Source organism: Chiloscyllium punctatum, chromosome 2 (assembly GCF_047496795.1).
Source record: "Chiloscyllium punctatum isolate Juve2018m chromosome 2, sChiPun1.3, whole genome shotgun sequence".
In the NCBI taxonomy this organism is placed as follows: Eukaryota; Metazoa; Chordata; class Chondrichthyes; order Orectolobiformes; family Hemiscylliidae; genus Chiloscyllium; species Chiloscyllium punctatum.
In genome coordinates this window covers 61,929,290-62,073,468 of record NC_092740.1, presented here as the reverse complement: position 1 = coordinate 62,073,468, position 144,179 = coordinate 61,929,290, and the positions used below count along the sequence as shown (strand labels likewise).

The 144,179-nt window shown below is 40.0% G+C and overlaps 1 protein-coding gene across 1 annotated transcript; it reads left to right on the top strand.

Annotated features, from left to right (window-relative positions):
• Window positions 1–28,974: 28,974 nt before the first annotated feature.
• Window positions 28,975–114,852, top strand: pcsk1 (proprotein convertase subtilisin/kexin type 1). The gene is made up of 14 exons (XM_072583258.1): window positions 28,975–29,375; window positions 45,252–45,356; window positions 46,404–46,526; window positions 50,895–51,041; window positions 58,799–58,875; window positions 64,209–64,297; window positions 67,533–67,705; window positions 68,470–68,682; window positions 73,398–73,498; window positions 80,295–80,528; window positions 92,464–92,621; window positions 99,813–99,946; window positions 108,595–108,756; window positions 110,325–114,852. Exons 1-14 carry the CDS (start codon window positions 29,193–29,195, stop codon window positions 110,700–110,702), a joined length of 2,277 nt encoding a protein of 758 aa, XP_072439359.1. The 5' UTR covers window positions 28,975–29,192; the 3' UTR covers window positions 110,703–114,852.
• The last annotated feature ends 29,327 nt before the right edge of the window (window positions 114,853–144,179 follow it).

Genomic DNA, 144,179 nt, shown 5'->3' with positions numbered 1-144,179 from the left:
GGCCCTGTGTTTCCTTTTTGAGGGAATATGCTTTGACTGTGCCCAAGCAATCTCTTGTTTAAAGGTAACTCATTTTTCAGCGACAAATATTCCCACAAACATTAGTTGCATTTTATCCAGCCCAGCTCAGTTTGTGCCACATTTACATTTGCTTTCTCCTAGCTAATCTTACATTGATTGTCCATTGTTCTTCTCTGCCATCATCCTAAACCTTACTACATAATGATCACTTTTATCTAAAAGTTACCCACCGACACTCAAATGTGCTTTGCCCACCTCATTCCCAAGGAAAAAATGTTTGCAAAATACATAAGAAATTATTACTTATATAGAAATAATTAATATGATTGGGAAACTACATTGATCTGGAGGTCCTGGTTGACAATAAATTAAAACCAATGCAACAATTCTTGGTGCTGGTAAGAAAAGCAAACTCAGACCTTGGGCTGTATCACAGGCTCATACTAAAGAATGAGGTAATCCTGTCACTTTATAATTCATCAGTGCAGCTGCACTTAAAATATTGTGTACAGCGCCAATCTTCACAGTAGAAAAATGAATTACAGATTGCAGAGGTGAAAAGCTCGAATATTTAGAGAGGATGGGGAGATTTGATAAGAAAAGACTATATCGACTGCATACACTTTTTGGAAAATGGGAAGTTTTCAATTTCCAGTTAATGGTGAACAAAAGGCGCTGACTTTTGTATCCACTTGGCTCTATATACCTTTGCACCAGAATTCCCAGTGATTATGGATTGCAAAACATTGCTCAATTGTAGCACACTTGTCTCGAAACTATAGGGTCCTGGAATCAAATCCTATTCTAGGGATTGATTGCATGAAAATCATGTCTAATACTGCAGTGCTAAGGCGAGGTCTTCATGATGAGACATTAAACTGCAATCCCATCTACCTGTTCAGGGGGATGTGCGTGATCTCAGGGCACCATTCAAAGAATAGCAGGTGTGTTCTTCCTGGTGTCCTGGTCAAGATATGATGCTCAATCAATATCATAAAATGAAATATTTATCTGATCATTTTCATATTGTTAACTGCATTCATAAATTTTGATAAAATATCAACATTTGGCTGTGTTACCCGACACAATCAAAGCGGATCTAGTCAAAAGCTACACACTCTCTCTTAAGGGTAACTGAGACCTGTGTTAATAGGTACCTCTCTTAAATCAATGAAGTTGAAGAATCCTTACTGTGACATGTATGAATCAGGAAGCAAGAGTTAGAATATTTAAATTACTATAAAAATTACGGAAAACAAAATAAATCGAGGGGAAAGATGAGATTATGAGAGTCAGAAGACACAAATAAAATGTTTAAAGAAGTTAAGAATTTGTTTTATTATATTAAACCTCCGACAATAATTAAAATCCTAAGGATTAATGTTGCTACAATTTCAGAGGGATTAGATACCGAAGACCATGATAAGTTATTACACCTTGTATATACAACTAGGGAAATCATTTGGAGTTTGGATAAATTCTGAACAAATTTGTGGAAACAAGCACATGAAGTTCGCAATAGTAACACTAGCAAAACTATCTGTGTATGTGTAGAATTATGTAGAAATCAAAAAGTGGCTGTCAGCTAGTCAGTGCATGTTTGAAGGGTGCACTGTTCACGTCTCTTCATAATGCAGTCCTTAAACAATCAGTGAATTATTGGAAATTTCCACTTTTATATAAAACCAGAACTTTTGTTCTATACTGTTTAATGAGGTGCACAGGGTTCTTAGAGCTGACTAAGTTTCAAATTACTAATAAATAACTTAATTAGCTGTGAAAGGCTAAAATTATGTTTGGAGAATTTTCACATTTTTAATAAAAGAAATTTGATTATAAAGTCTTTTTGATAATGTCATTTTTAATTGTATCTTATCAAATCAGAAATGATTTCATGAACTAAAAATTTAAATGAGATATACTGTTTTTAACTATGTTTCTATCTACCTGTTTTGCTGTCTATGAAAATGCTTCAATATAGTTGACTGGCATTGGGAAGAACTTCCACCATTAAAGTCTTGGATTCTGGGGAAGACCTATTGCAATAGTGGATCTTTCAAATTAAAAGATATTGAGCTCCCACCAACTATCCAGTTGGTGGGTAAGACCTTGGTCACCTACATAAATTTCATCATTTGGGTCAATCTGCTTCTGCTCCTCTCAAATGATCTTTTCCTATCTTAGCTCTATTGTTTTACCATTGTCCGATTCTTCCTGTCAACATCCTTGACACTGTGATGCCCAAAGTAACTTCAATAGTTTCATGGCTCTAGTCATCTCCTTATCACTACTGCTGTCTAATTGTTCAACTCCATCCTGCACCAAGTCTGAGGTCGTTCCACCCCTTCCTTAAATGGAGGCCTAACCTGAGCTTATCTACACCCTTTTCTCTTTGCAGTGAGTCTGAGTAAACTTTTTCTTACATTGAACAATTTATGCTCAAATTCACTCATTTTCTCTAAATAGTGGATTTTGCTTCATGGGTCTCAGCTTTGTCAGTTTTTATATGAGACATATGGAAAATTCTTTGTTCCAATCCTATCAGAAACTTTCCCTCACTTCTTTTTCTAGAATATTGATCCATGTTTTGTTGAATTTCCCAGAATCTCCCTAAATTGGAAAACTTTATTGATTTTGTTTCCAGTTTCCGGCCTTCCTTTGTCTTTATGTGATTATTTTTGGAGTCTTGCCTTCTCAATCATTTCAGTCTCCATTTCTGGGAGTAGGTTATTGATTAATATTCATACAAGCTAATGAATACCCACAGCCATCTCGATTACATTTCCTCGCATTCCCATTTCATGTTTTTGGTATATTTCATTTTTCCTCGATCCTCCACCTCTGTCACTTCTATTCAAATGATGAAACCTTCCTTACAAGTGCTTCCAATATGCGTTCAACGTTTCTTAACTGAAAACTCCCTCCAACCATGTTCACAGGCCCCTCTACTTTGATCAATCTCATGTACTTCTGTCTCACGTCTTTCCCCTCCACACACCCTCAACCCTAAGAACACAATGAGGCTTCCCTTGTCTTCACTCTGCAACCCACCAGCCTTTATGTTTAACAGATCATTCTCCAAGTAATCTGCCTGCTCCAATATAATGCTACCTCCAAACACATCTCTAGTCACCCCTACCAGCATTCCATCTACCAGAGTCCTCAATCACCCAAACATTCCCTCCATCTCCATACAAGAGCAGAGGATGCAACAGTTCCATTTCTCCTCCTTCCTTTGCATAATCTAAAATACCTTCCAAGTGAAAGAATAAGTTACCTGTATGCTTTTTAATTTTGTATATAGCTCACAATATGGTATCCTCTACTTTGGTGAATTGGGATGCAGACTGGGTAAGTCAGTCTACAAGACCCTGACTTTCCAGTTGTTTGCCATGTTAATTCTCCATCTAGTTCCCATTCTGACTGTTCTGATCCTGGCCTGTTATGCTTTTCAAATGAATGTAAGGAACATTGAAAAAAAAGGAAGAAGCTGTCTGTTACAGTGCAAATTAAACATACCTCAAGCCTGAAGAAAGATAACTTATTTTCTTTCAATAAAACAAAGAACTGCAAATGATGCAGATCTGAAATAAAAACAGAAATTGCTGGAGAAACTCATAGTCTGGCAGCATCTGTGGAGAGAATTCCCCTTCTCAGGAGAAGAGTCACTAGAGTCGAAACGTTAACTCTGCTTTCTCTCTACAGATGCTGCCAGACTTGCTGAGTTTTTCCAGAAATTTCTGCTTTTGATTCAGTTTCTTTCCCTTCATACTTTGCTGTAAGCTGTTTCTTTTAACACTATGTAGACAAGCAGGAGGCTGGAAGAATACAGCAAGCCTGGCAGCATCAGGAGGTGGAGAAGTCAGTGTTTCAGGTATAACCCTTCTTCAGGATAAATGTGGGAACATTGACTTCTCCAGCCCATGATGCTGCCTGGCTTGCTGTGTTCTTCCAACCACCTGCTAATGTACTTTGAATTCCAACATCTGCAGTTTTTAACCACAAAGTCAGAGACTTTATAAAATGTGAACTAATCCCTCTGAACCATTTGTAAACAAGTGAAAAATACCTGGAGAAGCAGGATTGAAGAGCAGCAAATCCTGGCAAGCTAAATGAGTGGTACAGTGGCTCAGTGGTTAGCACTGCTGCCTCACAAGCATCAGGGACCTGGGTTTGATTCCTGCCTCAGGGTGACTGTGTGGAGTTTGCACATTCTTCCTGTGCCTGTGTGGGGTTCCTCCTACAAGCTAAAGATGTGCAGGTCAGGTGAATTGGCTATGCTAAATTGCCCATAGCGTTAGGTGCATTATTTGGGAATCACTGATCAAAAGTCAACAGAATCACGCTAGATATTTTTAAATCAACCTGTTCAGGTATACCTCTGACAATAGTGGATCTTAAGCAGAGACCTTCTGACTTAGAAATAGGGACATGACCACTGTGCCATATGACTTTTACCTCTTCCATGCTTTACTTACCCACATTTCATGTCTTACATTATTCAAATTCTGTGTCCCATCAGTTAATTTTTGAAAGCAATCTGTTCAACTTTGATTTGAGTGATAATTACTAACTACTCTCCACAAGTGCTCAGATAGCCCATACTATAGATCAAGCACCAGCTTGCTGAAGTATCGAGCTGCATCTTGTGGTCAGTGGTGAAGAAATGGCACTCACTGTTCATCTTAAAGGGCCAAAGTGCCTGTTTCCATACTGTAGGTAATCTAATCTAAAAGGATTACCTCAGTGATCCCTGTGAAGGAGCCCTATTGAAAAATTGTTACGTTTATTAAGTACAGAAACTTGGTTTGTGCTTTCTGTCAACCTGGACCAAACAGGTAGGTAAATTGGGGAATTATGAAGACTGTTTTGAAATAATTAATTTTTGTGTTGACTTCAGGGGTAGCAGGATTTGATTTTCAGTCTGCTACTTCAGTGAGGTCTAACAGCAGAAATAGCCAAATCTCCATGAATAGCTTCCTTTAAGATGAACAGTGAGTGCCATTTCTTCACCACTGACCACAAGATGCAGCTCGATACTTCAGCAAGCTGGTGCTTGATCTATAGTATGGGCTATCTGAGCACTTGTGGAGAGTAGTTAGTAATTATCACTCAAATCAAAGTTGAACAGATTGCTTTCAAAAATTAACTGATGTGACACAGAATTTGAATAATGCAAGACATGAAATGTGGGTAAGTAAAGCATGGAAGAGGTAAAAGTCATATGGCACAGTGGTCATGTCCCTATTTCTAAGTCAGAAGGTCTCTGCTTAAGATCCACTATCGTCAGAGGTATACCTGAACAGGTTGATTAAAAAATATCTAGTGTGATTCTGTTGACTTTTGATCAATGATTCCCAAAGCTCTGCAACACTGATGCTTTCTCCAAACCATATGCAGGTATGTTGCAGTCCATTTGGTAGCGGTATATTGATTTGTTGTATAATGCCATATATTCTAAGGTGAGCTAGATGATCTTTAATCTATTTTAATCAATGAATTCCTATATTCCTATTAAAAGAACCAATCTTCTTATTTATAAACAATAACCTGCAGATGGCAATAGCTGAAGCCAGGAGTGCTGTAGTCTTAGCAGCCATGTGCATGACTTTTTTCTTTTCATTACATTAGCGTCCAGTGGAACAATACCTTTATATGACAGCTTAATGGTTTACATTGAAGTTGCACTTCATCCACTGGCTGTCATTGTATCATGAAGTGCTTTTCTCTACTGATCATGTAATTCCTGATGTTTGCCACTGTGTTTTTGATACTCTTTTGATGCACTTTCCACTGTCCTGGCTGAATGAGCCAAAGATCTCAGTAAACAACCACAGACTGGTTGCTAGGATAAAAGATTAAAGCCTCTCTTTCAACTGCTTCCTGTTTGCTAGTAGTGTACAAAAAATGAATCTAATCCACACAATGCACTTATACTCAATTGCATGTTTTACTCTTAAGTGCATGTTTGCATACATTTCACCTAGATACAAATAGGTTGAGTTTTCTATTTGAATGGAAAGTAAACTGAAAATGCATCATAAACATATAAGATGGCAAAAGCAATGCCCGGAAACAACTGAAGAGTATTAGGTAGTGGGAGAATTCTGTGTAATGAGTAATGTTTGCTTTATATTAGCTCTGCCTAATAAAACTAATCTACAATGCTTCCATTTACCTGTTATGGAGTCATTTACTATATGTTTTATTACCATTTTCCTCATTTGTGACACAAGAATTAAAGATTGAGACATAATTTCCACTATAGCTTCTTAACCAGAATCGGTGTATATTAAAAGGCAGTGCAGCAAATTTCAGCTTGTAGCATCAGTATATTCAATTGAAATCTAATAATTTTGCAAAAACTGGGTCAATGAAAGAAAAGTGTGAATACCACCAACATATTAACATATGCTTGGAAAAGATGACAGACAGTTGGAGCACCTGTTACCATTTAGAATAACATGTATGCAGAATGTTGATAATAATCTTCCTGGAGAAGGAAAATAAATGCTGCTATCTAATCCTGAGAAGAGGCATTGATCAGTCAGTAAATGTCAATAAACACAACTGTTGAGTGACTGGGTAGATTATAGAACAACTGTCCATAACAAAATAAACTAGACGATTGATATCATTAAGTAATGATATAATAAATATTATTCAATGCATGTTGATGCTGCTCCCATTATGTAGAGATACATAGATGAAACAACACACAAACAAACCATTTGGCCCATGGCTACTTTACACATAACCAAATAGTTATAATGACATTTATCCACAGACACAAATGCAGAGAGCAGGGAAGGAGCTGTTCAGTTTAAAGGCAGGCGAATGAGGTGGTAGCACAAAAATTAAGTGCTGTCATCTCCTTTGGAACTGACACAGGATTGTTGAAAATTGTAACCTTACAATTGAAAATGGGACAAATAAACATTTTAGCCTACAATTTTTAATTTATAATACAAATTATATTGATTTACATTTCCCTATATTAAGTATTATATAAATTTATACATTACATATATTTTATAATGTATATCTACTCTATATCAACTTTAAGAACAGCAATATCCTCTCTATAGTACAAAGCCCAATATTATAAAATGTATTCTGAAGTTTTAGTATGATTTTTTAAAAATCCATTCCTCTTGGCTTTTAAACTCTACACCCTGTTATACTAAAAGCCTCAAATTCATGGAACATTCCTCTGCAGCCTTATCGAAATGAGGAGCTGTCTTTAATATTCGATACCCTATACCCTTAAATGATTTATATTTTAATCAGACTGCTTGTATATGCTATGATACATGTCTGAGGCAGGTGAGACTTGAACTTGGACCTTTTAGCTGGGAGCTAGAGGCATTTTTATATAATTCCCCAAAAATCTCAATTAGTAGCTTACACTTGAGACATCGTTAAACAGCTCGAAATATTAATTGTATACATTGACACGAATGAACAAAAGTAGATTGAGACAATGACAAATGTTGCAACTCCAATACCTGTTCCCTCAAATGACAATTGATTAATGGATGGGGAAAGGGAGAGAGAAGAGAGATAGAGAGAGAATGAAAGACAGACAGAGAGAAGGAAAGGAAGAGGCCACGAATTGTGCAATGTGAAGAAAGAGAGAACTTGGTGGTAGAGAATGTGGGTAGGAACATATCAGAAGAAAAGTGAATAGCAACAATTCAATGAGAGGAAGAATTCAGGAAAATTTGGAAGCTAATACTTGACATGAAGAAACCAAATACAGTGGATCAAGGAATCTGGACTTGGTTCAACTGTGGAAACTCTATATGTTTTTAGCTTTAGAATTATTAATTGTGAAGTCTATCTGTCTTTTTTGCACAAACTCCTTTCCGAAGGCCAGAGATTTCCATTGGATTAGTCTGCCCTTATAGGCACAGTGTTATACCACTGGTGACCATCCCCACTTTGATTGTCATAAGAACCTCGGAAGCCCATGTTCTGTGTACTTAGCACTGTATACTCAGGTTATGGTATATTTAATGTAGGTAGGAGCCCATTTTGCTTCTGGTGCAATAGTTCATGGGTTTCAGAGGGAGAAATTTCAGTGCGGCATATTTTGGCAGGCTTACCGAACCCACAGCAATCTAAGAGCATTGAGCAAAACAATTAAGTATTGCTGTGTGGAAGCATGTAGATACAGCTGCTAGAATGGTCTTTTCTGACTCTGATTAACCGCTCTGGGAACTGCCTAGGAGTATGCAAAGAATTGGCCTAGTTACTAACGACATTGTAATATGGCCTTCAGTGCTGAGGGTTGCCTTGTGTTATTAAATGAAGAAAGAAATGTTCAGACAGTGTCTTCATTGTGATCATTGATTACCCTCTGATCAGGTGGATGGAGAAAGGTAGACCCTCATTTGTTTACTTCACTGTTACTGTCACATTGCACTGTAATCAACATGTTGGTTGATGAATTTCCATTATTTGCACGTGATTACACTACTCCCAGTAATATTTGAGTAACTTTATGAATCACTGTCTTCATCGCATGGAAATGAAGGAGGACATTGGAAAGGTGAAGATGGGTGGGGAAGTTCCTGAAGAAATTCTTACTGAAGGTGCTCGGATTGATGGCATAAGCTGATATAAATCTAAAAAGAAACTTTGCATTCTCTGTCCCAATGGTTGTGCTGCCCAGCCCCTGAGTGTAGATAACAAGGCTGAATCACATACTTAAAAGAAAAGAACTGTGCATGTTAGAGCTCTGATATAAAACAGAAAATACTGGAGAAATTTAGTGTCTGTGTACAGAGAAATTTTGTTCATGTTTCAAGTTTGATATCACAGTGAAGAGAGCTAGGACGTGATGCTGTTTTATACAGCAAAGTGGGGAGAAGAACAAGTGGAACTGATGGTGAGATTGCCCCAAGCAAAAGCAAACAACATGCTAAAATAGTTGATGAGAGATATAGGTGAAGAATAGATATTAATGATATCAGTAAAGGTATTGCTCGCAGAAAATATGTCTGCTTTGCTGAGAACAAAGCCATACAAACAAGATATGGGGGTTGGCAGTCAGAGTTTGGAAGAAGAGATTGTAATCAAAATGAAATTCAGTGATCATAGTCTGAAGTTATAGAGTCATAGAGATGTACAGCATGGAAACAGACCCTTCGGTCCAACCCATCCATGCTGTCCAGATATTCCAACCCAATCTAGTCCCACCTGCCAGCACCCAGCCCATATCCCTCCAAACCCTTCCTATTCATCCAAATGCCTCTTAAATGTTGCAATTGTACCAGCCTCCACCACTTCCTCTGGCAGCTCAATCCATACCTGTACCACCCTCCGTGTGAACAGGCTGCCTCTTAGGTCTCTTTCATACCTTTCCCCTCTCACCCAAAACCCATGGCCTCTCGTTCTGGACTCCTCCACCCTAGAGAAAAGACTTTGCCTATTTACCCTATCCATGACCCTCATAATTTTGTAAACCTCTATAAAGTCACCCCTTAGCTTCCGATGCTCCAGGGAAAACAGTCCCAGCCTGTTCAGCCACTCCCTTTAGATCAAATCCTCCAACCCTGGCAACATCCTTATAAATCTTTTCTCAACCCTTTCAAGTTTCACAACATCTTTCCGATAGGAAGGAAATCCGAATTGCATGCAATATTCCAAACGTGGCCTAACCAGTGTCCTGTACAGCCACAACATGACCTCCCAGCTCCTGTACTCAATACTCTGACCAATAAAGGAAAGCATACCAAACGCCTTCTTCACTATCCTATCTACCTGTGACTCCACTTTCAAGGAGCTATGAACCTGCACTCCAAGGTCTCTTTGTTCAGCAACACTCCCTAGGACCTTACCATTAAGTGTATAAGTCCTGCTAAGATTTGCTTTCCCAAAATGCAGCATCTTGCATTTAGCTAAATTAAACTCCATCTGCCACTTCTCAGCCTATTGGTCCATCTGGTCAAGATCCTGTTGCAATCTGAGGTAACCCTCTTCACTGTCCACTACACCTCCAATTTTGGTGTCATCTGCAAATGTACTAACTGTACCTCTCACGCTCGCATCCAAATCATTTATGTAAATGACAAAAAGTAGAGGACCCAGCACCGATCCTTGTGGCACTCCACTGGTCACAGGCCTCCAGTCTGAAAAACTACCCTCCACCACCACCCTCTGTCTTCTACCTTTGAGCCAGTTCTGTTTCCAAATGGCTAGTTCTCCCTGTATTCCATGAGATCTAACCTTGCTAATCAGTCTAATATGGGGAACCTTGTTGAACGCCTTAAGTTGATGAATCAATGTTGAGTCCTGAAGTCTGTAAAGTGAAACTCAAAATGAGGTGCTGTTCCTCCAGCTTGCTAAAACACTGCTGCAGGCCTGGTTCATAAGAACCAGATAGCACATTGAAGTAGGAAGTGACTGGAAGGTCAGTCACTCTTACAGACAGCATGGAGAAGTTCCACAAATTAATATAGAGGAGATCCCATTATATGTAAGTAAATCACTACTTGCCTACGGAGTGTGTTAAAGGCCTTGGTCAGTGAGGTGGTAAAAGGTCAAGTGTTACGTCTTCTGCAATTACATGGAAAGCTGCCATGGGATGGTGAAAAAGTGCTCAGAGTGATGGCGGAGTGGATTGGGGTATCTCAAGGGGAATGGTTCCTGTGGAGTATTATCAAGAGAGGAGAGGGAAGATGTGTTTGATTGTGGTATCCTGCTGAAAGGTGGAGGACAACGTTTTGAATGGTGGTACTGTTGGGATGGAAACAGAGGCCAAGGAGAATCCTATTGTTGTTCTGGAAGGGAGAGCGGCAAGGGTGTGGGTAGAGTGCAGGAAATAGATCAGGCAGAGCCAGGGTTTAAGGAGTGGTGGGGGTCCGCAGTTATGAAAATGTTAGCGGATGTTCTATTGTTTATATTCCAAACATGGCTGAACGTTAGAAATATTAATGTCCATCATGGGGACAAATAAGAGAGCTAGATCATTAAGTAGGTCATAGCTGGGCATTTAGACCTACCCAAGGTAATTGAGAAGAATCAATGTGGCTTCGTGAGAGGAACATCATGTGAAACCAATTTATTGAAGCTGTTTCTAGGGATAACATGAGCTGTGAATAAAGGAGAAACATGAAAGCATGCTTTGTCGATGATATAAAGAGAATACAGACAGCTTTCAATAGGTTACATAGAGCAGTATGTGAGAAAGAATGTGTGAGTATGTGTGTGGAAGAATGAAAAAGCAAAGTTTTACTTAAATACGTCAATGCTTAGGACTGAGATATGGAGAATGGGTTCTCTCAGAAGGTTGCGTGACTTTTTGCCCCTACCTTAGAAAGTGGTGGAAGTGGAGTAATTGAATGTTTTAAGGCAGAGGTAAATAGATACTTGTTAGAAAAGAGAATAAAAGGTTATGTGGCATATATAAGAATGTAGAATTTAAAATACAAATGGATCAGTAGCGATCTTATTGAATGACAGGGCAAGCTTGTGGTACTTCTGGTCTTAATTCATTTGTTCATATAACCACAACATTAGTATCTCCCAAACAATATCAGTATGTTCACAAAAAAATGAATAAGTTAAATGCAGTGATGCATGCCATGCAAAGAGATGTATGGAAATATGGTTAAAAATCTGGTGCTACCTGATGAAGGAGCAGCGCTCCGAAAGCTAGTATTCCCAAATAGTCATGTTGGACTGTAACCTGGCATTGTGTGATTTCTAACTTTGCCCACGCAGTCCAACACCAGCACCTCCACGTTACGGAGGTATAACATGTACTGTCAACTAGTGCTGTTGACCTGCTCATTAATGCTCAATTTATGTTATACCAGATCTGTTTATTCCAAATCTTATAATTGCCTTTGTTCAATTATGGCTACAAACCATGAATTCCATGATGATGTAGAAGTGATGCAAGCGATATCAAAGTAATAACTGACTGAACATGGTACTAATAAGGAGAAACTGAGGACTGAAGATGCTGGAGATTAGAGTCGAGAGTATGGTGCTGGAAAAGCACAGCATATCAGGCAGCATCCAAGGAGCAGGAGAATTGACATTTTGGCCAAAAGCCCTTCATCAGCCTTAATAAGCTCCATCAAAATGGTACTCAAAATCAGGAGTGTAGGTACTAGTGGAAGGGTAGTGCTGCTTCACCGCCTGGAGTCACTGCTACCACAGAAAAACATGATTATGATTGTTGGAGGCCGAATCCCAAGCCATTGCTATGGAATATTACAAGGTACTGTCCTCGGTCTAACTGTCTTCATCTGCTTTATCAATAATCTTTATTTCATTACAATGTCAGAAATTAAGTTGATTGTTGATAATTCCACAGTAGTAAGATCCATTTAAAGTTCCACAAATAATTACACAGTTGACTGTCACATACAGGAAGACCTGAACAATATCTAAGTTTGGGATGATAGGTGACTAGTAATGTTTGTACCTTATGACTGGCAGGCAATGCATCTTCAAAAAGAAAGAGTCTGTACACTTCCTTTGGCACTCAACAACATTATCATCATTGAGTCATCCATCTTCAGCATTCTAAGTGTGACCAAAAACCATACACATAAATGTCACTTCCAGTACATCAGTTCATAGGTAATGTAGAAGTGGCATATATAAGAATGGCAAGTGGTTCATTTCTTGAGCTCCTAAAGTCTCTCCATCACCTGTAAAGTGGGAGTTAGGAGTGGAATGGAATTCTCTCCATCTATTTATTTTGGCAAACCGCAATAGCTCTCAAGCTTCTTGACATGATCCACAACAGTTATTTTCTTGATAGGCACTTCATCCAGTATCATTCATTTGCAAACTGTGACTGCATTGTGCATTGTATATATAATGCACTAAGCCATGTGAATGCTTAGTTCCCATCCCATTTTATTCCTCCGAACTGGACATGAAACTGATAAAGAAGTCAGGATATTAAATAGGGGATATGACAGTAGAATAACATTGCAGTCTGTTAATGTTCCAGCAATAGAGCCTTTTCTTTATCTGGTCATAATCCTTGTTTTAAGAGAAATCAATACTTTTGATAGCAGATACCAGAGCAAAATATTTAAATAACAAATTAAAATTCAGACTAACAAATAATTATGATGCTCTGTTCTCAAGCAGTTGAAAAAACATTTTGTTTAGCAGATTGCCTACAGCAAATGAGTTAATCTCATAAAATCTTTAAGGTTGGGCAAACAAAAAACATTTTGAATGCTTAATCCTTTGAGAACTAAATGGTTTCTGCAGTTTGTTAAAAATATGCATTTCCTGTTGCACAATTAAGATAATCGTCTTGTGCCAGTTTTATAGTTATAGTTCTTCACATAAAGCATTTCTCAGGTTCTGTGTGACATTTAGACCCGGCTACATGATGTTCTTATTGTACTGGGAGCAGGGGTTAGAGGAATTTCATAAGCAAGTCAATGCTGTTTGCTCTTGCTTCTCATCCTCAGATTACAAAATAACAGAATTGGGAGCAAGGAAACATGGGGAGGTGAGAATTAATTAAATTGGGAACACCAAACATTTGATAACACATATTTCCAAAATCTTGCTTAGAGAATCTTCAAGTGGTAAAGCTGTTCTTTAACAACTCCATATCACAACACTCGAAGAAAATCAAATCCAATTAACCTTTACCAAACTCTTGTGCATATAGAAATCAATCTAATGTTAAACATGTCTGTCGCACTCAGTGTTCAATATGAACATTGTCATTCCCTCATTCCAGCCTATGAGCTCACTATGGTTTGATAATATGGTCTCTATGACTACTGTGCTAAAAACAGTGCAATGCTTACATCAGCTGCACCAGCAGTGTCACATTAATTATTTCAATTTTGGCGATTTGGTTCAGAATGAGATGTTACACATTCTAACATTTCTTTACTAGTCTGAATCACAGTATGTGTAATAAAAACAAAATAACAAACTATTAAAGCTCCTTTTGCTTCTGGGATTATAAATTCTCACAATGACATGCAGTGTCTTTTCCTCTTCCACTCCATTCTGCTATCCCATTAAACCACCCTGATCATTTCACACAATTACTGGTTCCTGTCAGGCAGTGCATGACATTTAAGAAGGCTCAATAGTCATCTACCCTCAGGAATATATGTCCAGTAGCCAAACAGCAGGTGATGGAATAGTTCAAAGGGATCTCTTCATCTGATTACATCCTTACTTCCTGTTTTATGCCTTTCTGGATATCAGTTGCATAAGGTAATAGTTTCCAATGTGGTAATGTTCACAATGCATTGCCTCCACTTATTCCAATGATGTCACCCATAGTCTGTGGAAAGTGACAAGGAGCTGAATCCTTTTTTGAACAAGTCTGATTTGCATTGTATTTTTTGGAGCGTTTCTCGCTGCAAGGTCATGCTGGTTCTCTCACCATACATTACCATACTTACCTCATTAATTTTCCACCTCATTCTCAATGGCATCTCTCATATTTGATTTCTGCCCTATTTAACCATGTGCCATTCCATGAACAACCTGCCATTCAGTAGATATCCTGGAACTCACCAGCATCCCATGTACCCACATAATATTTAAAAGTCAGTTTAACACCCAGACAAGCACTGTCAGCACAGCCCCAGGCATGGCGGACAAGACAAATTAGCCTGCCTGATTTTCAGACTAGGCCCTGGTCATCCTGCTGAATGGGGTGCTGCACAGACGGACTTCCTCTTTGCTCAGGACCAGCAGTGGACACCATGCTGCAATACCATGATAGACTGGTCAATGGTTTCCTTCCAGGTTAAAACAGTCTTGGCTACCTGGGGAACATGCGGCATTGTAGGGAGAAGATCAATGTCCTTCTCCACTCTGCTACAGTAAGACAACTACCTTCTCTCCAGTACTTCACCTTTACTCTATCTCTGTTATTGAACCCACCTCCTACCTAGGCTCAAGTTGTATCACTCTCACTATTGCCTGTAGGATCTTCCCCACTTGCTGTCACCCATCTAAACCACTGACATTACTAACCCTATGTACCATCTGCACTGCCTTTTCACAACTCATCCCCACCTGCACCAATGCTACTAACAGTGACACCCACTTTAATATCATGTAATAATTGCTTCCCCTTCATTCCATGAGGAAAACAGCCCTCTAAATGGCTCAAGCCAAGATGTGTGCTGCTTATCGTTCAACTCCTCACCTCTAATGAGCAGAGGTTACAGATTCTGACTGCTCCGAGCAGGGTTTGGACTAATATCAAAGGCTGCCATTAACTTTCTGTGCCAGGATTGCCCAAGTCAAGGCTGTCGACAAACATGTGAAGTTTCATGGCTCTGTGTCTTTGATAGCAGCATAGAAGGCCAACAGTAATATAATACTGGTAACCTTGGCTGAGGGGATAACACGTAAAAAGACAAAGCAAGGCAATTCAAGGCAGGGATACTGTGAAGGTAGGGTCAAAGTGAATTAGCACTATGACAGTGTGTGAGGGGTCCAGAGATGCAGCCAAGTCCAGTCCCTGAGTGTACAGTGTGTTTGCAACAACATTTTATCAATTGTTGTCAATGCTGTCCAAGTCTGCAGCTTGGACTGCAGAAGCATTCTGCAATTGGCATGTGGGTTCTTAGAAGTTGGAACATGTTGAATGGCAATGTCCATGGGCATGAGGGTGCGTGTGGCCAATGCTCACAGAGCATGTCCTGAGATGTTGGTACCCGGTTTCCAAAGTGGAGATTGTTTGGAGTTGAATCTGCTAGGCGCTCACTCTAGATTCCTTGTCAGGTTTTCCCAACACCTAACTTGTTTGACATGTTTGGTAAGATGAGGATGAAAATGAGGCAGGATTTGCCAATAACAAGACATTTAACAAGTTTTAAACCTTGTCAATTGGCGTCTTGCTGCTGCCTAATGAGAATGTCCCCACACCACTTGTAAAAAGCAGAAAAGACGGCATTTGTCACCTGACTCTACCACACACCTTGCAATAAACCATGTTGCTCAGACCCCTATAAGATTCTGCCGAAGGAGATGTACTCTATCTTTCAGAGGGAGCACATATATTATAGGAGTTAGCTCCCTAATGTCCAAATAATTATGCCTGACCAAATGTAGTTGTGATAAACCTTTTTGTTACCTAAGAAGAGTGCCTCTCATGTAGATATTGTACTGTAGTATATTCTCTAGCACTAATCACCATGTAGGCACAAGATGAAAGAGGATTGGTTGATGTGGTAAGTACCACAAAATAAAAGAAGTTGTCATCTGGGAAAATGCCACAATGTCAGCCTACAATAAAAAAGCTGAAATCACAGATTGCAAAGTGGAAATAGATCTCATCCCCATCCACTATGCTGCATGCTGCATCATCATCATATGTTACACCACCATCATTCATTGGATTGTGAGTGACCAATTAATGTATTGTGTCCATTACCAGTAAAAGGATTGAAAACATTATATTCTATGAAAATGTCATATAATACCAGATAATTATTTTAACTGCTGGATTTATAACAAACATGTTTTTATTCTGTCTTTGACACGTTTGGTAAGAATTGATTGAGATTGTACAATTTATTTTATTTTCACATCTTTACAGTGGGCAGTCACATAAAAATGCCATCCTTTCAATCTGAACTAGACAGATCTCTGACAGAAAATGGTATATCCTAAGTTTCTAAAATATACAGACCCTTAAGATTTATGGCAAGTTGTTACAATATCATATGAATTTCCTTGCTTTTCTGCCTTAAAATAATGTGAACACATCTATTTGAATACATTTAATATATCTTCTCAGTTTGAAGAAAGGGAAATTTTAGATGAAGATGCTGAGATTATGCACTACTGTGACTTAAGTGTCCTTGAAAATAAGTTTATTTTTCAAATGCAAAAAAGTCAGCAATTAATGTAAAACTATATCAATTAATGTAATATATTTCTTGAGGCTTTCCTAATCCTTTAACAGGTGTCTGCATTAAAGCAAATTCAATCCATCAAATATACAATCCACCTGGAGTAGGATAGAAACAAATATAGGCTTCAAAAGTAATCTACTGGCTTAAATTTTTTAAAATATATATTCATTCATTTACCAAATTTGGACATAACTAGGAAGAATAATATTTATTTCCCAATTGAAACTGCTTTTGAGAATGAGTTGTGAGTTACTTTCTTGAATGACCAGAGTGTGTCAGATGGCTAGTATTTATGGTATTTCAAGATTTTGACCCACTGAAGAAAAAGGTGCAGATATATTTCCACATCAGAAAAGGATGTGACCGAGAGAGCTTGCTGTCCTGTGCTTTTAGATTATAGATGTCATTTGTGTGGGAAATGATGTCAAAGAAGTTTTGGCCCTCAAAAGGAGCTTGGCAAACTATACAGTAATTCACTTATTTCTCTCATTGTCTGAAGCTCCTTCATCTGACACTGGTCTAAAGGAGATAGTTGCCAGACTAGGTTCTTTAAGTACCTCGATATCAGGTTTGAGTCACCAATGGAACACAAGGCCTCAGGTGGCAAAGAATGGACTGAGGTTGGTAGTTCATCTGGTAGCATTCTTACTTTGCCTATTTTTGTTGGTGCATAAGCTATTTCAGAGGATTGTTAAGTGCAACTCACATTGGATTGGAGTCAAATATGGGTCACACCAGATAAAAAGAACATTAAGCTGGATTTTTTATACTTGCTATATTCAACTTGTGAGATGTGCCCCAAATGGTATGATCTTTGCACAATGGAGCAGTGGAGTTGAGGTCAAGTATGAGGGAGTTAGACAGCGAGGAAGCCACAGGAACTTCTGAGTGTTGAGGTGAGTTCGTTAGGAGACTGGTCTTAGTTCTCTGAGCTTTTATTCAAGGTGCATTGTCCCTTTAACCTTGATCCCTCATACACAGTCCCCCTCACCTCTTAACACTTGGTAATGGTCAAGTGGCAATGTCACTGGATAATAATCCAGAGACTTTAATTTAAACTCTTGAATTGAATACTGCCATTGCAGATGCTGAAATTTGAATTCACTAAAAATATCAGTCTAGCCTAATGGCAATCATGTACCTGTTGTTGATTGTCATAAACACCCATCTGGCTTACTAATATCCTGTAGGGAAGGAAATTTGCCATCCTTGCCTGCACTGGTCTACATGTGATTCCAGATCGATTGCAATGTGGTTGATTCTTGATTGACCTCCAATGAGTCACTCAGTTCAAGGGGCAATCAAGGATGAGTATTAATTGTTGACCAAAAAGATGCCCATTTAAAAATGCCTAACACTTGCTAACCTGTGCCCTACAGCTCTTCTGTCACCTAAAAGGACAAAGGCAGCAAATCTATGGGAATACATACACTTGTAAGTTCCCTTCCAAACAATACATTTTATTGAGTTCAAACTCTATCTCCTTTACTATTGCTGGGTCAAAATTCTGGAATTCCCTTCCTAATTGCACTGTGGGTGTACTGACACTCCATGGTCAGTGGTTCAAGAAGGTAGCTCATCTCACCACCTTTTCAAGGGTGGTGAGGGAGGAGAGTTAAGTGCTAGACTAGCCAACTACACCATGTCCAGTGAAAGAACTCAATACAAACAGTATCCATTTAAATGCAGACTGCAGTAATGGTGTTGAAATAAAAAAAAACTGAAGTCCTAAATATCTATTAGAGATTTAACTTTATAATAGAAAGCACTCTTCCATTTATGAAAATCCGTACATTTAAATGCCGCCAAATACTTAACCCTTTATAATGTGATGATACTATGGATTTAAGAGGTTATTTTGTCCTGGCTGTTTTTAAAGAGAGGGTTTAAGACAGAGGCGTAGAGCTGTCTTTTTGGAAAGCCAGTAAAATATCAGCTTGTGAGGCCTTGGGATGTTTTTAAAAATTGAATGTGTGTGGTCAAACTCCCATAGAACCAAGAGTTTTAGTTTCTTACGTTTTCAATAGCAGTTGCTGCTGACGTCTTGAAGAAGTGGAAGCTCTCTCAGTTATAGATAAAAACTGTGGGTTCTCTTCCTGCCACTTGAATTGCATGTGAGACAATCTGTTTTCCTGAATTTGCCTTTTCCCTTTTGCTAAGGGTCATCTTATGGGATACAATGTTGGAACAGTTAAATAGTAATAGTTACTGTACCTATTACTTTGATAAGCATTTCAACAGAGTTAATGCTAAGCCAATTTTTAAAAAATGTTTCCTTTTCTTGCATTTTACCGATAGTGTATTTTGTTTGATGTTAAGTAGTTTGACCAGTCGAATTGCATCTGGAACACAGCCAGTACATTTAAAATGACAAAACGTCAGGATCTTGGTTTTTAAAATATATTTTGAGCGGGTTTGGTCTGGGCGATAATGAAAAGAAGCAAAGATTTGGATGTGTAGCACCCCATAAAAAGACAACTGTTTTTTAATAACCTCTATGAGCTGAAAGCAAACTGAATTTATAGTCTCTCCCCAATTTTAAAGCAGAGGCAGATAGATTCTTAATTAACAAGGGTCTGCTAAATAATAACAGCTTTATAATTTTACTGAGTGCGAGCAGTTGTTGGTGAAATAAATCCATGAAGGCTGGTATCCCATCACCAAGTCACCCCTTATTTACATATGTACAGTAAAGAGACCCGGGTTCAATTCCTGCCTCAGGTGACTGACTGTGTGGAGTTTGCACATTCTACACGTGTCTGCGTAGGTTTCCTCCATGTGCTCTGGTTTCCTCCCACAGTCCAAAAAAAATGTGCAGGTTAGGTGAATTGGCCTTGCTAAATTGCCCGAAGAGTTAGGTGAAGGGGTAAATGTAGGGGAATGGGTCTGGGTGGGTTGCGCTTCGGCAGGTCAGTGTGGACTTGTTGGGCTGAAGGGCCTGTTTCCACACTGTAAGTAATCTAATCTACATGACACTGACCCAGCTAGCACAGAGCCAGCTCCTAGAATGGCACTCCTGTTTGTATCTGTCAGACAAGACTTCCTGAGTGGACCAGATTAACAGCCCCAATCAGGGAACTCATATTCTATGAGGTCCACCTGGCTGATCTTGTTCCAATCAATATGTCTCTCCCCCTCTAAACCCAGTTTTGGTCTCCCTACCTAAGAATGAATATATTTGCCTTAGAAGGAGTGCACTGGAGGTTCACTAGGCTGATGCTGGAGATGGAATGACTGTTGTGTGAGGCAAGATTGTTTCGACTTGGCCTATATTCACTAGAATTTAGAAGGATGAGAAGGAATCTGATTGAAACATATAAAATTCCAACTGGCCTCGTCAGTCTAGGTGCAAAGAGCATGTTTTCCAGGGTCCCTGGAAGGGAATCTACAACCAGGAACATGGTTTCAGGATACTGGTAGACCATTAAGGACTGAGATGAGGAAAAACATCTTCACTTGAAGGGTATTGAACCTGTAGAATTCTCTACCATGGAAGGCTGTCGACAACAAGTGTCGTCCATGCTTTGGACATTTCAACCAGTTTCTATCTAAACCCATTTTACTCAGGTAGCATATATGTAAGAACAACCATAGGGTCAGAGACACCATGCAATTCAATGTAATTTTATTCACAACATACACTAAAGGCACAGAAGGAACTGTATGGCTAAGTATGATTTTACATCCTACTCTTTTGCAATAAATCTCACAATTCTTACATTAATTACTCTAACAATCACAACGTTAAGGCTTGGTCACAATCTTTATCTAAATTACTACTGGCTATCCAAATAGGATCAGGTGGTACCCGCTCAGTTAAACTTGACCAGGACAGCTCTGATGGACTTGGCAAAGATTGGTCTCACATGTGGTTATCTTCTGTCACCCTCCATGTGTTAAGAGCTCTGCTGCTGGGCCAGGTCAAGTCTTTGCTGAGTTGGGTATCCCCTCTTTTCCCTCCCACCTACATCTTTTGAGAATGTTCTCTGGCTCTCAGCCAATCAATCTTCCAGGTCAAGGCACTAGCATCTAATTGGATCCCTGGTGTGTGAAAGGCACAATCTCTTTCTTCACATATGAACCTGGAGCACCGGCAAGTCTGCTCACTGTACATATTACACAACCAGTTTTGTTTTCCCAGACAAGTCCAGGGTTGGCTGTCAAAGGCTGTCCATTCTGTTTTTGGGCCTAGCTGTTCAGGCCATGGACTATCTGGCCTCAGAAGTCATTAAGTATATTCAAGAAAGAGATAAATGTGTGTTTAGATTTTACAGGCATCAAAGGGTATAGGGAGAAAATAGGAATATGGCATTGAGATAGAATTGTGGTTTCCAACTGGTGTGCCATGACTTGTTGAGATGTGTGCTGTGGAATTTTTGGGAAGCAGTGCCACTTTTCCTGAGGGTTGAGACAGCATCAGTGCTTCTGATCTCCTCTGGAGCCTTGATGTCTATTATGGCAGACAGTATCTGAGGACACCAGGAACTCCTATCAACTGTGCATGCACGAATGTCCGAAGCCATGCACGCTTAGACTTCTGAAGCCATGCATGAAGTATGAAGAACAAAGTTTGCTGTGGAATTCACTGGTTAACTAGAAATAAGAAGGATAGCAGATATTTGTGAAAATATAGGTGGCTAGTCAGAAAATTGGAAAAAACAGATTAGGGAAAATTGAGGGAAAAGTTAGACAATTGGAGAAATTTAGACAAAACACACAAAAAAAGTTGATTTGAATATTTTAAAAAAGAAAGAGTTAACAAAGTTGGTCATATAAAAAGGCAGACTGTACAATTAACAATGGAAAATGTGGAAATGGCAGAAAAATTAAGTCAATATTTTGCATCAGTCTTCACAATAGAGGATATAAGTAACATCTCAGAAGCAGCAATAAATTAGGGAATGGAAGGGAAGAGAGGCACTCAGAAAAATCACAATCACCAGCGAAGTGGTACGGTGTAAATTGTTGATCAGTGCCTCTGTTGCCAAGTGTTCTGGTTGGCTTCATCAAAGGACTTTATTTGTATCAGTGATAGACATAGGTGAGGTGCCAGAAGACTGGAGGTTGGCTAACGTGGTGCCACTGTTTAAGAAAGGTGGTAAAGACAAGCCAGGGAATTATAGACCAGTGAGCCTGATGTCGGTGGTGGGCACGTTGTTGGAGGGAATCCTGAGGGACATGTATTTGGAAAGGCAAGGACTGATTCGAATAGTTAACATGTTTTTTTGCGTTAGAAATCATGTCTCACAAACTCGATTGAGTTTTTAAGGAAGTAACAAAGAGGATTGATGAGGGCAGAGCAGTAGATGTGATCTAAATGGACTTCAGTAAGGCGTTCACCAAGGTTCCCCATGGGAGACTGATCAGCAAGGTTAGATCTCATGGAATACAGGGAGAACTAGCCATTTGGATACAGAACTGGCTCAAAGGTAGAAGACAGAGGGTGGTGGTGGAGGGTTGTTTTTCAGACTGGAGGCCTGTGACCAGTGGAGTGTCACAAGGATCGGTGCTGGGTCCTCTAATTTTTGTCATTTACATAAATAATTTGGATGCGAGCATAAGAGGTACAGTTAGTAAGTTTGCAGATGACACCAAAATTGGAGGTGTAGTGGACAGTGAAGAGGGTTACCTCAGATTACAACAAGATCTTGGTCAGATGGGCCAATAGACTGAGAAGTGGCAGGTGGAGTTTAATTCGGATAAATGTGAGGTACTGCATTTTGGGAAAGCAAATCTTAGCAGGACTTATACACTTACTGGTAAGGTCCTAGGGAGTGTTGCTGAACAAAGAGACCTTGGAGTGCAGGTTCATAGCTCCTTGAAACTGGAGTTGCAGGTAGATAGGATAGTGAAGAAGGCATTTGGTATGCTTTCCTTTATTGGTCAGAGTATTGAGTACAGGAGCTGGGAGGTCATGTTGCAGCTGTACAGGACATTGGTTAGACCAACGTTGGAATATTATGTGCAATTCTGGTTTCCTTCCTATCGGAAAGATGTTGTGAAACTTGAAAGGGTTGAGAAAAGATTTACAATGATGTTACCAGGGTTGGAGGATTTGAGCTATAGGGAGAGGCTGAACAGGCTGGGGCTGTTTTCCCTGGAGCGTTCAAAGCTGAGGGGTGACCTTATAGAGGTTTACAAAATTATGAGGGGCATGGATAGGGTAAATAGGCAAAGTCTTTTCTCTGGGGTTGGGGTGTCCAGAACTAGAGGGCATAGGTTTAGGGTGAGAGGGGAAAGATATAAAAAAGACCCATGGGACAACTTTTCCACATGGAGGGTGATACATGCATGGAATAAGCTGCCAGTGGAAGTGGTGGAGGCTGGTACAATTGCAACATTTAAGAGGCATTTGGATGGGTATATGAATAGGAGGGGTTTGGAGGGATATGGGCCGGGTGCTGGCAGGTGGGACGAGATTGGGTTGGAATATCTGGTCGGCATGGACGGGTTGGACCGAAGGGTCTGTTTCCATGCTGTACATCTCTATGACTCTATGACTCTCTGAATTAAAAAGAGTGGCTATCCAGATAATTAATGAATGGTTTTAATCTTCTAAAACTCTCTTGATTTGGAGATGATCCTATTAGATTGAGAGAAAGCAATGTAAGTTACGTTTTCAAGCAACTGAAAACAGGAAACTGGACACCAATTAGGTTAACATCTGTCACAGGAAAGATGTTACAAGCTAATATAACAAGTTATATCAGAGCACTTAGATAAGTTCAAGATAATTAGGTAGAGTCAACATGGTCTTGTGAAAGGGAGATAATTTTGACCAATCTATTTAAGTTCTTTAAAGAGGTAGTACATGCTGTAGATACAAGGGATTCAGTGTATGTACTATGCTTAGATTTCTGGTAGATGTTCGTGAAGGTGCCACACCAAAGCTTAAGATGGAACATAAAAGCTCATGTTGTAGGGTGTATCATTCAGACTAGCTTGCTAACAGAAGTTGGGAGTAGACATAAAAGAGTCTTTTTTTAGGCTGGTAAGATGCAACGAGTGGTGTGGCGTGGGAATCAGTACTGGGATCGCAAGTGCTTTTAATTTATACAAATGAATTAAATGGAATGATGGAAACTACAGTTGCCAGATTTGCTGAAGACCAATAGATACATAAGAATATAAGTTGTGAAGAAATCATAAGGATACTACAAAAAGATATTGATAGTTCAAGAGTATGCCCAAAGATGCGGCAAATGGAGTACAGTGTGGGAAAATGTGAAATTGCCATTTATCGCCAGGGCAATTGAACACAAAACCAGGCTCTTATGCTTCAGTTATACAGGGCCCTGGGGAGCCCACATTTGGAGTGCTGTGCACATTATTGGTCACCTTATTTGATGAAGAATGCAATATTTTGCTGTCAGTTCAGAGGCAGTTTACTGGTCTACACTTGGAATAGGGGCTTGTGTTATGAGGAAAGATTGGACAGACTAGACTTGTATCTACTGAAGTTTGGAAAGGCAAGAGGTGACTTCATTGAAGTGAACAAGGTCCTGAAGGGTCTAAACTGCGTAGATGTGGAGAGGATGTTTCCTCTTGTAGGAGAATCTACAGCTAGAAAGTTAAAAATCACGCAACACCAGGTTATAGTCCTTTATTTGGAAGCACTAACTTTCGAAGTGCTGTTCTTTCATCAGGAGGTTGTGGAGTATAAGATCGTAAGGCACAGAATTTATAGCAAAAGGTTACAGCATGATGCAACGGAAATTATATATTGAAAAAGACTTGGATTGTTTGTTAAGACTCTAATCTTTTAGAATGACTATGTTGGTTTCAGCTCTTTCATATGTAAATCCCAGAACTTTTCGTTTTAAAGTAATATTCTCAAGTGAACTTTAACAATAAATGCCAAGTTAGCTCAGATAATGCATTGAAGGTGTGAAATATCCTTTGTGAGGCTGTTTGTGCCCCAGTGTTCAGAATGATTCTATTTCTAAAAAAAGGATTTACTGAATCTAAATTGGATTCATACAGTTTTTGAGCAAAATAAAATGTATTTCTACAAGTACAAATTCACCCCACAAACTGAATCACCTGGTTTCAGTGTAGAACCAGTTGTTGCTTGAAAAGAAGCTCCAGGGAGTTTTCCAGAATTTGCTGCTCACAATACAGTCTCCTTTGCTTTAGCAAGACCAAGCACTGACTGGGTGATTACTTCTCAGAAAACGTCTACTCTGTCAGTAGGAATGATCCTGACTTCCCAGTTGCTTTCCATTTCAATATACCACCTTAGTCTCATGCTAATAGTTGGTCCTGAGTTTGTACAATGTTCCAACAGTTCCCCCCACAGTCATGTGTTATCCGAGTCCTGGTTATTTTGCTCTTAGTAGCCAGGACCCATTTTTTAATCTTTCATACCTGAATTCACACCTATTTTCCATCTCTTTTTCTCTTTAACCATCATTAACAACTAATTTTTCTTTTCACTGGGCCTCTCCACCATCTTCCCCTTTGTTATCCTCTGCCTCTTGTATCACAAGTATATAAAATAATCATTTCTAGCACGTTCCTGTTCTGAAGAAGACTCATACCAGGCTTGAAATGTCAACTCTGTTTTTGTCTCCACAGATGCTGCTAAATCGAATGAAATGCTTTAACATTTTCTGGGTTTGTTTCAGTTTTCCAATATCCATAGTATTTTGCTTTTATTCAAGTGGTGCTATAACCTACTGCTGGTGATGAACTTTGACATCCCACACCCACAGTAAATTCTGTGCCCTTGCTGCTTTCAATGATTCTTCCACGTGCTGTCATACATGGAGAAGTACTGAGTCATCAGTTAAGGGGTGGTTGTTGGTATGTGGTAATCAGCAGGAAGTTTCCAACCCATGTTTGACCAAATGTCCTGAGACTTCATGGACTCTGGAGTCAACATTGAGGATCCTAGGAATACTTTGTTAAAAGGAGACAAAAAAAATTGAAGCTATTCATCTTGCTCTTATCAGCTCTAAGGCAACTGGACAATGATGGCTCAACCACTCAGTAACCTTTGCCCATATTGTGTAAATTAGTGTCCACTTTTTCAAGACTGTTTCAGGTGAGTGCAAGATGAAAGCTTTGGTCTCTTGTCTCCTTTTAGCAGTTAATATTTATCCACATGAGTGAGACCAACCAGCATTAGCATGAGTGCTGCTCCTAATCTCATCACCCAAGGATGCTTTTTACTGCATCCTTCCTCTCGATCTTTTGAAGAGCTACCTGCTCTAATTGGTAAGTTAACAGCAATGATCTGTCCCCACTACCATCTCCACTCTGACAGCACAAGTCTCCTGGAGACACTAACCAACTGACAAGATCACTTCCTGACCAATTAGGCCATTTACATTTAAAAGTGGCATTATGAAAGTGATCAGCTTGGGCACAGCTTATGTCCTGGAATTCATCTACCTGCTAAACTCCCAACCTGCTTGGAAAATCTTCCACGTATGAGGGATGTTTGTATATGAAAACAGTAAGAGGGAATTTTTCCAATTACTTGGGGATGTTTTTGGAAGCAGGTGAGCTGGGAATTTAATGGAAAACTCTACTGGGATGGATTCCACACCTCTAGGAAAGACCCCATGAATGGGATGTCATTGAAATCAGCAATTCACTAAATCAAGACATTTAAAGCCTCAATTAATGACTAATTTTAAAATCTGTTTCAGGTTTCCTGCTATTGTACCAACCTCCTGCTGACAGCAGCAATGTTTCAGAGGGAGCTTCACCATGGCAAATTAAAGGGCAACCATAGCATAGCAGAGGTATGCTGGTGTCATTGATCTCAAAGGCTGAAAGCCATACATCTATTGCCTAATGCATTCATGGAGACAAAGCAATGATACTCTCACATGCAATCACACTTCTCAAAACACTTCCTCCTCATTGCACCATCTCTTTTGATTTATAAGGTGGGGTTTATAAATTGGTGCAGCACAGTGGCTCAGTGATTAGCATTGCAGCCTCACAGCACAAGGGATCCATGTTCGATTCCAGCCTCGGGCAACTGTCTGTGTGGAGTTCACACATTCTCCCTGTGTTCGCGCAGGTTTCCTCAGAGTGCTCTGGTTTCCTCCCATAATCCAAAGATATGCAGGTTAGGTGAATTGGCCATGCTAAATTGCCCGTAAGGCTAGGTGTATCAATCAGGGGAAATGTAGAGAAATAAGGGAATGGGTCAGGGTGGGTTACTCTTCGGAGGGTCCAAGGGTCTGTTTCCACACTATAGGGATTCTAAGATAGTGTAAACATGGATTTCTTAATTTGCACCTCTTACGTCACTACAACCCTGCGCTTGAGCCTTTCTGCTTTCAGATACCTATGAACTGCATAGTCAGATAGTGTTGGAAGAACATCAGGCTCAAGAGAAAGATGGCAATGGGTGATAAAGAAATACCATAACTTGACCCCACACTTGCAACCATCAATTCAGACCTTGACGCTGTCCATAGTACAAAGGACAACTTTGACATGGAATCTGAGAATGATAAAACTCTGAGTATATTTTGCCAGTAGCCAGAGAATTAGGCCACTGTAGCATAGATTTGAGTGTCCACATGACAATGTTGTGTATGTGTTTACCTGCAGAGGAATCAGATTACTTAGATTGGGTAGGCTATAGAAGAAGACCGATGTTAACAGATATGCACAAAGAAAATTTTGGTGCATTAAACCCCAGCTGAGTTATTAGCTTAGCATGTTGACTATCTCACTCACTCGGTCTGATTAGAATGGAGGTAGTTTGCAATGCATTTCAAATTATCAAGAAATGATTGCAACTTACTTCCTTTTTTTATCATGTGCAAGCATAACATAAATAAGTTTTAATGATTTTTGCTTAAATATTCCTTTCAACAGGATGCTGTTAGTACTTTAGCCATTGTAGGCTATATTCATAGGAGAAATATTCTGCAATGAAAGTCCAGTAAGTTTGGACTGAACATATTATATATACACGAATGAATTGTAAATGGTAATGTATAGTAATGAAACATTCATCATCACACTATCTTATTTGGGTTTGTCAGCATTAATTATTATTGGCTACTATTGTCCAGTGGCAATATTCAGTCGCTATAATTACCACAAAATATGAATAAACATGTTGCACTGTTCATGCACCACCAGTTTTATAACAACTGCTGGAAAGTGCAGACAATATTTTTAGCTTTAAATTCTGAACTTTGCTTCATCCTGCCCCAGAATGTACGTACTGTAGTCTGAATGAGCATACATTTATTTTGGAGATTGATCTCACTGTAGGATTTGTGGTATTACTTGTTTACTACTAAATCATCTGATTTTCTTCTTTAAGTTATTTCTGTCAACATTCTTTCATGGGACGGGGCTAGTCCAGAAAGGTTTTCTATCTTACTGATATTATTGAAAGTAGGAATGGATTACACACAGCCCCTAGACGGAGGCTGCAGATTGTATTTACTGCACGAGCTGTTGCATTTCCTAAATTCACTGATTTACAGACTCAACTGACTCCGTAGCTGATTCACTTGCTACCTTTATGTTTCAAAAATCGTTCTTCTGTTTAACGCAACAAAAGTACAATTCCAATTTTGGTGGCTTGTATCCATTAATGTCTCATCTTGTGGAATGTGAAATCGGATTTGTCCTAAGGCCGGAACTTTTGCAATTCGATCTCCTAATCCTCTATCTCCCTATCTAAGCCGGATGAAGAGCGGCAATATGTTGAGTGCTGTCAGAAAATCTGCAAAACATAAGTGCAAATACCGCTTTGGTTATGGTGAAAAGTGAATGTTGACAGTATTTTATTTGTCAAATGCTATGAATACCACATTTCCCCTGAACATGGGGGAGAACTATCATTTGAAAAGAATCCTGAGAAACCAACGATATATATGAGCCAATTGTAGCAAAATTGTGGCAAAAGTGTGGTGGATGTTATGGCTCGAAATGGCTGTCGAGTTACGTAGATTTCAGCACTGGACAGCTCCCGGTAAAGATTTGTCCCCGCTCTTGCACAATGCGTTCCTCTGACTGGCTTTCAGCAACTCCCCCGGGAACATTTGGTCGATAGTACAGAAGGTGCACTAGACTTGACGTCAGGGCGATGCTTTGCGTAGCATTCGGTGCGTAAACACTGTTTTCCATTCAAGCTCAAAGGTATCCCACTTTCATTTCGCCTGCTTGCATCCAGCTCATGAGAAAAGCAGTTTGCTTTCCCACTTACTAAAGCAGCAACCCGAGTGCAGGAGGCGTCTGCAGTCATTCTGCATCTTTTACTTCTCTGAACCCTTTTGGTTTTCGTAAATCAAGATAATTATGAAACAAAAATATTGCCTTCCCTTGCGATGTGTAGCTGTAACGGTGTTTGCAATTTGCTGTGCACCGGGCATGGCCAATGAAGACAAACAATACGTTAATGAGTGGGCAGTGGAAGTGCTTGGAGGACCCGAGGTGGCGAAAGCTATTGCCGAAGAGCTGGATTATGATTTTATGGGTCAGGTAAATATTCAATGTTTTGAACCTATGTGTGTGTGTACCACGCAATCCACTTTCTTAAATGAGAGTGACAAGAGGGCGAAAATGGTAACTGATAGTGCTTATTTTCAACATTCATCACCAGTGGAGAAAACTGATCTTACGGCAGGCTGTGCGCCCACAGTATATACAGAGCCGAACAGGATGAGAGATGATAGTCTGTACTGCTTTCTCGGGTATTCATTTTCACATTTTACCACAGAAACAAACAGCGACCAGCTCATACTCAATTAGCCATGTCCTTTGGAGGTGCGCCAGAACACACACCAAGCGTCTGATATATTTGAAGGAGATGACCACATAGACTACTCTAAACACTTCAGAAGGCAACAATTCTGGGCAGCAAGGTGGTCAATGTATTTACTTGTTCAGCAGTTAAGATTAAATAGTATTATAGTTAACTGCAGTACACTGCTGTTCTTAAGATAGGCAGATCATATAGATAGATCGTGGGCATGCATACGCTGGAATTTTGATGTCTGCATCCAGATCTTCTGCATTTGTAAATTTTTAACTAACCTAACGCTGGATTCTGTATAACATACAGTGTGGCATTCAATCCCCGCTTGAGCTTGTGCTCTTCATTAAGCTCGTGCACAATCTCGAGTAAATAATTTGACAAATTTCAGCAACATAGCTCAAGGGTAGTTCAAATCTGAGGACAGAACACAACGTGCAACAGTAAATAAGATAGAAAACGGGACAAAAAGGGGAAGGAAGAAATATCAGATTAATGTCAAATATACAGTGATCTCTCAAAACGTGTATCTCAGATATTTTGAAAGTTTTCTGCTGTTCTGTTACTGTTCGCATTTTATCACAAAGCAGGGCAGAGCAGACCATGAGGATCAGAGACCAGCTATATTCATATCCAGGATAGAGACAGAAGGGATGAAGAGTGATATATAGTTCAGGTTATGTCGAGGAGACGTTATATGGATACTTAGCCTAGGGATATGCGAAGGGGAGGCTGGATAGTTTATATAATATCTCTGGGGACCATCCTCTTAAGAGATTAATTCGCTGTAATGAATGTAAATTGGTGTTAATGCTATATATTTAGTTATAGTGACTTGAAAGCGGTGGTTCTTAAGCACGCGTGGAAGAAATGTCACCCATTTATCTATCACATTAAAGAAATTATAGAATTCCAGACTCTCAGCAGCTTGAAAAAGGAGTAAAATCTAACCAAACAGGGAAAACACAGCCGGTTAGACATCACTTCGGAGAGAAATGACAGGTGATGAACTTTAGAGTTTGTACCCTCACAAAGAGGAATCGTTTTATGAAACTACATATCACTGGATTTCATTATGTACTCGATCTAGATAGAGACATATTGAAACCCTCAATGGGCGCCAGCGTGACAAACCTTACAGGTCAGCACTGCATAGATGACGGTCCTAAAATGACTTGGGACTTTATCTTTTTATTGGGACGGGACAACGGCAACTCTCTTAAAATTGAGCAAATAATTCCTTAAGATGAGACCTTAGTATTCCCGAGCTACCCAACTCCGTTAACGGCCAAAGTGAGCATGTATTTCAGGTCTTCCGCGTCCACTATATTTTCTGGTGACCCAGTCTGGTTGCGAGCTATGTGGTAAAAACAAAGAGCACAGCAGTTCAGGCAGCATCCAACGAGCAGCGAAATCGACGTTTCGGGCAAAAGCCCTTCATCAGGAACAGAGGTTGCGAGCTATCTCAACCTTTTGATGTTTGCTTACTGTACCAATAGAAAGCTCACTATTTCTCACCATCTCGATTTAACATACTATCAGAAATTCAAAACAGAGGGCGGGCTTATTTGCAAGAGACCAGAACATTTCCTGCGGTTGAAAAATACCACGCGGTCCTTCTAGTCATTACTTACCGAGATTTATTTTTTTTAGAAAAGTTTTAGGTGCTCTGTATTAAACGTTCTTTAATTACTGGGAACAGAAGATACGATGGTGTAGCAACAAAGTAAAGAATTTCAAACACCACCTTTGTGCTGAAGCTAACATCTGTTGATAGATCAGAGTGGGTCCTTTGCAATTCTGAGTGTGGCCCTCAGATGAAGGGCTTTTGCCCGAAACGTCGATTTCGAAGCTACTTGGATGCTGCCTGAACTGCTGTGCTCTTCCAGCACCACTAATCCAGAATCTGGTTTCCAGCATCTGCAGTCATTGTTTTTATCTGTTGATAGAATCACCTGAACATAAGTATTAAAATGTATTCAAATCATACTTAAAAGGAGGAAACACAACCGTCCAGAGGAAATCTGACCAATTGCCTATACTGTTCCAAAGATAGACTACTGCTCTCACTATAAATCCTGTATTCATTTTTAAAATTAACTGCCTCATAAATTGTCCAAACCACTGGCAATCTCAAATCCCTTTCCAAGTCTTTCCTTCTATTCATTTTATATTTACAATGTACATATTGTTGATCAATTTGCATAATTTTGCATTTTTCCATCAGGATGTTTGATAAACAGCATGCGATTTTAATATATAAACTAATGATTTGCATTACAAAGCTATAAAATAATTAATGCTGTTATGATTTTAAAAACTGATACCTTTACTGCAAATCAATACCAAGGTATACAACTTCAAGTTTAAACAATTAGATAGCAATGGGGGGATAGAATTGATCAATATACATTCAGTGGATGGCCAATGAAATACTTCATAAAGTATCCTGAACATGCAGGACAGTCAAATTTGAAAGAGGAGAAAGTGAGGACTGCAGATGCTGGAGATCAGAGCTGAAAATGTGTTGCTGGAAGAGCGCAGCAGGTCAGGCAGCATCCAAGGAGCAGGAGAATCGACATTTCGGGCATCAGCCCTTCTTCTTAGAAGGGCTGATGCCCGAAACGTCGATTCTCCTGTTCCTTGGATGCTGCCTGACCTGCTGCGCTCTTCCAGCAACACATTTTCAGTCAAATTTGAAGGACTTAAATAAATATAACTTGAAATGGGCTTCAAGTGAGTCACATATTTGAAATTAGTATGACAAATACATTAAACAAAGGCTGCAGGGAGAAAGAAAGACTAGCGTGTGTATAGAGATTTTCACAGCCAACTAATGTTTCAAAGTGCTTTACAGGTAATTAAGTACATTTTGAAGTGTATTCACCGTTGTAGGAAACGCAGAAACTAATGTTTTCTCAGCAGAGCAGCAAAAGTTATAACAACCAGCTAACAACCTCCTGTTTGGGATGGCATGGTGGCTCAATGGTTAGCATTGCTGCCTCATAGCACCAGTAATCTAGGTTCAATTCCAGCCTCAGGTGATTGTCTGTGTGGAGTTTACACATTCTCCCTGTGTCTATGTGGGTTTCCTCCGACAGTCCAAAGATGTGCAGGTTAGGTGAATTGGCCATACTAAATTACCCATAGTGTTAGGTGCATCAGTCAGAGGGAAATGGGTCTGGGTGGGTTACTCTTCAGAGGGGTGGACTTGTTGGGCCATAGGGCCTGTTTCCACACTGTACGGAATCTAAACTCTAAAAGAAATACAATAAAATTATGATAAGTTAAATAAGAAGGAGTCTGCCCAGAAATATGTGTTAAATGGAGCTTCATCATAGTTGAGGAAACCTCCTACGTAGCCCCATTTTTCTAAAACACTCAATTTGTGAAACAAGGATATTGCAGTGACATAGTAAATATGTGAAAAATGTTCTTCGTCTTTCAATTTGGTCACACCTTACAATAGCCTAACGTTGTACTATAAAAGGCCGGGAATTAGCACTAGAAAACATTCGTAATCTTATTCTGCTTAGAATGCTATCTTCGGATGAGTCTGCCATGTCATCAGTGTAACCAAACATGTTTCCTGTGTTTTATATAGAAATGAAAAATTCTGGAGAATGATCTTTGTGGCTTCAGCTAGGAAAACTGACATGTACATAGTTAGTTAAAAATCACGCAACACCAGGTTTTAGTCCAACAGGTTTAATTGGAATCACTAGCTTTCGGAGTGCCGCTCCTTCACCTGATGAAGGAGCGGCACTCCGAAAGCTAGTGCTTTCAATTAAACCTGTTGGACTATAACCCTGGTGTTGTGTGATTTTTAACTTTGTACACCCCAGTCCAACACCGGCATCTCCAAATCATGTACATAGTTATGCATTCATCAGACTCTTCAGGCTCTTCAGTGTGATACAGTTCATTTTCTTCCATTGACACATTTTGTCCACTTTTCTGATCCATGTGCCACAAAATGCCGGAGGTCAGTCTGCGGGTTTGTTGGTTTTAAATTGCGTGTGTAGCATCTTGACAGTCACAAAACAACATGGCTTCTTGGACTTCATGATCACAAGAAGCAGCAATCTTTCAGTGCCATCCATGTTGGCATAGAGCAGAGCAGTGACATATTCCTTGTTCGGTTTTCCACTTTTACACATTTCATTGTTAATCTTCAAAGAGCGATCTGGAAAAAGAGAACAAAATAATTCATCTGTTAGAAAAATGTGTCTTGCTGCATGTTGGTCACCACTGCAGACTTGCCGTGATTTTGTCCTTCACCTAACTCTACTCCAATTGATTAGCATGGTCACATGATAAGTGTGCAGCCATTCAAATAATCCTGAGATACCAGTCTGAAACTTTGTCTTATCAAGTGGATCTTTTCATTCGATTTCTTATTATGTTGTCAGGAATAGCTGACAACTTCACTACAACTAGAATTTTGAGCTATCTGAATTTGACTCATTGCAGATTCAGTGTAATGCTATGAAATCTTTTACACACACTGAAATGGCAAATGAGGCCTTGGTTTAATATTGTATACAAGAAATGCACTTTTAGCAGTACAGTGCTCACCCAATATCATAGAATATAGAACATAGAACATAGAACAATACAGCACAGAACAGGCCCTTCGGCCCACGATGTTGTGCTGAACTTCTAACCTAGATTAAGCACCCATCCATGTACCTATCCAAATTCCGCTTAAAGGTCGCCAATGATTCTGACTCTACCACTCCCACGGGCAGCGCATTCCATGCCCCCACTACTCTCTGGGTAAAGAACCCACCCCTGACATCTCCCCTATACCTTCCACCCTTCACCTTAAATTTATGTCCCCTTGTAACACTCTGCTGTACCCGGGGAAAAAGTGTCAGCTTTGACCCTTGTACTCAAACCATGGAGTTAAACTTGAATTCTGAACCTTGTAAATCACAAGGCAAAGGTGCTACCAACTGTGTTGCAGTTGACAAATAGATAAGGGAAACCATTGTGATGTATTCATGAACTTTCACAACTATTTAAAATGACAAAAAAGAGAACAATAAATCGCTCACGGGAAAGTGATGGCCAAACGGTATTGTCCCTGGATTATTAATGTTCTGGGGTCTCGGGTTTGAATCCTGCTACTGCAGATGGTGGAATTTGAATTAAATGAAAATCTGGAATTCAGAGTCTAATGATGACCACAAAACCATTGTCAATTGTTGGGAAAACCCATCTTGGTCAGTAATGCTCTTAAGGGAAGGAAACTGCCATCCTTACTTGGCCTGGCCTCCATGTGACTCCAGACCCAAAGCAATGCAATTGACTCTTAGCTGCTCTCTGGGCAATTAGGGATGGACAATAAATGTTGGCCTAGCCAGTGATGCCCACATTTCATGAATGAAATAAAAATGTTTTCAAAACTCTAAGCCCAACAGTCAGCAATAAGAAATTCTTATACCACATTAACAATAGAAAATGGTATTAAATGAAAATATATAAATATATAACTGTGAATGAAGTATACCATTTATGTTACATTCATTGCTTCACTGCTAGTGGTTTAGTTTGGCAGCTGACTGCACAAGAGTAAATTGGTCAGGAAATAGAACACAAGATAATTTCAGCCAAAAGGAATAGATCCTGTTCTCTTCCCTGAAAGATGTTATTGAGGTATTTGGGCTTGGAGGATAACCCAGTAACTTTAGAAGTTTTTTAGTTACTGTTCATTGAAAAACATACAACAGTTATTCAAGAAGGTCTCCACTAACAATGGTATTAGTAGCTTCCACCCAACATTGGAAATTGTACATTTAAACATAAACCACTGTTGGGTCAACTGGCTGTCTTTCTTAGATGACCTAAAGGGATAGAAACAGACAAATTCACATGATCCGGAGATGCCAGTGTTGGACTGGGGTGTACAAAGTTAAAAATCACACAACACCAGGTTATAGTCCAACAGGTTTAATTGGAAGCACTAGCTTTCGGAGCGACGCTCCTTCATCACCTGGTGTTGTGTGATTTTTAACTTTGACAAATTCACAGGAAGTTATATGCAATATCACTTTATATTTATATGGAACATTTGACACAACAAAATATCCCATCATGCTTCACAGGAGCTAGAAAACAAATTATGTCACAAAAGGTCATAAGGTTATAAATAGTGTCCTAAAGCGGAAAGCCAAGTGGAAAGACTGATAAATAAGGCAGACAATTTCAGAGCTCAGGGTGAAGGTAATCAAAAGCTTGACCACCATTTGTAGTTCAATTAAAATTGAGGATGCTCAAGAGGTTAAAATGAGGTGAGTGTAAATATCTCAGATGATGTGGGACTGGAGGAGAATACAGAGACAGGAATGCACGAGGCCATGGTAGGAATTTTAAATGAGAGATGAGAACATAAAAATTAAGATGTTGCTTGACTGAGAGTCAATGTTTGTTGGCAAGCACAGGGATGCTAACTGATTAGGACTAGCTGTGAATTAAAATATGGGAAGCAGCATTTGGATGACTACAAGTTTATGGGTCTCAATGTGGGAAGCTAGCCAGACGTTTATTGGAATAACCCAATACAGAGGTAACAAAGACATGAATGAGAGCTTCAGAAGCTGATGAGCAGATGAATAAAGTCAAGTGCTGTTATGGAGTTAGAAACAGCTGGTTTTATTAGTGTTACAAATATGTGGTCAGAAGCTCATGACATGAAATTTGTAAATAGTCTGGTTTAATCATAGGGAAAGTAATGGAGTCAGCAGTTAGAGAAAATAACTTGTAGTGCAGACTAAAGACAATATTTAATATTTAATTGAAGCAAACTTCTGTTCCTTCTGTACTGGAAGTCAATAGCAATCTAATAATTAAATACTAGTGGAGGCGTTGTGTGTGATAATGGTGAATAAAGGTGCTGCATGTTTGTGAAAACAAATGTTGTGATTTCAGATAAAACCATGCTCCTTTTGCAGGAGTGAGTATACCATGTCATGTGATTTAAATACTGAACAGCACAGCTAGTCACTTTGACAGCATCTGTGAAAGGGTAAGAATGTAAGGTCAGCATGGTGAAGGGATCTGGGGTAAAGCTGCTTTAGGGGTTAAGGTGCCAGCTATGTAGGGAGAAGAGTGACTTGTGGGAGAGATTGATAGGATGCCAGGTGGGTGGAATGCCAAGTGGATAGTATGGAATGATCACTGGCCTGCAAGGTGAATGGGGTCCAGGTGGATGAAATGAGTATGGTGCCACATAGCTAGGATGCCAAGGTGTCAGCTAAATAAAGTAAAGTAAGATAGTTTGGGTGAGCTGTTATTGGTGCAGCAGAGGAAGGGAGTGGAAGGGAACATATTGGGTACAACAGGTGGGAGCAAGTTCCAGATACTGGGAAGGTTAAGCTGGCAGGGGACATGGGGAGTGAGTCTCAGTCTGGCAATAGGAAATAGTTACGGTGGCAAAAAGGAATGGATGTTCCAGTTGAGAAGTTATCAAATCTGGCAAAGGAGAGGGATACATCAAGAACATCAAACAGTGATTCAATTAGGGTTGAAGGATGTTGGGTTCAAAGGATGGGAGAGGGTGTCATGCCCCTGTGTGTCAGGCTAGCAGAAGGAGTGTTTTGGTTCAGGGGAAATGTTATTGGGTCCAGGGTTTGGTTAGATGAGGTGGCTGAATGGTTAGTTTGTGATCCAGTATGATGCCAACAGCACAAGTTCATTGTCTGTACCAGCTGAGGTCACCATCAAGGTCCCACTTTCACAACACTGCCCCTTGCTCAAACAGGGAGTGGGTGCACTGTGAATATTTGGTTAGTCTAGGGTCCAGTCAGATGTGAGACTAATTGGGTCCAACAGTTAAGAGGGATTATTGCGTCAGAGGAGGTCAGAATTACAGTAGCAGTGTTTTTTGACCAGATTGAAAGAGTCCAGCAGGATGTGGATAGGGATCTGATTGGGGTTGAATTGGTTGTCAGCAGACTGGGTGCTGTCAGGGGTTGGGTGAGATATAGTTGAGGCATCAGTGGTGAATTGGGTTGGGGGGGGTATCAGTTTAATAATGATCCAGGTGTTAAAGCAGGTTTTTAATTGTCTTGCATTTTCTGGTCAATTACTAAACTTAATTGAGTGAATTCTTCTAAGGTTTCCAACTTCAAAGGGCATTTTTGAATTATTCCAGACGTGAGGGAGTTTTTTAAAAATCAAATTACAGGATGTGGGCATCACTGGCTAGTTCAGCATTTATTACCTATCCCTAATTGCCCAGAGAGCAGTTAAGAGTCAACCACTTTGCTGTGAGTCTGGAGTCACATGTAGAACAGACCAGGCGAGGAGAGTAGTTTCCTTCCCTCAAGGATATATCCCAACAGATCATGGTCATCATCAGACTCTTAATTCCAGACTTTTTACTGAATTCAAATTCCACCATCTGCCATGCCCTTTAGAATTCCCATAGAGTCAGCTTCTTCAGGAATTCCACATAGTTCTAAGTCGTTACTCCAGTCTACACTTTGCCAATGATTTTTGATTAGATTTAATTAACTTCCTTACAGTATGGAAACAGGCCCTTTGGGCCTTTGGCCACATTGACCCTCCGGAGAGTAACCCACTCAGACCTATTCCCCTTCCCTTTTATTTACCCCTGACTAATGCATCTAACACAACGGGCAACTTACCATGGCCAATTCACCTGACTGCACATTTTTGGATGTGGGAGGAAACCGGAGCACCTGGAGGAATACAGACATGGGGAGAATGTGCAAACTCCACACATACAGTCACCCAAAGTGGGAATTGAACCCGGGTCCCTGGCACTATGAGGCAGCAGTGCTAACCACTGAGACACAGTGCCACCCGATTTTTGGGTCATCAGAGTATATGGACCAATGTAGGTAAAACATGGAATGGAATAGAGTTATCTGAAAGTAAGGGAAGAACGATGTATAAGCTAGAAAGTGATGTCAGAGGTGTTAATCTGAATAGGTTCAGATTAACAGATGAACAGGAATCTGAATTTTCCAAAAATTGGTGCTGGATGTCTTATTTATTTTCAAGCTACATAAACTGGATTTAGACACCCAGCTATTTGACATAAAACTAAATTACAGGAGGACCAGCGGACCTTTGTAGTGGTTTATGAAATAACTAGGGGCATGGATAGGGTAAATAGACATGTTTTTTAGACTTAAAAGGGACCTAGGGGACAACTTCCTCATACAGAATTGGTGTGTATATGGAATGAGCTGCCAGTGGAAGTGGTGGAGGCTGGTACAGTTACAACATTTAAAAGGCATTTGGATGGGTACATGGAAGGGTTCAGAGGGATATGGGCCAAGTACTGGCAAATGGGACTAGATTAATTTAGGATATCTGGTCAGCATGAATGAGTTGGACCAAAGGGGATGTTTCCGTATTGAACATTTCTATGACTCTATGACAGAAGTTGAGTCTTACAAGGCAACTGATAACTGTAATAGAGTTAAGTGAAAGTTTAGAATGGCTGCAATTATGGAAGGTGAATTGTTAAGTATCAAATATTGTATAATGGAAGTGACATAGAAAACACAAATTCTTAAAGGAGATTATTGGACGACCTCATTGTGGGAAAAGATCTGCTAACGCATGATAGGCCCACGAAAGCAAAATTTGCCAAACTGTACCAAAAACACCCAGAATTCCCAAGGAGGCTCACAAGCCAAGTCAGACAGCCCATACAGACAAGAGGATACACTGTAAGCTCGTTAACAATGACAGAGCACCACAGATATCTCAAAGCCCCAAGGGCAGCTTCACAACCCAGCAATACCAAAGCCACACAAAGAGCAGGTCAGACAGGCACCAGCAAGGACATGCTCCAGGAACAGGACAATGGAAGCACCTCACCACTTCAGAGGAGACATTAACACCTACCTGTGAAGAGGAATGGAACCATTGTTACTGTCAGGATGTTGCATTGTGTGAAGGAACAGGACATTCATCCGATAACTGTTTTCCAATTAGTATCCTTGCAACTAGATTACTCCATTTCCAGATACATTGTATGATTTGGAGATGTCGGTGTTGGACTGGGGTGTACAAAGTTAAAAATCACACAACACCAGGTTATAGTCCAACAGGTTTAATTGGAAGCACACAAAAATATGGAACGCTTCACGAATTTGAGTGTCATCCTTGCGCAGGGGCCAGGTGTTGTGTGATTTTTAACTTTGTACACCCCAGTCCAACACCAGCATCTCCAAATCATTACTACTATCGACACCACTAACCGCCGACTTCCAGTTAAACCTGTTGGACTATAACCTGGTGTGTGATTTTTAACCAGATACATTGTAGCTTCCCATTTCTTAATCAGCCTCATTGTGCACATTAGTATAAAACTGGTCTCATCCTCAGCTCTGGGGAGAGAAATGTGATCCACCTGTGCAGACTGTCAGTTCTCTGTCAGCAAAGTCAGTTTCTCTCCCAGCCATATGGCTTGCAATAAACTGTTTGTTAATTTCACTTCAAGATGTGTGCTTTATGATCTCTAACCAATTGGGCAAATTTCTCTGACACTTATTCAGATGATATAATAAAAATGGCTCTTTTGGCTGAATGGTGGAACAGGAGTGGCCAGATATGTGTCTTGAGTCTTTTAGTTACACCATCATTGAGCGATACCATAATTCCATTTATCCATCATTGCTCCAGTCTCCAAACTGAATGCGATCTTGTGCTGAAATGTATTGTTCTAACAGTAAACACTACAGGGTAAAAACAATGACTGCAGATGCTGGAAATCAGATTCTGGATTAGTGGTGCTGGAAGAGCACAGCAGTTCAGGCAGCATCCGAGAAGCAGTAAAATCAACGTTTCGGGCAAAAGCCCTTCATCAGGAATAAAGGCAGAGATCCTGAAGCGTGGAGAGATAAGCTAGAGGAGGGTGGAGGTGGGGAGAAAGTAGCATAGAATACAATAGGTGAGTGGGGGAGGGGAAGAAGGTGATAGGTCAGGGAGAGAGGGTGGAGTGGATAGGTGGAAAAGAAGATAGGCAGGTAGGACAAGTCATGGGGACAGTGCTAAGCTGGAAGTTAGGAACTAGGGTGAGGTGAGGGAAGGGGAATTGAGGAAACTGTTGAAGTCCACATTGATGCCCTGGGGTTGAAGTGTTCCGAAGCGGAAGATGAGGTGTTCTTCCTCCAGGCGTCTGGTGGTGAGGGAGTGGCGGTGAAGGAGTCCCAGGACCTCCATGTCCTCGGAAGAGTGGGAGGGGGAGTTGAAATGTTGGGCCCCAGGGCGGTTTGGTTGATTGGTGCGGGTATCCCTGAGGTGTTCCCTAAAGCGCTCTGCTAGGAGGCGTCCAGTCTCCCCAATGTAGAGGAGACCGCATCGGGAGCAACGGATACAATAAATAATATTAGTGGATGTGCAAGTAAAACTTTGATGGATCTGGAAGGCTCCTTTAGGGCCTTGGATGGAGGTGAGGGAGGAGATGTGGGCGCAGGTTTTGTAGTTCCTGCGGTGACAGGGGAAGGTGCCAGGATGGGAGGGTGGGTTGTAGGGGGGCATGGACCTGACCAGGTAATCACGGAGGGAACGGTCTTTGCGGAAGATGGAAAGGGGTGGGGAGGGAAATATATCCCTGGTGGTTGGGTCTTTTTGGAGGTGGCGGAAATGTCGGCGGATAATTTGATTTATGCGAAGGTTGGTCGGGTGGAAGGTGAGCACCAGGGGCGTTCTGTCCTTGTTACGGTTGGAGGGGTGGGGTCTGAGGGCGGAGGTGCGGGATGTGGACAAGATGCGTTGGAGGGCATCTTTATACACGTGGGAAGGGAAATTGCAGTCGCTAAAGAAGGAGGCCATCTGGTGTGTTCTGTGGTCAAACTGGTCCTCCTGGGAGCAGATACGGTGGAGGAATTTGGAATACGGGATGGCATTTTTGCAAGAGGTAAGGTGGGAAGAGGTGTAATCCAGGTAGCTGTGGGAGTTGGTGGGTTTGTAAAAAATGTCAGTGTCAAGTCGGTCATCATTAATGGAGATGGAGTGGTCCAGGAAAGGGAGGGAGGTGTCAGAGATGGTCCAGGTAAATTTAAGGTCAGGGTGGAATGTGTCGGTGAAGTTGATGAATTGCTCAGCCTCCTCGTGGGAGCACGAGGTGGCGCCAATGCAGTCATCAATGTAGCGGAGGAAGAGGTGGGGAGTGGTGCCGGTGTAATTACGGAAGATCGACTGTTCTACGTAGCCAACAAAGAGGCAGGTATAGCTGGGGCCCATACATGTGCCCATGGCTACCCCTTTGGTCTGGAGGAAGTGGGAGAATTCGAAGGAGAAATTGTTAAGGGTGAGGACTAGTTCAGTCAAACGAATGAGAGTATCGGTGGAAGGGTACTGTTGGGGACATCGGGAGAGGAAAAAAACGGAGGGCTTGGAGTCCCTTGTCATGGCAAATGGAGGTGCAGAGGGATTGGATATCCATGGTGAAGATGAGGCGTTGGGGGCCGGGGAAACGGAAGTCTTGGAGGAGGTGGAGGGCGTGGGTGGTGTCTCGAACGTATGTGGGGAGTTTCTGGACTAGGGGGGATAGGACAGTGTCGAAGCAGGTAGAGATGAGTTCAATGGGGCAGGAGCATGCTGAGACAATGGGTCAGCCAGGGTGGTCAGGCTTGTGGATCTTGGGAAGGAGGTAGAACCGTGCAGTACGGGGTTCCTGGACTATGAGGTTGGAAGCTGTGGGTGGGAGATCTCCTGAGGTGATGAGGTTCTGTATGGTCTGGGAGATGATGGTTTGGTGATGGGGGGTGGGGTCATGATCGAGGGGGCGGTTGGAAGAGGTGTCCTCGAGTTGGCATTTGGCTTCAGCGGTGTAGAGGTCAGTGCGCCAGACTAACACTGCATCCCCTTTATCTGCTGGCTTGATGGTGAGGTCAGGATTGTAGCAGAGGGATTGGAGGGCTGCGCCTTGTGAGGGTGAGAGGTTGGATTGAGGGAGGGGGGTAGACAGGTTGAGACGGTTAATGTCCTGGTGGCAGTTGGAAATGAAGAGGCCGAGGGCAGGTAATAGGTCAGCGTGGGGTGTCCAGGTGGATGCAGTGTGTTGGAGGTGAGCGAAGCGGTCCTCGGAAGGTGGGCGGGAGTCCTGATTGTGAAAGAAAGCTCGGAGGCGGCGGAAGAGGTGTTCGACGTCACAGCATGTATTAAATTCATTGATGCGTGGACGGAGGGGGATGAAGATGAGTCCTTTGCTGAGGACTGATCGTTCGTCCTCAGTGAGGGGGAGGTCTGGAGGGATGGTGAAAACTCAATAGGGCTGTGAGCTGGGATCTGGTGTGGGTGTGGAGCTGGGAGTGGGGGTGGAGCCAGTAACTGGAGTGGGTGTGATGGTGGGGGGAATGGGGGCGGAGTCATGAGCAGGGGTGGTGTTCTCCTCGGGGTTCTGGGGGCCAGGATTCAGCAGGTAGATGAAATGATGCTCAAACAGGCAGCTTAGACCTAAATGACACTGAACTACTTAAAACAGTTTTCAGACAGGCAAAAATAGTTAATAGGAAGTCCAGTGCAAAATGAAAAGCATTATTGTTTCGTTATTTAGAAACCATCAGAGACCTTGACTGGTGTGAATGATGTAAAGAATACTATTGTTAATCTTCAATAACATGAACTCTCTAAATTCACTGATTTCTGCTCTGACAGAACTGGCTCAATTTGGAGTGAACTCATACTACTAACCCTAATGACCTGACAACAGCACTGTATCAAAATAGAAATCCATTCTTGTTTCTAATTGGAATCTATGTTTATAACCATAAAATAGAAATAATTTATTTTGCTCAGAATTAACTTTCTGTATTGATATTCTGAAAACCTCCAAGAAATATTTGCTGACATATATTCATGCTGACATTCATTGGTTTGTAGTTGTGTTTCAAACAATCTTATTGTTTCTCTGACTGCTTCATTATTATTTATAGCAGACAATTATGTCAAGGATCTGATATCCAGCAGCAAAATTTCCAGATTAGCTGTTAGAGTTTGGACTACTATAATTTAGTGTACACTGATTGAGAGCCAACAGTCCAAATTAGACATCATGAGAGTGCTGAAGAAAGTCAGAAAACCCAAGTCAGTGAAAAAGAAATAATATACATGTGAGTAGATCAATAGTACAGCTTATTATTAAACTCATGTACTCCACACCAGTAAGGAAATTCATTTTTGCCCATAATTCATTATGGAGTTCTTAAATTATAGTTTGATTGTGGTTGTGATTTAAAATAGGCAATGGATTTAGCATCACCTATTTTATAGTATCGGTCAAAATCTACCCCATAGACTCCAGAGACCAAATTTTGGAATCCTGTTGAAGTGAAACTTGGGAATGATTAGCTGTATGTGCAATACAGCTGAATGGAGCATTGACCTGACTGACTCCATTTTTCTAGAGTCTGATCTTTTGATGTATGTGAACGTAAGAAATTGGAACTGGAGTAGGACAATCATTCTCTCAATGCGTGATGCTATAAAATCTTCCTTTTTGAAGCTTCAGATAGACCTCAACTCTTCAATATTTCAAAAATCAATCTCCCCCCACTTTAAATGCTTTCAGAGATATAACTTCTACAATGCTCTGAAATTCCAGAAATTCATTACCCTCAGAGAATAAACACCTTCACATCTCAGTTTTAAATGACTGTCCCCTATTCTGTAGTCAGGAAACATAGTGGCTGAATTGTAATGAATTTAGAGTCATAGAGATGTACAGCACAGAAACAGACCCTTCGGTCCAACTTGTCCATGCTGACCAGATATCCCAACCCAATCTAGTCTGACCTGTCAGCATCCAGCCCATATCCCTCCAAACCCTTCCTATTCATATGCTCATCCAGATGCCTTTTAAACCTTACAATTGTACTAGCCTCCACTACTTCCTCTGGCAGCACATTCCATACACGTACCACCCTATGCATGAAAACGTTACCCCTTAGGGCTCTTTTATAACTTTCCCCTCTCACCCTAAACCTATGCCCTTTAGTTCTGGACTCCTCCACCCCAAGAAAAACTCTTTGTCTATTTATCCTATCCATGCCCCTCATGATTTTATAAATTTGATCTGGGAAAGTGCAACAGCAAGGCACTCAGTTTAATTGGTCAAGTCTAGATTAGAGTGGTGCTGGAAAAGCACAGCAGGTCAGACAGCATCCGAGGAGCAGCAAAATCGATGTTTCGGGCAAAAGCCCTTCATCAGGACTAGGGCTTTTGCTTGAAATATCAATTTTCCTACTCCTCGGATGCTGTCTGATCTGCTGTGCTTTTCCAGCATCAGCAGTCCTCACTTTTGCCTTAATTGGTCAAGTTCCCAACCTGAAATGACTTCACTGAACCAACAGGGGCTCCATGGGAAAGGTTCTTCCCATTGTCTCTGAAGGTAAATTACAGTAACATTCCCACAACTGATGTTGGACTAAACTATCTGTAGTTCTGAGGTTCCATTCTTCCTTCTTAAATAATAAAGTGGTATTTTCAAATCCAAAGGCAAAATCTAGAGAACTCAGGAGATATTACAGCAAGAAAGATTTTTATGACTATTTTTATGTCATTTTAATGTTTTCATTTATGTTGAACATTCTCTTTAATCTCTACCTGATTAGATTGGAACACTTCAAAACCATTATCTACTCAGACACAAAATTCATCCACGAAGGTCTCGAAGAAGTGCTGATCACTTTACGAAAAGATTGTTTGAAGATGAACGGGTATGATACATTCTAAAAATATTAAGCGAAACATGACAGTTGGTACTTTTTAACAATTTAAGTAAAATCGTTAATAGTGAGTTTACGGGATAAAATCCATGTACAACTTAATATTTCCTGTTCTGCAACTATTCCCATTAAATAAAAATCAAACTAGTTTTTGTCCTCGCTTTTCAAACTAAATATTCCGCTTCACTTCAAGATCTGGAATCTGGTGAGACAGTTTATCCATTCCTGTAGAATCTGTCTAATTTTCATTCCATTGAAAGTCATTGAATAAGCTGCTTCTCTTTATGGAATGGAGAATATAAATTAATAAGGTTCAGAATCCTAACTGCTAGTGAGGATGTAGAATGGGTGTACACTTATTGGACATAGGAAAATCAAGAATTAAGTTGAGCTGTGACAGTTTATTTCCTATAGCCTGTTCTCAATGTGGTATCTAACTACATGGAATTAAAGGTTTATGTCAGACTATAACACAATAATATAGATGCTGTGGCATAACCCTCACATGTAGTGGAGCTTTGCAACAGTATCCTTCCATTATACATGTTCATACATCAAGTATGAATGTTGTGAAATGTACCACAGACCAGTGTCCCAGTGAAATGGTACACCAACATGAATTACCACCTTCAGTGGGCATATGAAAAACATTCAGAGGGAAATTGACAGAAAAGAAGTAATTAATAAACATTTAGACTAATTGATAACTTAACATTCCTGTCCCATTAAAGAAAGTCAAATACTCACTCTAAAGGAATGTGTCAGTAACTATATCAGCTTGTAAAAAGAAAATTTAGAGTTTATAAAGTTAAGGTGAGGCCGTTGTTTTGCGAGGAAATATTTTGCTCATGTGTTTCTAGTATTAACGTGTGAATAATAATGAGAAGGACTTTAATCTCAATTTTTTTGACAAAAGCATAAACAACATTTCAATATTTTGTATCCTTTTTGTGTCGCATTACATATGAATAATGTAACAAACCACAAATTGTGGGCTTAATCACGCTAGTGCTATTCTTGTGTGTGGTTTAACTGTAGGTGTCTTGGGCAGAACAACAGTACGAAAAGCAAAGAAGTAAGCGGTCTCCAGTAAGGGACTGTAGAGATTGTATGGCAGAGAAAATGTTTACTGATCCCATGTGGAATCAGCAATGGTATCTGGTAAGTTCTCTGATTAATTGCAGTAAAACAGTGTCCAGTTAAATATTTATTGCAAATAACAGCTGACAGCTTGACTTCCTTCCCTTCACATTTTTCATTTCTGAGAGTAGACTGTGTACCAATATCCATTCCAAGCCCACCGACTCCCACAGTTACATCGACTGCCCACCTCATACCCAAACTCCTGCAAGGATTTAATTCTGTTCTCCCAATTTCTCCATCTCAATCTTATTTGTTCTAATGAAGCTACCTTCCACTGGGCTGCTCTGACATTACCTCCTTTTTCCTCAACCGAGGATTCTCCATCATCATGATGGAGCCTCAAAACTTTAACATTGAATTCAATAACTCCAGAAACTGATCACATTATGTCTGTTCTCTAGATTTCTTACATTCCCCTTTACCCTCAGCTGTGTCATATTTATGCTTTGTTGACTTTGCTGTGTGTAGAGGGGACCAATCCTCACCCATTTACACCTTAATTTACAGCCATTTCACACCTCAATTCTTCTTTCTCCACTAGTGACAACCCCTTTGTCTTTTGCACTGGACCTCTACATTATCTGCCGGCTTGCTACTCTTTGGTCTCGGACAAAAATGTAAAATAAAGGAACCTATTTTCCAAACCTTTCAGTTCTGAAGAGTCATACCAGACTTGAAATGTTAACCCCATTTTTCCTTCCACCCTAGACTCTCTCTAGACTTTTCTGTGTTTGTTTCTCATCTGCAATTCTGCAATCACTCACTTGTCGCTAGTTTGCTTTGGTTTGAGGTTTTGGGTGGGGTTCGTGCCTGAAGCAGCCACCACCTTCCCACCGCTGATCATAGAAGAGTTGCCAATCTCTGATTGGCCATCAGTGTTTTCTAGAAGGCCTACTGCTGTCCTGAATTATGCAAGATCTGGCAAGAGACAATGTGGGAGCTCTTGATGTCTCTTTAGTCAGTGACATAGACACCCATTGCCTCCACAAAATGTAGGTCATCAGATGTAGGAGCATCAGCAGAACATTCACTCCATGACACCCAAATCCCATGAATGAGTAAAATGTCAAAATTAACTCCTCAGTATTCCCAAAAAGTAATAATCACAATAACTTTCCTTTTTTTTTAGCAATAAGGATACATTTTGTCTTTTGTCAGAGGCACTGCACCCATTCCTGTTTCAACTCAGTAAAATTGGTGACAACATTCACCAATTCATTTCTCAAAATAATGCTATCAACAATCAGAATCAATTTCCCCTGTTTAAAATTTAACCAAAGCTTGGTAGTTAATTGTCAATCATAATTTATTGATGTATTCAGCATGGCAATGTCTCTATCAATCAGAATCCACTTGGCAACCACTCAGCACTATCCTCTCATGCTGTATAAATGTTGGTTTTCCCCTTGAATTTGTATTCTTGGAAAATATCCTGTTGAGTGCAAGATGAAATGCTTCAACAAACTGTGTTTTGTTTCATCAATATTCAATTCTGTAATGCCAAACTTTTGTAACTTTTTTTTGTTAATGTAACTAATGATATCTCATCTCTCTGCTCATAGTCAGCTTATTCACTTCTTCTTGTAATTGTTCAAGGACTCTATGTTTAGACATTGCTGATGTTCAAATCATTTTTGACTTAGTTCAGCAGTACTATCTGTCAAATGCATTCCTTTGACTTCAGCATTCAAGATCCCATTTTAAAATCCATATAATGTTGTTGACCACAAATATGAGTTAGGCACTATTTCATAAAATAGGTTTTATAATTCCAAGCTGTTGTATACTTTGGGTGGAATCTCCTCGGGGTTTGTCTGATGTGGACGATGGTGAGATTTGCGGCAGAGTTGGATGAGAAGTCTTGTGAGGCCTAACTTGATATTGACAGCATCGCGCTGCATTTTTTATGCATTTGCCAAGTGATGAGACACATGTTTTGTTGGGCAACTGTGAATTATTGTTTATAAAACACCTCGATGACATGCCAACACCCCTCATTCATAGGAGAAAGTGAGGACTGCAGATGCTGGAGATCAGAGCCGAAAATGTGTTGCTGGAAAAGCACAGCAGGTCAGGCTGCATCCAAGGAACAGGAGAATCGACGTTTCGGGCATCAGCCCTTTCCTGAAGAAGGGCTGATGCCCGAAACGTCGATTCTCCTGTTCCTTGGATGCTGCCTGACCTACTGCGCTTTTCCAGCAACACATTTTCGGCTCCCCTCATTCATATTCTGCTTTCTACCTTACAAAACTTGCCAAACAAGTTAGATATTGAGAGAAGTCAATGAGAGAGTACCTGGTGAATTCAGCTTGCCACTTGGATTGAAGGATCTTCATATTGAACACGAGGTACCAACATGTACCATGGAGACTGTCCGCATGCATACACACACAAATAATGTTTTTCTTTTGGGATGAGAGAGGGGCAAGTATTAAGGAAGATGAAGGTGGGTGGCACAGCTGTTATGTTTTGTGTGTGAATGAGTCGACAACATAGCGGGCATGCAGGGCAGTTGTAGGGCAAAGCAAGTGAGGAAAGTTTCTGCAGGCTATGGTGAGAGTGTTTGAGTGTTGAGTCTTGCTGGGAGGTGAGTACAGTAGCAGAGACAGATTGAATGTGCAGTGCTAGAAAAGGTGACGTTTACGCTGCCAGAGTGAAGAAGGTAATTACCCTATTTCTGTCAGCTCTGTGCATTTCTCCAGATGACCATAATTGCATTGAACCACGTGGTATCCTTGGACCAGGCTGGCCTTGGTCTTATGTTGTAAGTCCTGCCTCTGTGCCACCCCATCCAGCAGAAGCTCCAGAACCCTTCTCACAAAGCAGCATGAGGATTCCCCCTATCTGCAATGTCCTGGGCAAGTACAGGAACTGTGTAGAGCAGCTCTGGACTGACAGTGCTCATCCAGAAGCACAATGGGGTTTTTAAAGATGGTGTGGGTGCAAGCGATGCCAGTGAATTTTAAGCTATCCTCTGAGTTGTGGGTTGTTCTATAAATCTTCTCATGTGGTAAAATGGGGTTATAATTGGATAGGAGAGCTGCTATAGGGCTGGGGTAAGTAATTAATGAGGTTTGGTGAGATATGGAGAGAAAACCTGCTAGGGCTTGTGTTGGAAATCCTTCCAAAAAATTCAACACAACTCAGTCTTAGGCAAAAAAATGCAAATTTCATCACTATGCTTAAAAAATCGTTGTCCTCTGCTTCACTTCGAACTTGCTTTGGTTCCCTGATGTTGACCAGGAATACAATTTAATTACAAGCTCTATTTCACCAATACCAGTGAACAGTATCTTGTTTATTGGCTATAACATCCATAAAGTTTTCTCTGAGACAGAACACCCCATTGGACATCCAAGCAAAAGCTGGTATTTCTTCTGAAATATTCTAATGACTGGCAATGTCTCTTGCCACTAGGAATCAATTTGGGATACAAAATGAATGGCACAGGCTTGTTTCTTGCACTGGTTGAGGAAACCTTGAAGGATTCTCCTTCTCAACTTCTCCCTTTGCCTGAAGCATGGTGACCCTTCTGTCAAACTTGAGTCATCTCTCTGTCTAATGAGACAACAGCTCCACGGTCCAGTAGGTCTATGGTGACTTTACCTTTTACCTTGCAACTGCCATGTACTTGGAGAACTTACTGCTATATACTGTTTTGTCACTGTTCTTCAAACTTTATCCTGTGGAGTAACTTTATTGCACTAGTAAATTACTTCCTTTTTCACACCAAATAGTTCTGTCTTTTTCTGATTGTGATTGTAACTTTTGTCTATATACAGAGTCTGTTTGGTTATGCTTTGGGTATCTTCTGGAAGTTATATTGAGACTTAAAAACTCATACATTAATGTTGGCGAACCATTAAGCATTAAAAAAAATTGAAAAAATGCAGAAGCAATGAAAGCTTTTAGTTTTGTTTGCATACCTCAAAATGCTTTACCGAACAATGATTAGTACTTTCAGGTATTTTAGAAATTCAATCAAATGCATCATGCAACTCCAATAACGTGCAATAGCCTGAAACAATAGGGATAAAAGAGAACTGATTACTTATTGAGTGTAAAGAAAGTCCATAATATACTCCAATGGGAAAGAAAGGATCATATATTTCAAAGAGCAGTCCCTACAGATCCTGCTGACATTACAGCATAAGATGAGTCATGAATTGCCAGTAATTTCTGCAGAGACAGGGTTATATTTGTGCTAGCTATGATTCACCAGAGTTCTCAACAACCACCCACAACATTGAATTATTCATCTACTAAATTAATTGTTTGCTGCTCAAAGCTCTTAGCTTCAAAACAAAGTTCATCTTTTAGAGGTGCACTTGTTATTAAAAATGCATTCAAAATCTTATTATGTTTTATATATTCTTCCATCTAAAGCAAGATACAAGGACTTCATCAATGCTCCCGAAACTAGACCTTCATGTTATCCCTGTGTGGAAGAAGGGAATAACAGGCAAAGGAATTGTGCTAACTGTGCTTGATGATGGATTGGAATGGAATCACACAGATATTCAAGCAAATTATGTGAGTAACACTGAAAGGAATATTTTTAGATTTTTTCATCTCCAAGATTCATCATAACTCTCCTGAAGCTGAAATATGAATTCAATGTGATTATATTGAATTGCAACTATTTATAGGCAGCAATGGATTTCAACAGCTCAAGAATTAATTTCTGCACTTTTGGTTTGCAAAATTTTCCTATTTGTTCTGGCAAAATCTTGAGAATGAATTTCAGTTAATTCATTTTGGAAGTTAAACCAATGAACTTATAATTAAGTATTGATTCGTAGAGTTGGTTTAGTGTTGCAAAATTCATTTCATAGATTGTTTAGTATAGCAATTTTAGTTGATATTGGAACCCATATACAAGTCCTGAGTATATGGATAAACTCATGTTCCAAGCATTCAAAATTCTGGTACAATGAATTTGAATTTTAAATAAACAACAAAGATTGATCAAATAGGCGATAATGAAAAGTAACAATGCATTTACAAGTGTGAGTTTTTATTCCCCATGAAGTACCTGTCTGCAAAATGAGGAAAGATAAATTGGCTTTTAATACTACTACCATTTTGCTACAAACCAGCTGCAAACAGATAGAACATAGAACAATACAGCGCAGAACAGGCTCTTCAGCCCTCAATATTGCGCAGACCTGTGAACTATTCTCCGCTTGTCCCCTCAGTATCCCATCATCATCCATATGCTTATCCAAGGATTGTTTAAATCTCCCTAACATGGCTGAGTTAACTACATTGGCAGGCAGGGCATTCCACACTTTACCACTCTCTGAATAAAGAACCTGCATCTGACATCTGTCTTAAATCTATCACCCCTCAATTTGTAGTTATGCCCTCTCGTACACGCTGACGTCATCATCCTAGGAAAACGACTCTCACTGTCTACCTATCTAATCCTCTGATCATCTTGTATGTCTCTATCAAATCCCCTCTAAGCGTTCTCCTTTCCAATGAGAACAGACCCAAGTCTCTCAGCCTTTCCTCATAAGACCTTCCCTCCTGAAGAAGGGCTTATGCCCGAAATGTCGATTCTCCTGTTCCTTGGATGCTGCCTGACCTGCTGCGCTTTTCCAGCAACACATTTTCAGCTCTGATCTCCAGCATCTGCAGTCCTCACTTTTTCCTTCCCTCCAGACCAGGCAACATCCTGGAAAATCTCCTTTGCACCTTTTCCAATGCTTCCACATCCTTCTTGAAGTACAGAATCCAGAATGTACACAATATTCCAAGTGTGGCCACACTAGTGATTTGTATAGTTGCAGCATGATATTGCGGTTCCGGAATTAAATCCCACTGCCAATGAAACGTAACACACCGTATGCCTTCTTAACAGCACTATCAACCTGGGTGGCAACTTTCAGGATTCTATGTTCATGGAATCCAAGATCCCACTGCACCTCCACACTACCAAGAATCTTTCTGTTGACCCAGCATTCTGCCTTCCTGTTATTCTTCCCAAAATGCATCACCTCACATTTAGCTGCATTAAACTCCATTTCCTACCTCTCAGCCTAAATCTGTAGCCCAAGTTCCCCTGCAACTTGTAACATTCTTCCAAACTGTCCACGACTCCACTGACTTTAGTGTCATCTGAAAATTTACAAATCCATCTACCTATGCCGGCGTCTAAGTCATTTATAAAAGTGACAAATAGTAGTGGTCCCAAAACAGATCTTTGTGGCACACCACTAGTAACCGGACTCCAGGTTGAATATTTTCCATCAATCACCACTTGCTGCCTTCTTTCAGAAAGCCAGTTTCTAATCCAAACTGATAAGTAAGGGTTGAGGGGATGGGTGAGAGCAGTAACAAATTAAAAATTCTATATAAGAATGCACAAAGCATTAGACACAAGGTGGATGAGCTTGAGGCTCTTTTGGAAATTGGCAGATACGATATTGTGGGGATAACTGAGACGTGGCTTCATGGGGACAGGGCCTGGGAAATGAATATTCAAGGCTACACGTGCTATCGTAAGGACAGACTGACGGGCAGAGGGGGTGGGGTGGCCTTGTTGGTAAGGGAGGATATTCAGTCCCTTGCGCGGGGGGACCTAGAGTCAGGGGATGTAGAGTCAGTGTGGATAGAGCTTCGAAACACTAAGGGTAAAAAGACCCTCATGGGAGTCATCTACAGGCCCCCAAACAGTAGTCTGGATGTCGGATGTAAGTTGAATCAGGAGCTGAAATTGGCTTGTCACAAAGATGTTACTACAGTTGTTATGGGGGATTTTAACATGCAGGTAGACTGGGAGAATCAGAATGGTATCGGGCCTCAAGAAAGAGACTTTGTGGAGTGCCTCAGAGATGGATTTTTAGAGCAGCTGGTGCTGGAGCCGACCAGGGATAAGGCGATTCTGGATCTGGTATTGTGTAACGAACCTGAATTGGTCAGTGACCTCGAAGTGAAGGAGCCATTGGGAAGTAGTGACCATAATACAATAAGCTTCAATCTGCAATCTGTACAATCGGAAGTGACAATATTTCAGTTGAATAAAGGGAAATATGGAGCTATGAGGGAGCAACTGGCCAAAGTTCAATGGTGCAATACCTTAACAGGGAAGACCGTGGAGGAACAATGGCGGATATTTCTGTGTATAATGCAGAAGTTGCAGGATCAGTTCATTCCTAAAAGGAAGAAAGATCCCAGGAGGAGACATGGGTGGGCGTGGCTGACGAGGGAAGTAAAGAAACATATAAAGTTAAAAGAGAAAAAGTATAACTTAGCAAAGATAAGTGGGAAAACTGAGGACTGGGAAGCTTTTAAAGAACAACAGAGGATTAGTAAGAAGGAAATACGCAGAGAAAAAATGAGGTACGAAGGTAAACTGGCCAATAATGTAAAGGAGGATAGTAAAAGCTTTTTTAGGTATGTCCAAGGCAAAAAAATGGTTAGGACAAAAATTGGGCCCTTGAAGACAGAAACAGGGGAATATATTACTGGGAACAAAGAAATGGCAGAGGAATTAAATGGGTACTTCAGATCTGTGTTCACTGGGGAAGACACAAGCAATCTCCCTGAGGTAACAGTGGCTGAAGGACCTGAACTTAAGGGAATTTATATTTGCCAGGATTTGGTGTTGGAGAGACTGTTAGGTCTGAAGGTTGATAAGTCCCCGGGGCCTGATGGCCTGCATCCCAGGGTACTGAAGGAGGTGGCTCGGGAAATCGTGGATGCGCTGGTGATTATTTTCCAGAGTTCAATAGAATCGGGGTCGGTTCCTGAGGATTGGAGGGCGGCTAATGTTGTGCCACTTTTTAAGAAGGGTGGGCGGGAGAAAGCAGGAAATTATAGACCAGTTAGTCTGACCTCAGTGGTGGGAAAGATGCTGGAGTCTATTATAAAGGATGAAATTACGGCACATCTGGATAATAGTAACAGGATAGGACAGAGTCAGCATGGATTTATGAAGGGGAAATCATGCTTGACTAATCTTCTTGAATTTTTTGAGGATGTAACTCGGAAGATGGACGAGGGAGATCCAGTGGATGTAGTGTACCTGGACTTTCAGAAAGCTTTTGATAAAGTCCCACACAAGAGGTTAGTGAGTAAAATTAGGGTGCACGGTATTGGGGGCAAAGTACTAGATTGGATAGAGAATTGGTTGGCTAATAGGAAACAAAGGGTAGTGATTAACGGCTCCATTTCGGAATGGCAGGCAGTGACCAGTGGGGTACCGCAGGGATCCGTGCTGGGACCGCAGCTTTTTACAATATATGTAAATGATATAGAAGATGGTATCAGCAATAACATTAGCAAATTTGCTGATGATACAAAGCTGGGTGGTAGGGTGAAATGTGAGGAGGATGTTAGGAGATTACAGGGTGACCTGGACAAGTTGGGTGAGTGGGCAGATGCATGGCAGATGCAGTTTAATGTGGATAAATGTATGGTTATCCACTTTGGTGGCAAGAACAGGAAGGCAGATTACTACCTCAATGGTATCAAATTAGGTAAAGGGGCTGTTCAGAGAGATCTGGGTGTTCTTGTCCACCAGTCAATGAAGGCAAGCATGCAGGTACAGCAGGTCGTGAAGAAGGCTAATAGCATGCTGGCCTTCATAACAAGAGGGATTGAGTATAGAAGCAAAGAGGTGCTTCTGCAGCTGTACAGGGCCCTGGTGAGACCACACCTGGAGTACTGTGTACAGTTCTGGTCTCCAAATTTGAGGAAAGACATTCTGGCTATTGAGGGAGTGCAGCGTAGGTTCACGAGGTCAATTCCTGGAATGGCAGGATTGCCTTACACGGAAAGACTGAAGCGACTGGGCTTGTATACCCTTGAGTTTAGAAGACTGAGAGGGGACCTGATTGAAACGTATAGGATTATGAAAGGATTGGACACTCTGGCAGGAGGAAACTTATTTCCGCTGATGGGGGAGTGCCGAACCAGAGGACACAACTTAAAAATACGGGGTAGACCATTTACGACAGAGATGAGGAGAAACTACTTCACCCAGAGAGTGGTGGCTGTGTGGAATGCTCTGCCCCAGAGGGCAGTGGAGGCCCAGTCTCTGGATTCATTTAAGAAAGAATTGGATAGAGCTCTTAAAGATAGTGGAGTCAAGGGTTATGGAGATAAGGCTGGAACAGGATACTGATTGGGAATGATCAGCCATGATCATATTGAATGGCGGTGCAGGCTCGAAGGGCTGAATGGCCTACTCCTGCATCTATTGTCTATTGTCTATTGTCTAAATCACCCTCAATCCCATGCCTCTGCATTTTCTCCAACAGGTCAGGCAGCATCCAAGGAACAGGAGAATCGACATTTCGGGCATCAGCCCTTCTTCAGGATCCTGAAGAAGGGTTGATGCCTGAAACGTCGATTCTCCTGTTCCTTGGATGCTGCCTGACTTGCTGCGCTTTTCCAGCAACACATTTTCAGCTCTGATCTCCAGCATCTGCAGTCCTCACTTTCTCCTCGAAGATTTTATCCAACAGCCTACCATGTGTAACCTTATCAAAGGCTTTACTGAAGTCCATGTATGCCACGTCAACTGCCCTACCCTCATCTACATGCTTGGTCACATTTTCAAAAAACTCAATGAGGTTTGTGAGACATGACCTGCCCTTGATGAAACCATGTTGACTGTGCTTTTCCAGCACCACATTTTCGACTCTGCTTTTCTCACTTTCTCCCCTCCTGAATGATGTCAGACTCTTTGACTTGACTGATGACTACGCCTCTTAGACTATGAGACATGCTCATTTGGATGAAGCATTTGCAGTATGTTTGTCATGTAAGCTGCTGGCACATGCTGTCAGTGTGACGTTGATGTAACCTGGTGATGTACAACCACATAACTACACCTTGACTGATCCCCACTGACAACAATGACAAGGTGCCTAGCTTTGTGGTTGTTTAGCTTCTCTCCACAGTGCGATGCTAATGAGAGAAATGTGTCTCTTACTACTATTAGTGAGTTTCTTGTCTCACCATTCCAAACTTGGTGAAAAATTGAGATTTTCTTTTTTTTGATGTTGAGAATCTCATTACATTGATCTCACCAGATTTTCCGAACTAACCTTCTATTGCCTGTTTCGTTCAAGGCTGGGAGATTCCCACCCTACGTTTTGACAGTCATTAGTTTAATTTAGATTACTTACTGTGTGGAAACAGGCCGTTCGGCCCAACAAGTCCACACCGCCCCACCAAAGCACAACTCACCCACACACCTACATTTACCCCTTACCTAACACTACGGGCAATTTAGCATGGCCAATTTACCTGACCTGCACATCTTTGGATTGTGGGAGGAAACCAGAGCACCCGGAGGAAACCCACGCAGACACAGGGAGAACGTGCAAACTCCATACAGTCAGTCGCCTGAGACGGGAATTGAACCCTGGTCTCTAGCGCTGTGAGGCAGCAGTGCTAACCACTGTGCCACCGTGCCATTCACAATAGTGTTAAGTCAGTGGTGCTTGCTTATTTAATATATATATATACAGCAGTTCTTACTTGTTTAAAAATGTGAAATCTTGTGGTGCCATTCTGTTAGTTAATCACTGTGTCTTTGAATTTCTTTTTATATACTTAATGGCCTTTATGGAGATCATAACTGAACACATAGCCAATAGACACCACACAAACTGTACAGTTAGGCGAATGAATGCCAAGCAGCATGCGGAAAAAATAAGTTTGGAGTGAATTGATCTCAATGTCAAGATGGGTTTCACCACACTTACTGCCTGATCCTGCAACACATTTTACCAGAGGCCACCCTGATCAGATGCCTAAAAGATTCTTCAGTTTTTAATCTGATCCTCCTTATAAAATGACTTTTCATAGTTTAGACATCGTCTCTCCTGTGAGCTTTTTCTCTTTTGAAGTATGCACTGTCCTTTGCAGCAAGATAAGTCTATTCCACAATACATGACAGCATCATTCAGTTCATATACTGATTTGGAAAGACAGCCAGTGGCTGCATGGAGAAGAGATAGAAATTTGCTTTGGACCACTTTTGAAGACTTGGTATACCAAGAGGCTAAGATTAATAGAAATTGCAGATGTATTCTCACCTTGACACATCTCACTAGATTTGTTTGAAAGCAATGGTTTCTTTCCACCAAAATTTTGGCAAACTTACTTTCTAATGCATTTCAATGCCAACAGAATTTTTGAAAATATTAAATCAGAATAAACATGGAAACTATTCAGTGCTATAGATTTTCAATGTTTATCACAATGAATTTATATTTTGGAGCAGTAAGTGCAGAATTATTTTATACTATTTTTCTTAACAATTGATCATTATTGCCCTTTGAAACTGTACATAAGAAAGAATAACTTCCACGATATGTTGAAAGTTAAACTAAATTAATGTTATTTCAGTTCCTGATAGATTGTCAGTTTGTCAATATTGGAAATGTATGGAGCTGAACCTGCAAAAAATAAGTTTCACAAAAAGAGAAAAGGAGACAAAGCCACATGGTTTTCCTCAGCATTTCAATTTTTTAACAAAATGTGTTTTGATTTACACTTGTGTAAGTTACTTCCCAAAGTTTAACCAAAATAACTTTGGATGTTAGGCTATCGAAAGGCAAATACAGCACATGGTGCAGTACTAAATGATCAAGGCTTTATTTCCCATGTTCAAGCATAAGCATCGCTGGCTGGGCCAGCATTTATTGCCCATTCCGAGTTGCACTTGAGAAAGTGATGATTTGCCTTCTTGAACTGCTGCAGCCCATGTGCTATAGATATAACCGCTGCTATTAGGAGAGGATTTCTAGGATTTTGACCCAGCTGCAGTGAAGAAATCGTGAGATTGTTCCAAGTCAGAATGGTGTGTAATTTGGAGGGATACATGATCAAGTTTTGTTCACTGACAATTACTATATTAAATGAAACCTATATCTTGGTCTGAAATAATTTATTAACCACAAAGAAGTAGAACTATTTTTATTATTCATAACTAACTGGGCAATCATCATAAAGGAGACAAATTATTACACAATCTTCTTGTAATTTTCTGTAAGTTTTAATTCAATATAATAAAATCAGCAGTACAAGCATGAGTTCTTGCCATTGACTGTGATGTTTTCTTTACATTTCAATACCATATTTGATTATATTTGTGTGGAAGCTGATCACATCATTTAGATTTTAAACAATCCTCTGTCGACTTGGATCACAAATATTGCTGAGCAATATTCCAACTAATTCAAACAAATATAATGTCAATGTTCCAAAAAAACATTAGTTGTGATACTTGACTATTAATGCTTTAATTTCCATTCTTATTTCTATAGGATCCGGAAGCAAGCTATGATTTTAATGATAATGACCCCGATCCATTCCCCAGATATGACCCAACTAATGAAAATAAGTAAGTTTACACTTATCATAAAACATGAAATTGACTGATGCCAGTGAATTCACACATCAGGATCTAGATTCATTTCAGTAAAATGAGAAGTTAAAAAGAATTTAGTCAGTAATTCCCTCTGCCTTTGTAGCTTTGCTGGAAGTACAGCGGGAACCTCCTACTCTGTGTCTGATGATGTAATAGTGGAAGGACTGGGGAATATCTTCATAATTACTTTTGTCTTTTGACTTATGGGAAGTTGATAAAATCAACTGTCACTAGTAAATTAGAAAGTAAAGGCTATTTCTTGGTAAGGATGAAAAACCGTAGCTATGAGGATAGATTGGAGAATTTGGGAATGTTTTCCTTGGAAATGTGAAGTCTAGGGAAACTTGATTTAAGTTTTCAAAACTCTGAGGGGTCTGGACAGAATTGCCATGGAGAAATTGTTCCCTCTCACAAAAAGATTGAGAATCAGTCGAGATGGAACTTAAAGGGATTTGCAAAAGACGCAAGTCCAAGGTGAGAAAAAGCTCTTTCACACAGCTAGTGATCTGGGTTTGGAAATCATTCTCTGGTATCATGGTGGTGGCAGATCTACTGAAGAAGGCAATAGCTTATTATTTAAATAGAAACAAAATGTGAAGTCATGGAAAAAGGGCAGGAGTTAGGCATTATGTCAGAGTGCTCAGAGAGCTGGTGCAGACATGATGGGCTGAATGGCCTGCTCCAGTACCGTAGCAATTCTTGATTCCATAAGCTGAAGCTAGCTAATGCAAACTTGAATTTGGGTTGTTTGATCCCTCACCCAGTTAGTATGTATTTGTATTCAAAGTTGTCTATAATGTGGTATTGATGAGTACATTGTAATTAACATGGGAAAGAGGAAGTCCACATTTGATTAGATTACTTACAGTGCACAAAAGCAGATCGATAGAAGGGAGCAGGAAGATACGTTAACCCTCCGAACAGCATCCCACCCAGACCCACCCTATCCCTGTAACCCTGCAAATCCCATGGCTAGCCATCTAGTTGATACATCCCTGGACACTATGGATAATTTAGCGTGGCCAATCCACCTAACCTGCACATCTTTGGACTGTGGGAGGAAACCAGAGCACCCAGAGGAAATCCATGCAGGCAAGGGGAGAATTTGCAGACTTCATACAGTCAGTGTCCCAAGGGTGGCAACTGAACCCGGACTCCTGGCTCTTTGAGGCAACAGTGCTAACCATTGAGCCACTGTGCTGCCCCAGAGTATCCTTAAATATATCTGCAAAGGATACAACAGGAGATCAAGTGAACTGCTGAGATTCTATCTCTTGATAGGGTTAGTGTGAAAAGAGATATGCTGGGGTATTGATATGAATTAGGAATATATAATACATATGCTAAAGACTGCACTGTTCCCCAGCACTCCACATTTTGATAATTAACAAAAACCCTGGACTCAAAATCTCTTACAAACTTTCCTTTAAGTTATCAAACTATTCTCGAAAATCTTTTCCTGTTAATGATTTGAATGGAAAATTTGCAGTCAGCACAGGCTGGGAGTTTCCATCTTATGCTGACAAAGACTTTTACTAAAATTACTGCTCGGTGATAACTCAGGGCCATTAGTTTTTGCATGGGGAATTTGCCATACAATTGCAGAGTTCAATCTGTTTCCATGAAAAATGAAGTTGAGGATTATCAGCTCAACCACGGTCTCATTGAATGGCAGAGTAGACTCAATGGGCTTAATGACCACAATCCCTCCGGTGCCAGTGATGCAACAGTTCTGGCAGCCTATCACTTTACTGCTTTGGAGTTCAGTGGCCAGCACTGCTGCCTCACAGCGCCAGCGACCTGGGCTCGATTCCAGCCTCAGTCTTCTGTCTGTGTGGAGTTTGCACATGCCCCCTGTGTTTTCATGGGTTTCCTCCCACAATCCAAAAATGTGAAGGTTAGGTGAATTGGCCATGCTAAATTGCCCATAGTATATATTATTAGTCAGGAGTAAATAGAGGGTAGGGGAATTGGTCTGGATGGGTTACTGTTTGGAGGGTTGGGGTGGATTTGTTGGGCTGAAGGGCCTGTTTCCACACTAAAGGAATTCTAATTCTAAAATCTGCTCTTAATCCTTTAGTCTTATGGTCTTAATGAAGATTGCCTGAAGTCCTGAAATGGATTCAGTTGCCAATAAATATGCCCTTGGACAGTTTCATGCAAATTTGAATTTAACTCTGTTGTCATACTATAGTGAATTTGAATATGATCACTTACAATGTATCGAGTCTGTTTTTACAGCAAGACAATGACTGGAATTGTCAATGTTTCCTACTCTTAGGGATGAGAGTCATAAATTTTCTATCTGCTGCAACAGTAGTGAGTGCTCAACAGTAAGGGACTCAGGATTTTCACATCTGGGTTGACTCATTTTCTGGTGTTAAGGGTAATTCTATATTTTGCTGGATATTAACACCATTTCCAGTGTAATTAGAATACTCATCTTGGACAAGAATTCTGTTGGAAAAACTTGTCATAGGGGAAGCTGCCATGTGAAGATTTGAGAAAGTCCTTAAAAAAGCCTGCCCTACAATGTTACAATGCCTGCAATGAATGAAGCTGAAAATGTGTTGCTGGAAAAGCGCAGGAGGTCAGGCAGCATCCAAGGAGCAGGAGAATCGATGTTTCGGGCATGAGCCCTTCTTCAGGAATGAGGAAAGTGTGCCAAGCAGGCTAAGATAAAAGGTAGGGAGGAGGGACTTGAGGGAGGGGCGTTGGAAATGCGATAGGTGGAAGGAGGTCAAGGTGAGGGTGATAGGCCGGAGTGGGGGTGGGGGCGGAGAGGTCAGGAAGAAGATTGCAGGTTAGGAAGGTGGTACTGAGTTCGAGGGTTGGGACTGAGACAAGGTGGGGGGAGGGGAAATGAGGAAACTGGAGAAATCTGAGCTCATCCTTTGTGGTTGGAGGGTTCCTAGGCAGAAGATGAGGCGCTCTTCCTCCAGCCGTCGTGTTGCTATGGTCTGGCGATGGAGGAGTCCTGAGGACCTGCCTGTCCTTGGTGGAGTGGGAGGGGGAGTTGAAGTGTTGAGCCACGGGGTGGTTGGGTTGGTTGGTCCGCGTGTTCCAGAGGTGTTCTCTGAAACGTTCCGCAAGTAGGCAGCCTGTCTCCCCAATATAGAGGAGGCCACATCGGGTGCAGCAGATGCAGTAAATGATGTGTGTGGAGGTGTAGGTGAATTTGTGGTGGATATGGAAGGATCCCTTGGGGCCTTGGAGGGAAGTAAGGGGGAGGTGTGGGCATAACTTTTGCATTTCTTGCGGTTGCAGGGGAAGGTGCCGGGAGTGGAGGTTGGGTTGGTGGGGGTGTGGACCTGACGAGGGAGTCACGGAGGGAATGGTCTTTTCGGACACTTATAGGGGAGGGGAGGGAAATATATCCCGGGTGGTGGGGTGCGTTTGGAGGTGGCAGAAATGACGACGGATGATATGATGTATATGGAGGTTGGTGGGGTGGTAGGTGAGGACCAATGGGGTTCTGTCCTGGTGGCGATTGGAGGGGCGGGGCTCAAGGGCGGAGGAGTGGGAAGTGGAGGAGATGCGGTGGAGAGTATCGCTGACCATGTCTGGGGGGAAATTGCGGTCTTTGAAGAAGGAGGCCATCTGCAGGTCCTTAGACTCCTCCATCGCCAAACCATAGCAACACGATGGCTGGAGGAAGAGTGCCTCATCTTCTGTCTAGGAACCCTCCAACCACAAGGGATGGACTCAGATTTCTCCAGTTTCCTCATTTCCCCTCCCCCCTCCTTGCCTCAGTCCCAACCCTCGAACTCAGCACCACCTTCCTAACCTGCAATCTTCTTCCTGACCTTTCCGCCCCCACCCCCACTCCGGCCTATCACCCTCACCTTATCACTCTCACCTTAATCTCCTTTCACCTATCACATTTCCAACGCCCCTTCCCCAAGTCCCTCCTCCCTACCTTTTGTCTTAGCCTGCTGGGCACACTTTCCTCATTCCTGAAGAAGGGCTCATGCCCGAATCGTCGATTCTCCTGTTCCTTGGATGCTGCCTGACCTGCTGCGCTTTTCCAGCAACACATTTTCAGCTCTGATCTCCAGCATTTGCAGTCCTCACTTTCTCCTGCAATGAATGAAAATAACCTTTAGATCCTTTCCCCAAAGTTCCTCAGCCAGGAAAGCTAAAGTGTTTCTTGTAACCGGCATTGCTCGAGCACAAAAGATATATTGAAAAGTGTCATGTTGACGCAGTATTATTTTCTATTTGCTTACATAATGACTTCCTGAATTGATGAGAACTAAGGGCATCCTGGGAATCCATCGGTGCAGTTCCCATTGAATCATCTCTTCACATCTATTTCAGTGAGTCGGCATAATTGACAATCTTTTTCAGAGAATGATTCTGAGAACTATTGCAGATTTCCAGAATCATTACACTGTGGTTGGAGTATGGTTACAGATTCCAAGGATGATTCCCGATTTAGAAATGTGCAAGAGGTGGACTTTTAATTTAGCTCACAGCATTGAAAGGGTATTGATACAGACCAGAGAGAAACTAAACAAACACTTACCAGGGGCTGGTGAAATGTTTCCCTAATACAGCAAAGCCAAGTATGACAAACAGAGAATTCTCATTCCTTCTCCTGTATTCCTTTTCATCTCTTCATGCATGAAAAGAGTAAGCTTTCCTCAGTCCTTGCTTTCTCATATCCTGTGTAAACACTGCCATAATGTGAAGGTTTTAGTTGCTGGTACATGTTTATTTAGAGCGCAGACACTTGGTTTAATGTCTACATTGTGATTCTATCAACAAATGGGAATTGGGGTCAGCACCGTATACGTTTGCCTGATTTTAAAATTTGAAATATGCACAAAGACAAGAGTTTTAAAAAGTTGACTTGGGTAGTTGTATTTATATTACCTGTATCAAGGATCAATCTGCAGTAGTTTAAACAGGGTGTAGGAAAGTATTAGCTTGACTTTGACCCAGTTTTCAATTTTGTACCTGAAACCTGAACAATGTTTCAATTTTGGAGGTTTTTCCTATATGTTTAAACTTCACATTCCTGGCAGTCAACAAATGCCTTGGGAGTCCTAATCAACTACAGGTATATGCCAACTATGAGTTACATTATATTTTTACAAGAATAATATTAACATGATAAGATTTATACTGGATCACAATCAAAAGCATCACCTTATTTTTCAATGTTGGCCTTAAACAAAATATGTGCTACTATAGATTTATACATTGTACATTTTATACGATAAGTTGTATATGCACAGTTTGCAAAAACAAGGCTATATTTCCCATTGGATTTGATGAATTCTAATCTGTCTTTTTTTTAGGCATGGTACCAGGTGTGCTGGGGAAATTGCAATGCAAGCCAATAACAAGAAATGTGGTGTAGGAGTGGCTTATAATTCAAAAGTTGGAGGTACAGTATAGCTGAACAAGAGCATTTTCTAATTCACTGTGAGTTTAAGAGGTACATACCACAATGGCTGAAGATATAGATCTGTTTTTTCTTGTCCTCTTATCTAAAGTTAACTCAGAATTTGATATCTCTTTCCTGACAATGAAGCTTATTAAAAGCTTGCTTGGTTTTGGAATGGATTTATTAATTTCTTGTAATCAGTGGCAACATAAAGTTGTCTTTCTTTAGTTTGAAGTAATGAATTATATATCCCTGCTCAAACAACAAATTAATCAATTAACACCATCAGAACCTGGTTTTGGTCATTCCACTTATTGCTGTTTGTGAGACTTTATAATAAGACAAATTGGATGTTGTGCTTCCTGACATTTTATTTTATTTAAATGCATAATTCCTTATGACAATGATACAAAATCATATAGTCTTACTTGAAGGAAAATACAACCACATTGAACTGAAATAGCTGACACCAAACTAAAATAATGAAACATGAAGTTAATCATACATCACTAATCCAATAATTGTAGCCCTCAGTTTATGCCAATGGACAGTGTAAAATTACAAGCATTTCTTTTAGCATTCTAGATATTTTTTTCAAAGATATAAAGAGTTAAATACTTTAATAATTTTGACAGATCCTTTGAAAGTTGCTTTAGACATATTATTTTGACAGTTTTGTCTGTTTCCATTGGCAGTTATTTTGATAATTGCTTCTAAAAGGTAAGTGAGCAGTTCTAATGGGTTTCACAGTCAATGAGGTGATCCACATTTTACAGACATTCTTCCCACTTTTACCAATTCCAAATGGCACCTTCCCTTTCCCAAAGGAGTTCCAAGACCATATTCAAAAGGGTGCCTTACCTTTCTAAAAGGGTACCCAGCCTAGACAAGTGAATCCACAAAGTTTAGACCTACCCTGTCTAATCTGGACATTTTGTGCTTCAGATAGCCAAGACACCAAACTATACAGGAGTACAAGCAGTTACTGATTTGTATGGGTAACTGCCTCCATAAAGAGTGCATGGGAGAAATATGACCTGTTACAATGGTAGGTGCCATGTTTCGGGAGCAGTAATTCAGATTGACAGGCTCATTCATCATTTTGACGATAATAGTGAGACTCTGTGGACATGTGGAAATTCAAACCAATATATTCTACCTTTTGACATTTTACAACACAATAAATTACAGGCAACTCCAAAAAAAGCATTTTACATCTTTGTTGGGTTAATATTTACAAATGTCACACACAATTACATACTGTGCTGTGGCAATGCATTAACAAAGTGACATAGATCCCTTGCTCACTGCATCTAAATACATACACGTTAATTATTGTGGCAATACAAGTTATGAAATATTATGTAATATATCTTCTCCAATATGTTACTGCTGGTTATAGTAATGATTTGGTAGGAACATGTGCATAATTAGTAGCAAGATGAATTTTTATTTGAAAGCAATATAGTAAGGGAGATTTGTAACTTCTTTAAAAGATCTTTGGAATCTATTATTCTATTAAGATAGTTTGAGAATGACTTTTAAGAGTTATTATCAACTATAATGGTAGTAATTTCATTAGATAACAAAAAATATTCATCTCTATAATGTGATGACCCTGGACGTGAATGCAATACCAAAAGAAGTTTATAAAAACAGTTGCATGGTTGGAAGATATAAAAAGGGAGCTGCAGACACAAAGAAGTATTACAAGCAGAGGAACTGGATTGTAAAGACACAAAGACAGACACAAGGAGAAAGCAGATGGAAACAGAAAGAAAAGTGCAAATGTTTGTTGTGAGCAGCAGAAGCAAATAAGGAAGAGGTGAATTTTTCTGTTTGGCAGAAAAGTAGAGAGGACTTCTTAGAGATAAAGTACAAATTAATTAAGAAGATGTAAAACCTGGAAGTCTGTAATGGTTAACTTGAAGACATTAAAGAGTTAAGTATATTCCCAAAACTACCTGAACAGAGAATTGGAGAGTTTTTAATTGATCAGTTGAAGAAGAACTCGAGAAAGTTACACCATGAGGATGGATATAAAATGAGAAGGAGTGTGTTCATAGACCTGTTCCTTGATGATAATCATGAAACTTGAAGGTGAAAGGTGTTGTCAAATAGGGCCACTAATCCATTTTACATGAGCAAATAATGGCATATTGTGGAACTGTATTGCTACAAATGTTACATTTGTATGGAGAGTAATGCAAATACTTTTGGTTAACTAAGATCAATCTTTGTTATATCAACCATTGAAAGTGAAATTTATGTTTTCTGAAATTACTTATCACTTTAGGTACAATTTGTATTGATTCTAATTAGTGTTAAAGAGAAAGCTACAAAAAGCAGAACCTTGCTAGTAATTTCATCATTTGATGAGGGTCACCCAAAATCTTTGGTTATCTTGGTTTCTCATCTCCCCACGGGGATTGTTGCAGTAGGAAAAATGAAGTCATGTATATGTCAAATGTCACTTTGTCCAGCAACTGGCACAGGAATGCAGAGCTCCTAACTCAGATACAGGGGCACTACTTACTGACACACGAGCTCCTTCCACAACTTGCACTTATAAAATGCCAAAAATGTTGTCAAACATCCCAAAGTGCTTGGAATCATAAAACACAATATATGTTTTTGCATTAACATTGCTGAGTTACTTCCAGATTTATAGGTTCTTTGCTAGAAGAAAACTCTCTGTTTTCAAGTTATTTTGCATTCCCTCAACTATACCCTACTCTGACTTTAAACTTCCCCATTTTATCCACTAGAGACTGAATGAATGGCAGCTAAGTGATCTTCTCCCAGACTTCTGTCATTAAGTTGATGGTGGTGAATCATTTGATTTAATCACCAGAGTGACTACCTTAACGATAATCTTTTCTCCCTGAGAGCAAATGTTAGCTCTCATAAAGGTGAGATCATCACCGTGACACATATGATTTTCTGGATATAAAGGCTGTAATGATCACTCTATAATACAGTGTGCTGAAGCTTCAAACCCCTGTCATGCCAAAAAAACCACTTGAAGTATGAGCGCAAAGTATGTTGAGTGGAATAAAACCTGATGGTATTGGTATGATTTGATTATTCACCCATTGCTTGAATATTCAGTACTTCAGTTCATGTCCTATTTGCTATTTCTGATTGGTGAATTTTACATAACTTATTGTGTTTAAATTGAATTTCAGACTAATGTCACTCGATCACTAATTTTAAAATCTTGACTTTTCTTTAGGTATCAGAATGCTGGATGGCATCGTAACAGATGCAATTGAGGCCACTTCAATTGGATTCAATCCACAGCATGTGGATATTTATAGTGCAAGCTGGGGTCCAAATGATGATGGAAAGACTGTGGAAGGTCCTGGGAGACTTGCACAAAAAGCATTTGAACATGGCATTCAGAAGGTGAGTATTGTAGATAATTTTATGCCAAAGTAGAAATGCAGAACTATTCTAACTTTCAAACTTGTTGAACTCCTTAGAGCTGACCAAGAACAAATATAATTTTTAAATATTTGTAGAAAAAACATTTGTGCTGTTGTGATTGTCCAAACTAAGAAAGAGGTTTATATTACCGTAATAATTTAACACATCATTTTATCAGGGCTTTTGGAAATATATGAAAAGTAAATAAATATTTTAAAGATAAAGTAGGACCCCTAATGGATGCAGGAGAGAATATATAGAAAGTGATGGTTTTGTGAAGATTTTAAATAATGTTGTTAATTAAGATCAGAGAAAGTTAAGAGGACATTTTATAATAGTTTTTAAAATATTGAATGAGTTTGATAGCTTAACAAAGAAATGTTAGTTCCTTTAGTTGATATTTTAGTGACAACAGGCCATCAATTTATAATGCCACAAAAAAAGGGAAATGTCTTTGTGTAGATTGTTTAGCATAAAATATTTTATCAGAAGAAATGGTTGTGTCACAGATTCTGGTATCAGTAGATGATTTTTCAAGAGAATAATGGATTATTATTGAAATAGAGGAAGACGTAAAGCTATAATGAGACTGCATGGCATTTGAATTAATATAGATTGCTGTTCTGACAAACTAACACAGACAGGACATATTATATAGAATCATTCAATATCATGTTACTTTTGTTCAATTATATTATATGCAACTTGTCAATGATATTCAATTTAAAATTATGTATTTTCAGGGTAGAGGAGGAAAAGGGTCAGTTTTTGTCTGGGCATCGGGGAATGGTGGTCGTCAAGGTGATAACTGTGACTGTGATGGGTACACAGATAGCATCTATACAGTTTCTATAAGCAGTGCATCACAGCAAGGGCTCTCTCCATGGTATGCAGAAAAATGCTCTTCCACCCTGGCTACAGCTTACAGCAGTGGAGACTACACAGATCAAAGAATTGTAAGTATCTGCCACAGGAAGCTCACTGTTTATTTATTTTGGAGTAATTAAACTAAATTTGCATATATAGTTTATGATATATTTAATTAAACCTTTAATAAGACTTCAAATCAAATATCAAAGGAAATCTATGAGCACTTTGAACATATTAGCAGGCAGATTCATTGGTATTCTTCCTGGTATGAAGAAATACAAATATCAGGCTGTATTTTTTCAAGTGGGTCAGGGTTGGAATTGGGGGCAGCCAGTGCTGCCAGTTAGTATATGCGAATGCAATCCTGAGCCGCAGCCACTCTCTGAGCTGCTGGATCAGATCATGGACGCCAACTCACCAGTTTGCAGCTTGTCATCAATTTAGACCTAATTAATGTAAGTAAAAAATTTCCACAACAGAGATGCCCCATATGGTATAATGATCACAAGGTTGCCTATCGTGTGGAGATAATAATCAAACAGCTCTTTTAATTCTACAAAGTAAAGAAAGACTATTCTGGTATCTCCTTTCTCTCTCTCTCTCTTTCTCCACATCTCAGAGCAGCAGCTTCCACCTTGGTTGATACACCTATAATTTTGTTACTGCTGGAGGGCCACCCATTGGCAAACCTGTTCTCTGGCTTTACATTGACAATTTATTTAAAAACAACAGCAGTTTATTTAAAACCACCGCATAACCGCACAATCCAGGTGGGGTCCATATCTAGAACTGATTCTTAAGATCATGTTCCTGCACCCAAATAGAAATTCAGCCCATGTTGAAGTTGCATTAAAACTCCATCCATTATGATAACATCATCCAGGTGGACAAACAGGAAGTCTAGCATGGTGTCCTGCCTGAGATGAAGGTGATACACCTGGCTTCTGATTGTTGTAATTCTACCTTTTTATTTAATGTTATTTGTATCCATTACTATCCTACAATTAACTACTCTATAAGTGCTTCGTCTTGGTAAGACTCACTAATGGTCTATCTTCTACCAATAATAATTAACCAGACCTTTAAAGTGAGTACAGAAAGAAAGATGGATTTAGGCCTCGTGTGGTGCAGTGGTAGTGTCCCTACCTCTGGATTAGGAGGCCTGGGTTCAAGTCCCACCAACTCTCTAGGTATTGTCATATTATCTGTCATCAGGTTGATTTAAAAAGAAGTATCTGGAAAAAAAGATTAATGGCAGTGGGCTACTCCAAACACAACCTTCAGTGGTTGGTACCAAAAGCCTAATATGACACTCATGAAGATGGATTTAAAGCAATTCGAACTGGGTCCCATTATACTAAGGCAGGGTTGTGATGGATGACTTTAAAATTTATATAGGACAGAATAAATGAAACACATTGTTTACAAAATCAGAGAGGTTTAGAATGAGAGGTGTAAATTAAATTTAAGAGGTTTAAAATAAACAGGAGAAATTTCCTTCTAATCAGCTCTGAGGATATGACATTTATTTCCAAGGATAGTAATTGAAGTAGAATTACACTACTATTCTAGATTAGATTGAATAGGTGGTTTTGAGAAAAAGGCTGAATGTTATGGGAACAGATGGGTATATGTAATGAATTTGTTTAGGTGGAAGTAAACATCTACAGAATCCACTTCAAGTTGTATGATCAATTTATTCATGTGCCTATAGAGCTTTCATTAGTTCTCTAGCTTTTCTAGCATAGGCAGGGGAAAAAATGGATGAAGGGAACACTGGCAAAGCAGTTCAGTTGCCTTTATTCACAAGATCTGTTGAGTCGGTTTTTGTTGATCAGAAAATTTTTTCTCAGCCTTACCTTTCTGAATGGTTGGCAAGAGGTAAAGGGTGGCTGACTCACTTGTGAAAGGTTTCTAATTTATCAAGTTAAAACATCATAAATTAGAGCAACTTCTGAAGGAAAGATAAGATTTAAACTGGATTTTGATTGCAAGAACAGTAACAATTCTTGTGCTGGTGGAGACCTGATTACTTCTCTGTATCTTGTTCTGAGCTCCAAGCTGTTCAGTTACCTGAGAAGGAAACATGTGGTTGCTTTTGGCAAGCAAAAGCTATTGTCATCAAAAACTTGTCACTAGTCCATAGACCAATCAACTTCATGTTGTGACCAAGCTTCATCCAGAACCCCTCAACTTTATTCCAACTGCAACCTAATCATCAATGTTTGTTCAAATAGCTTGTTTAAACTATACATTTTTTAAATGGCATTTTAATCTTAAATTGTTCTGATTCATGGAAGATTTTGCATTTGGTGGCATTCAAACAAACGTGAACAGAAACTAGGACAAAAAGTGCATTTAAAAAATTGAGTACCAACTTTGAATGTCAATTGTGGCCAAACCTGTGTTCTTTTGTCATGGGATTTCTGTTCCAATCCAATGCAGTCCAAAGGAATAGATCAAGGTATCATTTTTACAGTTGCTGAAATGGATGTAGGTAGTCTCAAATCTGGATCATAAGATTATTGTTTCTTTAGCACCATGTTGGATCTTTTACTCAAAAAGGACACAAAGTATGCTTCCTTAGAAAAAAAATTTGCTTTTCTAGAGTATGCCATGTACTTGACTGTGCTGAACTGGAACTAGAGAATTTGGTGCTACCAATGGAGGTTTCATATCAGAAATTGTTTTTCTCTCAATTTGGCTTCTAAGAATTTGATAATAAGATTTTTTAAAAAGTTCAAATATATGTAGATACTATCAGAAGTGAAGGTGAAGCTAGTTAAGTGTAGATTGCAAGGCTATCATATGTAAATACATTCTGATAACACAATGATAAACTTTTTGTGGCGATTCCCATACTATCAAGCTAGAGGTCCAAGGCACACTTCTTAGTCAAGCACCTCATAAGACAGGCTTAAAATATTAAGCTCTTTAAGGGCTAAAAGTGAATTTTGCTGAGCCCAATGAGGCCATAAGGCTGTTTAAGGTACACACATACAGGAGGTGCACTCATAAACAGGTCCCAACTTCTTACTTACTTCAAAAATATTAGTTATACATAAATGTAATTTAGATGTCTTTTATGCAGAATTAAGAGTTTAGAAGATAGAGTCATGGAGTCAGACACCATGGAAATAGACCCTTCAGTCCAACTTAGTCCACACTGACCATGTTTCCAAACTTTACCTATTTGTGTACTTAACCAAATGTCTTTTAAATTTTGTAAGTGTACCTGCATCCATGACTTCATCTGACAGTCATTTCACATACGAGCCAGTCTCTATATTTAAAAAAAAAGTTGCCCCTCCTTTATCAATCTTTCTCCTCTCACTTTAAAAATATGCCCCCTAGTTTTGAACTCCCTCCCCCTAGAGAAAAGACCCTTACAATTCACCTTATCTACGCCCCTCATGATTTTATAAATCTCTATAAAGTCACCCCTCAAGCTGTCAGTGCAAAAATGTCCCATCCTATTTTTTTAACTCAAACCCTCCATTGCCAGCAGCATCTTGGTAAATCCTTTCTGAAACCTCACCAATTTAATAATATCCTTCCTATAGCAGGGTGACCAGAACACTGCACAGTGCTCCAGAAGAGGCTTCACAAATGTCCTGTACAATCTTAACATGACATCCCAACTCCTATACTCAAAGGTCTGAGAAATGAAGGCAAGTGTCTTAAATGCTTTCTTAACTGCCCAGTCTACATGTGGCTCAAAATTCAAAGAATTATGTCCCCGAACCACTATGTATCTCTTTTCTATACCATTACCCAGGGTCCTGTCATTAATTGTTTATTTTACCAAAATGCAATACCTCACATTTATCCAAAATAAACTCTATCTGCCAATTTTCATCCCATTGACCCAATTGATCAAGATCTCTTTGTAATCTCAGATAACCCTCTTCACTGTTCAATATACCACCAATTTTGCTGTCATCTGCAAACTTACTAACCATGCCTCTTAAATTCTCATCCAAATCGTTTATCTAAATGACAAGCAAAAGTGGACCCAGTACCAATCCCTGTGAAACACTGTGGTCATAGGCCTCCAGTCCAAAAAACAACCCTCCACCACCATTCTGTCTTGTACTGGCAAGCCAATTGGCAAACTCCCCCTGAACCTCATGTGATCTAACTTTACTAATTAGCCTAACATGGAACCTTGTCAAAGGCTTTACGAAGGTCCATTCTCTGCCCTCATTAATCTTTTTGGTTACTTCCTGAAAAAAAAACTCAATTAAGTTTGTGAGACACAATTTCCCTTGCACAACGTCTTGCTGACTATCCTAATCAGTTCTTCCCTCTTCAGATATATATAAACCCTCTTTCAAAATCACTTAAAACAATTTATCCACCACTAATGTCAGACTGTAGTTTCCAAGCTTCTCCTTGCAGTCTTTCTTAAAGAAAGGCACAAGATTTTCATGTACAATACAAATAAGTTTAACCAAAATACGTTGGTCTCTTTTCTTAAACAAAAATCAATAAACATTATTGAAGAGCAGATATTTATAATAGTGTGTGAATGTTCAATTGCAGACCACCTCCAGAGGAAATGTTTTCCTACTGCTGACCATGCTGAAGCTCAAACCTCAATCCCTGATAAACATTGTTATCACTCCAACCTGTCAAGAAATAAATAATAATATTTTGAGAGTAATAGTGTTTTACAATTTTCAGTTCATTGAGGTTTGATAAATTTGTGAATATTCTCCAGCTTGTGCATATTGTGCAATTTATTCAAAATGTAGCAAAGATTAGCAGCAGTATAATTTTATTTCTTTTCATTTTTCAGACAAGTGCCGATCTTCACAACGACTGCACAGAGACTCACACTGGCACATCGGCATCAGCCCCATTGGCTGCAGGCATCATTGCCCTTGCTCTAGAAGAAAAGTACGTTAAACTAGAATAATTCCTTTGAAATGGATGGTTAGTGGATAGTGAAACTAGTTAATCCACAGCTAACGATTTTACACTACATTATTGTCCTTATGAAAGGTAGTTCCCACAAAGTATATGATGTGGCACATATTTGATACATTGAACAGGTACATGAGAATGAATTCAATGCTTTGAAAGTATGTATTTGAGACACTGATTGAAATCGGCAAGGTCTATCTCGATATTGCGAACAATACGCTACATCTTTTATATAGCTGCTGAGTTGGATTATTGCTTGTTAGCTGCCTTATTAATACAACAACTTGCCTCATTAATATTCAACATCCCATCATACCAAATGCTCTGAACAAGCCAAACATCAAGAATTCTCAACATGAAAATCAGAGTGGGTACCTGGCATTCAGTTCACTGCTTGCTCTGAAGGACCTCTATGTTGGACTCTGGGCACCAACATTTCAGGGCACAGTCTATGGGCACTAGCAGCACGCACCTCATATGCATGGACATTGACAGCTGACATTTGTCATCTTCCAAGAACTCTCATGGCACATATCCAATCCACCTCCAGGATGCTTCTGCATTTCAATTCTGCACCTGGGGCTATACCAGCCACCATCACTGTAATAGTGCAGCAAGGACACTGGAGGCTCAGGGACATGTAGCTAGCTCATTGACTGGTCCAAGCTGCATCTTTGTGCTCTTCATTTGCTGTTATAGTACATAGTCACTCTGGGTCTATCTAGATTGTCACGACATCCCTGCCTTACATTGCCTTGCCTTAACCCCCCCCAGCCAGCAAAACCATGCTCGCATTACTTCTATCTTGCTTGTTCTTGAATGCAGTCTTATAGCCAAGAAGCTTAGTTGTGATTGCCAGCTGTCCACTGTCAGGTCAAGGGAGTTAGCCTTCGCAAAGTGAGTCCTGGCTTAACAGACCGTTGTGCCATAGAGTCAAGTGCAGAGTTTGACACCACTCCACAGGTTTGGACACCAACAGACAACAAGTAGGGGCAGTCGGAGTCTAACTTCTATCCAGATAAGGATGAGGAACTGAATGCTGGGCAGCCCACCACCTGTTTTGATTTTTCTGCCCTGTTGTGTCTGTTTTCTGGCTGGAATGAAAGAGAGGCAGGTGTTGAGAGATGAAAGTGGGTGGCAGAGCTGTCGTTTTTGGTTCGGGCAGGGACTTATCCCCAGTGAGTGAGAGCATGCAGGGATAGTAGTGATGAGAGATGTAGAGTGGGTGACAGTGTGGCAGAGAGAAGATGTTGCCATAGTAAGTGTCGAACAGCATGAGCCTCATTGGTTATAGTAGCAGAGTTACAGTGAGTACGAGGTATCGGAGTGTAGATAGTGGGACTTACACTGGTGAAGTGGAGATCATCATTTACCTTCATGTGGCATTGCAATGTATTCCTTCAAAAGCTCTTCATTAGGAAGGCCTTTTGCCGAAAACATGGATTTTCCTGCTCCTCAGATGCTACCTGACCTGCTGTGCTTTTCCAGCACCACTCTAATTTTGACTCTAATCCCCAGCATCTGCAGTACCCACTTCTGCCTAGTGTATTCCTCTTAGACAGCTGAAACTGCAGACATGGATGGCAACCTTAGAAATGGCTGGCATGGTCTGGTGTTGATTTCTCTCCAGAGGTCCTTGGAGAAGAAGACACTTTATCCACCCCAGGAAGCAGCAGCTTCAGATCTCTGCCCACAAAGCAGAGTGCCAATTTCTCTTTGCCTGCTATGTCTAGGGCAAATGTCAGAAATTGCACAGCACTAGTTTAATGATGCTAGTCTGGGTGCACAATGGTCTTTGAAAGATGCAGTTGAGCCAGAGATGGTAATCAGTTCGAGAATATTTTGGCAATGATGAGTTGTTCCCAAAACGGTGTGTGATACAGTGGAGCATGAGAGATGCCATGGGGATAGAGTAAATAATAAGGCAAATAAAATCAAAAACAGTGTGATTTTGGGATATCCAAAACAAACCCAGAGAATGATGGAAGAGCTCAGCAAGTCATGTCTTCTCTTATATCTATCTGCAAGAAAATCCTGGGTCTTTCTTTTCCCCTTAATTCAGTCAACAGCTCCTCCCTCAGTACTACACGGTGTGTAAGTTCATAAAACAAGAGCAGAAGTAGGCCATTCAGCCCATTGAATTCATTCCTCTGTTCAACAAGATCCTGGCTGATCTGATAATTCTCAATCCCCATTTCGCTGCCATTTTTCCATAACCTTTGATTCTCTTACTGATTGAAAATCTGTCTGTTTCACTTTTTAGTATACTTAATGACCCAAGCTCTACATCCCTTTGCAGTAAAGAATTCCGTAGATTCACTACCCTCTGAGAAAAGAAATTCTGCAGCATCTCCATCTTATGTGCGAACCCTTTTTCTAAGATTCTGCCCTCTAGACCTTGAATCTCCTACAATGAGCAACAAATGTTTGACCTTGCTAAGTTCCCTAAGAATCTTGTGTGTTTCAATAAGGTTAACTCCCATCCGTCTATATTCCAACAAGTATAGGCCAAACTTACCCAACCTCTCTTCACAAGCCAATCCCTCCTAGTGAACCTTCTCTCGACTTCCTCCAATGTCAGTATATTTTTCCTTCAATTAGGGGCCCAAATCTTTTCACAGTATTCTAGCTGTGATCTGACTAGTATAGTCTTGTAGAATTTCAGAAAAATTTCTGAACTTTTAGACATTACTTCCTTTGCCACCTTGTATGTTTTTTCTTTCAATTTTATGCTATTCTTAAATTTCCTGTTTAACCATGGTTAGTTTATTTTCTCCCTCAAATCCTTCTTTCTCAGTGAAATATATCTTGGCTGTAAGCCATGGACTTCTTCTCCTAAAAAGCCTGTTATCATTCCTCAACTGTCTTTACTGCTAAACTCCTTTTCCAGTCCACTCCAGCCAGCTCTGCCCTCATTCCTTTATAAATGTGTTTATTTAAGTTGAACACAGTTGTTTCTGAGCCCAGTTCCTCCATCTCAAACTGAGTGCTAAATTATACCATTGTCACTGTTTCCAAAGGGGATCTTTTACTCTAATGTCATGCATTAAACCTGCTTTTTTTTTAAACACATCACCAGATCCAAAATAGCCTGATCCTCGGTTGAATCCACATTATATCATTGTGGGAAACTGACCTGAATACCTTCTATGAAGTCTTCCCTCTGGTTTCCCCTGCCAACCTGACTATCCTAATCCACATGAAGATTAAACTCTTCCATGATTAATGTACTGCATTTGTTATATGACCTCATTATTTTCTGCTGTTTCTCTATGTTGGTATACTTTGTCCCTTCGGGTCCCATTCTGGGCATTATTATTCAAACAGCTATCCCATAATTCTACCAAAAACTGTCTTGCTTTTCTATTTACACCTCCCCCCACCCTCCTTAGTTTAAAACCCTCTCTACAGCACTGGTTATTTGATATTCAGCTCTTTCGTTTTGTTTGTGAATAGAAGATTCTTCTGACATTACAATAATTGTAAGGAATTCAATCCTCAAAGATACATATCTGACAATTCCTGCAAACAATTTTATGCAGTACAGGGCCGCAAATAGGAACAAAGGAAAATCAGCAAATTGTGACTCACTAAGAATTATTGTCCTTTTTAAATTTTCAAGCAGATAGGTTGCCACACAGCCAACATAAATAAAAATGTTCATCTTATGTAGAGTATGGAAAATCTTCAAAATGGAACCAGAAATACATGAAGAAACTCATATGAGCTGAGACACTGGAATTCTGATTAAAGGTCTTTTGTTAAACAATTGTTGGAGATGAAACACAAGTAGTTGTCACCAAATAGTTCATCCTAAGGCTAACAGCTGTGAGGACCTAGGAAATGGTCTCCAGAAATAGTTATATAACTTTCAAAGGGCAAACTGCGTCAAGATGAGCCTGAGGAATTAAGGAACTTTTCAAGCAGTTAAATTGAATGAATATAAATCATCAGCCTCTCTTTTTAATTGGTACATTTGTTATTTTAAAAGACCTGATTTGCAGCTCATTGAAGAACAAAGATACACATTGATGGTGTACTAATCCTGGTGACATTTTAGGCAGCAGATGAGGGAAATGGTTCTGAAAGGCTCTAGTACTTAGAAAATTAAAGGATTGCACAGACCACCAGATACATTTCATACTAATCATCTGAGCCTTCTTATAGGTTTGCTGACTAAGCATATTAATATTGCCTAGTTTATCGCATAAGGAATGAAAACATAATTCATATGAGTTTAGGCGTGAATAATATTCCCTCTGATTCATTCACAGAGAGTCCAGTGTTCCTGAGGATTCAGGGAGCAGTCACTGTAACATTAACATTTATTATCCATACATGAATCAATCACTAATGCAGCTACAGATGCTGCTCATTAGTCATTTGTTGTTAAGAATAAGCACACAATGAGTTACAAAAAAATGTATTGTCTGAAGAAAGTTGTGACTATCCTAATGATTTATTCTTGATGAAGGGAGTGATTTGTTAAGGGGTCTCATTTGTCAAGAATGGAGGTTGGGAAATTAGGCTGCAATGATTCAGCTTTCTTCCTATCTGTAGTTCCTTCAAGTATAGCTTTCTTATTGCAATTGTTGAATCATACTATTGATCTAAGTGAGCTTACTTTCAATTAGTGCATGTAGAATTATTTGGATCATGTTAAACAATAGGTAGGCACCATAAACTTCCCAGGACAAGATGAACACTTGTCTCCACTAGAATTGATTGCAGAGCATCCACAGCCATATTGGTCATGAACATATCCTCAAGAATGTTCTCATTGTTATTTTAGGCTGTCGTATTCAATGGAAGCCTGTAGAGGCAGGCATTCACAAATTCCTAACCATACATACTTTGACAGAGTCACTGGTGGGTTCATACCCATGCTTATTTCGGGGGAGGTGAAAGGTAGCTTCTCAATGATGACTGCAAGCTAAACTCAGCCTCCAACGTGTTTTAATGAACACAGAGAATACTGGAGAAACTTGGCAGATCTGGCAAAGATAGATAGTTAACACTTTGAGTCTGGCATGACTTCTTCAGAAAGGAATTGTGTCACCATCCTACTCTGATCAGGCCTGTGTGTGCCTCCAGGCTGACACAGTGTAGCTGATTTATAACTGCCCACTGAAATAGCTGAGCAAGTCACTCAGGTTCAGCAAACTATTACAGGAAATCTGAAAAAGAAGAAAACAAGACACATCACTCAGCATTGTTTTAGGTACTGGAAATGATGAAGACAGAAACTCCATAGTTAACACTGAGTGTGCTACAATTGGGTGACCAGTCTCAGTATAGGGCATGAACTGCAGGAGTTCCTGAGGCCTATCTAACCTTTTTCAGTTGCTTCATCAATGGTCTTCCTCCATTAAAAGATCAGAGGTGGAGATGTTCAATATCGCACAAAGTTCAGAAATTCAAGACTTCACAAATTTTGCAGCGTGCTGCAGGACCTCGACAGTATTCATGCTTGGGCTGCTAAGTGGCAAATAGCATCATTTGTGGGGAGATGGTGGTGTTGTGGTAACGTCATGGACTAGTAATCTGCATGCCCAAGTTAAATTTCTGGGGAAATGGATTCAAGTCCAACACAATAGCTGGTGGATTCAATTTTTGTTAATTAATTCTGGAGTTGAAAGCGAGTCTCATCAATGGTGATTGTAAAAATATTTTTAAAATATTCTATGTATCTCTCTGGTTCACTAAAATATTTCAGGAAAGGAAATCTGTCATCCTTACCTGGTCTGGTCTGGATATGACTCCAGACCCACAGCAATACAGTAGACTCTCAACTGTTCAGTCCAGTGGCCTAGCATGTCACTCGAGATTGGTTAGGGAGAGGCAAAAATGCCAGACTTGTTTGAGAAACCTGCATTCAATGAAAGAATGAAGTAAAAACATTCATGCCATAGAAGTGCTAGGCATTGACTGGCTCCATCAAGTGAGACTGTTACTATCCCCCTAGAGGTTGAATGGTACTATCAGTATTAAATCTGCCATCATCCATACCATATACTAGCTGCCCATTTTATCTGGACATTAAGTGTTATTGTATAATACTTAGGTTTAATAATTGCAATACGATGAAACGTGGTACATTACATTTAATTTTACTATGTACTGTGTGAAAGCAGGAAATCTTTAGCTCTTAGCCTGCTTTTGTTTTCATATGGTTAGCAACCTCAAAATCATAATTACATGTTAAGATAAAAATGTTACTGATTTGTGTAATGTTTTGTTGCAATATTGGCATATTCTTATAAACAAGACACAAGGTAAAGTTTTGTACTTGTGTGGTTAAACTGTAGACTGAGTTGAATTGCAACTTGATTGTTCATTTAAGCATAGTTAAGATATTCTTATTTTAAAGTTTTGAAACAATGATATATGTTGAATTATAGTTACAAAACTCTCTTTTTTTGTCTATAACAATAGAATTTGACATATTGTTTACTGTTCTGTAGTCCATGTCTTAATGTACGAGGATACTAAGCTTACAGCACTTGATAAATTGAAACAAAACTTCAAAAGAGTAGCATATAATTTTATAGATATAATTGGGTCTACATAGCAGTTATATTGCGCATTATAGAGTCTGTATCAGCAGCAAATTCCATCAATAATGATACAGAAAGGTGCTGAGCAGAGGTTGACTTAATAGAAGCATGGTAAAATGGACAACTTTAAGTTACAATAATGCTTTTTTACAATGGTACTAAAAATTAATTAATGCCTGACTTAGCAAGTTATGCTATTGCTTTTTCAAAAGCCCAAATCTTACATGGAGGGAATTGCAACATTTAATTGTCTGGACTTCTGAATATGACCCACTGGCCAACAACCTAGGCTGGAAAAAGAATGGAGCCGGCCTAATGGTGAACAGTCGATTTGGGTTTGGCTTGCTCAATGCCAAGGCACTAGTTGATATGGCAGATCCTAAAACCTGGAAGGGAGTGCCAGAGAAGAAACAATGCATTGTCAAAGATAATAGTTTTGAATCCAGGTTAGTAATTATATTGTTTTATTGCATTCCTAGCATTTCAGTGTTATAAAACTTAATATATTTTCAGTTACTATACTTTATTCTTAACATCAAAGTTTAATAATCCTGATTTTGAAGAGTTCAGATAACCATCAATAAAACTCAAATGTTAGAGGAAAATATAAAGAAGTAGTCTCACATGCTGCTCCAGACTATCTATTCTCCTACATTGGTACTGTATGTTGTGGCCCAATAGATTTAAATTACAATTCAGAGAGCAAAAGTATGGAAATAAAGTAAATAATCAACTAGGCATGTTTATATTTTAGAAATCATAATTTTTGTTCCAGCCATGATTATAATCCAGACAAAGTGTTTATCTTTCATTGATATTTGTTAATAGCTACTGAGAGAAAAAAAATCAGGGTCATGATCAGTTATCTAACTTTAAAAACGATCTGTAATAGTATTCTACATAATAGCTTGAAACATTATCCATCCATCTGTTAAATCTCCATTTCATTCCAAACAAGCCTAACTAGATGGAAAATCCCTCCTTGTTGAAGGTTTGGATTGTAAAGTAAATTAATTTGTACTGTTTGAAACTGGTATGTGGTGAATTTGGGTCCGCAGTACAAAAAAGTGCTTGCAATTCAACAACAATCCGTAATCAATTTAATAACATCAGTGAGAAAGTCCGTAATGTTGGCTGATATGGGAATGGAAAATTATGTAGTGAGAATAGGTTTTAGCTGTTTTATTGATTAAAGGTTAAGTGATTTAACTGTACTGCATTGCTATGATGTTTGCACTCATCAATAGAGGATCTAAGAATATTAAAGTTAGCAGCAGGGTGTGCAATTCTCCTCAAGATTGCTCCTGTAATGAAAATATGGGGGGTTGCACTTCTACAATAAGTCATCTTTCTCACACTATCCTATTATTTCATGGTGCCCAAACATCTGTCAATCACAGCCTTGAATTGATGCACAGTACGCAGTCAGTGGTAGAGAATTCCAATGATTCACAATCCTCTGAGTAAAGAAATTTCCCAACATCTCAGTACTGAATAGCTGATTTTTTTAAAATTCTGAGTCTCTGACTCTTGATTCAATGCTCTAAAGTGAAGGAAAACAGCTTCACAGCATTTACTTTCTCTGGCTCTCTTAAAATTTTCTCTGTTTCTAGATTCCTAAAAATATGATTAACTCTACTCAATCTCTCATGACAAGATGACATCACAATGGAGTTTGAGTAACTATCAGTGAAGGGGAATGGTATCATTGAATAAAGCTTAACAGATGGCTGATCCAATACTAACTATTTTATCCCCTTAGAAAAAGTGAAAGTTGTGATCATTGTTTCCTCACATTCCCATTTCACAGTAAAATTCTCAGAGATGAACAGGAACCAAGTTACCTTCATTATGATTGACTGCTGCTTTTATAATACGTTCATGGGACGTGCATATTGTTAACAAGGACAGCATTTGATACCCGCCCTTAATTCTGTTAATTATTAATTAATTATATGGAGGATTCTGCCTGTAAATGTGGTAACCAACTTTTCATTTTAATGAAGCTGCTTAGGAAAGTGCTAATAACAAAAACAAAAACAATGTTCCTGTAAGATACAATCTCAAACAAACTTTGACACCAAGTGATATAAGTAGATGTTAGAGGAAAGTACTGCAGAAGCTATAAATCTGAAATAAAACCAGAAACTGCTGGAAATATTCAACAGATCAGGCAGCAGCTGTAGAGAAGAAACAAAGTTAACAGTTCAGATTGTATCCTGGCACAACAGGTTCTAAGCAAAAACAAGTGTGGGAAAAGGGGAATAGAGCAAAGCATGAAAGAGAATGTGTGGGATAGGAAGACAGGAAAGATTAAAGGCCAGATTTGTTATGGAATTGGGGATATGTCATGGGCCATTAAAAATCATGGATGGTACTATTGCAGGGCGCCTGTAATTTCTGCTGATATGTGTAAAGAGTGTAGGTTCTGTGCTCCTGATGTGGCCAATTTCATTGTGGGGGGTAGAAATCTTCCTGCCCTCAACAAGTTTTATGGAATTGAGTCAGATTCTTAAAACTTTCAGGTTCACAGCCCTCAAAGGTGTTGATTGCAGGAACCATTTGAAAAGTAACTTAAACAGCTGTTACACATGTATTCCACTCCACCTCTGTACCCAACCCAATGACCCCTCATACTCCTGGAGTGAAAACTCAAGGGCAATGTTTCCAAGGGTTAGTGCAACATGCTGGGAAATCTTCATCTACCCACATCACTGGTGAAAACCTGACCCAAGATAATGAAAAGATTGAAGGTTGCAGGCAAAAGATTAATGGTAATGGAAGGATTAAAGAAACAAAAGTTGGGTTTAGGTCTAGAAGAGAGGAGTTGGGAAAAGAAATGGCAGAACCATTATCTATAGCAACTGTCCAAAAAGAAAAGTGACAGCAGAGGGTATGATCAGGAATCATCAAAATTACAGCGGAGTATGGAGTGCTGTAAATAGTCTAATTGAGAATTGAGGTGCTGTTCCTGGGGCTCACATTGAGTTTCATTGGAACAATATCACAGACAAAGAGGTCAGAGTGGAACTGGAGAGGAAACTTAAAATGGAAGGTGACCGGAAATTGGCAGCCAAGATTGTGCACTGAACTGAGGTATTCCACAAACAAAATTGATTCAGAGGAGAAGTCATGAAAGCAGAAGGATGAGAAAATGGGATGGACACATTTAAGGACAGTGATGGAAAAGGAAAACATATCTGAACCACAAGTAGCATTTCCAGAAAAAATGTGATGGAGGTGAAGTAACTAAGATAATACAATGGTGTCTTTACTGCAAACAAGTTGGATATAAGTATAGTCAATTTAACTGGGATAGCCAGTGGGTTTATTGTGAATATGGTTTTTAACGTCTACTTCCAGAAATAGAGATGTCAATTAATGGAAAGGAAGAGTTGGAGATGGTCAAAGGAATGGTTGAAAGTCAAAACAAAATTGACTAAATTTTCCACTTTTGAAGGCAAGAACAACAAACAACCATCTGATGAAGGAGCAGTGCTCCGAAAGCTAGTGCTTCCAATCAAACCTGTTGGACTATAACCTGGTGTTGTGGGATTTTTAACTTTGTACACCTCAGTCCAACACCAGCATCTCCAAATCAGAACAAAATGATACTGAGACAGTCATCAATATATTGGATGAAGCGGGGAAAGGAATAGGGCAAAGGAAATTTCATATAAAAATGCAGCTGTAGCTTGGAGAGATACAGGTTCCCATCAGAATACCTGATATTTTGAAGGAAACAAGCTTGAAGTCAAAGCACATTGGAAACTTTCTCCAAAGATTTCCCCCTTTTCACTTCAGCACATCCCTCTGACTTTTGCTTCCAGTTTGAATACTAAATGTCTTTTGGACATTCTTCTTAACTCTGCCACTGCAGCCAACTCCAGAGTGATAGTCCCACCAAGGGTATCTTCCTTTCACTTTTCAGTATTCAGAAGGGACTTCTTCTGCTCTGACACCTCGGTCCATATCTCAGTCAATTGCATTGCCCCCTCTGCTTTCCACTGGATCTTCTCAAACTAGTTTAACTGATACAATGTCTGTCCTTTTAACTCCTCCCTCCATGACATTAAGGACCTTAACCACTCTTTCCAGGAGAAATAGTGATTTACTTGGACTTTATTTAATGAAGTACATTGCATTCACTTGTAATGTAGTTATCTCTTCTAAACTTGGGAGATGGAACATGGATTGTGTAACCATCTTGTTGAACATCTCCAGTCAGTGTGACCCTGAAATTCCAGTTGCCTGCCATTTTAATTCTCCACCCCATTTCCTCGACCTGTCTCTGTCATTGACCTTTGATGTTCAGTATAAGTTGGAGAAACAGACTATTGACTTTTGATTACACATTTTACAACTTTCTGAACCCAACTTTGAGCTCAACAATTTCAGATCTAAACCATACTTCTGGATGACAGCTGTTTCTGATAATTTTGCACTAAGCATTTTCATCTCCTCTTGACCCATCTTTTATTTTTCTATTTATGCCAAACCATCTCTTCTTGCCTTATCAGTATCATCTGTTTTGGCATTCGATCTCTTATGCCTTCTTTTCTATCAGAGATCAGAGAGTTTAACATTTAGATATTTTGGATTTTGACTTCAATTTCTGTTTCATCTGAAGCCAGGTATTAAGAAGTTGAAAGCCAAAGCTAAGCATTATTAGTACCAAATGTGGATTACTTTGTATACCATGCGCAAGTGAGTACAGAAATGTAAGGAGATAAGACAGATGATTACGTGGCAGGAAAGTTGGTGCAGGAGGGAACGTATCAAATTTCTTATGTGGAAATGCCAGAGTCAGACTGTGGTGGATAAGGTCAAAAATCGAACAACACCAGGTTATTGTCCAACAGGTTTGTTTGAAATTGTAAGTCTTTGAAGCTCAGCTCTTTCCTCAGACATGGTATGGTAAAGAGGTACAAGACACAATACTTACAAGCAAAAATTTAACAACTTTAAAACTAGCTGTCCTTGTTGAATCGTTTAGGAGGCAGACTACTGATTAAATAGCAAAATCCAGATTCCATAGTCTTTGCCCATAGATAATTAAAGAGTTAATAAAGGTACAATAGGGGACATTTGAGGTTATACAATACACTTTGGGTGTGAGGTCCTGTTTCAAATCTGTCACCAAAAGCTTGCAATTTCAAATGGCCTGTTGGACTATAACCTGGTGGCATTTGACTTTTGACTGAATTCCTGGGGCATGGATTTGGCCGTCGGTGAGGCAGCACCTGTACATGCTGAAAAAATAGTATCTAAACAGAAATGAGACTACTCTAATTAAGTGCTATTTTGCTGGTGCTGCTGAGAGGGAAAATGAGTAAATCAAAAGGAGTGAGGGAACAGGAGAGAATACTAAAGAGAAATGTCAGGGTTCACCAAACTCTGGGAGAGACTGATACCACTAAAACAGAGAACACTACACGAATAGGTAGATGAGCAGAAAGGAGAAAAAAAATGTTTTAAATGAGGGATACACTGCATGGTTGCAAATGTGTGGAATAGAGTAAATAAACTTAGTGAGTTACAGGCACAGATTCCCATGTGGTATTATGCCATGGTGATTGAATAGATCTGGCTAAAGAAAGTGTGGGATTGGGCACAAAATATTCCTGGTTACTGGATGTTCAAGAAAGTTAGAAAAGGAGGAGATTGCAGTATTGTGTAAGGAGTGTGTTGCAGTCCTGCAGAAAGAGGGTGTCTCAGAGAATTCAAGGCCAGAATTGTTTTTGTTAACAGCTGAAGTACAAGAAGGATGCAATTATGTTGCTTGGAGTAGTCCACTGATCACCAACCAATTGGAAGGAAAGAGGAAAGAATCTGCAAAGAAATAGTGAAACCTGCAAGCGTTAGTGATTAGGTATGGGGGGGGCCGGGTGGGGTGGTATAGGTTACCTACCTGAATGTAGTCTAGGATAGTTCATTTAAAGGAAAGAGAGGGGCAAGGATTTTTGGATTATGTGCAGGAGAAATGTTCATGCAACAATTAAATGGATAAAGAATAATTGCTAATCCAGAGTAAGAAGAATTAACTGGGACAGCTAACATTCAATGGACATAGGAGCTGGGTTGAATCAACTGGAACCAATGATTGGTGGGAAAAGCTGTAGCTGAATAATGAGTTACTTCCAAATAAAAAATCTTTCAGACAGTCAAAGTATAGTCCCTCAAAAGGGAAAAGTAGAGCAAACAAATTCAGAACTGATTGATTGGATGAAAGAGGAAACAACAAATAAGACAAAGAAGGAAATGTCTGCTTTGAGATTGTCGGGTAGAAAATATAATCGAGAGTCAAAGAGTGATCATGAATAAGGATGGCAGCTAAGACAAAAGGGAATGTCAAAGTTTTCAATAAGACCTTAAAAACATAACAGTGATAAAAGGAGAAATAGTCAATTTGGCACCAAAAATGAGATTTATGCATGGAAGCAGAGGGTATGACTAATGTGTCAGATAAATATTTGCATCTGTCTTTTAACAGGAAAGTACATTTTTTCTTAAGTCATACATGAGATGCGGGTGTTACTGGCTGGGTCAGCTTTTATTGTCTATTCCTGGAGAAGGTGATGGTGAGCTGTCTTCCTGATCTGCTGCAGTTCACTTGGTATAGGTAGAGCCACAATGATGTTTGGGAGGGATTTCCAGGATTTTGACTCAGTGACACTAAGGAGGTTTGGAGGGCAACTTGCAGGTGGTGCTGTTTCCACATAGCTGCTATCCTTGTCCTTCAAGATGGTATTCTTCTTGGATTTTAAAGGTGGTGTCTAAAGAAGCTTGGTAAATTTCAGCACTGCGTTTTGTAAGTCATGCACACTGTTGCTACTGTGCTTCAGGGTGGAGGGGCTAAATGTTTGTGGATATAGTGCCAATCCAGTGGATTGCCTTTTGCCTGGATGGTGTCAAGCTTGAGTAGTTTTGGAGATATACCTATCCAGACAAGTGGAAAGTATTCCATCACACTCCTTATACATAGTGTACAGCTTTAGGGAGTCAGGAAATGTGTTACTCTCTGTGGTGTTCCTAGCCTCCGACCTGCTCATGTAGCTGCAGCACTAATATGCTGAGTCCAGATCAGTTTCGAGACTGTGACAACCCCAGGATATTGACAGCACAGGATTCCAAATGGCATTGAATATCAAGGGTGAATAGACTGCTGGGACAGGAATTGGCTGGGTTGGATTTGTCCTGCTTTTGTTTACTCGACTGAGGCAATTTACTATATTGCTGGGTAGATGCCAATGTTTTAGTTATACATGAATAGCCTGGTTTATGGTTATACCACATTCTCAAGCACAAGTCTTTAGTACAACAGTTATCAGGGCTGATCACCTTTGTAGCATCCCGTGCTTCCAACCATTTCTTATGTAGAGCAAATCAAATTGGCTGAAAACTGGCAACTATGATTCTAGGGACCTCTGGTTTAGGCTGAGATTAATCATCCATTGGACAGTTTTCCCTGAAGATTATCGCAAATACTTCACTCTTATGTTTTGTACTGATGTACAGACTTTACCATCATTAAAAAAGGGGATACTTGTGAATCCTGAGAGTTGTTAATTGTCCACTACCATTCATGACTGGATGTGCAAGACTGTAGAGCTTAGACCTGATCCATTGGAGGTGGAACAGATTAGCTCTCTCTATTACTGGCTTCTTCCATTATTTGGCTTCAAGAGGTTGACACCTCACTTTAGAGTGTGCCTGCTGCTCCCTATATGCTCATCTGCACTCTCCATTGAACCAGGTTGGTCTCCTGGCTTGATGTTACCTGGGCTATTGTAACAAAGCAGGAAACATAGTCTTTAGAAGGGTTAAAAAGTGATAAGGAGGAAATATTGATAAGTTGGTATTGTATAGTTGATAAGTCACCTGGATCAGAAGGGATGCATCCATGTATGCTGAAAGAAGGGAGAATAAAAATTGCAGAAGTACTGGCAATAATCTTCCAGTCCTCTTTGACTCAGGGATGGTGCCAGAGAACTGGAAAATTCCAAACATCACACCCTTGTTGATATGCATTTCTCAGGATAAGCCTAACAATTGCAGACCCCTCAGTTTAACTTTGATAGTGGGGCAACTTATAGAAATAATAATGCTGGATTAAAATAAAAGCCACCTTGAAAAATATGATTCAACAAGAGGGAGGCAGCCTGAATTTGTTAAGGAAAATTATCTTGAACCAACTTACTGAATCTCTTTGAAGATTCAACAGCAAAGTATAATGAAGAAAATGCTGTTAATGAGATGTGCTTTAATTCCCAAAAGTTATGTTATCCAATATCAAACAGCAACTTTATGAGAAAAAAAATTGGTAAGGTTTGTAGTGGTAGTCCCAAGGCATTACTGCATTACTGGGTACCCTGGTTCTTCTAATTTCTATTCATGACCAAGATCTGGGAATGTGGAACATCGTGCATCACTGGAAATGATGTAATGGAGTAGCACATCATTGACTATAAATCACACAGTGAGGGGAAAGTTAGAACCCTCCACAAGCCTAAATCAAACCAGACTTCAACATTGGCTTGAACGCAAAGAAAACAATTATTGCCTAACATTTAGCTCTTGATATAGCTTCTTAGTATAGTATTTATGGTGTTTAGTATTAATGCATAATAAATAACATGACTATAAATTTTATGTTTGAAAATAATTATTGACTTCAACGTTTCCTTGACCCAATCTGTTTCAAACTTTAATGCTCAATGTGACATCAAACCACATGATAAAGGTAGAACAGTCACAGGATTCACTACCTGGAAAATTGTGGCAGCAGTGAAAATCAAGGAACAAAATCTGAGATTATTTGGAGAGAAGAATTTTTAAAAATCTATTTTTTCAAGAAATTGTTGATACAGCTTTAAGACCAACTAGCAGACAGCAGCCATACTGCTGTTGTGAGGGAAACATCTCTGAACAGAAAACTCCCACAGAGGAGCCATCAGAGCACTGTTAAGTGTCAAAACAAAAATTACAGCCAATCATAACTGAACAAAAAACTTTAATTTTTTTTTTAAAAACCTATTAGCAACTATGGGAAGAATTCTGAATTTGGAATCCATGTAAGGAAGCCTTTTATTATCTATACAGAGCAGATTTGATCTCTTAAGGGAAGGAACACAGAGGTATGGTTTGACTTGCTAAACTAGTCTGAGGAATGCAGTTATGTTTTCTAACAGTTAATAAATGCATGCATTATTTAATTGATGACAAAGCTAACAACAGTAAAATATGGTAATTCCTTGAATACGGGCTTAACTCATTGAAAAAGGAAAAGAAAAATCTAGCATAAAAATTGTTACTGCAATTCAAAGTATCAGAGCCCTGATGTGAAATTAGTGTTTTTAATTAGTTCAATCATTTGATTGACAACATCAAGTTTTATTCAAAAATGATGTTTTATTAATTTTATTAATAATTAAAATGTGCAAAATCAGGTAAAGTGCAAATCTAATTATGTGTCAAATCCAATGCAAATTTACAACTGAGACTGAAAAACAATTGGCTAAAATGATATCACAACGGCTTTATTTAGAGTCAAAAAACTGGTTGCTATTGTAATCTTATTGAGTTGAAGGTGTTTTGAGAAAGTTCTACCCAATGATTCTCAAGAAATCCTTCACCAATCTTGGAAAAGAAATATCTTCATTCATCTGAATGAAGACACCTGTGGTAAAGGGAAATGGAACTTTATTAGGTAAACATCATTTAAAACAGCATAATTGTGAAAAGCTTTCAATTTTAGTACTACAACATCTTTACTGCAATGATATTACTCAGCTAAGAATATCACAGACAATAAGATGAATATGAGTCCAAGCACATCAAAATACCAACAATATTCTTTCAAATCAAGAAAATAATCAACAACTTCAAATGTCAGGCTCATACAACAAGAGGTCATTTGTGACAGAATTGCCATTAGTCTCTGAGATAATTCAATCTCTGAACTTCAGTTGAGAGATGATCTAATTCTAGAATGAGCACTTCAAATAGTAATAGATACAGAGTCCAGAAAATTGTTCAAGAAGCATTGTACAGCAAAAGTTCCATTTAATTCAGAATAATCTACAGTGGGTTTATGACTTAAAGCACAATAGACCATTTAACCAGAAGAAACAGACCTTCATTTGAATACTATACCACATATGGCAACATCAACACAAAATCCTAATACAACAGTATTTTGTCACTAGTGTGGTTCTAAAACACCAGCAAAAATGGCGCTCTCCAGTCTTCTCCCAACACCTTGCTCTTGTAGCAAAAGAAGTTACTTCTTGAAGATGTGCTACAGACTAAAGGGACACAAAGCATACATACCAAGCAACAAACCTAATCATTCCAAACCCAAATTGTATGAACTAACGTCTTTGAACAAAACTTTGAGACAGGTCAGCATTGAAAGAGAATGAATTTCTTTTGAAGAAGAAAAATGATCTGTGAATGAACCAAGTCACTCTTTTTCTGGAGAATTAATATAAGAAAACGTCGTCTTCAGTTCAACCACTTTGTCTGAAACCCAAACTCACATTGTGGCATTGAACATCTTTTAAGAGAAAGGACAATTTGAAAGTTTGTGATGATACAATTCTTGTAAGCATTGTACACTATGAGGAGGACAGTGTTGAACTAAAAAGGACATTGGACAGTTTGGTGGAATGGATGGATAGTACAGAAGAAATTCAGTGTGGAGAAGTGTAAGATAGAAAGAAGATAGTGTGTGTATATAATAAAGGATACTACTACAAACAGCATGTAGGAGCAGAGAGACCTAGATAGGTATTATCATAAGTCAATAAATGTAGCTGGACAGTCACAGACAGCAATTAATAAATCATGCAGTAGCCTAGGATTTATTATTAGTTGCATAGAGTACAATAGAATGGAGATTATGCTGAATGTGCATAAGTCACGACTTAGACCTCAGCTGTCGTGTTGCATGCCATATTGTGCACTACACTTTCTGAAGGATGTGAATGTTACAGAGAATGCAGACGTGCTTTATGAGAATGGCTCCTGTGATTAGAGACTTCAGTTACAAAGATAGACTGGAGATGTTGGAACTATTTTCCTTGGAGAGGAGAAAGCTAAGAGAAGAGTTGATCAATGTTTTCAAAATCATGAGAGGTCTGCATAGAGCAGACATTGGAAAACAGTTTCCATTTGTAAAAAGGTCAAAAATGAGAGGACACAGACTAAAAATAATTTTCAAAAGAAATGAGAAAGGTAAGAATTTTTCATAAAGCAAATGGTTTAGGTCAAGAATGCACTGCCTGGAAGTGTGATGGAGACAGATTCAATTAAGAGAGAGCACTATATGATTATTGAAATAGTAAAAATATACAGGCAAAGACCATTAGGTCATTATGCACATAGAAAGATCTAGTCCAGATATGGTGTACTGAATGATCTTCTTCTGCTCCATATCAATTCTGTGATTCTGTAATTATTTACATCCAATGATCTCAGACACTATCTATGAGTACCTGTTTTTAAAAATTTGAAAATGACTTGAAAAATACTACATAAAACCATTTGCTTGATCTGTTGGTGTACAATAATCAAGTTCTTGGAATCTTCTTTTTTAAAAAGTTGCTAAATGCTTTCAAAATGTGCCTATTAGTGCCCTAGCACCTAAAAATAAAGAAGCTTCCTTTTGTAACCTTTCTTGGAAGATCTCAAATGGATATAATTAACAGAAACTTGCTAATCTGGTTTTAATCTGGGGACATAGCCAGTTTCTAGTACAATGTTTTAATTAAACTAGCATTATTGATTGCAGAAATTCAGTTTAAGTGGCAGGTAATTTGTGCTTGAAGTCCCTTCTTGCTTGGCCAATTCCAAAACAAAATTAATACATTTAGTCAAACTCCAGGTTAATATTGGAGCTGTCTGTATTGACCAAATAAGCCTATTTAAATACAGGGATCTGGAGTACTTTCACAGCTTTAAAGAATAATTCTTTTGTGTTTTAAATTCACTATTTTAATTATATAAATTGTTTGAAACCTCTTGAAAATAAAGATGTGTAAGTGATGGATATCAAATAGTTTGATAATCCTTTAACCTCTTACCATGGCTTAAAATGGTCAAATACCAGTTGTTTTGGTTCAGCTGCTGAAAAGATTAAATGTTATATCAACAGATTCTCACTGAGAGAAATTGCACTTTTATTAAAATTTGTGATGGAAAGCCTTGTTTTCTATTTCATTAACTTACATTAATACGTATTAAGTTGCATCCAATACGACGTCCTAATTCAGTTTTAGGAAATGCTTCAGGGAAAATAAATGATAGACATGCAACATGAATCATGGATCTAATCTGTTGATTATTGTCTTAAGTCAACCATTTAATACATTTCTGCAGGGCTTTGAAAGCTGGTGGAGAGGTTACTATCGAAATCCCCACCAAAGCTTGTGAAGGGCAAGACAATAATATTAAAGCTTTGGAACATGTCCAGCTGGAGGCAACAATCGAATATACCCGGAGAGGAGACCTTCACATCACTCTGATATCTCCTGCAGGTAAGTCACCTTCGTATTCTGCACAGGATGTGCATAACTGAAATGAATATTCTGAACTTGTGGTGAAGGATGAAATATGAAGAGTTTAGCTTTGCATCTGGTTTTGCATCAGGAGTGTTCAATGTTGACACAGTACGTCAGATGCTGCATTACTTCACAATGGAAATGGATTTTATCTAAGTTTAGGATTTTGTGTTCTGGAACCTTAATGCTCCCCATCCGAGTGTATTGCGGCCCTCACTATTTGTGCTCAGTAGAATGGTCTTCTCAACAGAGAGGGCTCCTTTCCTTTAAACTGTCCTGCTCTCCTCTTTGCTGGTGACTGTTTAGCTGTGCCAAGTGAAACTGTCCTGCTTACCTCCATTCTGGGGCCTGAAATCATGATCTTCCACTGAGGTTGTGGTTCTGTTCACCGAGCTGGGAATTTGTGTTGCAGACATTTCATCCCCTGTCTAGGTGACATCCTCAGTGCTTGGGAGCCTCTTGTGAAGCGCTTCTGTGATCTTTCCTCTGGCATTTGTAGTGGTTTGAATCTGCCGCTTCCGGTTGTCAGTTCCAGCTGTCAGTTGCAGTGGCCGGTATATTGGGTCCAGGTCAATGTGCTTATTGATTGATTGAATCTGTGGATGAGTGCCCTGCCTCTAGGAATTCCCTGGCTGTTCTCTGTTTGGCTTGTCCTATAATAGTAGTGTTGTCCCAGTCGAATTCATGTTGCTTGTCATCTGCATGTGTGGCTACTAAGGATAGCTGGTCATGTCGTTTCATGGCTAGTTGGTGTTCATGGATGTGGATCGTTAGCTGTCTTCCTGGTTGTCCAATGTAGTGTTTTGTGCAGTCTTTGCAATGTACACTACATTGGTTTTGCTCATGCTGGGTATTGGGTCCTTCGTTATGGTGAGTTGTTGTCTGAGAGTGTCTGTTGGTTTGTGTGCTGTTATGAGTCCTAGTGGTCTCAGTAGTCTGGCTGTCAATTCGGAAATGCTCTTGATGTATGGTAGTGTGGCTAGTCCTTTGGGTTGTGGCATGTCCTCGTTCTGTTGTCTTTCCCTGGGACAACTGAATTCAACTGGGACAACACTACTATTATAGGACAAGCCAAACTGAGAACAGCCAGGGAATTCCTAGAGGCATGGCACTCATCCACAGATTCAATCAATAAGCACATCGATCTGGACCCAATATACCGACCACTGCAGCGGACAGCTGGAATTGACAACCAGAAGCGGCAAATTCAAACCACTACAAATGCCAGAGGAAACATCACAGAAGCGCTTCACAGGAGGCTCCCAAGCACTGAGGATGTCACTAGACAGGGGATGAAATGTCTGCAAGACAAATTCCCAGCTCGGTGAACAGAACCACAACAACGAGCACCCGAGCTACAAATCTTCTCACAAACTTTGAACTTCCTCTGAGGGCCTATAGCAGTACTACCTGTGACCATTGCTTCCTGCAAGTACTCAGAACAGCTTTCAGAGATGGTCATCTGCCTTGAACAGCCTGGGATCCCTGCTGCTGACTATCTAGATGCTTGATTCATTTCCAATTGTGTTGAGGCCATTGGGAATGAAGATGGTAGTGTTGCCATTAGCTCAGCAGCCAGTGGACCATCAAATCCCCTTCATCAACTCTGCTTCTTCCACAACTATGGGCAGACCCACAGGGCATCTGTAGCTATTTCTTTATTAGAGGTATTCATTATCTCAATGACCAGTGAGCCTTTCTTGCTCATGGTTCAATGGCTCTATTCCAATAACTTGGAGAATTAATTTTTATGCTGATGATCAGGAAACTGGATCCAGAACTATCCCCAGAGTCACTGGAGATTCATTCCCTACCCAATTAAGTGTGGATGGTATCCCAAGAAGCTGTAAAGAAAATCAGATGGCTTCCAGATTTAGAATAACATTTGATTGCAGTAAAAAATAATCATGTAGGCACTTTGTTACAATATGGGGTAAACTCTCCTGTTTAGTTTAAACCAGCAACACGGTTATCCCATGCAGTAATCTGCAAAAATTGAAGAGGCCGTGAACTATTTAAAGTAAAAATTAACAACTTTATTTCTTTAAGTATAACAGACAATAATTAACTCTCAGCTATTTACAACTCCTTCCTCTAACCTCTCTTTTATTTTCCCTTCTATGATACTAGTCCAATAAAACCCCCAATTAAGGTTTACTAAAAATTCAAATTTCAAGACCAGCCAGCGGTCGAAGCTTCTCTTTATCTTCCTCTGTAGAGTTGCTTTCCAGGTCTGTGTTGATGTTTTTTTGAGCAAACTCCTTCTCTAGACAGGTACCTCTCAGAGTTCTGACTAGCATCCTATATCTGTTGGTCTTTTGGCAGTTAGAATTAGAATTAGAATCCCTACAATGTGGAAACAGGCCCCTCTGCCCAATAACTTCATACCGACTGTGGGAGAAAATATAGGTCCCGGCCTCTCCATGACATAACCACAAAACAGACAACACAACATGTCTGCACTTAGGCACTAAGCCTACCCACAATGCCACAAATTGGCCAAATCAGCCACCCCAGACATCAAACGTACCTCAGGACATGACTCATCCAGCCCCAGACCAAGAGAATGTAGTTCTTCAGATTAACTGATAATGAGCCTCCCAGTCCATGATAGCCCAGCATCTCTGATCTCTTTAGAGCACAGCTGCTCCCACTAGGAGGCAAACCTTCACAAAGGGTACCCAGACAAGGAGGCACTAAAAGGTACTTCGCTTACCCCCTCAACAATATGAACACATTGATACCAGGATGAAACTCATTAACACTGACTCCAGCCAAGGATCAGAATCTCCTGAGTCAATTAAGAAACTTATTGTCAAACACCGGATTTATTTCAATGAATGAACTTATTTCTCTTTGAGGTACAACTCACACCATTGTCTCATAACTCATATTGTTGTAAGGGTATAATACTCCACCATATTCTGTTTGGGGAAGAAGTTGTGGTTCCTTCTGAACAGCCTGTCAGTGACTGTTTCAGTGGGGGTTAAGTCTCTTGCACAATATATCACTGTTTGTTAATAAATCCTTGTCAGCTCTCAGTCCAATCTGCGTGTTCTTGATCTCTGATTAATCGGGCTAAATTTCCCACCACGCACCCTCTGAAGAATATCCCACCCAAACCCATTCCCTATTATTCTACATTTACCCATGACTAATGCACCTAAACTACACATCCCTGAACATTATGGGCAATTTAGCATGGCCAGTTCACCTGATATGCACATATTTTGATCGAGGGAGGAAACTGGAGCACCCAGAGGAAACCCACACAGACACAGGGAAAGTGTAAAAATTCCACACAGACAGTCACCCGAGGCCAGAATCGAACCCGGGTGCTGTGAGGCAGCAGTGCTAACCACTGAGCCACCGTGTCTCCCCAACTGTTCATTTTTTTCTGTTGGCTTTTAATATTGTCAATATACTAAATTCAAACTTGATTGGAGTTTGGTTTTTTAGGGGGTATAATTTAAACTGATTGGCCTAATTCAAATTTGTTTTTGTCTCCATGCAACCAGCTACCCTAGCTGCTGGACCACATGTTAACATTATATCTGTTTCAGATCACTTGGATGCTGTCAGGTAGTTCTGCTAGCTTTTAACTCTCTTAATGATACAGTATACCCTCATCTTCATAACAACTTCAACTTGACTGTCTAATTGCACAAGGAATCTGGCACCCAACTGGAAAGTCCCAGTGAGTCGCTATTATTTACCTTTAACAAAGCTTCTAATCAGCCAAATGTACCACCCTCTGTGTGAAAAAGTTGCCCCATAGGTCTCTTTTATATCTTTCCCCACGCACCTCATGGAAGCAGATGAGTTAATTGAAAAGGCAAAGGTGTAGAAAATGGAGTATAAATGTACAAAAATGTGAAAATATCAGAAATTTTGGCAGAAATAAAATTATCCAGCTTATATAGCATTATCTAAATGGTGAGGGATTGCTGAGCTCTGCGATGCAGAGGGATCTGGATGTGATAGAATCCTAGAGTCATAGAGATGTACAGCATGGAAACAGACCATGCGGTCCAACCCGTCCATGCCGACCGATAACCCACCCAATCTAGTCCCACTTGCCAGCACCCAGCCCATATCCCTCCAAACCCTTCCTATTCATATACCCATCCAAATGCCTCTTAAATGTTGCAGTTGTACCAGCCTCCACCATGTCCTCTGGCAGCTCATTCCATACATGTACCACCCTCTGTGTGAAAAAGTTGCCCCATAGGTCTCTTTTATATCTTTCCCCACGCACCCTAAACCTATGCCCTCTAGTTTTGGACTCCCTGACCCCATGAAAAAGACTTTGCCTATTTACCCTATCCGTGCCCCTCATAATTTTGTGAACCTCTATAAGGTCACCCCTCAGCCTCCGATGCTCCAGGGAAAACAGCCCCAGCCTGTTCAGTCTCTCCCTGTAGCTCAAACCCTCCTGGCAACATTCTTGTAAATCTTTTCTCAACCCTTTCAAGTTTCACAACATCTTTCTGATAGGAAGGAGACCAGAATTGCACACAATATTCCAACATTGGCCTAACCAATGTCCTGTACAGCCGCAACATGACCTCTCAACTCCTGTACACAATACTCTGACCAATAAAAGAAAACAAACCAAACACCTTCTTCACTATCCCATCTACCTGCAACTCCACTTTCAAGGAGCTATAAACCTGCACTCCAAAGGTCTCTTTGTTCAGCAACACTCCCTAGGACCTTACCATTAAGTGTATAAGTCCTGCTAAGATTTGCTTTCCCAAAATGCAGCACCTCGCATTTAGATGAATTAAACTCCATCTGCCACTTCTCAGCCCATTGGCCCATCTGGACAAGATCCTGTTGTAATCTGAGGTAACCCTCTTTGCTGTCCACTACACCTCCAATTTTGGTGTCATCTGCAAACTCACTAACTGTATGTCTTATGCTCGCATCCAAAACATTTATGTAAAGGACAAAATGTAGAGGGCCCAGCACCGATCCTTGTGGCACTCCACTGGTCACAGGCCTCCAGTCTGAAAAACAACCCTCTGCCTTCTACCTTTGAGCCAGTTCTGTATCCAAATGGCTAGTTCTCCCTTTATTCCATGAGATCTAACCTTGCTAATGCGTCTCCCATGGGGAACCTTGTCGAACGCCTTACTGAAGTCCATATCGATCACATCTACTGCTCTGCCCTCATCAATCTTCTTTGTTACTTCTTCAAAAAACTCAATCAAGTTTGTGAGATACGATTTCCCAAGCACAAAGCCATGTTGACTATCCCTAATCAGTCCTTGCCTTTCCAAATACATGTACATCCTGTCCCTCAGGATTCCCTCCAACAACTTGCCCAGCACAGAGGTCAGGCTCATCAGTCTATAGTTCCCTGGCTTGTCCTTACCACCCTTCTTAAACAGTGGCACCACATTTGCCAACCTCCAGTCTTGGCACCTCACCTGTGACTATGACACAAATATTCTCAGCAAGAGGCCCAGCAATCGCTTCTCTAGCTTCTAGGGTACACCTGATCAGGTCCTGGGGATTTATCCACCTTTACGCGTTTCAAGACATTCAGCACTTCCTCCTCTGTAATCTGGATATTTTGCAAGATGTCACCATCTATTTCCCTACAGTCTATATCTTCCATGTCATTATACATGAACAGCAAAGTCTAGTTTCCAGGTGCAGTAAGTAAGTAAGAAAGTGAATGAAATGTTATCATTTACTATGAGGGGAATTAGATACTCTCACTAGAGAAGTGGACTGGAAATCAGTCCCCTCTATTTCCGCTGTTGTCACAAAAGTTCACGATTTAAAGTAACAAAACTCCCCAATTTATTTGATTTTCAAACTCAGCTGACTAGAAAGTACAGACCAGATTTCTATACTGAACAGGAATTACATTTTATTGCCAGTAATTGGATTCTAGCTAGAGATATACAGGTTAAAACTGTCAGCATATAACACTACTAATTAAAACTCTAACCCCTTACACATATAGACAGACAAACAGACAGGGAAACATAGGTTTTAGGTGAAGGAAATCTGGAAGCATGTTCAGTGACTTCTATTCAAGGATTTCTAAGATGATTCTCATATTTTATACCCTGGTCACTTTTCAATCATCTTTCTCCAGATGCTGGTTCACTTATAAAACAATCCTGACTTAATCGTTCAAAGTCACCGCTTACACCAATTGCTGAAAGAGAGATGAACTGGTTTCCTTCAAGTTTAAAATGGGTTTGGACAGCAGAGAACAGCTTTTGTGCTGATGGAGATCATATCACTCTTCTCTCCCTTGTTCCCAACCATATGTTGTTTAGTTAATTAAGAATCAATCATATGGTTACTGGAGGCAAAAGGCTTTTGTCATTAACAACTGGTCACTGGTCTAAGAATCAATCAACTTCATGTTGCCACCCATCTGTATACAGAGCTCCTCAGCTCTTTTCAAAACATGCAGCAATTCTTAAAAATGTTTGGTTTAAAACAAGTCATTCTTATTTCAGACCATAATTTCTTCTAAAGAAAGCACACAAATGAATAATCACAATCTTTACATACATATTAAAGTACTGGAAGTTATGTTTTAGTTATACCGGACACAAGTGAGACCATATCTGGTGTGCTCTGTACATTATTGGTCTCCTTATTTAAGGAAATATGAACAATTGTTGGTGACCAGAGGAGGTTTACTGGACTCATAATTGGAATGAGTGGGTGTCCTTTGAGAAACGGTTGAACAGTCAAGGTTTACAAAGAGTTTAGAAGACTCAGAGGGAACTTGAGTGAAACGTGAAGGATCCCAAGTGGTCTTGACAAAGTTAGCTGTGGAAGGGATGTTGTTTCTTTGTAGAGAATCTAAAAGTCAGTATCACTATTTCAAAAGAAGCAGTTGCCCATTTAAAACAGAGAAAAGGTGAAATCTCTTCCTCAAAAGGGGCTGGAAGTAGAAAATTTGAATTGGAGCTGGATAGATTCTTGATGAGGCAGGGAAAGAGGAACGTGGAGCTGAGATTCCTATGTGGCTTTGCCAAGCCCTAAAACACATTACCAAAATGGCTATGCTGCAAGATACTGATCAGTTTCATGAATTTGTAACTCAGCTGCCTCTGTTCCCAATTTGGCAGGACCCAAAACTTCAGCCCAGAGAGAGTCTGTAACAGTAGCCTGTTTTGTTGACCACAGGAACCAACACTGTGCTCTTAGCGGAGCGTGAAAGGGACTCATCACCAAATGGTTTTAAGAACTGGGCCTTTATGTCAGTGCATACCTGGGGAGAGGATCCAGTGGGTACATGGCTGTTAAGGATTACTGATGTGGTAAGTGTTGCTGATTGTTGCTGTGACTTGTATTGTAGAACACTGAACATATCCACAGATTTTGATAATAGTAATCAGAGGGATTAGAAGTAAATAAATAATGTTTAAAAAGTACAAATACTTTACTATAATTGCAGATATGTCATAAAATCACTTATGATCTGGTGCTTCGTTAAGTTGAGTGAAATCAACAACAGATAAATGGACAATATAAGACATCTCATTTGAATGATTCTTTAAATGCTGAATGCACTGGAAATTTCATTGTATTCTATTGTAAATGATTTTTTGATAATCTTACAGTAATTGTGTCATAGAGGTATATGGTATTTTTCAGGATATAATATTAAATGGTAAGAAATCCTAAGATCAATATATATCATACTAAATAATAGGTAAGACTAGATTAGATTAGATGACTTACAGTGTGGAAACAGGTCCTTCGGCCCAACAAGTCCACACCGACCCGCCAAAGAGCAACCCACCCAGACCCATTCCCCTACATCTACCACTATGGACAATTTAGCATGGCCAATTCACCTAACCTGCACATTTTTGGACTGTGGGAGGAAACCGGAGCACCCGGAGGAAACCCATGCAGACACGGGGAGAATGTGCAAACTCCACACAGACAGTTGCCGGAGGTGGGAATTGAACAGTCTTTGGCACTGTGAGGCAGCAGTGCTAACCACTGTAACGAAGAAGTAATTTTCTAATTTCACAATCTGAACAAGAAAGCTTAATCTTTGAAAGTATACTTAAGAGAGTTCAGAGCACACTGCATCTGTATTTTTAAAAATAGCTTGAGAATCATATATGGACCTGAATTTTCAGTCTGTATTGTTAAAGGATAAGGTTCCAAATGAGGATAAAGAACAATTTTCTGACTTTTCCAAGGTAAAACATGAGCAATCATGTAATTCCTGTAATTTGGTCTTATTATTATCAAAGCTTATAATATTATCACAAAATGACCTCTTACACTTCACTGTCTGTATTTATTTATGTAATTAATTGTTCTTGAGTTATGAATATTGTTGGCCCGGTGAGCATTTATTGTCTTGACCAATTCTTTTGGGGTTCTTGCAGCCTTTCATTTTAAATTACAGCAAGTGAGTGAAACAGCAACATGGGAATTCATCCTGAATAAAAAGGCTGTACTATATTTCATTTACAATGCCAAATGGGTGTTAAGTATTTATAAATTCATATTACATGAACAAAACCCAATTTATTTGTCATTCTTATTTCATTAACATTTTCTGACTGCAGTGTTCCATAACAAATTGTCAGCAACATGCCTATAGCCCTTGCTGATTGCAGTTCCATTTCCTTGTCCTACAGTTTATTTCACTTAGCTTATATATAGTTTGTTGGAGATATGTAAGAGCAAATGTACAATAGTAAAGTTAATTTTCTGTACTCTCTTATGGGGAAATGATTGTTCTCTATACAAAGTATTACACAGATACCCAGCTGAGACTGGTGCCCTGATTTTCATTTCTTGGGAGCTCAGAGATGGGACGTCTCCGAGGTCCACAGATCAAACACAGGAAAACTGGCAAAGAAAGTTAGCTTTTTGATCTGGGGTGATGGGGCTCCTTGGGAGGTAAGCCAGGCAAATCAAAGTAATAGAGGCTACTATCCTTGGATATGTGCCACCACACTGCTAAAGTTTGGAACAAACTTCCAATAGAATCCACTGAGTCCTAAGAATCGAAGCACCTCTTTCTTCGAGGTTGGTCATGGAGGTTACTCGAGAGCCTTTGTCTTTGTGTTCCTTGGGGTCAACCTTCCATGACCGATGGTATGTCCCAAGAATATCACCTCTGCTTTTGTGAATTCCATTTTATTTAAGTTTATCACCAGTTTGGTTCTCGTAGTCAATCAAAGAGCTCTGCCAATTGTACTATGTGATCTTTCCAGGACTTAATAAAGATCATTCATCATCCAAATAGACTGCCCAGTTTGTTAACACAGCCACAACTCTACTCATGAGTCTTTGGAATGTGGCAGGCACATTCATCATTCCAAAGGGCATCACTTTAAACCGATATAGTCCATTTGGGGTTACAAACTCAGAAATTTCTTTCACCAACTCTGATAAAGGTATCTGCGAATAACCACGTATTAGGTCCAAGTTGGTGATGTAACTGGCTTGCTCGAGTTTCTTGATACAGTCCTCCAATCTAGGAATTGGATATGAATCAGATTTCATAACAACGTTGACCTTCCGATAATCCACGCAGAATCGTTGAGTCCAGTCCGGTTTGGGAACGAAGATGATCGGTGAACTCCACTCACTCTGGCTTGATTCGATGATGTTCTCATCGAGCATGGCCTCCACCTCCATCTGGACCTGTCTGGCTTTGAAAGGATTAAGCCGATTGGGGTGTTGTTATATTGGAGCAGTATTCCCCACGTCTGCTTCATGTGCAATAGCATTAGTCCTCCCCATCTAATTCTTAAATATGTCCTTATACTGTAGTAACAAATCTTTCAACTGTGTTCAATGCTCCTTAGACAGATAGCTTACTAACCTATCCCACTCCTCAAGGATTTCTTCATTTTTAAAAATCTATTTTGAAGCACATCAAAATCCATTTCATCTGGATTTGATTCCTCACTCTGAGGGGCAGTAACTAACACTGTTTCTCCACTTCTTCCTCTCTAGTGTAAAATGGTTTCAATATGTTCAAATGACATACCTTTTTTTTCTATCTGGCACCTTTTACTAGATAGTTCACCTGACTCAACTTTTTCTCAACTTAATAGGGACTACTAACCTTGGCTTTGAAGGGATCTCCTATCACTGGTAACAGTGCTATCACCTTATCCCCTTGGGAAAACGTCCAAGTCTCAGAGATTTTATCTGCAATCTGCTTCATTCTACACTGTGTGCCCTCTTTAGGTGCTGTTTAGCTAACTCACCTACTCTATTTAATCACTCCCTCACCTCCAAAACATGTGAGATCTCTGATTTTGGTCCTGTCAATTTTTCTTTAATTAATTTCAAAGGGCTTCTCATTTCATGCCCAAATATTAACTCAAAGGGAGTAAACTGCGTAGATTCATTTGGGGTATGTCTAATGGTAAACAAAATGATTGGGATACCTTGAAAGTGTGCTCTCAACATGGTCTTCAAGGTCTGATGCCACCTCTCTAAAGCTCCCTGGGATTCAGGATGATATAGAGCTGAAAATGTGTTGCTGGAAAAGCACAGCACGTCAGGCAGCATCCAAGGAGCAGGAGAATCGACGTTTCGGGCATGAGCCCTTCTTCAGGAATGAGCCATTCCTGAAGAAGGGCTCATGCCCAAAACGTCGATTCTCCTGCTCCTTGGATGCTGCCTGACCTGCTGCGCTTTTCCAGCAACACATTTTCAGCTCTGATCTACATCATTTGCAGTCCTCACTTTCTCCTTCAGGATGACACATGCTGGATTTAAAGTGTCATATACCGAAGCTATCCATAACTTCCTTAAACAGCCGAGCAGTAAAATTTGACCCTTGGTCCAACAGAATCTCTCTGGGTAGCCCATACCGTATGAAGAAAGTTACTAACTCCTCTACTACCCTTTTTGCCTTGATACCCCGTAATGGGATTGCCTCCGGAAATCCATTATGATTAACAAGTACTAGTTCCCACTTTTACTTCTCGGGAGGGGACATAATCAATTATAACCCGCATGAACGGTTCTTCAAATGCAGGAATTGGCAACAAAGGCGTTGGTTTTATAACTGCCTGTGGCTTACCTATCATTTGACATGTATGAAATGTACGGCAAAAGTCAACCACATCCTTGTGCATTCCAGGCTAATAAAAATGTTTTTATACCTTAGCCTAAGTCTTTCGTACCCATAGGTGACCTCCTAGAGGTAGTTCATGTGCTACCCATAACACTTGCTGTCAGTATGCTACCGGCAACATAATCTAGCGCACTTCAGCCCATTTCTCCTTTGCACCAACCTGCTGTGATCTCCATTTCCACCTTAAGATTCTATCTTTCAGAGAATAACACTCCAGAATATTTTCTGCGTCCTTTTCAGACTTGGCATTCACACACATAAATATATATTTTTTTAATCCCTACAGTGTAGAAAGAGGCCCTTCAGCCCAACAAGCCCACACCGACCCTCCAAAGAGTATCCCACCCAGACCCATTTCCCTACATTTAGCCCTCACTAATGCACCTAACCTACACATCCCTGAACATTATGGGGCAATTTAGCATGTCCAATTCACCTAAACTGCCATCCTTGGATTGTGGGAGGAAACTGGAGCATCCAGGGGAAACCCATGCAGACACAGGGAGAATGTGCAAACTCCACCCAGATAGTCACCCGAGGCTGGAATCAAACTTGGGTTTCTGGTGCTGTGAGGCAGCAGTGATAGCCACAGAGCCACCATACCATTCTAACCTTGTATCGTTTTGTCTTGCTGTTGCAAGTTGCTTCGCCTTTCAGGACTAAACTCTTCTGTCTGACCCTCTGCCTCCCAGACATTTCCTGCATGATTACATATCTGCTAACTGAACCTCGGTTCCTTCACCTTTCTCTTTACTTTTCACTTTGTGCTGTGACTTTTGCTATTGGGATCTGGTTACCACCCAGTTTAGGAAAATACCAGGATATTTCTGTTTTAACTCCTCAGTTTCTTGGTCTTCCTTGGGCTTCTCCACAACAGGGGTGTCACTCCCACCTTGGACGCTGCCAAATCATTCCCAAGAACAAACTGAATTCCTGGAACTGACATTCTTTCAATCACTCCCACCGTAACTTCCCCAGTCATAAGTTGGCACTCCAACCTGGTCTTGCATAGGGAACGCTAAATTTCTGTCCATCTATCCCACAAATTACCACACTCTCGGTAACAGATCAAAAAAGAGTGCATATTCGCTCATCTCTCACTATCAGCGACTGGTTAGATCCTGTATCTCCCAAAATTATAACTTCTTGTCCTTCTCCTCCTGTTCTTTCTGAGTAAACTTTACCCACAAGGTGAATTCTTTGTAGAGATCAGGTACTAAGTTCATACCCAGCCCCTGCCGAGGCTATGCACTCTCCTGCAGCTCCTCGGCTCTTCTTGGGGTCTCCCTTACTATCTTCATTAATGCCATTGGTTTAGCTTCTTTTATCACATCTTTTCCCACAGTGCCTTTCTTTAACAACTAGCCCTGTGACTTTACATGTCCCACTTTACCACAGTGGAAACACCTGAGGCCTTTTACCTCCTTTCCATCTTCTAGGGCTTCTTCTTTATCCTGTAGTAAATTCTTGCCAGTGCTCTCTACTCTTGGTTTCGTAGTGTAGGATCTTCCTTTCTCCCAACTTCTATCCCTCACAGGATGAAATTCTGGCCGGAAGCTTGTCTTATGCAACAACATGTATTCACCTGCTAATTCTGCTACCCATCACTTTGGGATAAGAAGTGTTATTTTATAAATCTTAATGGGAGCTTTATCAGACTAGTATTATAGAAGGAAAGGTAGAAGATAGATTAGAAAAAGAAATTATAAATAGTGGTTAGTTAATTATTCTCTGTTATACTTTAAGAAATAAAATTGTTAATTTTTACTTTACATAGTTCTTGGCCACTTGAATTTTTATAGATTACTTCCTGAACTTTCTGTTCCTCCACATGAATTCTTTATCTTTGAAAGCAAGTTCTTGAACTCCTCCAGTAGAATAATCTCTTATAGAGCCTCAAAGATCTTATCTATTTTTTAAGCATGCACCCATCTATCAAAATGACCATGTTTAATTCTTTCAAACTCAACACAAGTCTGACCTGGTTCCTCCTTTGTGTTTCTGAACTGCTGTCTATATGCTTCTGATAGCAATTCACAAGCACTTAAAATAGCCTGTTTAACCTCTTCATAATCTCTTGACCTCTCATCTGACAGCACAGTAAATACCTTACTAGTTCTGCCTACCAGTTTAGTCTGAACTAGCATTACCAATAAATCCTCAGACCACTCCATCTGTGTAGCCAATTTTTCAAATAAAATAAAGAAGGCTTCAACATCCTTCTCATCAGAATGTGGCGGAGTTTTGACATATTTATATATATCACTACTCTTTTAATCTCTGTCCTGTTAACTTGACTTTGCTAAGTCGTAACTTCTCAAATTCAAATTCTCTCTCTCTTTTTTGCTCAGCTAAGAACCTTCTCTCTCTTTCTTTTTCCTCTCTCTCTCTTCTATTTCTCTCTCCCTTTCTTCTCTCTCTGTGCTCAGCTAAGAAATTTGTCTCTCTCTCTTTCCACTTTCTCTCTCTGTTTATCTTCTGACACTATTTTCCTCAATTGTAATTTAAGTTTTTCTACCTCTATTGCACTTGTCTGTTTCTCTGATACCCCCAACTGTTTGAATAACCCCTTTACAATTTCAGCTTTACTTTTGTCCTTGGTTAAACCTAAATCTAACCTATTTGCTAATTCTAAAAGTATGGCCTTTTTCTTTCCTTCTGAATTTTCTTGGCAAATTTGAGAATCATCTTCAAAGCCCAGAACCTTTTTGCAATTTTAAGATCCATTTTTCTCAATTTTACTTTAAACAACCCCAAGTCACCAAAATTAAACAAATTGTCTCACTTGCATTTTATTTAAAGATCTAGGACACCAATCTGCAAGCATTTAAATTTGCTGGGGTTTTTTGTACCGCCCATATCTATTCAAACCTGTCTGTATCAGTTCAAATCATGGACCCGAGCCCCAAACTGTTATGACATTGGGTAAACTCTCCTGTTAATTTAAAACCAGCAACACAAAGATTTATCCAATGCAGTAATCTATAAAAATTCAAGTGGCCAAGAACTATGTAAAATAAAAATTAACAATTTTATTTCTTAAAGTATAACAGAGAATAATTAACTAACCACTATTTATAATTTCTTTTTCTAATCTATCTTCTACCTTTCCTTCTATAATACTAGTCTGATAAAGCTCCCATTAAGATTTATAAAATAACACTTCTTATCTCAAAACCAGGCACCTGAGTCTTCTTTTCTCCTTGATAGAAGTTTCTGCGCCACAAGTAACTGATCAAAAAGATACTTTTAAGAGAGATTTTTTTTTCAAGCAGTCTGGTACATGTTAGGCTTGGCAGTTCTCCTCTCAGCTATTCAATTTTGCCCCAGTCTTATACCCACAAAGCATCCGATTGTGTCACTGGCTTTTAAGATTGTCAATATACTCAATACAAACTAGATTGGAATTTGGTATTTTTTGGGTATAATTTAAATTGATTGGCCGAATTCAAACTTGTGTTTTTGTCTCATTGCAACTCAACAAGTGCTGTTTATTCTGAATCAAATGTTACTTTGTAAATTCTTCAGCACTCCTTCGTTCTCTTAAAGGTATAGCACATTTCTATACCTTCAAACCACCTTATAGTGTCCAAACCAACTTGTAGCTGTCAATCAAACTAAAACGAAAGTTACCTCACTGTGATAATGTATCCTTGTGAAATCAGTCAAGCGGCATTAGTTCAGTAATAGAAGTCATCAAGCTAATGGTTAATCCCTTGGCAATCTGAGAGTTTGAGAGTCCTTTGATGGTTTGATTTATTTAATAATTTGAAAGTTCTTGGACAGTTTGAGAGTTCCTTAACCAGCTCTGACTATGTCATCTCTGCGTAATTTTGTTTCCAGGTAGTAGAGATGTCAAAATGAGATATAAATGGAGAGAGCTGATCATTTAAATGAGCAGTTATTTATATGAACTGCAGGTGTTTGAAGCCTGGACCAGCTCAAACCCACTCCTTAAAAATTGGAAATGAATCATTCAGGAATTGGACTTAGAACACTTTTCATCACAATGTAGAGACATTCCATCATAGCTGAAATCTGGGTGTGAGTGGAATAAATCAACAGTCTTATAGTTGTACACTGCAACATCAATTTTGTGAAGTGATATTTTGTAAGGTTGATGATGTTTGTGTGAGTCAAATCATGTAGGAGGAAGTGAGGACTGCATATGCTAGAGATCAGAGTTGAAGAGTGTGGTGCTGGAAAAGCACAGCTGGTCAGGCAGCCTCAGAGGAGCAGGAGAATCAATGTTTTGGGTATAAACCCTTCATCAGGAAGGGCTGATGAACAGCTTATCCCCTAAACATCGACTCTCCTGCTCCTCAGATGCTGCCTAACCGGCTGTGCTTTTCCAGCACCACACACTTTGACTGAGTCAAATTGTGGTAAGTTTTGGCAATTTTTCAAACTTCACCATGAGAAAGAACAGCAATAATTTGCTTTCATATTGCATCTTTAACAAAGTAACAATTTATAGCAATAAAAAGATCCTCATTCCAAACATAAATATGACCTCTGTTGTATTGTGCGTATGTTTTATGGTTAAATCTTTTCTGAAATTTTCTGCAGTGTCCAGGTGTGTATGATCAGGTAACAAACATCAAGTTGAAGGAAAAATTTTCATCAATTATTTGAATATCATATTGATTGAACCACAACAGCAAATAAACTATTTTACTTAAACAAGACCTGTATCCTTTGATCAGCATGTCTCTCGGTGATATCTGTTTAGGGACTGTAGAATTTTACGTTTCATGAATAGATGGATGTGAGAATATTTTTATTAATACTGCTAAAATGCAATTTTCTTTTTGAAACCATGCATATTGATCTGTCAAGTCTGGAAGAATGGAAAACAAAGGCGAAATCATTGACTGGAAATTAATTTTACATGGTACCTCCACCAAACCAGAGCACATGCAGAAGCCAAGAGTATACACTCCTTATAATGCTGTTCAGAATGACAGGAGAGGTGTAGAAACCATGGATGAACTTATCGAGGTAAATAGTATACCGTGAGAATGAGATTAGCTTTCTAATGAAGTACTTTTTAAATCTTGAATAAAACAATTGCAGGGAATGATTTTTGTACAGCAAGTTCTGACATCTAAATATGACCCATCAAAATCATAACTTAACTGCTGTAATGTTATGGACTAGGAATGTCAGGAGGAGAGCTTTTTCAAAGGGCCAGCAGCCCCAAATGTCCTTCTTCTGTATCATAGAATTCCATGGTTCTCTGGATATTTTAGCAGCATTATTGAAAAGCTGATCATTGAGCACTTTAAGTCCCAAAGTTTCTAACGGAATTCATTTCATCTTCTAACCACGTAGAGTCCCAGAAAACCATAAGGCATAAGAACAGCAATAGACCATTTAACCAATCAAGTCTGCTCTACCGTTCAATGAGATCATGCTGATCTAATAATCTTTAACTCCACTTTCCTGCATTATTTCCCTAACCCTTGATTCCACTATTTAGCCTTGAGTATACTTAGTGACCTAGCCTCAGCAGCCCTCTGTAGTACAGAAGTCCACAGATTGGCTACCTTCTAAGAGGAAAGATTCCTCTTCATGTCTGTCTTAAATGGCAGTCCCTTACTCTCAGATCATGCCCCCGGGTCTTAGACTTTCCAGCAAGGGAAGCAACCTATCAGTATCTCCTCTGTCAAGCCCTTTAAGAATGTTAAATGAACCCATTCCTCAAAAAATTCTATTCAATTTGTCAGTTGTGATTTCCTTTTCAATGTTGACTCTGCTTGATTTTATTATGTATTGCTAAGTTTTTCTATTACACCCTTTATACCAGACTCTAGCATTTTCCTAATGACAGATATTACATTTATTGCCCTATATGTTTTTTGTCTCATTCCTTTTTGGAATGAAGGAGGTACATCGGCAGTTTTCTAATCCTCTGGGACTTTTTCTACAGTCTAAGGATTCATGTAAAATAAGTACATCCACTATCTCTCTAGTGCTTTTATCGCAAAAAAGTTGGAGGACCCTATGGAAAATTATATGGTCTAAGTGCACCTAAATCATTTGACTCTGATACTTTAATTAAGAATTAGTGATTGCTGCCCATTCCGTCAGAACCTTGTATAATGCATTAGCACAAAGTCATTACAACTACACTATGATTGGATCCCGTGTATTTGCACCAGATTTGTGAAATATTTTTTAGTGATTTTTTTTTGTGACACATAACCCCACCTGGCGTTCATACCAATAATTTGTATATGCATTACCCATGATTTTCCATTGAACAATTTATAATTATTTCCTTACGTAAATGGTAGCTAGTTGTTATAGCTCAGTTTAGCTCTCAATTACTAGGACTCCTACAGTATTTGAATCTATTAATTAGGTGGCACTCTTGCACATTATTAAGGAGCTGCTAAATAGAGTTGTACTTGCCTGTTCAGAGGAATATTAAAAATCTTATAATGCTATTTAAAAAATGTATTCATGCAAATTTATTTGAGTCTACTGAATAAATGCTTATGTTGATTGAATAAGTTTGAAGCAAGTAGTTGCAGTATTTAGCATTCTCCATTTTGCTGTTGCAGGATGACATTTTCAGGGACATTGATCCTAGAAATCCATACAGAAAGGGGAACACCAGCAAAGAAAATGTAAACATAGAAGACACTAATGAAGAAGCGGCCTTACACGCTACTTCTGCTCAAAAGCCATACGACCAACAAAATCAAGATAATAGAGATCTGCAATTTTTCTATCGCAGTAGGTCCCATGATGATATGAAATTACCTAGTCAGAACTTCTATCAAGCCACTGGAAAATTAAACAAACAGGCTTTTTTGAAAGACTTGGAGGACAGTGAATTAAATGAATACCGTGACCACCTTTATGATACCAAATCTATTACGCATAGAGATGATAGATTGCTTCAAGCTTTATTAGAGATACTGGCAGAGAGCCAATAATTATTTGGTTGTGGGCAGGTTTTGTGTTAAGTAGAGTATTGTCTTAGTATATCTGTGATTCTGTGTAAAGAAGTAAATGAATTTGACAAGAAACAATCTTGACAAAACATTTAAACTATATTTTCATTATTTATTTATAGATGGTCTATAATTTTCATAATGTCCATCATTGTGTGATTATGTTGTTTCATGGTACAAAAATGCAGGCTGTGGACCTGAAACAAATATTAAGACCACATCCAAAGATCAGAAGTACAATACCAGTAAAATATAGTCCAATAGAATCCAACCTATCAGTTCATTGTTTATATACAAATCATTAATACTTTATAGTAATTATCATAGATCTTTTGTTAACAAAGGATTTATTTTGCTAATGAGTGCACAGATTAATTAGCCCTAGTTTCACAAAATTGTTGCTTACTTGATTAATTGTTTGATGATGTGGAAAGCTTGACAATTTAATATAATTTTTACACAAAATACTTTATCATAAAAGCAACTGTCATTTGTCTTGGCCATGATTTTTGTTGTTTGCATCACTGAGTTCCAACCAAATGGCCAAGTCCCTGAGTAATTTACTGTTTTGATCTAGTGATCTCCTGTTAGAATGAATTTTAATTCAGCTGTTCACTAAACAAGAAAGGTGTGTCTCAATCGTGAAGTATTCAGTCTCAATGGAGATAAAATCTTCCAATTTTCCAAAATTAGAGCAATGGATGTAAATTTAAGAAAGATTCACACTTTGACTGGTCCTTACCATTCCATTTGATGTAGACCACAAACCAACTTTGGACATGAGTAGAAACCACATTATAATTCAAGGAAAAATTGGAATCAGTGCATATACGAGCTAGACAGCACCAAATATCATTGATTAAGAAGTGATATTTTAACTTTCATGAATATTCTAACTCGTTTGAGGTGAAAATCATTTACACATTCAACAGAATTCATTTTTATGTGCCAATGTACAATTGTCTGCTAACATAACAAGTGTTTCTGTTGTTAAAACTACAATTGGATTGCTCAACCAGTTGGCACAGTACCTTCACACATCTGTAACTTGGAGTCAAATTCTAAACTGATGGGAAAATAATTTTCTTTCTCTTCTCTCTTTTCTGTTGGAAGGTTCTACATAAAATGAATTGTCAGTCCCAAATACTGTTTAAGGAACTAGTACCGTCCTCCATACTCTGTGGCATTAATTGATATTATCCAAGTTAGCTAACACAAAGCTGTCAAAACATTGTAATTACAATTGAAATGCTTCACTGCAGTGAGGTTGAGATTCAGACACATCTTAGATCTAAAGTTAGTTCCTATTTATGTTGTTAAAAATCACAACACCAGGTTATAGTCCAACAGATTTATTTGGAAGCACTAGCTTTCAGAGCGCTGTTCCTTCATCAGGTGGTTGTGGAGTATACCGACAACCACTTGATGAAGGAGCAGCGTTCCAAAAGTTACTGCTTCTAAATAAACCTGTTGGACTATAACCTGGTGCTGTGTGATTTTTAACTTTGTACACCCCAGTTCAACACCACCAACTCCAAATCATGCCTATTTACGTTGCTACAGTGCTGATCAGTAAATGTTTGATTACTGACTCTGGAGACCAAATATGGAATTTGTTTCAAAATTCAGCACCAACAGCCATTGCCTTAATAAGCACATATTTCATTTTATATTGTCTTAATTGAATAACCTGGATATCACATTTGACTGGTCCATGAAATATGAGATGAAATAATCAAGATACTAAGTGAGAAGTGGTTTTGCTGGTTTTCCAGAAGAAGGTTTACAATAAGTATAACTTCATAGAGGAATAAAAAGAAACCCAACCAAACCACTAGAGCATCTTTGCAAATATCAGATTTTGTCAGTATAGAACTATTTATGTCTTCAATCAGTTTCTAAATTTCTCAAAGTTTCTTGCTGGATCCAGTTTTACTCTGAATGTTCAAAATTCCTTTTATTTCCATGATGAAATTAAAGCAGCTCATTACATTAGATATACACCATCCTTAACACTTTAGCAAGCTAGGAGATAAAATGGTGGAAGGTTACTGTTGGGACAGATGGTTACTTGAAATAGTTTTGACATAAAATGTTGACTAAAAATTTCCAGCAGAACAGCAAATTTATGAACTAGCACAGTACGTTAATAGCTGACAGCAGATGGTGTTCAGGTAACTTATTTAGCAGCCTAGATGATTAAGGACATTTAGACCACATCTCAAGGGCATGTCCTTCTTGCAGAAGGAAAACAGAGTTTAAAAATGAAAGTTGTGGGTCAGTTGCTGGTATGCTCCACAGCATGACAGACTATAGTCGGTGAAAGCAATATTCATGGATATGTGTACATATTTGCTAAAATAAATTTCTTGCAAGAATGTAAGGATTCTATGAATCTATGAAAAAAATGTTCACAAGCACACACAAAGATCAGACAGGTGTATGTAAAAAACATATTGATTTATTTATCTTGTCAAAAGATGGGTAAAGAATAAGATTATATGTGGGAGAATATTAGTGAATAAAGAATTGACTTCCCTTGCCTGTTAGCCAAAAGAGAAGTGCTCCTTTGTGAGAGACCTTGAACTTTCACTTCCTTAGGCAGAAATTTCCATTCTGGAATAACATCATGTCCCTGGGATAATTCATGCAGGTCCTCAGTGGTGATCTCTTTCTAATAGAATCTAATGGCTTGGCAATACTTCCTGCCAATTTCTCATTTGCTGGAGTTGGAAAGTTGTCATGCAGCATGTTTATGAGGCCTGGTCATGAACGTTAGTTGAATAAGAGTGCTGTCAATCCCCGTCAGATAATGGTTGATTTCACAATGTTACTGTCAGGAGTGAAAATCAAGCTCAGTGGAGAAAGGGATATACTTCTTTTTAATACCAGCAATTTTGTTATAAAATGCAAATTATTATTTACAATACAAATATAACAAAATATGATTCAGTTGGACAGCACAGATTTACATGGATGTTGCCAGGGTTGGAGGATTTAAGCTATCTGGAGAGCTATAGCTTTTTAAGCTCTAAGCTGAATAGTCTGGCACTGTTTTCCCTGGTGTGTTGGATCCTGAGGGGTGACCTTATAGAAGTTTATAAAATCGTGAGGGGCATAGATAGGGTCAAGGTCTTTTCCCAAGAGTAGGGGAGCCCAAAACTAGAGGGCATAGGTCTAAGGTGAGAGGAGAAGATTTAAAAGGGACCTAAGGGGCAACATTTTCACACAGAGGATGGTGTATGTATGGATAAAGCTGACAGAGGAAGTGGTGCAGGCTGGTACAATTACAACATTTAAAAAGCATCTAGATAGATATATGAATAGGAAGGGTTTGGAGAGATTATGGGCCAAGTTCTGGCAAATGGGACTAGACTAATTTAGGCATAGACAAGTTGGACCGAAGGGTCTGTTTCCATACTGTTTCCATCTCTGACTCGATGACTCTATGATACCTCATGTAGCTATATAGAAGTCTTAATGAATTTTTAGAATTTAGATAAACTATAATTTGTTAACTTCTGCAAAAAATATTTCCCAGTTCTGGGAATTTGTAATCAAAAAATCATCCAACACGTAAAGTTAAGCAATCGAGTTTGTGATTCCAATTTAAAAATTATTATTTATTACAAAACAACATCTTGATAATTACTGTGATATGTTATACTACAAATCATTGATAAGGATGGCTCAGAAAGTAACTGTTTCTACATACTATGAGTTAGGTTTTTTGAAATTAAATTTAAAACTAGTTTGTATTCAAGGCATTGACGGAACATAGAGGAACAGGAATGGGTTACATTGGCTTGTTCTACCTTTCAATTAAATCATTATCATAACAAATCTGACAACTTTGCCTAATTACCCTTAATTCCCTGACATAAGAAAAATCACTCCATCTCAGTTTTGAAATTTGAAATTGATCTAAATTCATCAGATTTCTGTGGAGACACTTTCAGATTTCTGTGGAGACACTTTCAGATTTCTGTGGAGACACTTTCAGATTTCTGTGACCTTTTATGTGAAGAAATGCTTTCTGATATGAGTTCTGAGAAAATGTGATGGTAAGAATTAAGGAAGTCTCTTGTAGACTATATCTTTCTTATTCATTGAATAAACCTACATCCCATTATTCACTATTTGTTCTCTACTTATTCAATTGAATTGTTTTATAGTAATTTATAAAAACATTTAGAATTACAAAAAAGTATTTTTGAACACCTATGAATGCTGTAGTCTTATCTAAACAAAATCTACCAAATGTATTATCTCATATCTTATTACTGCCCTCTGACATTTTTTACCAGAATTTACAATTATATTCAAAGAGGCAACCCTATTGTGCAAACACAATCATTTTTTACAACTTTAATCAAACAATACAATTCCTTTTCTTTGTTCATTGGCCCATTCCTGGCATCAGATTTGCTAACATATTGGAGGTCAGGAACCTTTACAATTGTCAATATGCCAATAACACAACCATAGTTTTACTAATCCTTTGCTGAGGTTTGTAGTGTCTTCCTGAGGTTTGTTTTTAAAAATTAGATGTGATTTTTAAAAACAATCTTTTTTGAAGTGTAAACATTCTGGGCAAAAACCAGCATTTAATGCACATCCTTGCTTTGCCTTCAGAAGGTTGGTGTGACCCATAATTAGGGATGGCCTTGCTAACATTTCTCCCATTTGATGAACAACATTTTTAAAAACCTTTTGGAGAAAAAAACTGCATTTGTTTAATTTATTTTGAGAAACTTTGTCACAGAATACGCTGAGGCACTGTTCCCCTCAGTAGCACAGTGGAGACTCCTTTTACCAATTTTGCTTTAACTGGAATATATTAAAATATATTAAATGGAATTGGGAAGTTTCACATGAATTTGACATCTTTTATAAAAGGAATCAAGCAAAACCTACATAAATTATTGCAAAGTAAAATGGCACCCTAGCATTTTGTAGTGTTGATTGCTTAGACCATTATTAACAATGCTTACATCTGAAAGCAACATGTGAAAAGAACTGAACAGGGAAACATGCAGGCATCACTCAGAATGCCCAAGTGCTGACAATGGAGCTCTATTTTTAAGGCACTGGTGCTGATTTAAGAGTACAGTCTACATGCAATCCTTTCTTGTAATTGTGTGGTTTTGATATGAATTTTATGTGGTCTTGTGATGATCTTTAAATTACCCAGTTCAAAACTTTTTGATGTTGTTAGTGTAGGACGTGAAGTGATGAAAATAATAAAAATCCAACTGTACATGAAATGTGCCTCTAAAAGTGATGCTAGGTGAAAATTTAAAATAAAGAATGGCAATAGTAGATGAAAAATTTAAAATTAAGATAAATTTGAGAAGTGGCAATCGAAGCATTGGTAAGAATGGACTCCAATGTATTACTGTACTTGACCTTTTGCTGCATGATTGTTCCTTGGTTACATTGCTAGTGATTTCTTTTATTCTGGACACACATACATTTCAGAAAAAAAGTACTGCAGATGCCGGAAATCTGAAACAAATGCAGAAAATGCCGGAGGAAATAAGCATAACTGGCAGCATCTGCAGAGGGAGAAATACAGGGGTTACATTTCAATTTGAGTTCAGAAGAGGAGTCATATTGGACTCAAAATCTTAACCATGTCCCTGTCTACTGCTTAGTTTGTCCAGCACTTTCTGGTTTTGATACAAATTTTAGAAAATGATTCTGGATATCTATTCACAAACTAATGTACACATTAATTCAGTATAAATATTGCCCACTTATATATCCATATATAATACATTTTATTAATGGTTAATAAACTAGAAGCAGATATTTTAATTGATGATTTCTTGTAATTTTGCATTGACATTAATGTAAATATGTATGGATGACGTTATTACATAAATCATTTACTAAGTTGATTAAAAAAGGTGCAGTCACCAGACTAGAAATCTGCTTTCTCATTAGAGAGAGGGGACTGGTAGTGGTTTAACCTAAGGATCACCATGCTACCAGTAAGGGGAGAGATTGAGGAGGAGTAGCCTTCATGATAATTTCAGTGGGAATTGCATCACTGTTCGTATTATTCCACATTACATACCAGCCATCCAGCCAACTGAGCTAGAGAATACAACCTACATGCTGGAAATGTTCAGCTGTTCTGGCAGCACCTGTGAAGCAATAACAAACAATGAAATATTTCCATTTTCAGTAAAGATATTCTGTCATGTGAGATTCATGGCACTGGTCCACCATGGCTTGGAGCAACTTCTCCCATGCAATCTTCTGCTCTTCACCTGGTTTACTGTGCACCCAAGTTTGTCAGTGCTTTTCTCATACAAGCACCTAGCAGGAGAGGCAGAGGTATTTGCCACTCCGACAGCACTGCAACATCCACACCACTGGCACTATACATAAAGCCCAGTTGCACATCACTTGAGGCTGAAACCTGATTCCTGAACTGGCTGGTTTATACATTCAATTTGGTAACTAGCATTCCCTTTTTTTTATTGAAGACTAATTTCTAAAATGGCTGATCTTTAAAGTGTGCAATTCAGTTCTCATTATGGAACTATTATTTCAATGGCTGGTTACAGCCTGCGTTACTCTTTTCTCTTTTACTTTGAGGAAATGACAATGTTGATTTTGTGGCAGGCCTTAGCCCTTGCATTTTGGTTTTTGTTGTTTTGTCTTTTTATTTGATTGTGTTTTGACTTTTTTGGTGCTTGGACTGAGCCCTTGTGTGAAAATACGTTTTTCCAGATGAGCTGTTCCTGTGGGTAGGCCTGGCCCTTGTTTGTAGACTCAGCCTCTGTAAAGACTGAACATTTGTGTGCATGCTGGGAGGTGTGCATTTGCTGTGTCCTGGAGTTTGGGAATGGACTCTGCCTTCAGGAGTGTACCAAACCCCTGTGAGTTAACTGCACCTTCACAATGTACTTTGATCCTATGAGTGGGCCTGGTTCTCTGTGGATAAACCAGGCCTCTATAGAGACTGAACACGCGTGTGTGTATATGCTGCCTTCAGGAGTGGACTCTGCCTTTGGTTGTGGACTCTCTCTGACAATGCATACTGCATATTGGAGTGGAGTCTATGTTCCTGGGAATGGACTCTACATTTTGAAAAGAACTGTTTGTGGTAATGGACTCTGTATCAGAAAGGACTCTGTTTGTGGGTAATTGACTCTGTCTTGTTGCTTGCTGGGTTTATCACCTGCACTGTCTTGTCTGTACCTGGGTCTGGCAGACCTCGCTGGAAGGCTCATAGGTTGTCCTGAGAGCTGGAGGGTGGATAGGCTGTCCTGAAAGCCAAAAGGTGGGTAAGCTACCCTGATGCTGGTCACCCTGAAAGCTGGAAGGTGGTAGGCTGTTCTGGCTGCTGTTGTCCCGAAAAGGGGTAATTGGGATGGACTGTCTTGGAGGTGGTTGGAAAGTGTCAATGGCCGAGCACGAGAAGGTGTGTAGGGGTAGGCTGAGATCCAGAAAGCTTGTGGGCTGCCCTGCATGCTGTCATCCCAGAGAAGGGGACAGGCTGTCCTAGAGGTGGCCACAAGGTGTGTCAGGGCAGTTCACAGGCTGCTTGGTGCGTCGGGGTGGGCAAGAGCCAGATGTTACCTAGGGGCAGACAGAGCCAGAAGGTGGGTTGGCCGTCCTCAGTGCTGTCACCCTGGGCAGGTACTGGGGCGGGCTGTCCTAGAGGTGGCCGGAAGGTGCGTAGGCCGTCCTGATCGCTGTTGTCCTGGGGGATGGGAAGAGGGGTGGGAAAACAGGACAGGCCGTCTGAGAGGTGACCAAAAAGTATTTCAGGGCAGTCCACAGTTCAGATAGTGTTTCGGGGTGAACAAGAGCCAGATGGTAGGAAGGGACAAACCAAGAACTGGAAGGCAGGTAGGCCATGCTCAGTGCTGACCATCCCAGCAGGTATTGGAGCAGGCTGTCCTAGAGGTGGCTGGAAGGTGTGACTGGTGGTTAGGGAAGCTGGAAGGTAGGTAGGCGTACTGATTGCTGTTGTTCGGGGGGGTGGGGAAACAGGGCAGGCTTTCTTTGAGGTGGCCAGAAGGTGTGTCAGGGTGGACCAAGGGCATGGTGAGGACTGAAAGCCAGAAGAGGCATAGGGGTGGGCTACCTTAGAGTGGCTGGAAGGTGGGAGGAACTGGTGGTTTGTTTGGGGTGGGGAGGGGGTGGGGTCTGCATTGCTTCTTATTTGTTTGGACTGTCTTGTATGTATTTGTTACTGTTACTTTTGTGATGTACTGAAAGTGGGATTTGAGGTTTGACCTCATTTACCTGAAAACTGATTGTATGGTGGGATTTGAGGCCTGGCTTTGCTGCCCCTTTCTCCTGTAAATTACTGTTCCTTTTATACGGGAAATCAGGTTTTCCTGATGAAGGGCATTTGCCCGAAAAGTCGATTTTCCTGCTCCTCGGATGCTGCCTGACCTGTGCTTTTCACTCTTGACTCTAATCTCCAACATCTGCAGTGCTCACTTTCGCCCTGTTTCTTGTATACGTCTGTTCATATTAACTAACTGTTTGTAATTTTGTACTGGTTAATAAAATAAAAACCAGGAAATTAAAATCTACTCAGTTCAGGCAACTGACTCTGACTTGGCTGGCCACAGGCAGTGTATTTGTGCACAAGTAAATAAAGGGGGACTTGGTGACGGGATCTTGGCCTCTCTGCAGTTATTTAATGCTGTGCGCCCTCTGTGCTGCCTAATTGTTCGGTCAGAAAACCTTCCCAGTTGCACAACATCTTGTGTAATTGTTGGCTTTCTCATTCCAGAAGGAAAATAGCCCGCAATGAAGCAGAAAGTGTCAAGAGGAATAGTGAGCCAAACCATATTTGACCTGACACCCCTTATGCAGAAAGGATCCTGCTCAGAGCACTGAGCATGGCATGGACTGGTATCAGAGACTGCCACTGACATAGTGTTGTAAACCCCTACGTGAAGGATGTTCGACTTTACTGGACTGAGGCCCACTGACAATTGAGGCCAGCTTGTTGCCTTGTATCTGCGTTAAATAGTATGTCCAGGCAGTAATAATATGAGCTGAAAATGTGTTGCTGGAAAAGCACAGCAGGTCAGGCAGCATCCAAGGAATAGGAGAATCGACGTTTCGGGCATGAGCCCTTCTTCAGTAATAATATGAGCCTGGTATCTCTGGCTAAAGGGGAAATGCACAATAAGATGAAGCAAAACTGTGGCATATAATATATGCACATAATAATTTTCAGCTACCTCCTTCCCCCAAACTATCAACCTTTCTTTCCCTCCATACCACCCACTCACTCACTGTGGTAGCCTTATCAAAAACGGCTTTTCCTTCCACTGCCATGATACTCAATTCCTCCATTTATTCATTGCCCACCCCTCAACTGATATGCAAAGTAACCCCAACTAACCTACTTGTGAGCGTGGCACACTTGCACTTGACTGTGGATCTGTTACCAGACAGTAAGGACACGGATCCCTGGACTCCGGGAGGACTGAGTGCCTGATTAACTATTGTTGTGACACAAAGACAGATACCAAACCAAATCAGTCTTTCTACATCTTTATTCACAACACACTAGCGTTAAGCCATTGAAAAATGCCACCCTCCTGTAATCTAATGGAAAACTGTGGCAACATAGTTATCAGTTGAAGTTCAACAGCCATGATGGGAAATTGTGCTAACTTCATGAAGACATTGAATCAATTTGCTGTAAAAGGGGAAATTTAGACTGCTGAATAAAACAATTGCCTAACGCTAACAATGGAAACAGATGTCTCATACAACCTTTGGATAAATGCACTCAGAACTGAGGGATCTTATGCAAGGGAGGCATGACATCAAACAGTCTGGAGGACTGGGAGAACAAATTAATGAAGACATATTGAGACATCAACAGTGACAATTCTAGACAAAGAAACAGAAGATTCTGATTTTGGTTCTCAAAAGAATAGATGAGTTGGCATGAACTTGGCCAGTTTGCCACATACGGGTAGTATCTAGATTCTAGTCAAGCTGTTATATATTGTGTTGATTGGGTGCTTACTAAGAAGCAAAGAGTTGCTAATACTGCATAGGGAAATCGTATTCAATTCTGATTTGCTGTTTTTCCTTAATATGTAACAAAATTCATGAAAGGTCACTCAACCCAAAACACTAACTCTGACTTCGTTCCACAGTCGCTGCCAAACCTGCTGAGTTTTTCCAGCAATTTCTGTCTTTGTTACAAAATTTGAGAATCTAGTGGAAAAAGGGTGAACACTCCAATAGTTCCTAATCAGACTTATGAAACACCAATACCATACTTTATAAATAAATAATTCCAGGTACTGGATTTGTATCTCAAACACAAGACATAACAATTTATTAAGTACCCAACGACTTTAGCCCAGAAAAAAAATTAAATAACTAGTTAATCTGATTAATGACTATGCTTTCAACCCCCATTCACCCAAAAGATAGTCAAAGAAACAAACATAGTTAAGGGATAAATAAAAGATAATAACTAAATTGGCCAGTTTTTCACTATGTGCTGTTTCACAAACACAGATGTGGACTCCTTGGTTGCTTTTCTGGAACTGCAGAGCAAAGTCGCCTTCTCAATACACTCCAATACAGAAGTCATGCTTCTAACTCAGCTTTCTATCTTTTGGCTTCCAAAGTTTGGTGGGGAAGATAAGTGTGCTAAGTGGGGGAGATAAGCTTTCAAATTTTCATGCTGTGTTGTCAGCAGCTATGTTCCAGAAAACACAGAGCAAAAACAGCTCCAACACTGATTCTGCTCCAAGAGACTGACTGTCCTTTTCAAATTGCCATTCCAAAATCTGCCATCTGCTTGAACATGGTGTCTCTCCCAGACTTGCTGGAACTAATTCCCAGATATTAACAAGGTACAAACCCACTGACTCCCATAGCTACCTGGATTACACCTCTTCCCACCCTATCTCTTGCAAAAATGCCATCCCGTATTCCCAATTTCTCCGCCTCCGCCGTATCTGCTCCCAGGAGGACAAGTTCCACCATAGGACACACCAGATGGCCTCCTTCTTTAGAGACCGCAATTTCCCTTCCCACGTGGTTAAAGATGCCCTCCAACGCATCTCGTCCACATCCCGCACCTCCGCCCTCAGACCCCACCCCTCCAACCGTAACAAGGACAGAACGCCCCTGGTGCTCACCTTCCACCCTACAAACCTTCGCATCAACCAAATCATCCGCCGACATTTCCGCCACCTCCAAAAAGACCCCACCACCAGGGATATATTTCCCTCCCCACCCCTTTCCGCCTTCCGCAAAGACCGTTCCCTCCGTGACTACCTGGTCAGGTCCACACCCCCCTACGACCCACCCTCCCATTCTGGCACTTTCCCCTGTCACCGCAGGAACTGTAAAACCTGTGCCCACACCTCCTCCCTCACCTCTATCCAAGGCCCTAAAGGAGCCTTCCACATCCATCAAAGTTTCACCTGCACATCCACCAATATCATTTATTGTATCCGTTGCTCCCGATGTGGTCTCCTCTACATTGGGGAGACTGGGCGCCTCCTAGCAGAGCGCTTTAGGGAACATCTCCGAGACACCCGCACCAATCAACCAAACCACCCCGTGGCCCAACATTTCAACTCCCCCTCCCACTCTGCCGAGGACATGGAGGTCCTGGGCCTCCTTCACCGCCGCTCCCTCACCACCAGATGCCTGGAGGAAGAATGCCTCATCTTCCGCCTCGGAACACTTCAACCCCAGGGCATCAATGTGGACTTCAACAGCTTCCTCATTTCCCCTTCCCCCACCTCATCCTAGTTTCAAACTTGCAGCTCAGTTACTGTCTCCTTGACTTGTCCGACCTGCCTATCTTCTTTTCCACCTATCCACTCCACCCTCTCCTCCTTGACCTATCACCTTCATCTCCTCCCCCACTCACCCATTGTACTCTATGCTACTCTCTCCCCACCCCCACCCTCCTCTAGCTTATCTCTCCATGCTTCAGGCTCACTGCCTTATTCCTGATGAAGGGCTTTTGCCCGAAACGTTGATATCGCTGCTCGTTGGATGCTGCCTGAACTGCTGTGCTCTTCCAGCACCACTAATCCAGTACCCAGATATTAACAGCCCAGCAATAATATCACTTTAATAAAGGATCAGTCTTCAATTAGCCTCCAGACCTGGTCTCACAAACAAAGCTGATTTGGTCTGTCGGTTTCCTTTTAATTAGATTTCCCTACTGTATGGAAACAGGCCCTTTGGTCCAACAAATCCACACCAACCCTCTAAAGGGTAGCACACCCAGACCCATTCCCCAACTCTATATTTACTCCTGACTAAACACTACAGGCAATTTAGCACAGCCAATTAACCTAACCTACACATCTTTGGATTGTGGGAGGAAACCAGAGTATCTGGAGGAAACCCACACAGACATGGGGAGAACGTGCAAACTCCACCCAGTCGGTCACCCAAGGTAGGAATCTAACCTGGGTCCCTGGCGCTGTGAGGCAGCAGTGCTAACCACTGAGCCACCATGCTGCCCTTTTACCACAAACTATTTCAAAAAGTCCACAGGTTATCCTCCACTCAATTCCCAGTCCAAAGCAAAATGAACAAAACAATAAACATTTAAAAAAATGAAAAAAATCAGCAAGGATTCTAACGCTATGACTAACCCCCCAGATTGAAATCAGACAAGCTGCTGAATTGACCCCATTAAAGATTACTCCCCTTTGGCTTACTGATAAGACCATTGGCTGGGAGCCCATGCAGTCTGATTGCCATGTAAGCGGTTATTGAGAGTGTTAAGTGCATTAGTCGGGGTAAATATAGAGAAGGAGGGAATGGGTCTGGATGTGCTACCCTTTGGAGTTATTGTGTAGCCTGGTGTTGCACAGGGGCGTGTAGTGAGGAGATTTAGTCAAAGTAGTTGTGAGAGACAGTGGACGTGTCATGAATGTTGGTGCCCAGCTAATCCTCAGAAATGATGACAGAGATGTCGATCAGTGAATCAAATAAAATTAAATTAACATTTCCTTTCTTCCTGGTGGTGGAATATGAATAAAGTTTCCTGCACTCATTTTTTCAGTGTCCTACACCTGTGCACACATGACATGGGTGCTGGGAAAAACAAGCACTACCGCTGTTTGGTGGTAGTGTGGGGGGTTTAGAAATAAAACTAAATTCCTTTGGATGCTGAAACTCAAATAAAAACGTGCAAGAAATACTTCCCAGATCTGCAGGGATCTATAGAGAGAGTAAAAAAGTTAACCTCACAGTCCTTCATCTACAGAAGAGTTGTATTCAACTTAAAACATTCACATTGTTTCTCTCTCTCTCTGCAGAAGTCACTAGACTTGCTGAGCACTTTCAGAGTTTTACCTTAATTAGTGGCAATAGCTCAAATCTCAAAACATCAATTATAAACAGAGACTAAAGTTTATAATAGTCCACTGACTCATATTTCCAAACACATGTCTTACTGCTAATTTAAATTATTAGGAAATATGATTGTCTTTTAGTTCATTATCTAAAGGTTATTATTCATAACATGTCTATTCTTTCAGTAGGGTCTTATTTTTAAATTGCAAATCTGTTCTCCATGTACTGAATGATGTTTCTACTTTAGAAATACAGGAGCCTTGAGGGCTCCTGTGATGTAGTGATAACGTCCTTATCTCTGAGCTAGAAAGCCCAGGTTCAAATCCCACCTGCTCCAGAGGAATGTACTAACGTTTTAAGGAGATCTTGTGGCACAGTGGTAATGTCCTTACCTCTGGACTTCAGTTCAAGTACCATCTGCTCCAGAGTTGTATGATAAAATCTTTGAACAGATTGATTAGAAAATTTACAACAGCCTTGAAGGCATAAAGGAATTAGTACATAAATAGGGGCTGATAATAACTGTGCTTAGTGTCAGTAACTTTGACGCACATTGGACTCAGGTGACTCATATCAATTACTGAGATCTGCTCTGTAACTGCTTAACAATATATAATGGCTGAGGAAATAACTGTGCAGGGTATGCATCAGATTTATTAATATTCTCTCAACATGATGCTAATGCATTATGTGATGATAAGCTTAATTCTTTTAAATTTGAAAATCTGGGATACAGAAAATGTTTTAAGAGTTGTTGAAAGCTATCAGTTTTGAAAACACTCTAATTTCTTTGGATTGCTGCACCTTGGCTAATGATGCAACCTACCTTAGGAAGAAAAAGAAGGGATGGATCAAACAAGAAAATACTAGCCCGTTTACCTAATGTCAGTGATAGAGTAATTCTTAAATTCAATAATTCAAAGCAATGTTATTTGGCACTTCAAACAGTTGAGACTAATAAATGAAAGCCAGTATGGAATTGTTAAAGGCAGATCATATTTGATTAACTTAACTAAGTTCTTTGACTCTCTCCATTAGTTCATCAATGAGGGTAGTACAGTTAATGCTGGTATTAAGAATTAAAATGTGTTTAAGTACCTCAAAAAGGTTTATTAAAGAAATAAATCAATGGAATTAAATGAACTACAGATGTTCAACATTACCTAGGGAGAAAAACAGAGTGGCCATTTTTCAGAGTGAGGAATAATAAAGTTTTGTTGTAGGTGCCTATAATGGGACCACTTCTTTCTAACATATATGAATGACATGGATTTGGGTATAACTTCAACTCATATTTTGGAAATTTCATGAACCTGGTAAATGTGATATATAAAGAGAATGATTGTGTAGTGAATGGATCAAAGTGGATTTGGTGATCACAAGCTCCTGATTAGTTGAAGTTAATCAACTGGCTGACCAATATTAACAGAGGATTTGTGGCTGTTGAAGTGCAGAGGTAGAGTCCCTACTGTTGAACTGAGAAGCTTAGGTGCAAGTCCCACTTGCTCCATAGCATGTTGATAAAGAAAAGAAAATAGGTTAAGTAAAACAAAATTAACAAGAGATTTAGAATCTCCTCAGTTTAGGGGACTGACTCTGAGCTGGCTGGTCACAGCCAGTGTGTACTGCTGTTAGTTTCTGCTTGTTTGGGGGGGGGGAGAAACTCGATTCCTGAACTGACTGATCCAGAAAGGCAGTTTGTTAACTAGTATTCCTTGTTTTATTAAGAACTGATTTTCTAAACTGGCTGATCTTAACAGTTCTCATTAGGCTATAACCAGCTAGTGAAACAACAGTTCCCTATGTGGTGCTCTTTTCTTTTACTTTGAGAAAAGAACTATGCTGATTCTGTGGTAGGGCTTAGCCCTTGCACTTTTTTTTTTGTGTGTGTGTTTTCACTTTTTTTGTGTTTGGACTGAACCCCAATGAGAATGTGCACCTTTCCAGATGAATTGTTTCTGTGTGGGTAGGTCTGGCCCTCTGTGGGTAGACTAGGCCTCTGTGAAGACTGAACACCTGTATGTGTTAGGAGGTGAACACTTGCTGCATCCCTAGAGTGGACCAAACCTCTAGGAGTTAACTGTACCTTTACAATATATTGTGTTCCTGTGATTGGGCCTCAAAGGAGACTGAATGCCTATGTGTGCTTTGGGGTGTGCCTTCAGAAGTAGACTCTGCCTTTAGTTGTGGACTCTGTTTTTGGCAATGGACTCTGTGTATGCTGGAGTGGACACTTTTTTTCTGACAATGCACTTTCAACACTGGAATGGACTCTGCATTCTGGTGAGAATTATTTGTGATAATGGACTCTACCAGAAAGGACTCTGTTTGTTTATAATTGACTCTATCTTGTTGGTGGTTGGATTTATCACCCACTCTGGCTTGTGTGTCCCTGGGTCTGGCAGGTCTTGCTGTGATCTGGGAGGTTCATAGGTCATCTCAAAGGCTGTCACCCTGATAGCGGAGGGTGGATAGGCCATTCTGAGAACCAGAAGGTGGGTAGGTTGCCCAGAGAGCCAAAAGGTGGGTAGGCTGCTCTGAGTGCTGCACTTCCAAGAAGGGGTAATTGGGATGGACTGTCCTAGAAGTGACTAGAAGGTCTGTCAGAGCAGCCGAGAGCCAAAAGTCCCATAGGGGCAGGCAGAGATCCAGAAGGCTTGTGGGCTGCCCTGTGCACCATTGTCCCAGGGAGAGGGACTGGCTGTTCTACACGTGGCCCAGATGTCTGTCAGGGCAGTCCACAGGCTGGGGTGGGCAAGAGCCAAATGGTATGTAGGGGCATACCAAGAGCCGGAAGGCAGGTAAGCCAGGCCTAGTGCTGTCACCCCAGAAGGTACCGGGGCAGGCTGTCCTGGAGGTGGCCGGAAGGTGCAGAAGGGCAGTTAGGGAAGCTGGAAGGTGGGTAGACCATCCTGGTCACTAGGGGTGGGGGACTGGAGAACAGGACAAACTGTTTTAGAAGGTGTCAGGGCAGACTGAGAGCGGGAAAGGGATTAGGGCAGACAGAGCCAGGAGAGGTGTAGGAACAGACTCCCTTAGAGTGGCCGGAAGGTGGAAGGGACTGGTGGTCTGCTGGGTTGCTATAGTGCATATAACACATCTTATTGTTTGGCTTATTGGGCTATCTGTATGTGATTGTGTTTACTGTTTCCTTTTTGATATAATAAAGTAGGATTTGACATTTGTCCTCTTCTCCCTGCGGACTGGTTGTACAGTGGGGTTTGCGGGTCTGGCTTTGTCCCTTTTCCTCTGTAAATTACTGTTTGTTGTAAACTGCTATTCATTGTTCATGGTCAGAGTATTGAGTACAGGAGTTGGGAGGTCATGTTGTGGCTGTACAGGACATTGGTTAGGCCACTGTTGGAATATTGCATGCAATTCTGGTCTCCTTCCTATCAGAAAGATATTGCGAAACTTGAAAGGGTTCAGAAAAGATTTACAAGGATGTTGCTATAGTTGGAAGTTTTGAGCTATAGGGAGAGGCTGAACATCGGAGGCTAAGGCTGACCTTTTTATAGAAGTTTATAAAATCATCAAGGGCATGGATAGGATAAATTGACAGTCTTTTTCCTGGAGTGGGGGAGTCCAGGACTAGGGGGCATAGATTTAGGGTGAGAGGAGAAAGTAATTATAATATTGGAGGCAGTTTCCAGGGTAGGGAATTTTTAAAGTCATGGAGGGACTTAAATACTCAGAAAATAACTTGAAATCTGTAAATGATCTGCAGGATGTTTGCACAAATAAATGCAACTGATGAATAGGACTTAGTTCAGGGCAGTTTGTCTGTGGCAGAATTTAAATTTTGTCAGATTTTTACATAAAACAGAAGTCTCAAAACACTGAGGACTGCACAAAACACTACATAGGACAAACAGGAAGACAGCTAACAGTCCGCATCCATGAACACCAACTAGCCACGAAACGACACGACTAGCTATCCTTAGTAGCCACACACTCAGATGACAAGCAACATGAGTTTGACTGGGACAACACTACTATTATAGGACAAGCCAAACCGAGAACAGCCAGGGAATTCCTAGAGGCATGGCACTCATCTACAGATTCAATCAACAAACACATCGACTTGGACCCAATATACTGGCCACTGCAGCGGACAGCTGGAACTGACAACTGGAAGCGGCAGGTAAAAACAAAAAATCACTATAAATGCCGGAGGAAAGATCACAGAAGCGCTTCACAGGAGGCTCCCAAGCACTGAGAATGTCACCTAGACAGGGGACGAAACGTCTGCAACACAAATTCCCAGCTTGGCGAACAGAACCACAACAGTTCATTGATCCTTTAGGGAAGGAGATCTGTCAACCTTGCTTGGTCTGGCCCATCCATGACTCCAGTCCCACACCAAATTAGCTTACATTTTAACTGTGTGAGGTGACCTAGCAAATTACTGTCTAGAATTAAATTGCGATAATTCGGATAACTGGGAATTAGTAATAAATGCTGGGTCTCCCTTCCCTCCCTCCTTCCAGCGAGAGAATATAAAAACAGTTTACTTATCTTGCTCTCATTAATCTTCGGTACATAGAAAGGGAACTGTTATTGCACACATCCTCAAACACGCCAGTGAATTAGAATGGAAAAGACAAATTAGAAGCTGAATAATACAATAACACAGGAAATAACCATTTAATGTGTGCAGTTGGAACGTGAAGAAATAAGAATTCAAGTGGAAAATTAATAGTGAATATTTTTAACAAGCTGTGGTCTTTACAATAGCAGTAATTAAAGTGACTTGTTGCTCTACTACCTTAATGTTCATTTGTACAGTCATGTAATCAAAGCATGTTTGGCTTTTGTCTTTCGAATAGTAACAAAAATTAATGTTTGCTATTTCAGTAAGGTGACAGTTTGTTTAATAGGATAATCTGAAAATGTACAATTCTTTGATATTTTAATCTCTGGGAAATGATGATGCTGATAAACGTCTATGTTTGAAATTCAGATTAAGATCAAAGAGATGACTAGTTATTTCAATAAAAAAATTGATATTGTTAAATAGACATGTTTTGATTGAGCAGATACTTAAATGAACTTCTGAGTCACCAGGATATGGAAATGTTTACCACAGGAAGCAACCTTCTAGTCAGCAATGACAAGGTTGCAATAAGTGAAATGACCTTGTGACTCTTTCAGAGAAATTCTATCGTGAAAATGCGAAGTGCATTGGAAGGGCGATAATTTTGGTTAGGAGCAGAGCAACAGGAAAGTAGCACTCGGTAAATTGCTCCCACAGTAGGCCAAAGCAGACATAGTGGACTGGTGAGTCCCTGTGCTGTAACAAGGTTGTGATTCTATGATGGGAATTCTAATCTTTCACATAGTTTCCACAAGGCACACTTGTGGCTGAGCCTCCATTCAATTTTTAAAATGGGCATGGTTAGAGCGTGGGTGTTCCTGACTAAGAGTTTCTAATTAATAGAAATGAAATGGCATGCTGGTACATTAGGACAGACCAGGCATGCATTATGATCAGACCTTAGGTGAGGTTTTTCAAGTCGAATGTAGTTCCAGACAGGATATTGCAATCATTGAGCTTCTGGGGTGAGGATGGATAAACTGGTTCTCCTAACACCCTTGGTTTGTTGCAACAAGATTCTTTTTTAAAAATGTCCTTCCCTTATAGACAACTTTCTCCCAAACCCAAATGAGCATGTGTTAAATTTTAGTCGGGCTTTCCCTAATTAATAAAAAGTGAGTTCATTAATTACTACACACAAGAAGAAATACTAATGCAACACACACCCACAGATTAGAAATAAGAGGTGACTCCAAAAAGCTAAAAGTAAAAAAAAGTCATGATCAGTCTCTGAATTGTTTGTGAAGAATTATAGTTGAATTTTACAGCCATTGAAGTAGAAGTTGCTGATAGCGTTGACATTGATAATTGAAGAATTGATTTGCTTTGTTTGGCTGAGTTTCTGTTATTTTGATTCCTTTTGACTGGATTAAATTCCAGCATTCCTTAGGGACTCCTGTGGTGCAGTGGTAGTGTCTTTACTTCTGAGCCAGGCAACCATCGTTCACGTTCTACCTACTCCCGAGTTGTATTATACATCTCTGAACAAGAAGATACAGAAATCATGAGGGACAGAGTTGTTTTCCTTGACCTATTTTGTCTTATTTGTAGAGGGTCCCTCTGCCTGCAACACTGGTAACTGCAGAACAGTTCTTCAACTGTAACCTTCATGCAGTGCCAGTGCTTGAACTCAAGCAGGTGCACATGAGAGCATTCAGCCCCACTAGCACACCCAGTATAGTTGAAACTTCCTTTAAACTATTGATCATTGATATTCTTCAAAGGATAAAACACAAATTTGTTTCTGTAATTTGTGACAGAATCCATAGAAGGTGATTTGCTATTGAGTAGGGAGGGTCATCAATCCTTCATCATCTTTTGTAGTCACAATCTAGTCTGTATTGCCTTACATCACTCCTACCCCCCCCCGCCCTTTTTTTTTTTGAAGGGCTGTTGTTTTGAGGTTCCCTTTGTATCTGTAGGTGTGACATTCTGTGGCTGTCTCTGTGTATCTCTCTCTTCAGGGAGCCACTTAATTTTACATCCGCACCCATTTTGGCTGTATTAGCCATCTTTTGGAAAACCCATTTTGGAAAGAGGCTTAAAAAATGTCAGTAGCATTTCTGGTTTATGGCCCGTCATCATAACATAGCAATCTGTCAATGTGGTACCTGCCCAGAAATCCATATCAGCGATGAGGTCTGGACCCGAAAGATAGATAACTTGGTGGCATTTCAACACTGTTTCTGAGAGAAAGGGAAAGAACCTGAATCCTCCAAACTCTGATTCCAAGTTAGTTTTTGGGAACATATGCCCTCAGTGACATGGCTGTCTGATAAATCCACCTATTGTGGATGAATTGTATATAAGAATTCATCATAATATATCACTCATTGCTTTTTCTCCTGAATGAACTAATGTGTTGCTTCCACATCTGAAAAGCACATTCTACATTTTCTCGTCAAAAAAGCAGAAGACCTCAGGGAGCTTTGCTAACTACTTTTCCAAATGTCAAGGATGTTGCAAACTGACTCACTCAATGTAATTCAAGCAAATTCATCTGATGAGAACTATTTTCCTGAGGGAAAAATTGTTGTATCCTACACAGAGATGGTGAAAACATTTGCAAAGCTAGCCACTCAGCTGATTTGCTAAGAGAATCATGTGAAGGACTTGCTGCAAACAACAAAATGTTCAATTGCTTCAATAGGATGCCAAGCTATCAAACAGTACTGGTCTTCTAACATATTAATTCTCAAGATTTGGGTGATACTGCCAAGATCATGTTAACTGCTCATTCCTTTTGTATTGAGAACCTGAGATATGGGTATTGCTGGCAAGTCTAGAATTTATTGTCCATCCCTAATTGTCCTTGAGAAGGTAACGGTGAACTATCTTCTTAAACGCTATAGTCTATCTAGTGTAGGTATACCACAATGCTGTTTGGAAGGGAGTTTCAAGTTATTCATGCAATGATGGTGAATAAATAACAACATAGTTCAAAGTCAGGATGGTTTGGAATGGATCCTCCAAGTGGTTGTTTCTCCATTTGTCTGTTAAGACCATAAGACATAGGAGTGGAAGTAAGGCCATTCGGCCCATCGAGTCCACTCCGCCATTCAATCGTGGCTGATGGGCATTTCAACTCCACTTACCCGCATTCTCCTCATAACCCTTAATTTATCAATCTAAATTAAATTCTCCACAGTGTGGAAACAGGCCCTTTGGCCCACCAAAACCACAACAACCCTCCTAAGAGTAACTCACCCAGACCCATTTCCCTCTGACTAATGCACAGAAGATTATGGACAATTTAACATGGTCAATTCACCTGACCTGTACATCTTTGGATTGTGGAAGGAAACCGAAACAAACCCACGCAGACAATATGCAAACTCCACACAGACAGTCGGCTGAAGCTAGAATCGAAGCTGGGACACTGGTGCTATGAGTCAACAGTGCTAACCACTGAGCCACCATGTTGTCCTAGACCTTTTAGGTGGAAGAGAGTTTTGAAGCTGCTGTCAAATGAGCCTTGTTGACTTGCTGCATTGCATCTTGGAGAGGGTGTACATTGCAGTCCTGTGATCATTGGGCACTCATATTGGTGTAACATGAGGAACTCTAGAATACTGGTTGCATCAAGATGCGAATGTTGAAAAGATAAAGACTTGGAATAGAACTAAAGACTGCCAAAAAGCTGAGGCATTGATATTGAGGCAGAGACCGGATCCAATCAAAGGGGTGTTGATAGTATGCGTGAAATTTGGACAATTATGGAAAGTATGGAATTGTCCAACTTCAATTTTGCTTTCTTATTATAATATTTTAATCTTGGATATGAACACATCTATTTCTAAATTCAGTCTCTGTCTTCTTAACTTTAATTGTCAAAATGCACACACTTTTGGTCTTGACTACACAGTGTTGCACTGAGGGATTGATTTAGTAGATTATATAAGGAGAACTGGATCCCCCACACAGTCAAATATTCTATTTTCAGGCTTGTTTTTTTTTAAAAGTAATGAAATGTATCTTTCTGTGATTTTGCAACATGAGGCAGGTTTACTGCCTTTCTGCCAGCCCTTCCTCTCAGGCTGTTCCTCAAGACCCGGGTAACCCCAAACCAGCACACCTTTACCCCAAAACACCACGACACCATTCCCCTAAAACTGCCTGTCCTTTAATTTTGTTTTGGTTTGTCCCACACTCCGAGTTCCTTAGTGTAGGTCTCCTCCATCTCTGCTGGTGACATTACAGTTCAGTAGGATTGCAGGATAAATTAGATTTGACGAGCTATATCTTTTATAATCTTGCATCAGACGGGAGGTTTTTTTAGTGCATTGTACAATGTCTGCCCCTGCAGTCCCCAAATGGCTTTGCTTCCTATAAATTCCCTCCTTTCCCCACTGTAATGGGTGTGGGGAAATTGTTGGGGTGTTCTGGGTTCTTGTTTATATTTTTACATAGGTAAAAACAATGACTGCAGATGCTGGAAACCAGATTCTGGATTAGTGGTGCTGGAAGGGCTTTTGCCTGAAACATCGATTTTACTGCTCCTCAGATGCTGCCTGAACTGCTGTGCTCTTCCAGCACCACTAATCCAGAATTATATTTTTACATGTCTATGAATTTCACATGAATATCCTGAAGCTAATGATTTAGAGTAGAACCTTTCTTAAAATGGACTGGAGACAAATTTCTTTCTTTATTCTAAACAACGAACCAGCTAAGAAAATTTAATAGCTTATAATTGCCCTAGTTGAAAGAAATAAACACCCTAATAAACATTTGACTGTAAAATGCTGCACTTGGCTCTACCAAGAGATGAAATCTAGTGATGAGGTAAAATGACACAAAAGAACCTTTTTACAGCAGCTGGAGAGCTACCACAAATATCCAGCCTTTGACAAGAAGTTTTTAAATGTCAATCAATAAACAAACAGGAGACAAGCAATGACTCATTATTCTGAATACAAGTGATTTGCTTTTGTACTGAAGGTCAAACATATCCTAGTTCTTTTTTTTAGTCCTCACTTTGTTTGCTATGTTAAAATAGCCAGTGGTTTCAGAAAACTGCATGACAATTCCGTTTATTCTTCTTTTACTCTAAGTCTTTTATTTTCATTCCTGCCCACCTCAGAATATTATGGCGCATGTCGCTTTGATTTTCATAAGATTTGACCGATCATCTACAGTTTTTACATCAATCCATTATAAGTACAGCTGTTTTGAAACATTTGGAAATACCAGGAGGCAGTTGTAGCAAGTTGTAAATTTCTAGCTGTATTGTTAGGAGAATTCAGGGATAACTGGAATTTGTTTAAAAAAATGTAAATGAAAATATACTTTTGGTTAAAGGTGTATTTTAATCAGATTAATTCAAGTTTGCAGTTGACAGCAAAATTGGTGGTCTGGTAGAAGCTTACCTTGGAGTACAATGGGATCTTGATCAGATGGACCAATGGGCTGAGGAGTGGCAGATAGAGTTCAATTTGGATAAATGTGAGGTGCTGCATTTTGGAAAGGCAAATCAGGGCAGTACTTAGGCACTTAATGGTAAGGTCCTGGGGAGTGTTGCTGAACAAAAAGACCTTGGAGTGCAGGTTCATAGCTCCTTGGAAGTGGAGTCACAGGTAGGTAGGTTAATGAAGAATGTGTTATGACATGAGGTAAACCCCTCTGCTAATTTAAAATTTGCAATGCTGAAAAGATTTATCCTGTGCAGTAATCTGTGAAAATTCAAGAGGCCACACACTGAAGAAAAATTAACAACTTTATTTCTTAGAGTAAAACAGAGAATAATTAACCAACTATTTACAAGTCCTTCCTCCAACTATCTTTTACCTTGCCCTTCTACAATACTGGTCCACAAAAACTCTCAATTAAGATTTACAATACAAAACTTCTTATCTCAAAACAAGGCAGCTTTCTACTTTTTCTGTATTCCTGTATTCTTTTCTTCTCTTTTGGAGGTTCTGCTTCACAAGTTACTGATTGATAAAGGTGCTTTTTAAGAGAACTATTTTTTAGGCAGCCTTTATATGCGGGTAGCTTGGCAGTCCTCCTTCCAACTGTTCGATTTTCCCTGGTCTTATATCCCCAAAGCATCAGATTGTGTCATTGCCTCTTAAGGTCATTAACATACTCAATTCAAACTGGATTGGAGTTTGGTATTTTTCGGAGTATAATTTAACCTGATTGGCCTAATTCGAATTTGATTTGTCGTTTCCAGGCAACCAGTTACACTAGCTACCCGAGTGGCTGGAGCACATGTTACATTGTATCTTATTGAGAACACTGGGTGCTGTCACTGCTAGCTTTTGATTCTCTGAAAGGTACAGTACACCCATATCTTCATAACAAAGGCATTTGACATGCTTGCCTTTATTGGTCAGTAAATTGAGTATAGGAGTTAGGAGATCATGTTGCAGCTATACAGGACATTGGTTAGGTCACTTTTAGAATACTACATGAAATTCTGGTCTCCCTGCTATAAGAAGGCTGTTGTCAAACTTGAAAGGATTTTGAAAAGATTTACAAGGATGTTGCCAGGATTGGAAGGTTTGAGCTATAGAGAGGCTGAATAGGCTGGAGCTATTTTCCTTGGAGTGTCAGAGGCTGACCTTTATAGAGATTTATCAAATCATGAAAGGCATGGACATGGTAAATAGATGAGATCTTTTCCCTGGTGAGGGGGAGTCCAAAGCTAGAGGACATAGGTTTAAATGAGAGGGTAAAGATTTAAAATGGACCTCCAGGGGCAATATTTTCACACCAGTGGGTGGTGCATGTATAGAATGAGTTGCCAGAAGAAATGGTGGAGGCTAGTACAATTACAGCATTTAAAAGGCATCTGGACGGGTTTATGAATTAGAAGGGTTTAGAGGGATATGGGCCAAGTGCTGGCAAATGGGGCTAGATTAATTTAGGATATCAGGTTCGTCCAACTTGTCCATGCCAAAGGGTCTGTTTCTGTGCTGTACATCTCTCTGACTTTAAATTTATAATATTAAAGAATAAAATGCTTAGTTGGCTGTACAGCACTTTATATATTATTGCCTGAACTCTTGAAGGTCATTTTAGAACTGGAAATTGTTTTGCTGCTTTATGCCATGTTGTCTTTATGGTGCATTTAAATTGATGCCATATACAATTGTTCTGGAAGATCCCATGGCACCATTTGAAGATAGTAGAAGAATCATCATGTTCAAAATGTGTGTTTTGGTTATGAAGTGCTTTAGAGCATCTTGAAGACACTATAGATTCTGTTTTAACAAAACTTGAAAGGGTTCAGAAAATATTTACAAAGATGTTGCCAGGATTGGAGAACTTGAGTTATAGGGAGAGTGGAATAGGCTAGGGCTGTTTTCCCTGGAATTTGAGGCTGAGGGGTGACCTTTATAGAGGTTTACAAAATCATGAGGTGCGTGGATAGAATAAATACAGTTTTTTTTTTCCCTGGGGTGGGGGAGTCCAGAACTAGACAGCATAGGTTTAGGGTGAGAGGGGAGAGATATAAAAGGGACCTAAGGGGCAACTTTTTCACACAGAGGCTGGTGCATGTGTGGAATGGGCTGCCAGAGGAAGTGATGGAGACTAGTATAATTGCAACATTTAAAAGGAATCTGGATGGGTATATGAATTGGAAGGGTTTGGAGGGATATGGGCTGGGTGCTGGCAGGTGGGACTAGATTGGGTTGGGATATCAGTTTGGCATGGACGAGTTGGACCGAGGGGTCTCTTTCCATGCTGTACATCTCTATGACTCTAGGTAATTCTTTGATTGTTCAGAAACCTTTGCTTCTCTCATGACGCTTTTGTCTGATCTGTGTTTTTAAAGATTATGCTGCCTTTTTGTGTGCTAACTATTACAGAATCTTCTGAACAGAGCTGGAAGGGGAATATTAGCCTGCCAAATCTTACAAGAAAATTATTCACAATTTCTCAGGAGAATATCCCGAGCTTGTAGAAAGGGTACATTTGACAAAGGCCCTGTGTTGCTAGCATTACCTTGCACGCAGCCAGAACATTTCAGATAATAATGACACCCTTTCTTTTATATAATGCCTCCATATAAGGTCACACTTGGAGCACTTGCAAAATTTTGCTTTTTCTGTAATGGTATAATTTTGTTCTGACATTGTTATTTTAGAAGCCCTAAGGGACTCATTACTCCCTGTTGTAAAACTAGAAATGTGAACCTATATGATAGCTCTGAGCATAATGACTGTCCTCAATACAACAAGCACTCCTTCTACAAACGTACGTCAAGTCTAATATGCCTATTAGTAACACAAAGCATTGATCTCATTCAACCTAGTCAATCTTCGACAGCTCTACATAAATGAGATTATGGTTATTAGATAATAGATGATGCAGGATAGAAATGTTTAAAGGCGGTAATCTGTAATAAAGCCTGACTCATAATAGGCTATATGTTACACAGAGTGTTATAGGAACAATATTATTTCAATCACCACATGAGTAGAAGTTTTGAAGCTAATGCTGAATCAGCATAGATTGGCAATGATAACAGCATTTTAAAAATAAAACAAAAAATATTAAAATAATCAATAGGTCAAGCAATATTTGTGGAGAGAGCAATAGTTAATGTTTCAGGTTGATGACCTTTCATCAGAACTATGAAAACATTAGAGATGCAATTGGTTTGAAGTAAGGGGCCAATGTGACAGAACAGAAAGAGGGTCTCTAATATGGTGGAAGACAGGAGAGATTCCATGATAAGAATTAGACTCACAATGCCTTTCATTCTAATAGCACAAATGTATGGTATGGAATATATTTTGTATTAAAGTTAATTTCTCTTTCAAACGGACATAAAGAGTGTTACAAAATGTCCCTGAAAGCCATATGGCTTTTCCTGTGGATTTTGCAGCAGGCGAAAGCCATCAATCAGGCTATGTTATCTTAATGGTGAATCACAAAGCAAGGAGGAGTCATCAAATAAAATAAGGTGAGGATTCCAAAACTGCTGATTGAACCTCAAAAGGCACCTTAGAAAATTCACTCACGGGGCTGGCTCAATAGAAGAATGTCACCTTGTTAGTTGAAAGAAAGGAAATAGTGAGGTGCTACACCTCTATCATATGCTGGTTCCCTCTGGTGCTTGCTGCTGATAGGCGGAGCAGTGAGCAGTCGGGTAGTTTACTACAGTCAGTGAAAGAGTTGCCAGGGAAGTGTCTGCTAGAGGCTGGGGTGGGAGGCTGAAAGCTGAGGATCAGGAGGTAGGGTCCTTCCTAGATAATTATTGATTGTTTCTTAAATTGAAACAATCAGCAGTATAGTTTTATGCTTGAAACAAAATAAAAGATAATTAATTGCACTAATTGCTACAAGTTTTATTGTAAAACGTGATTAATTATTTGTTAAAATAGCTGCTGAGTATTGCCACCACTTACTGTTCTTATTTCAGATTTCCAGCATCCACAGTATTCAGCACTGTGATGTTATTTATGCCTTGGTACTAATAAGGTCTTAGTTATGAGATTATTAAGTTAGTTTGATGCGTAAATCTGCAGCATTTGATTTGTTTCTTCACCATCTTATCGGTTGCACAAAATTCAAAGTAAAACCAGTTTCTGCAAAGCAAGTATGCCTTCAGATTTTTGCCTTGGGGTTTAATATTGTTATTTGGATAGTGCAATGAAGTGACATAAAGAAAGTGCAGCAGAAATACATTGGGATTACAATATACTCATCTACATGGTAGTTAAATGGGGTCCGTGTACCCAAGGTATGGGCTTATCTAATCTGTTTCACTATACAGTAGATAGAAATGATAAACATATACAGGAGGGAGAAAGGGGAAATCAAAGAAAATCCGCCATTAGTCTTTTCCAGTGGCAACAAAATGTGATGTGAAGAGAAAGCTTAGGAACAGGTAACCTTTTCTCTCAGCATGGGAACTGCTTTTATTTCGAAAGTGAATTTGGAATGTTTCCCTATGCAAAACCATGAAGAAAGTGGTATTTCATTTTTAGAAAATTTGTATTCAATTATTCAGTCTTTTCCAATCAGCTGGAAAGTTCTGACTCATAGTCCTTCCCTGGAAATCATAGTGCTTTCAGAAAAGTCATTACTTCTCCAACTCATTTCCTATATCATCCATTCTAAAAACAAATGCACTTCTAATTACAATCATAAACTCATTAGTGCGACTAATAATTTACTGATTCAGTCACTTGCTCACTTGCTGCTGGCATCGGTTATATTTCATGGAGACTTTCTGGACGCAGTTAAAACCCAAAGGATAATGTGAATATTTACTTTCATGATTATCATGTTTGCCATTGCAACAGTAGCCTAGCGTTTAAGACAGCTTCAGGCAGATAATTATATTGGTCTTTCCCACTGCATGATAATGGGACAAACACAGCATCGTTTTATCTGTTGAATATTTCTCAGCTTACAGCTTAACTTGTTATAACAAAATAATTAGATAAGGGAATTTTAGATTCACTTCTCCAAAATTTAATGTCCATTTTTAATTTCTGTTTAGAATCTGATTTCAGCTGAAATCCCATTTCAATCATTAAATTTTAACTCCGATGGGTGAGGGGAAAACATCTATAGGGGTTTAAGCATGAGGTCTGAGTCATTTTAACTTTGGCCCTCATTGGAATATCATGAGCACACAATGGTTTGATACAACTGAAAAGTTTACTGGATCACTTCAGAAATTGCTTGGGTAAACCATGTTGAACATTAGCTAATTGGGTTTTCACAGAGATCTGACAAAACCATTTTGGTCACATTAACTTATGTCCGCCTTTTTTCTTCAACATTTATTCTTTAAACAGGATTTAAATTCTCACCAGGGTCATGATGTGATATGAGCTCACATTCATAGTTTTTTTTATCTTAACCACTCACAAGTCTATTAACATAGCTAGTATTCCACTGTGCCCTATTAAAACTGCAAGTGTCAGTCACTTCCTATGTGTTTGTCTTGTAAAAAGACACACAATTTTGGTTCCGTTTTTCTCACATCGGGGATAAAGAATAGAAGGTATTAGTCTGACATTTTTCACCAATTTTCTGATTTATATACACATTGAGCAGGAGGAGACTACATGGCCCTTTAAGCCTGCTCTACCATTCAATAAGGTTATGGCTGATCTGATTTAACGTCAACTCCAAAGTTTCTCGCTACCTGTAACAAGTGTTTGCCTTTTGCTAATGAAGAATCTACATGCCTCTGTCTGGAAAATATTCAAAATCGGAATCTTGTAGCCTCTATGACATAACCTATGGCAAAATATGTGACAGAATTGGGCGAGATGTCCACAAGGTCCGTCTCAACCTCAGGAGGAACTTGCTGCAATTTATATGCATTTGTAAAGTGTGCGAAGTGAGTTTTAAAAAAATTCATCACTGCCTAACAATTAATGAGGATTATAGCTCCTTATAAACATTATTCACCTTCTCAACTTATCAAACTAGCAGAACAATCTTGACATTCAGAAATCTCTCTAAGGATGTCAGAGTACGTACCTGAATACCATTAAGCCCCTCTGCTCTCATCCCAACCTCACCATTAAGCCAGCGGATAAAGGGGGCACAGTGGTAGTCTGGCGCACTGACCTCTACACCGCTGAAGCCAAACGCCAACTTGAGGACACCTCATCCTACTGCCCCCTCGACCATGACCCCCACCCCCCATCACCAAACCATCATCTCCCAGACCATACAGAACCTCATCACCTCAGGAGATCTCCCACCCACAGCTTCCAACCTCATAGTCCGGGAACCCCGCACTGCCCGGTTCTACCTCCTTCCCAAGATCCACAAGCCTGACCACCCTGGCCGACCCATTGTCTCAGCATGCTCCTGCCCCACTGAACTCATCTCTACCTACCTCGACACTGTCCTATCCCCCCTAGTCCAGGAACTCCCCACATATGTTCGAGACACCATCCACGCCCTCCACCTCCTCCAAGACTTCCGTTTCCCCGGCCCCCAACGCCTCATCTTCACCATGGATATCCAATCCCTCTACACGTCCATCCGCCATGACCAGGGGCTCCAAGCCCTCCGTTTTTTTCCTCTCCAGATGTCCCCAACAGTACCCTTCCACTGACACTCTCATTCGTTTGGCCAAACTGGTCCTCACCCTTAACAATTTCTCCTTTGAATCCTCCCACTTCCTCCAGACCAAAGGCATAGCCATGGGCACACGTATGGGCCCCAGCTATGCCTGTCTCTTTGTTGGCTGTGTAGAACAGTTGATCTTCCGTAATTACACCGGCACCACTCCCCACCTCTTCCTCCGCTACATTGATGACTGCATTGGCGCCACCTCGTGCTCCCGCGAGGAGGTTGACCAATTCATCAACTTCACTAACACATTCCACCCTGACCTTAAATTTACCTGGACCATCTCTGACACCTCCTTCCCCTTCCTGGACCTCTCCATCTCCATTAGTGACGACTGACTTGACACTGACATTTTTTACAAACCCACCGACTCCAACAGCTACCTGGATTACACCTCTTCCCACCCTATCTCTTGCAAAAATGCCATCCCGTATTCCCAATTTCTCCGCCTCCGCCGTAACTGCTCCCAGGAAGACCAGTTCCACCATAGAACACACCAGATGGCCTCCTTCTTTAGAGACCGCAATTTCCCTTCCCACGTGGTTAAAGATGCCCTCCAATGCATCTCGTCCACATCCTGCACCTCTGCCCTCAAACCCCACCCCTCCAACTGTAACAAGGACAGAACGCCCCTGGTGCTCACCTTCCACCCTACAAACCTTCGCATAAACCAAATCATCTGCCGACATTTCCGCCACCTCCAAAAAGACCCCACCACCAGGAATATATTTCCCTCCCCACCCCTTTCCGCCTTCCGCAAAGACCGTTCCCTCCGCGACTACCTGGTCAGGTCCACACCCCTCTACAACCCACCCTCCCATTCTGGCACTTTCCCCTGCCACCGCAGGAACTGTAAAACCTGTGCCCACACCTCCTCCCTCACCTCTATCCAAGGCCCTAAAGGAACCTTCCACATCCATCAATGTTTTACCTGCACATCGACTAATATCATTTATTGTATCCGTTGCTCCCGATGTGGTCTCCTCTACATTGGGGAGACCAGGCGCCTCCTAGCAGAGCGCTTTAGGGAACGTCTCCGAGACACCCGCCCCAATCAACCAAACCGCCCCGTGGCCCAACATTTCAACTCTCCCTCCCACTCTGCCGAGGACATGGAGGTCCTGGGCCTCCTTCACCACCGCTCCCTCACCACCAGATGCCTGGAGGAAGAACGCCTCGTCTTCCGCCTCGGAACACTTCAACCCCAGGGCATCAATGTGGACTTCAACAGCTTCCTCATTTCCCCTTCCCCCACCTCATCCTAGTTTCAAACTTCCAGCTCAGCACTGTCTCCTTGACTTGTCCGGACTTGTCCCACCTGCCTATCTCCTTTTTCCACCTATCCACTCCACCCTCTCCTCCTTGACCTATCACCTTCATCTCCTCCCCCACTCACCCATTGTACTCTATGCTACTCTCTCCCCACCCCCACCCTCCTCTAGCTTATCTCTCCATGCTTCAGGCTCACTGCCTTTATTCCTGATGAAGGGCTTTTGCCTGAAACATCATTTTCGATGCTCGATGGATGCTGCCTGAACTGCTGTGCTCTTCCAGCACCACTAATCCATTATTTGCTTTCCAGCATCTGCAGTCATTGTTTTTACCTACCTGACCACTGTTGCCTAGCACCAAACAGTATGTCAGGGTATGATCTATGGCCACCAGCTACATGCAATCCTCATCCATGGACTTTGGCAACTAATATTTATCAATACTTTATGGACCTAATGACACCTCTCTGATCCATTTAGGAAGCACAGATTTGCGTTGCACAGTGCACCAGCAGCTTACTTTTATACATTGGTTGAGCAAGCATTTTTGTCTGTTCTTAATTCTCCTGAGAAGGTGGTAACAAGCTGCCTCCATGAACTGCTGCAGTCAATGTTCCATTAGGAAGGGAATTCCAAGATCTTGACCCAATGACACTGAAGGCACAGTGATATATTTTCAAGTCAGGATGGTGAGTGGCTTGGAGGTGAACTTCGTGGTGGTGGTACCATGTATCTGCTAGCCTTGTCCTTAGATGGTAGTGATAGTCTCAGAATCGAGGACAAGGATCGTGATGGGGAAGCTCAGGGTATATGGGAGATATACAGAACAGCATCAGGTAGTGTATGGCAGGAGTGGTTATCAATAGTGACCATCACTGTGGCTTTCACAGGATGGAGGAGGCATGGAGCATCAAGGTGGGCATCAGGAATAATGTCAGGGTTCATTGGTCAGGGAGGTTCATTTGAGGCAAAACTCCATGTGGGGGTCTCCATATGGAGAGGATGGGTGGAAATGGGGTGTCAAAGTAAAGTGAGACTAAAGGGGACATAGAGGCTCTGGGGAAAGTACGTCATGACCAGACAGAGTCTGGTGCTGATGGCATCCACTGTACACTGTATTCCCGGCCAATACTTTAGGTGCAAACTGTAACTGGAAAATGGCTGAGACAATGCTCAAGGTGGGTGAAATCAGTGTCAGTTTGATGGTGAAAATACAGGATCCATATTTGCTGGCGTCCAGGGCATCAAAGGGCCAAATATATGAAGGATTTATTTGCAAACATCAGCTTCATTTCATTTGCAATTAAATCCTCATCCATTTGCAATGTACTGCGGCATCAATTACAAGTCAACAGCTATGATGTATCATTGGTGCTTGGAAATCTATCACTGTTTTCTCAGTGGTGCAGAAATTTGAAACAATGAGTTTAAAAAAGAGGCGAATTCTAGCCAAAAGCACCCCAACACTTGTGAAACATCCAAGGATGTTGTGGGAACATTACAGCATATCTGCCACATGAGTATCACGATGGACTTGACTGAATTCAATGAAGAGTTGAACTGATGTGAATCTGAAATGGGAATCAGATCAGAGTGCAGCAGTCCTCTGTTGTAAAGAATTCTGAGATTCACCACATTCTGAGGACAAATTGCAGTCTTAAATTACTCTGACCACGTGCTCTATAGTACTGGACTCTCCCACAAGAGGGAACAACCTCTTGACATCTTATAATAATCTTAGATGTTTCAATAGGTTTCTTCTCATTCTCCTAAACTCTAACAAGTACTTAATCCCCTCAAAACTCAATCTCCTCTTGAAAATTAAGGCAGAGCAAGAGACTAAGGTGCTGGTGGTGGATTCTACTAGTTTTATAATAATGATGGAGAAAGATAAGCCTGGTCCTCAAATCAAAGTCCACAATTAAGTTGGGGCAAGGCCAGTTTTGATGGTATTAGAAAGGAGCTTTCAAATGTTAATGGGGGGAGCTGTACACAGATAAGGGGACGTCTGGTAAGTGGGAGGTTTTCCAAAGTGATCTAATGAGAGTTCAGGGACAGATGTTCCTGTTGGTGTGAAGGGCAAGGCTGACTGGTGTAGGGAACACTAGGTGACTAGAAATACTGAGGATCTGGTCAAGAAAAAGAAGTATATGTCAAGGATAGACAGCTGGGATCAACTGAATCCCT

Excerpts from the sequence above, each read along its gene's own strand:
- pcsk1 (XM_072583258.1), top strand. The coding sequence starts at position 29,193 with ATGAAACAAAAATATTGCCTTCCCTTGCGATGTGTAGCTGTAACGGTG. Across the intron at positions 68,683-73,397 it reads ACTACACAGATCAAAGAATT|ACAAGTGCCGATCTTCACAA; the intron begins GTAAGTATCTGC and ends TTCATTTTTCAG. Across the intron at positions 73,499-80,294 it reads GCCCTTGCTCTAGAAGAAAA|CCCAAATCTTACATGGAGGG; the intron begins GTACGTTAAACT and ends CTTTTTCAAAAG.